The sequence below is a fragment of the Hylobates moloch genome, unplaced genomic scaffold (assembly GCF_009828535.3).
Source record: "Hylobates moloch isolate HMO894 unplaced genomic scaffold, HMol_V3 SCAFFOLD_18, whole genome shotgun sequence".
In the NCBI taxonomy this organism is placed as follows: Eukaryota; Metazoa; Chordata; class Mammalia; order Primates; family Hylobatidae; genus Hylobates; species Hylobates moloch.
The window spans coordinates 57,087,348-57,231,185 of record NW_026652293.1 but is presented as its reverse complement, the minus strand read 5'-3'; the positions used below and the strand labels follow the sequence as shown (position 1 = coordinate 57,231,185).

Genomic DNA, 143,838 nt, shown 5'->3' with positions numbered 1-143,838 from the left:
CAGGGAAACCTTCTCAGTTCTTACCCTCTGTGTCCAGCAGCTGCCGCTGACACTGTTGCCATTCCCTTACTTTCTTCCCTCTGTTTCCATGGACACCTCCCTCTCTTGGTTTTTCTTCCACCTTCCTGGCTGTTCTTTCTCAATCTCCTTCACCAGCTCCTTCCTCTTCTTGTACCTTTGTGGATTTTTTGCCTCAAAACCTACCTGGGTCAACAACTCCTATGCTTCTAATTTCCAGTCACAGGGGCCACTTGGAAATGTAGCAGTGCTTGGAGGAGTATCACCAGGACACTTCCACTGGCTGAGGCTGCTTCTCCCTCTGGGAGGTGGGTTATGTCCTATCCTCGCGATTTTGCTCTCTTCTCCTTGTATATACAGAGGAGACTTTTATATGGACTTGGAGATAGTAGTTTTTTAGCATATTAATTTCAGTTTTCAGGGACAGCTAGTGGAAGTTTGATGGTGTCCAAGTCATTCTCCATATAATTTAGTTTATTTTCCTTCCTTTGTTTCTTCCCATCTTTTTCTTTCTTTTCCTTTCCTTTTCTTTTTTCTTTTTTTTTTTGAGACAGGGTATCACTCTGTCACCCAGGCTGGAGTGCAGTGGTGCGATCTCAGCTTACCACAACCTCCACCTCCAGGCTCAAGCAATTCTCCTGCCTTAGTCTCCTGAATAGCTGAGATTACAGGTGTGCACCATTACGGCCCAGCTAATTTTTGTATTTTTAGTAGAGACAGGGTTTTACCATGTTGGCCAGGCTGGTCTTGAACTCCTGACCTCAAATGATCCACCCACCTCGGCCTCCCAAAGTGTTGGGATTACAGGCGTGAGCCACGGCGCCCAGCCTCCTTCCTTCCTTCCTTCCTTCCTTCCTTCCTTCCTTCCTTCCTCCCTCCCTCCCTCCCTCCCTCCCTTCCCTCTTTTTTTTTTTTTTTGAGACAGAGTCTGTTGCCCAGAATGGAGTGCAGTGACACAATCTCAGCTCACTGCAACCTCCAACTCCTGGGTTCAAGTGATTCTCCTGTCTCTACCTCCTGAGTAGCTGGGATTACAGGTGTGCACCACCACACCTGGCTAATTTTTGTATTTTTAGTATTGACTCACCATGTTGGCCAGGCTGGTCTTGAACTCCTGACCTTAGGTGATCTGCCTGCCTCAGCCTCCCAAAGTGTTGGGATTACAGGCATGAGCCACTGCACCTGGCCTTCTTTCTTTCTTTAAAAATATTTTTTTCTTTGCTTTTTTTTTTGTATTCTCCACATAGTTGAACATCCCGGAAATTCGTTCCTTTGCGTTAGTCTCTGAGGATGGGCCACTTAGCTACAGAGCCATCAGAGTCTGAGTGTCTGGCACCTGAGCTCCTCTTTGGCCCACAGAAAGGCTCTGCCCACCAGCTCTCCAGAGAGAATATGGAAATGCTGCCTGGGACCAAATAAGGGAATATAATGAAAGGGGCCTCAGGGCTGAGTCTGTGTCTGAGTCACATTTTAGCAAAGCGGCCACATAGCTTCTGACTCAGAGCACAAAGATTCCTCAATTCTTTCATGGCAAGAATGAGACTCACAAGAGCATAAGCTCAGAGGTGGAAAGGAGGGCAGAGCTATCTCCTCCTGTCCAGTCTAACCGAGGCAGCTCAGAAGCTGAGGCCAGAGAAGGGAGGGTCCCGCAGCCTTAGAGAGGGCTGGAGCCAGCTGGGGCTTCCAGACTCTCGGGAGAGGTCCCATCCTGCTGCCTGCTCTGTAAGCTGTGCTCAGTCTGCTTGGACGCTGGGTGTGTCAGGAGGCCCTGTCACCCTGCCCCTGACCCGGCTATGCTGGGGAGACCTCAGCTTTCTGACTCAAACTCAGAAGGGAGTGTCTTAGAGGAAATTCTTTCCACTCAAGCGGTCTATGGACTGATCAAAAGTGCAAGTCATGTCAAGACATAAGTGCTCTCTAACATGTATTCTGCGATGTGGACTTGAATATAAACTGAAAAGCACAATAGTGAATAATTAGAGCTGTCATCTTAGCACATTTTATGTAACTTCTGTGAGAGCGTGAGCGTGTATCACCTGGTGTTGCAAATATTTATGTGTCCATTTCCCCGCTAGCCCATCCATTTCCGAAAGAGACACCATGTCCTTCTTGTTCACCTTTGTGATCCTGGCATAGTGCCTGGCACCTGGTGGGTGCTTAGTAAAGGTTTGTTGAACGAAGGGTCATAGGCAAAAAGCGTTCCCAGGCAAAACTTTTTGACATCTTTGATGTCAGAATCATTGATTTAGGGTGAGGGAAATGCTCCTTGGACCCTGTGTCATGCTAAACGAGTCCCTGAATTGAGAGCTTTGAGGAGCCCAGATTTACTATCCACTAGGATTGCTTCAAATGTCTGAGTTTAGGGTGGGGTGGAGTGTACCCTCCTTTACAAGAGAACCAGAAGTTTCCTCCCCCAGGGTTTAATGCTTGAATTCCTCTAGGAGAAAGATAAGAACGTTGCAGGACAAAGCTGTGCAAGCGTGTCTTGTTGCTCCCTCCTCCCTCTCTCTCTCTCTCTCTCTCTCTCTCTGGGGCTGACTGGTCTACCCCTAAGTTGTGGGTGCTGGTGCTGGTGTGGAGGGGGGATGAAGGGCCCAGGACATCTCTATGGGGTCTACTTGGGACCAGACTGGTCATCAACACACAGCCCAGCCTCTCCACTTCATTGCCACTCCTGGGGGCATTTCGGTGGACTACAAAGTGCTAGAAACCATGGAGTCCCTGGATGCCCCCTTGGCCCCCTGAGCATTCTATGTGGGGTTGGGGGTGGTTGGGTGTGTTCTGGGAGTGGGGTCCTGGGGGAGGGTGGTGGGGGTAATGTGAGATTGATGTCAAAGAAAAGAAAAAATTATTCAATGGCAGTTGTTGAGGTATGATTACGAAGGTTTTATTCAGGACCGTTGCAATAAGCATAGGGGCCACTGCAATGGGGTTTTGCAGGGGTGGATAGAGATTGGGCTCAACCCTGAATACGGCACAGCCAGGTGGGAATGCATAGCCAAGGAGCAGAGTGGGGGTCAGTGACAGATAATTACTAAGAGGAAACATAAAGAATAAGGGGGATTCTAGCTAAACCCACCTAACCGAATCTTGCTGAAGAGAGGACAGGGTCATTGAACATCACCTAGATGGTGGAGGATGAGGAGCACAATTAGATATTGGGGATGATCAGATAGCAAGGTGTGGAGGGGGTCTGGCTAAACTGACTTAGCAGGGTCCTCGTTAAAACGGAATTTTTCAAGGAAGTGCACAGAGGGGCCTAGGAAAGGGTCAGGAGGCTCACTGAAGTTTGGTCAAGCAAAGAATCTTTGTCAAGGGCCAGAGGAGGCCAGAGGTGAGACCGAGAGATGGGGAGGGACTAGCTGCTATAGGACCTTGTAAGGGCAACGGAGGGGTTGGAATTGGAGGGTGAAAGAGGTGAGGGTGGTGGTCAGGCTAGTGGGGAAGGAGTAGGGATCTGGGCAGCTCTGGTGGAGAGGCTCCTGAGCCCCATCACAGGTGTTCCAGGGTCCATGAGAGCTTCTTTTGATAGCAGGACTGCAGCCCCATGGTCCTGCTTGCCCACTCTTCAGAAGCAGGCCCTGACAGAGAAGAACTTGGCTTTTTATTTTTTATTTTTTTTAAGAGACAAGACCTTGCTCTGTCACCCAGGCTGGAGTACAGTGGCATGATCATAGCTCACTGCAGCCTCCATTTCCTGGGCCCAAGTGATCCTCCCACCTCAGCTTCCTGAGTAGTTAGGACTACAGGCATTTACCACCATGCCAAGCTGATTTGTATGTGTACGTGTGTGTGTGTAGGGACGGGGTCTCGCTATATTGCCCAGGCTAGTCTGGAACTCCTGGCCTCAGTAATCCTCCTGCCTCAGCCTCCCAAGTGCGAGCTTGGCTTTATGATGATACAAAAACTTGGGTGCTTCTCCCAGTCTATTCCCACTCAAGATTTTTATTTTTATTTTCACTTTTTATGTTTTTTGAGGAGTCTCGCTCTGTCACCCAGGCTGGAGTACAGTGGCGCGATCTCAGCTCACTGCAACCTCTGCCTTCTGGATTCAAGCAATTCTCCTGTCTCAGCCTCCCGAGTAGTTGGGACTACAGACGCCTGCCATCACGCCCGGCTCATTTTGTGTTTTTTGTAGAGATGGGGTTTCACCATAATGGTCATGCTGGTCTCGAACTCTTGACCTTAGGTGATCCACCCACGTTGGCCTCCCAAAGTGCTGGGATTACAGGCGTGAGCCACCGCACCCGACCCCCACTCACAATTAAACACAGCCTGCACACGTATTTCTGCACCAACAGGCTGACAGGCTCTCATTGGAGAGAAAATAACCCACTCCATCCTTTTGGGCAACTGGAATGATTTGTGTGTCTTGGAAAGTTTTAAAGGTCACCAAGATTTCCTGAAAAACAAAAATAAGCCTGTAGTAATAAAGTTATTACACCACAATCATGCTCTTCACTGTGAGCTATAGTGAGTGGTCCTGCCCAGGCAGGTGATGACAGTAAGATGGCGCCTCCGAGGGCCCCTTTGATGTTGTATTGGCTCCACCACGTGGCAAAATGCAGTATTGTTATTTCAAAGCAAGAAAATCCCTAATTTAGCCATGGAAAAGGAAACCTCTATCTCAAAAGGCCTTTGATGCTTTTCAGCATAAACAGGTAAAACTAGCAAAATGTCTTGTTTTGGATCTCAGGCAGTCATGACTCCAGATCCCAAAGCCCTCTGGAGTCTGATACTGAGTTCCTCATGATCTGATCCATCTGTTTATGTATCTATCTGTCTATCTATCATTATTTGTGACCACATACATGTCAGGCATAATGCTGGGTACTGAGGCTTCAACTGTGAACAGGATACTGAACTGTCCTTACAGAGGACATAGACAATGGGCAACAGGCCATTGCAATTCACTGTGATAAGCGCTATGGAGACAAATTACTGAGGATCCTCACCCAGATTTGGGGAGTCTTGGGTTATTTCACTTAGCATAATATCCTCATAATATCCTCAAGTTCCGTCCATGTTGTAGCATATGACAGCATTTCCTTCTTTCCTTCCTTTCTTTTTTTTTTTTTGAGATGGAGTTTCGCTCTTGTTGCCCAGGCTGGAGTGCAAAGGTGCAATCTCGGCTCACCGCCACCTCCACCTCCCAGTTTCAAGCAATTCTCCTGCCTCAGCCTCCTGATTAGTTGGGATTACAGGCATGCACCACCATGCCTGGCTAATTTTGTATTTTTAGTAGAGATGGGATTTCTCCATGTTGGTCAGGCTGGCCTCGAACTCCCAACCTCAGGTGATCTGCCTGCCTCAGCCTCCCAAAGTGCTGGGATTATAGGTGTAAGGCACTGTGCCCAACCGATTTCCTTCTTTTCTAAGGTGGAATGATATTCTATTGTCTTGGATATATCACATACACCGAGAAAGTCTTTTTACATTTAATTTATTTTTTTAATTTTTGAGATGGAGTCTCACTCTGTCACTCAGGCTGGAGTGCAGTGGCGCGATCTTGGCTCACTGCAACCTCTGCTTCTTAGGTTCAAGTGATTCTCTTGCCTCAGCCTCCTGAGCAGCTGGGATTACAGATGTGTGCAAACATGGACGACTTTTTTTTTTTTTGTATTTTTAGTTGAGATGGGGTTTCACCATGTTGGCTAGGATGGTCTCAAACTCCTGACCTCAAGTGATCCACCTGCCTCGGCCTCCCAAAGTGCTGGGATTACAAGCACGAGCCACCACGCATGGCCAGGAAGTCTTCTTTTTGAGACAGGGTCTCTCTCTGTTACCCGAGCTGGAATGCAGTGATGTGATCATGGCTTACTGTGGCCTCGACCTCCTGGGCTCAAGTGATCCTCCCACCTCAGCCTCCTGAGTAGCTGGGACTACAGGTGTGCACCACCACACCTGGCTACTTTTTGTATTTTTCATAGAAACGGGGTTTCTCCATGTTGCCCAGGATGGTCTTGAACTCTTGAGCTTAAGTGATCCACCTGCCTTGGCCTCCCAAAGTGCTGGGATTACAGGTGTAAGCCACCGTGCCCGGCCCTAAGGGAGGAAGTCATCAACTGGGGCCTGAGAGCTGAGTTTAATTCGTGTAAGGGTGGATGGATAGACGGAGAAAGGATAGGAAGGGGAGAGGGCTCCAAAATGACTGAGTAATTGACTGGGAACTGAGAGAAGTTTCGGTGGCTGTAGTGTGGACTGTCAGATGAGGACGGTGATGGGAGATGGGGCCAGAGAAGAGAGCAGGTGCCGGGACACACAGGGCTTGTGAGTTCTGCGAAGGAGTTTGCCCAGTGTCCAGCAGGAGGAAGTAGTGGTGGTCTCCCCACCTTATTCCTATGGGTTGATTCAGGCTGTGGTTCTGGCCGTGTGGCCTCTCTGTGTCTGTTTCCTCAGCCAGATTTTCTCTGAGTGGACGGCACTTCGAGAAGACCTACGTGGGATGGTTGGATCCTGGAGAGGCCTACAAGTAGCCATCGATTCAGTCCAGACACTATTTGCTCTGGAATGTGCGGGACTGGCTCACATTGGCTCCTGAGAGGAGGGAGAAAATGTGCACAGGGCAAGTTGGAGACGTTATTTCTCAGTTTGCAGTTGGTTGGATCATGTCAGCCCATCAGGATGTTTTAGCCAGGATGGAAATGAGCCTTCTAGAGCATTTGAGGATAGGGATTGCCACTTGGGGAATTAAAGACAATAATGACAAAATGAGCTTATCAGAGGACCCAGTAGGATTCTCATTCCTGTGGCTGGGTACTGTTGGCAGCGGGGCAGCTTCCTGGGCACTCGAAGGCAGGAGGAACTTGACTCTCCACTGGGGAAAACACGGCTAATGTCCTGTATTGTACAGCTGTGGTCATGCTGTTAAATTCTTGTGTCTTCTAGTTATATTTAGAGGAATTATATCTTTTTACTGTGTCTGTTGGTATTTTTACATCAATCACAGTCCATCTTGTAACAATAAAATAACCTTTCAAAAAATGTTTTTCTGTTTAAATTAGCCTAAAACTCTCTCTCTCTCTCTCTTTTTGAGACATGGTCTCACTCTTACCCAGGCTGGAGTGCAGTGGCACGATCATAGCTTGATTATATCTCACTGCAGCCTTGACCTCCTAGGCTCAATGATCCACCTCAGACTCCTGAGGAGCTGGGACTACAAGCACACACCACCATGTCCAGCTAATTTTTTGGGGTTTTTTTGTATTTTTTTGTAGATGCCAGTTTTTGCCATGTTGCCCAGACTGATACTGAACCCCTGAGCTCAAGCAATCCACCTGCCTTGGCTTCCCAAAGTGCTGGAATTACATGTGTGAGCCACTGGGCCCGGCCCCTAAAACCATCTCTATCATTTTTCAGCAAAAATTCTGATGAGTACTAATTCCCTTTTCTCCCAACTTCGTGTCTAAGATTTTGAAAGTTGGGTGTTTAATGTCTGAAGGTATTTTCCTTCATGAAAATATGCAGGAGAGGGAGCTGCAGCTGCCAACTAAGGTTCTGAGGCCTCTTCTCCCTGTTCTCCCACAAGAAGTCTGAGGTTCATAGCACTGTGGCTAAGAACGCATCTTAGATAGCAGGGCCTCCGGATAGAGAGTGCCAGGGGCCAGAGGAGACCAGGCTTCCCCTCCACAGGTATTAGTGTGTATGTGGGGGTGAGCCTGCTGTGGCTTGGGGCTGTCCCTGGCCATTCCACTGAGAAATGAGCCTCATGTGCTGGAGGGCCGCCTACCACTCTGGTCCTTTCTGCCTATGATCCGAAGGGGAGGATGGTGTCTGGTTAGCCTCATCTCACTTGTTCCCTATTAGTTGATTGGGAAGTGTGAGCTCTCACCCCTGGGATGGCCAAACCAGTCTGCCTAAGACTACACACCCTGAACTGATGTGATGGAGGTTGACACCAATCTTTTGGGGGGTCTTTTGGAGGATTTTTTAAAAAATAAACTTCAGATTTATCAAAAATTATGGAAAAATTGCAAGACTAGTCCAAACCCCTCCTGCATATTTTTTTACCCAGATTCACCAACTATTTACTTTTTGCTTCATTTTTGCTTTATTATTCTACCATCCATCCATCCATCCATCTACATACACACCATTATACGCATATACATAGCATTATATCCCCATTACATATGCATATATGTGCTGTGTGCCTGTGTGTGTATATTTTTTCTGAACCACTTGAGATTCAGTTGCAGACATTGTGCCCATTTACTCCTAAGTACTTCAGGATGTATGAAAGTCAGAATATTTAACACTGACATATTGCTATTATTTAATCCAATTGATATTCAAATATCATCAGTTATCCCAATAATATCTTTTATAACCTTCATAATTTTTTTCTCAGGTAAATGATCCAATACAGGATCATGAAATGCCTTTAGTCATTATGTCTTTTTAGTCTTCTTTAATCTAGGACAGTTCCTCAGCCTTATTTTTTCATTCGTGACCTTGACATTTTTGAAGAACACAGTCTAGTTAGTTTGTAGAATGCCTCTCAATTTGGATTTGTCTGATGTTTCTTTATGAATAGATTGAAGTTATGCATTTTTGGCAATAATATCATAAAAGTGATATGTCTTTCTCAGGGCATTACATCAGGAGGCACATGTTATGGATTTGCCACATTTCTGATGATGATAATTTCGACCATTTAGTGAAGGTGGTGGCTGTCATTTTCTCTTTCGACCATTTAGTGAAGGTGGTGGCTGTAAAATTACTATTTTTATAATACCTTTGAAATTAATCAATTATTTTTTGGGAACTACTTTGAGACCATATACATATTCTGTTCCTCAACAAACTTTTACCTACTAGTTTTGCATTCATTGCCTGAACCAACCACTACTATGATTATTACAAAATCGTGTTTTTAAAAATTATAATATTTCCTCTTCCTTTATTGGCTGGTATACGACTGCTGGGAAGAGTTTTCCATTATCTCCCAGTTATTTACATAAATAAGGGCAGATGGGTTCCTATTTTACTCAATGGATTACATGCATTACTATTGTTATTTATTTTGATGCTCAAATTGCCCCAGATTTTGCCAGGGATAGTCCCTTCAGGACAGCTCCTGTGCCCTTCTGACGTGTTCTCATCATTCTTCGAGCAGCCCCTTACTTCCTGGAACGTGAAGCTATTCCAGATTCCACTTATAATTTTTCTGTCCTAGTTCTGGAATTAAACATTTCTTTTTTTATGGGGGGATATTAAACATTTCTTCAAGGAGCCCTCTTTTTTTTTCTTTTTCTTTTTAGTGGGGAATAGTATTTAGAAACCAAGATCTGGGTGCTTATTGCTACTGAAATTGCTTCCAATGCCTCAAGGCAGACAGATCTCTGTTCTCTGTATTAGAGGACACTCTATCCACTCTCTAGCTAACAGGCCCAGCCAAGAATTTTCTTTCTTTTTTTTTTTTTTTTTTTTTGGCGGAGTCTCCAGGCTGGAGTGCAGTGTCGCAATCTTGGCTCTCTGTAACCTCCGCCTCCCAGGTTCCAGCCATTCTCCTGCCTCAGCCTCCCAAGTAGCTGGTATTACAGGCGCCTGCCACCATGCCTGGGTAATTTTTGTATTTTTAGTAGAGATGGGGTTTCATCATGTTGGCCAGGTCAGGTCTCGAACTCCTGACCTCAGGTGATCTGCTCACCTACGCCTCCCAAAGTGCTGAGATTACAGGTGTGAGCCACAATGCCAGGATGAATTTTCTTATTCTTTAGGTGAATGTACCTTGATTTGATTTGTTACTCACTACTGAATGGGCCAAGACCATAACGTTACATATTAACATGTAGATTTTTGTCTAGTATAGCTACAAATAATTTCATTCAGGGAAAAAAAATAAAACAACAAAAACTAAAACAAAAAATAAAAACCAAACAAATAAACAAAAACCCTAAATCTCAAAGGTTATAGTCTTCTTGCCCTGTATAACATTAACCAGTTTTGTATACCACCCCAAAATTCTAATTTAACATCTTTTATTCAGTGCCTATAATACTTAATCTCTCAAGTTCTCTTGAAACCAGCTTTACCATCCCACTCATTCTCTCATTAATTAGGTAAATGAGTTTTTAAAAAACCAGGTACATAATCCTAAACATAATACTCTCTTTATAAAAGTAAATAAATAAAATACAATTTTAACTCATAAAAAAATTACACCCATGCTGGTGCAGAGGCTCATACTTGTAATCCCAGCACTTTGGGAGGCCAAGGCGGGTGGACCACCTGAGGTCAGGAGTTTGAGACCAGCCTGACCAGCATGGTGAAATCTTGTCTCTACTAAAAATACAAAAATTATCCAGGCGTGGTGGCGGGCACCTATAATCCCAGCTGCTTGGGAGGCTGAGGCAGGAGAATTGCTTGAACCCCGGAGGTAGAGGTTGCAGTGAGCCGAGATCATGCCATTGCACTCTAGCCTGGGCAGCAAGAGCAAAACTGTCTCAAAAAAAAAAAAAAATTATATCAGCTGGGTGTGGTGGCTCACACTTGTAACCCTAGCACTTTGGGAGGTCCAGGTGGGCAAATCATTTGAGGCCAGGAGTTTGAGAGCAGCCTGGCCAACATGGTGAAACCCCATCTCTATTAAAAATACATACAATTAGTTGGGCGTGGTGGCACATGCCTGTAGTCCCAGCTACTCAGGAGGCTGAGGCAGGAGAATTGCTTGAACCTGGGAGGTGGAGGTTGCAGTGACCTGAGGTTGCACCACTGCACTCCAGCCTGGGTGACAGAGTGAGACTATCTAAAAAAAAAAAAAAAAAAGTTATACTCTGCCACTTGAATTTCAACTGGTCTCCAATTCCAAATGACCACAATGTGATTTAACTTTCCCTCTTCCCATATTTGTAATTCTCTTCTCCAAAAATGAGAAATGTTGCTTTCAACCTTCTGAATTTATTAATTTATTTAATTCAAGAATACACAGAAAGTAGTTTTAGAATCACAAACCCATACTACCATGAAAATTACAACTACCAACTAGACTTCAATATTTGTTTAGAGTTCGTTTTGTCCTTACTGAGAAGATATAGTCAAAATGCTATAGACAAAGTCTCTTGAATTAGTTAGTTTCCCACCTATTCAATCGATTCTCTTTGAATCTGGCTGGGCACACGGTGGCTCACACCTATAATCCTAGTACTTTGGGAGGCCAAGGAAGGATTGCTTGAGGCCAGGAGTTTAAGACCAACCTGGCCAACATAGCTAGATCCTATCTCTACAAAAAAAAAAAAAAAAAAAAAGGGAGAGATATTCTTTCTAAATCTAAAATCTGTTTAGAACAGGAGTGGCTTGGTTTACTCCACTACCCTTAGTTAGAATGTCTTTAACTGTGGGGGTTCCTTTCACATGAAAATAGGGCCCTCACTTTTTGTATAGGTGGCCATAGACGTATAATAGAAATAACAAATAGACAAGTAGCAGAATATACAAAACAGTTGCATTTTGATCACTTCCCAGGAGTTGTGCATTCAATCTACTAGTGACTTCATGTTTCTACTAGCCTTTTGCTGATATCCTAACTACACATTAGTTCTTTCCACCCCACATGGAAAATGACAGTATTGGCGTACTTTAATTAACTCCAGATATTTTTCTCTATTTAGAACTCTGAGAAGTTGATCTCTCTCCAGAGGACCCCAGATAATAAAAAGCAGTTCTAATTCTCTAGAGTTGGGCCATTCAAAGCCAGTTTTAAACAAGAGGTTGAATGATGTCCCCACATGTTCAGTTTTATATATGGTGTTAGCATACTTCTGGTGATAAGGGAGTTTTGTTAATGACTCATATAAATGACAGCTTAATTTTTAGTTTTTAATAGTTGCGCTGTGTGCTTTGCTCTCATTTTTAATAGTTCTCTGTGTGATTTGTGTCCTGTTAGGAACAGGATTCTAACAAAGCCTAATTCTGGGTAAAATCTGGAGTTTATCTTCAGGCCCCTGGCCCTGTTGTATCGCCCTTTCCCACCTTGATGGTAGTCTCCTTATTTTCCTTGTATGCAGTGCCCTGAGGAGATCTTTTTCACATATTTAAAAGTCTTCTTTCATCAAAGTATCTGAAAGTCAGTCACACGAAGTTGTAAATAACAGATAATAGCTTAAAGTGTTACTCTTCTCTCCTAGACTCCTACAGGACAACCAGGGACAATCAGCTTCACAGGAACCTATCCTCCCTGCTGGCTATGTAATTTGCATAATTTATAGGGCTGGATGCAAAATGAAAATGTGCTTATCTTGTTAAAAATCCAGGAAAAAAACTGTAATTAAAATACTAAAATATAAAGCCTGCGCAGTGGCTCATGCCTGTAATCCCAGCACTTTGGGAGGCTGAGGTGGGCGGATCACTTGAGGTCAGGAGTTCAAGACCAGCCTGGCCAACATGGTGAAACCCTGTCTCTACTAAAAAGACAAAAATTAGCTGGGCATGGTGGTGGGGCACCTGCAATCCCAGCTACTTGGGAGGCAAGAATCGCTTGAATCTGGGAGGTGGGGATTGAAGTGAGCCAAGATTGTGCCACTGCACTCCATCCTGGGCAACAGAGTGAGACTCTGTCTCAAAACAAACAAACGAACAAACCCCTAAAATCTGAAGTTTTTTTTTTTTAAAAATGTTTATTTATAAAATGTAATAGGAATAATAGTGATATATGAGTAATGACATAAACCTACAAATTGCAAAAATGTACCATTTTTTGTTTCACCAATTTATATAATACAATGGATAATAATACTTTATTAATGTGAAATGTTGATTGGTCATAAGATTTTTCTGACTCACTTCTCTGCAAATCATTTCTAAAGCCATCAAAATTTATATTTTCTGTTTTTTTTTTTAAAGAGGGGCTATGCTAATCTTCCCTGTACCGTTCCAATTTTAGTACATGTGCTGCTGAAGTGAGCACCAAAATTTATATTTTCAAGATGATGATAGCAGAGTAAAAAATAAAAATAAAATCCTAAGCCTCTCAGCCAAGGGGACCCCAGAGGAACCTTAAAAAGACACACCTCGATATGCCCTATCCTTATTCATCTTTAACCAGAAATTTTTCCTAAGGAGTACACGGAAATCAGCCCTGGGGAACAAGATACAGATGACTCTACTTCATTGCCTTTAGCCAGTCATCCGAGGCTGTGACTGGACTCCCTCTTCCTTTGTGTGTGTGTGTGTGTGTGTGTGTTTGAGACGGGGTCTTGCTCTGTCCTCTGTCGCCCAGGCTGGAGTGCAGTGGCGTGATCTCGGCTCACTGCAAGCTCCACCTCCCAGGTTCATGCTATTCTCCTGCCTCAGCCTCCTGAGTAGCTGGGACTACAGGTGCCCACCACCATGCATGGCTAATTTTTTGCATTTTTAGTAAAGACGGGGTTTCACCGTGTTAGCCAGGATGGTCTTGATCTCCTGACCTCGTGATCTACCTGCCTTGGCCTCCCAAAGTGCTGGGATTACAGGCGTGAGCCACTGCGCCTGGCCGTTTTGTGGTTTTAACACAGCAACTAACCAGCATTCCTTCCTGATAAGAGATCACTGACCACAGAGTCGTTCTCAGCAGTCTACAGAAGATGCACATTGAGGGTTTTTGTGTCCTCTGTTTCACCTTTTCATGTCAGAGGGCCAAAAACTCCACCCTTGGATCATGCAAGCGCCATCATTTTTTGAACATGTGATGCATGAAGAGGCATGAAGCCCAATGGCACATGCGCATGTTTCTCTTTTCATAAATATTCATGACTCCTCCCATTGTTTACTAAATATGTATACTTAGCCAAGCCATCCATTATACATTCCTGTTTTATCCATCCCTGCCTTGAAGTACCTGTTTCCAACTTCTGTCAGAGGCTACACTTCCCAGCCTGTAGAAATAGCCACCTTGCAGATTGCAACACTTTATGAGAAATAAAGCTCTTATTTCAAAATTTATGAACCTCACCACTCTTTAGTTGACAAGAGTATTAACCTAAGCATGGGGCCCCTCTTGGAGCAGGGCCCTTATGACTGCATAGGTTGCTGCCCATGAAGCTAGCTAGCCCTGCTGACCTTGTTGCTGGTTTTCCAGGAGTAGGTGCTGAGATTGTGTTTGGTGTAACAGAGTATTTATTAGGAATCAACTTCTGTGGATGAGAGGAGGAGGAGGACGTAGTCTTGGGCAGAGGGAAAAGTCAAAATGTGATGCAATTGTGACAAAGCTTTGGACAGTCCTATGGGATGTTCTCGACCATACATGGGCCATCAGAGATGCTAGATTGAGCCAAAATGTCTGTGTCTTTATACCTTGCTTCTATCAGTCATTGGATTGAACTGCCCCAACTTTGGGGGGTGGGATTAGCAGAAAGATTCCAGGTCTTAGATCCTTTAGAGTTTGTCTCAGTTGCAGGGAGCTAACTCAACCAAGGGCACGGCCCTCCCAGGCTGACCAACAGCCTGATTTCTCTTCTGAAGAAAATAGTAGCAAACCAAATCCAGCTCTCTATGTATGATAATATATCACAGCCAATAGCTGAGGTCAAGAATAGTAGATTGACCACGTGTGGTGACTCATGCCTGTAATTCCAGCACTTTGAGGTGAAGGTGGGAGGATAGCTTGAGGTCAGGAGTTTGAGAACAGCTGGGCAACAGAGTGAGACTCTGTCTATACAAAAAATTTAAAAAAGTTAGCCTGGGATGGTAACGTGTGCCTGTAATCCCAGCTACTCGGGAGGCTGAGATGGGAGGATCACTTGAGCCTGGGATGTTGAGGCTGCAGTGAGACATGATCATGCCACTGCACTCCAGCCTGGGTGACAGAGCAAGACCCTGTCTCAAAAAAAAAAAAAAAAAAAAAAAAAAAGGAAATTGCTTTAACATTAGAGAATCAGAGAATCAGTCACTGATTGATTGATATATATTAACAGAATGATGCATAAAGATACAGATATAGAAAGGTTGAAAATAAAATGATGGAAAAAGATATACTATGTAAACATTGATGAGAAGGAAGCTGGCATAACTATATTAATATCAGACATAATACTTTAAGGCAAAAATCATTATTGGAGATAGAATGGGGTTGTTTGTGATGATAGAGGCTCAAATCATGAGGAATGTTAAAAAGGAAGAAGGATGACTCAAGGGAAGAGCAGCAAAGACTGGAGGAAATTGTGTGTTGCCAGGAAGCTCCAGGCTCCTCACATTTCTCCCACCAGCCAACAGATAGATATTCCATAGTTTAATTTCTTTAGCTTAGTGTTTTATTGTATAGTTAAAATTAAAAAAAAGAAAGCAAGAAAGGAAGGAGCTATCAAGTTATGAAAGGACATTGAAGAAACTTAAATGCATAGTACTAAGTGAAGAAGTTGTATTAGTCCATTTTCATGCTGCTGAAAAAGACATGTCTGAGACTGGGTAATTTATAAAGAAAAAGAGGTTTAATGGACTCACAGTTTCACATGGATGGGGAGGCCTCACAATCATTGCGGAAGGTGAAAGGCATGTCTTACATGGCGGCAGACAAGAGAGACCTTGTGTGGGGAAACTCCCGTTTTTAAAACCATTAGATCTTGTGAGACTGATTCACTATCGTGAGAACAGCACTGCAAAGACCCGCGAAAATCATTATTAGAGATAGAATGGGGTTGTTTGTGATGATAGAGGCTCAAATCATTTTCCCCCATGATTCAATTACCTCCCACTGAGTCCCTCCCACAACATGTGGGAATTGTGGGAGCTACAATTCAAGTTGAGATTTGGGTGGAGACACAGCCAAACCATATCACTAGTCCATCTGAAAAGGCTACATAACATATAATTCCAAATATATGACATTCTGGAAAAGGCAGAGCAAAGGAGACATTAAAAAAAAAAAAAAAAAAAGATTTCTGGGTGTTCGGTGAGGGGTAGATGAACAGGCAGAGCACAGAGGATTTTTAGGGCAGTGAAACTACTCTGTCTGATACTATAATGGTGGATACATATTATCATATATTTGTCAAAACCCATAAAATATACCATACTAAGAGGGAACCCTGATGTAAACTATAGTGATAATGACATGTCAACATAGGTTCACTGATTTTAACAAATGTACCTCACTAGTGTGAGACGTTAATAATTAGGAAGCTGTGTGTGTGTGAACATCTTACTTTCCTCTCAGTTTTTTGTAAAGCTAAAATTGCTCTGAAAAATAAAACTATTAATAAAAAAAATTAGTAGGAGTCTGCATACAGAGATTCTTTTTGTACAAGGAAATAAACCAACTCAAATTAAGCTGAAAACAGAAGTAAATGCATGATAGGTCTTGGTCCTGCTGCTTGATGACTTAAATCTAAGGTTATGGCAAAACATCTGAAGCTCATTGCCAGGCTGTGATGGTGCAGGACCCTAAACAGAATGCTCACAATGGAGGGGCTCATGACATTAAGCCACAGAGGCACTATGAGAAGCTTGCCACAAGTGACAGTGGCAGAGCTGTGAAACTTGCCTGTGGATCTATAGTTTGGAAGTGGCCCACAAGATGAACTCCATGGGAAAGAGTTGGGCAGATAGATCCATGGCAGGGCTGCTGAGTCCTGTGCGTAGGACACCCAAAGCAAAAACCTCATCCATTTTGTGCTGTCGCCTCTTTTCTTCCTCCAAAAACCCATATGATGTATATTTCTCTTACCTTTTTTCCCTACAATAAACCTAATCCTATAGATGCAAGAAGGCCTATGTATACAGAAGCAATCCCTGCAGTCAGCAATGGAGCCTCTCTTCTATTAAGTGACAGAAAAACTGAGTCACAAAATAGTCTAGGAGTAGAATGATGGTTGCTAGAGGATACAAGGAGTGGGAAATGTGGAGTTGGTGTTCAATGGAGATAAAGCTGCAGTCTTGGAAGATGAAAAGATGAAAGCTGCGGTTTTGGAGATGGATAGTGTGATGGTTGCATAATAATGCGAATGTACTTAGTGCCACTGAACTGTACACTTAAATGCTAAAGCTAGTACATTTTATGTTCTGTATATATTTTAAAAAGTCCAAAGTAGATGCATGCTAAAGATTCTGGAATGTCATTGTAAAACCAAAGTGGAATAGGCATGCCTCAGGAATAACCTAAACAGAGACTCAGATAACGTTGGGATCCCCTTTTCAAGGTGGGAGGAAAAGTGCCCAAGCTTTATTTTTCACAGCTTCAACCATCAGATCCAAGTCCAAAAATCTAGGGAAAAAAACTCATTGACCCGTGTTGGGTCAGGTACAGTCTCCCATATCAATCAACTATGCACAAAAGGCGCCCATGCCACCAGGACTGTGGGGTGTGTGGTGGCCAGTTTTGGTAAATACTCCATGTGCATTTGAAAAGAACATGGACTTCGCTGCTGTTTGGTGCAGTATTCTACATATGCTAAGGAGGCTAAGTTTGTTAATTGTGTTATTCAAATCTTCTATATCCTTATTGGTATTTTTTGTCTGCTTGTTCTATCCATTACTAAGAGTATTGTATTAAAATCTCATACTAAGATTGCATATTTTCCTTTTTGTCTTGCCAGTTTTTATTGTACGTATTTCGTGGCTATGTTGTTATAATTATACAGTTTTACTGCATCTTCCCAATGAATTGATCTTTCATGATTAAGAAATGTTTTTATCTCTAATAATGCTTTTTGCCTCAGGGTGTTCTTTTTCTGATATTATATAGCTAGATCAGCTTTCTTTTGGTGTTTGCATGCATTTCTTTCCGTACTTTTATTTTTAAGCTTTCTATGTCTTTATAGTTAAGCTATATCACTTTGTTGCTTTTAACTAGGCTGAGAATTTTGTTTTTTTTTTTAATGTAGTCCTTTAGATTTAATGGAATTACTAATATATTTGTATCTAAACCTACTTTCTTCTTTTTGCTTTTTGTTTGTCCCATCAAGTCTATGTTTTCCTTCCTCTCCTTTTTTTTTTTTTTGCTTTCTTTTGGATTAACTATTTTTTATTATTTCGTTTCACCGTTAGACCAGTTTTTACTATCCTTTTGGTGATTATCGAAAATGTCAATAATGCAGAGGCTAAGAAACCCTGACTAACCTCTTGTTTTCTCTAAACTGGCAGTAAAATCTAGAGGTTTGATTGGATTCAGTTTATTTTTTGGGGGGTGGACAGAGGTCTTCACAGATGAACCTATGTTGTACACCGTATTATATGAGAAGGCAATAATGTCCCATGCATAGATGCACAGATTGATAAGTAGGCTTAGGTGTTTCAGTCAGATCCATCTATTATAAAGTTCTCCATTAGTCTTTCATCTAATTGTGTTAGCATCCATTGGTGATGGCTACCTAGACTCATTATTTCATTAAGGGTTGCAAGACGGTGACTCCTCTATCACTTGTTCTATTCGCTGCAGTTCTTAAGAAGAGCATTGCCTTGCCAACTGCTTGCAGTCCACACAGGAAAGGTAGGTTAAATGCATGATTGATGAAGCAGGGAAAGAGTGTTACTATGCAATATTACACCAAGCACTTGGTTTTAAATTAATCTGAGGCCTGTTGGAGGAAACAGACGTCTAGGGGGCAGCAGAGACCAACAGTTGCTGGAGCCATCATTGATACCTTTAACGTGCGTTACCTCTGACTGTTGTTGCTGCGCAGTTTAATTTCAGCTGGCTAGAATCCCAGCTGCTCTGAGAGGCCATATTCCCTTGCTGGCTGCAGTGAGGAGCTGGGGTTGTCTCTGGTGCCTCCTGGTCCTTGTTACCTGCTGCTGGAAGGTGAGGGAGTATCTCACCTGGGACTAGCAGAGGAACCCAGCAGTCCTGTGTTGGGGCTAAGGGGGAGATATGGAGGGGAGAGTGGACTCTGTCTGTGACAAGAATGCAGCCTCCACCAGTTCAACTCCCTGGGTGCATTCTACATAAAGTGATCGTTTGTCACTTTAAACAGCGTCAATATGGTATCTTGGATAAACGTGTGGGCTTTTAGCTAACACACCTGGGTTCCAATCCTACTCCTGCTACTGAGGAACTGTGGATGAAGCTCAGCTTTCTCACCTATAGAATGTGGCTGGTGATAGTTGCTATTGCACGGCATTGTTGCAGAAGCAGGAGACAGTGTATGTAAAGGGGTCGGCCGGGGACCTGATGAGCAGGCAAGTGTGTGCACCTGTGTGGTGTCGGAGCAGGGAGCCCCTCACTGTTCCCTGGTGAGGCTTGGCCCAGCTCCCAGGCTGATGGCTGTGTTCAATGCCCAGCAGCCTTTTGCATCCAGATAAATGTAGCTGGACAGGGTGCACGGGAGGGCTGGGCTCTGGGCTCCCATGCCCTCTGTGTCAGATAAGCAAAGGAAGACCCAGTGTTAAAGTGACTTCTCCGGGTCACTTAAGAATGTGGTAGAGCAGAGGCTGGAATCTAGATTTGCAGACTCTCAGTCTTGAGCTTGTATTGGCTGCATCTAAGTTACTGTTTTCTCTGGATACTTCTAGTGCTTCTCAAAATCCTTAGGTTGTCTCGGTTTAAGTTGTAGTCGCAAACATTTTCAGAGACTCACACATGAAATGAGCCCTCAGTATACATGTGTACTTTAATTCATACAATTATACTCATCATGGGCTTAACTATACTCTGTCTCTTACCAGTCCAAGAGTGTGAAATACAAAGTTTGAATATGACTTATATATTTAGCTAGACTATTAATTCATCAAGCATGTATTGAACTCATATTATGTGCCAGGTACTAAGTCACAGAAAGAAATTTGAGATAGGCTGGGTGCAGTGGCTCATGCCTATAATCCTAGCACTTTGGGAGGCTGCGGCGGGTGGATGACCTGAGGTCAGGAGTCTGAGACCAGCCTTGCCCACATGGTGAAAACCCATTTCTACTAAAAATATGAAAATTAGCTGAGTGTGGTGGTGTGCACCTGTAATCCCTACCCGGAAGGCTGAGGTAGGAGAATGGCTCGCACCCGGGAGGTGGAGGTTGCAGTGAGCCAAGATTGTGCCATGCCACTGCACTCCAACCTGGGAGATGGAGCGAGACTGCATCTCAAAAAAAAAAAAAAAGAAATTTGAGATAAAGGGAATAGAGACAGAAGGATGAAAAATACAGTCCCTGCACGCAAGGAATTTCAACTTTAATCGGAGTAGTGGAGAAGATATGGAATGGAGAAGCCAACCATTGATTACAATTCAGTGAGATGTACGGGCTAGCCTTTACCTTGAGAGACGTTCTGGAGGAGTGGTATTTGAACTTAATCTAGAAAGGTGAGTCATGCCTAAGCAGGGAGAGACCAGAGTGACTGTCCTTGCAGCCAGAAAGAGCATAGAGGTGTGAAAAGGCATTGCGAGTTTGGGGGGCATTTCCAATGTTAGTTCTGCATGGAGGAGATATGGGCAGATAGGGTTGTGATGGTGACAGGGCTGGGACAGCCAGACGCTGAGGGTCACAGTGCTGTACCAAGGAGTTGGGCTATCATCTTTAAGGCAAGGTGAGGAGCACTGAAGTACCTTAAGTGACAGGATCAGACTGTGGAGATTGGAGGGATTTGAGAAATTTGGAAGGCTATTGCTGTGCTGCAGGCTGGAAGGAATAAAGAATTGTACTTAAGTCATGGCTGTGGGGATGGAGAGGAAAGAAATGACTCAAGGGATGGTTACGAGAAAGATTGGACAGGACATGTGTTTAAACAGTGACCATGGGAAGGATCTGCAGCAGTGTTTTGGAACGAACCTTGAGAAATTGCTACCATCTGCCCAAGTTCCCACCTGGCTATTACAGGTTCAGCTTGAGGCATTTCTCTAAAATTCCTTGTAAATTGAAAGTCTGACAAGAACCTATACTAACAAGAACCTGTTAACGTTTTATCTTCCTTTGCCTTCCCTTTGAAAACCCAGTGGAGAACTCAGTGTTCTCTTTGGACTAGTGACTGGGGAGCTGGGGATGTGAAATGAGGCTCTTTCCAAGTGCAGCCTAGACCCTAACTGCAAGGGAGAGTGACTGAGGGGCTGCAGATACCACCTTCCTAGCTGATTTCACCGCCAGGCCTGCTGTGGGAACAGGCTTGTTAGATTTGAGGCTCCTTGGGCAGGATTCTTAACTCGTAAATATCTCCCTCTCTACCTGTTGTGGGGATTTCTTTTTTTACTGTCCATGTTCAAAATTGGATTAATTGTAATCCTTGATTCATAATACTCTCATTATTATTAGTCAACACATGGCTTTCTTTACTTTTTTTTTTTTTTTTGAGACAGAGTCTCACTCTGTCACCAGGCTGGAGTGCAGTGGTGCGATCTCAGTTCACTGCAACCTCCGCCTCCCAGGTTCAAGCGATTCTCCTGCTTCAGCCTCCCGAGTAGCTGGGGTTACAGGCACACACCACCACGTCCGGCTAATTTTGTATTTTTAGTAGAGATGGGCTTTCACCATGTTAGCCAGGATGGTCTCGATCTCTTGACCTCATGATCTGCCCGCCTTGGACTCCCAAAGTATGGGGATTACAGGTGTGAGCCACTGTGCCTGGCCAACACATGGCTTTCTTTAATTTCTTGAAGTTATTATTAGTAGTATGACGAACTGGGCACAATAGCTCATGCCTGTAGTTCCAGCTCTTTGGGAGGCCAAGATGGGAGGATCGCTTGAGCCCAGGAGTTTGAGATCAGCTTGGGCAACGTAGGGAGAGCCCCATCTCTACAAAAAATACAAAAAATTAGCCAGGCATGGTGGTGTGTGCCTATGGTTCCAGCTACGTGGGAGGCTGAGATGGGAGGATCAGTTGAGCTCAAGAGGTCAAGGCTGCAGTGAGCCATGATCACACCACCGCACTCCAGCCTAGGCAACACTGTGAGACTGTCTCATAAACAAAACAAAAAGTATGATGAATTCCTACGTATTCACCACCCCACCCGATAATTAAAAAATTACCTAAAACTTACATCTCTCTGTATGCTCCTCCCTCACTTCGTTTCCCACTCTTCAGGGTGAAAGAGACCACTATTCTGATCTTTGTGTATATATTTTCTTTTTTTCATGAGTTTTATTTCATATGTTTGTATGCATATGTTATATTTTCCACATTCAAAATTTCTCCACTAAACAGGGAAAAGAGAAAGACCCTTTACATGGAGAAGAGCTAATATGTATTCCTTGAAAATAGAGCCTGGCAGCTTCCTATATATAATTCTTATTAAAAATATTAAAAATTGCCTGAGTGAAGTGGTTCACGCCTATAATCCCAGCACTTTGGGAGGCTGAGGCGAGCAGATCACTTGAGGTCAGGAGTTCATCAGCCTGACCAACACGGTGAACACTCCCAATCTCTACTAAAAGTACAAAAATTAGGCAGGCGTGGTGGCGGGTGCCTGTAATCCCACCTATTCGGGAGGCTGAGACAGGAGAATCACTTGAACTTGGGCAGTGGAGGATGCAGTGAGCCAGGATCACGCCACTACACTCCAGCCTGGGTGACAGAGTGAGACTCCATCTCAAAAAAAAAAAGAAAAAAGAAAAAACAAAGTTAAAAATTCCTCTTTCAAAAAAAAAAAAAAAAAACTTTGAATAAAGTGAATAGTCCAAGAAAACATGTCACGTTGATGCTCCAGCATGTTACCAAGCACCCCAGGGGGCATATGTCCCCAGTTAGAGAGCCACTTCTGGCAAGGTGGCTCTGATAGGCTGAGAGAGGTACAGCCCTCTGGCCAAGGAAGTCAGGGGCTAGCTGCTGGGGGTGCAAGCACACCAGAGCTTGTGAGTTTGCAAACATACAGGGCTCCGAGGGGTGTGGGCATTGATGTTATGTGCCACAGCAACCAGTCCCCTAGCTTGGTCAGTGACGTGGGACCTGTGTGATCTGGCTTAAGAAGGTGCCAGGGCCAATTAGATTTTCTCTTTTGGCAATTTAGACAGAGAAACACAAAGGGATGACTTGCTAGTAAGTTGTGAGAGCTGTATTAGGCAAGTCATAAGACAGAGTTGGAGCTGGAGAGGCTGTGATAGGCCATGGGGAAGTCCAAGTTGTGCCGGAGCAAAAACAATGAGTAATCAGCTGGATGCGGTGGTTCACGCCTGTGATCCCAGCACTTTGGAAGCCAGGTGGGCAGATCACTTGAGGTCAGGAGTTCGAGACCAGCCTGACCAACATTGTGGAACCTTGTCTCTACCAAAAATACAAAAATTAGCTGGACGTGGTGGCAGGTGCCTATAATCCCAGCTACTTGGGAGGCTGAGGCAGGAGAATCAGATGAACCCTGGAGGTGGAGGTTGCAGTGAGCTGAGATCATGCCACTGCACTCCAGCCTGGGTGACAGAGTGAGACTTCAAAACAAACAAACAAAAAGCAATGAGTAGTCCAACGAGGCCAGTGGACAGCAGGACTGAATTAGACGGGTGATCAGAGCCAAAGCTTGCTAATGGGGGTGCAGCAGCGTAAAGACCCACTGTTCTGGTGCTGAGCCTGCTGGAGCCATGTGCAGCTGACATTCAGCAGAATTCACCCGCTGATTGTGGGAGGCCTGGCACCTTCAAGGCTCTGGTTCTTAGATTTCTTGCTCTCACATATTCATGACCTTACTTAATCCAACTTTCCATCTACCCCATGCCTGACCTGTGCCTGTACAGCTCAGTGTGACTGGAGTAAAGCACACAATCAAGGTATGGTAGTTAAAAAAATGCCCATAAATTATTTGGTATTCCTTACTTTAAGAGGTGGAGGTAAATTCTTCTTTTGAGAGTGGGCTGGACATAGCAATTTGCTTCTAATGAGTAGAATAAACCTGAAGTGAGTAGACAACTTCAGAGGTGAGATTGTAAAAAGCAGTTCCCTCTCTGACTTTTGTATCTCTTGTTCTGGAGGAAGTCAGCTGCCATGTCATGATGACAATGAAACAGCCTAAGGAGAGACCTATGTAATGAAGAACCGAGGTCTCCTGCCCAAGGCCATGCGAGTGAGCCATCCTGATAGGAGATCCTTCCACCACAGCTGAGCCATCAGTTGACTATAGCTGCAGTCAGTATCTCATGAAAGTCTTAGAGGTCAGAACCACACAGCTAAATTCCCAAATTCCCTATGCACCGAAACTGTAAGATAATAAATATTCAATGTTCTAGACCACTGAATTTGGGAAAATTTGTCATCTGCAAAAAATAAATAATATAAGTGTTGATCTGTCTTACATTAAATTGATAGTCACAAACTCAACTGGCCCTTAATGCCACCTGGCAGCATCATGTCTCTTATCCAATTTTCAAGATCACTTATTTTATTTTATTTTAAAAATCTTTTAAGACAGAGTTTCGCTCTTGTTGCCCAGGCTGGAGTGCAGTGGCGTGATCTTGGCTCACTGCAACCTCCACCTCTCAGGTTCAAGTGATTCTCCTGCCTCAGCCTCCCAAGTAGCTGGGATTACAGGCATGCACTATCATGCCTGGCTGATTTTGTATTTTTAGTAGAGATGGGGTTTCACCATGTTGGTCAGGCTGGTCTCAAACTCTTGACCTCAGGTTATCCACCTGCCTTGGCCTCTCAAAGTCCTGGGATTACAGGCGTGAGCCACCGTGCCCGGCCAGATCACTTACTTTATACTTCCTCTCTCTCTCTCTCAAATCTCCAACACCTCTGCCCCATTCTCACTCTCAGCTAATGACCTTCACTCCTATTTCCATGAGAAAGGTCAAAGCGCTGAAAACAGAACTTCCCAAGGTCCAACTGTGACATCTATCCTCACACTGTATCTGCCATCTCTCTGTGACAAGGGATGAACTATCTGTGTCCTAAGGCCAACCTCTCCCCTTGGGCTCTAGATTTGATTTCCTCTTGGCCACTCAAAAACATCCCTCCTGAAATTCATCCCCCTCTCTATTTCTAGGTGGAAACAGCATTGACCTGAGTCCAATTAGCTACTTACAGGTCAACTAAGAAGAGGACTGAGAGTTAACCATTGGATTGAGCAACATCAAGACCACCTGGATATTGGCCAATGGTTTTACCCTGAACATCTGCCTAGAGGGATGGTAAGAGAGAAAGGTGCAACAGAAATGAAGAGACAGTGAGAATACACACCACTTTCGTGAAATCTTGTTGTGAAAATAAAGGAAGAGGCCCGGCGTGGTGGCTCACACCTGTAATCCCAGCACAATAGGAGGCCAAGGCGGGTGGATCACCTGAGGTCAGGAGTTTGAGACCAGCCTGGCCAACATGGCAAAACCCCGTTTCTACTAAAAATACAAAAATTAGCCAGGCATGGTGGTGTGGGCCTGTAATCCCAGCTACTCAGGAGGCTGAGGCAGGAGAATGGCTGGAACCCGGGGGGCAGAGGCTGCAGTGAGCCGAGATCGTGCCACTGCACTCCAGCCTGGGTGATAGAGCAAGACTTCGTCTCAAGAAAAAAAAAAAAAAAAAAAAAGAAAAGAAGAAACAGGACAAGGGCATGGAGTCAAGAGAGATTAAACATGTTCTTTTTTTTAAGGCAGAAGAAACTATAGCAAACTTGTATGGGAAAGAAAATGATCCAGTAGAGATGGAGAAAACTGATGATGCAGGTGTATCTGTGGCCGCTTGGCAGCAGGAACTGAGGTCAGGGAAGCATGTGATATATTGATCTGCCCAGCAAGAACAACCTCAAAGTACACTCATAAGTCCCCATATTGCATGTGGAGCTCTGTGAAAGGTTGCATGATGAACTTGAGATAGACACAGTTCCTACCTTCATGGCCTTGTTTTCTAAGACTAGGTCAGAGGACTCTGCACCTTTATGCCCTCTCTTTTCTATTGTATTTATTTATTTATTTGAGACAGGGTCTCACTCGGTCACCTAGGCTGGAATGCAGTGCCTATTTATGGGCATGATCATAGCTCACTACAGTCTTGACCTCCTGGGCTCAAGCGGTCCTCCCAACTCAGCTTCCCAAGTAGCTGGGACTACAGGTGTGTACCACTACCCCAGTGAATTTCTTTTGTAGAGACAGCAGTTTTGCCATGTTGCCATGGCTGGTCTTGAACTCCTGGGCTGAAGCTATCGTCCCACCTTGGCCTCCCAAAGTGCTGAGATTATAGGCATGAGCCACTGCACCCAGCCTGTCCCTTTTCTAGCCAGTAGTTTTCTTTTGGAGGAAATCAAAATATCTCCCTATTTACGCTGAATATGAGTCCTGAACTGTTTCAGCTTCTGGGTTAGGGGAGGTTAGGGTCCTTGTCAAATGCCAGCATTCAGAGGCATATAAGAAGCACTCACTGTTTTCCTCCATTCACAACACATTTCTCTTCTGACACCAGATGTGTGGGTTTTTCCCCCACACTGAACAATTTTCCACCACCAGCTGGGTGTCCTACAATTTAACTTGATTCTGACACTAATTGCCTGGAGTTAGAACAAGTTAATGGCTCAGTCCTACAAGACCATCCCCATTTCAGAGTCCAATCATAAGTGGTGGGTCCCCAGGTCACCCACAACTTCTGTCTGACTTGGTTACAAATTGGAGGTTCCCACAACCTCCTCCTCATGTTCACTAATTTGCTAGAATAGTTCACGGAAAGCAGAAAGAAAAGTTACTAAGTTACAGGTTTATCATAAAATGATGCAACTTAGGAACAGCCAGATGGGAGAGATGCATGGGGCAATGACATGGCTTGGCTGTGTCCCCACTCAAATCTCATCTTGAATTGTGGCTCCCACAATTCCCACATGTTGTGGGAGGTAATTGAATCATAAGGGTGGGTCTTTCCCATGCTATCCTCTTAATGGTGAATAAGTCTCATGAGATCTGATGGTTTTATAACGAGGAGTTCCCCTGCACATGTCCTATTCTTGCCTGCCACCATGTAAGATGTTCCTTGCTCTTCTGCCATGATTGTGAGGCCTCCCCAGCCATGTAGAACTGTGAGTCCATTTAACCTCTTTCCTTTATAAATTATGCAGTCTCAGATATGCCTTTATTAGCAGCATGAGAACAGATGAATACAGGCAAGGTATGGGGAAAGGGGTGCAGAGCTTCCATGCCCTCTCTGGGCACACCACCCTCCCAGCACCTCCATGAGTTCAGCAACCTGGAAGCTCTCTGAATTCTGTAGCTCAGGGATTTTTTTTTTTTTTAAGCTGTGACCTTGCCTTTCTCTCTCTCTCTCTCTCTCTGTGTGTGTGTGTGTGTAGATTTCTTTCTTTATTATTATTTTTTAAACTTTTATTTTAGGTTCAGGGGTACATGTGCAAGTGCTGCGGTTTGGAGTTGTGTCTCCACCCAAATCTCACGTTGAACTGGAATTGCCAGTGTTGGAGGAGGGGCCTGGTGGGAGGTGACTGGATCATACGAAGAGTTTAATGGTTTAGCACCATCCCTCTAGTGCTGTTTTAAAAGTGTATGGCACCCCCTCTTCCTCTTCCTCCCACTATGTAAGAAGTGCTTGCTTCCCCTTTGCCTTCTGCAGTGATTATAAGTTTCCTGAGGCCTTGACAGAAGCAGAAGCCTATACAGCCTGCAGAACTGTGAGCCAATGAAACATCCTTTCTTTAAACATTACCCAGTTCCAGGTACTTCTTTATAGCAGTGTGAGAATGGACTAATAATAAAAATTGGTACCAGATAAGTGGGGCATTGCTATAAAGATACTTGAAAATGTGGAAGTGACTTTGAAACTGGGTAATAGGCAGAGGTTGGAAAAGTTTGGAGGGCTCAGAAGAAGACAGGAAAATGAGGGAAAGTTTGGAGCTTCCTAGAAACTTGTTGAATTGTTGTTACCAAAATGCTGATGGTGATATGGACAACGAAGTCCAGGTTAAGGAGGTCTCAGATGGAGACCTCTCAGATGGAACTTATTGGAAACTGGGGTAAGGTTACTCTTGCTATGTGTTAGCAAAGAGGCTGGCAGCATTATGCCCCTGCTCTAGACATCTGTGGAACTTGAACTTGAGAGAGATGACTTAGGGTATCTGTTGGGAGAAATTTCTAAGCAGCAAAACATTCAAGATGTGACTTGGCTGCTTGTAAAAACCTACAGTCATATGCATAAGGAAATAAATGATCTAAAACTAGAACTTTTATTTAAGAGGGAAGCAAAGCATAAAAGTTTGGAAAATTTGCAGCCTGGCCATGTGGTAGAGAAAAAAAACATTTTCAGAAGAGGAATTCAAACCAGCTGCAGAAATTTGCATAAGTAAAGAGGAACTGAATGTTAATAGCTGAGACAATGGGGAAAATGCCTGGAAGGCATTTCAGCAAGCTTCATGGCAGCCTCTCCCTTCACAGGCCCAGAGGCCTAGGATAGAAGAATGGTTTTGTGGTCTGGACCCAGAGCCCCACTGCCCTGCACAACCTCGGGACAGTGCTTCCTGTGTCCTGGCAGCTCAAGCTCCAGATATGCCTCAGGCAGCTTCTCCAGAGGGTGCAAGCTGCAAGTGTTGGTGGCCTCCACATGGCATTAAGCCTGTGGGTGTGCAGAGGACAAGAGTTAAGACTTGGGAGCCTCTGCCTAGATTTCAGAAGATGTATGGAAATGGCTGAATGTCTAGGCAGAAGTCTGCTGCAGGAGTGGAGGCCTCATGGAAAACCTCTACTAGGGTAGTGCAGAGGGGAAATGTGGGGTTGAAACCCCCATGCAGAGTTTCCAGTGGGGCACTGCCTAGTGGAGCTGTGAGATGAGGACCACCATCCTCCAGACCCCAGAATGGTAGATCCACAAACAGATTGCACTGTGCACCTGGAAAAGCCACAGGCACTCAACGCCCTTGAGAACAGCCATGGGAGCTAAGCCCTGCAGAGCCACAGGGACAGAGCTGCCCAAGGCCTTGGGAGCCCAGCCCTTGCATCAGTGTGGCCTGGATGTGAGACACAGAGTCAAAGGAGATTATTTCAGAGCTTTAAGATTTAATGACTGCCCTGCTGGGTTTTGGACCTAAATGGGGCCTATAGCTCCTTTGTTTTGGCCAATTTCTCCCTTCTGGAAAGAGAGTAATTATCCAATGCCTATATCCCTATTGTATTTTGGAAGTAACTAACTTGTTTTTGATTTTACAGGCTCATGGGTGGAAGGGACTTGTCTTGTCTCAGATGAGACTTTGGACTGGACTTTTGAGTTAATGCTGAAATGAGTTAAAACTTGGGGGACTGTTGAGATGGGATAATTGTATTTTGCAATGTGAGAAGGACACAAAATTTGGGATGGGCCAAGGACAGAATATGGTTTGGATTTGTGTCTTCATCCAAATCTCATGTCAATTTGTAATCCCCAGTGTTGGAGAAGGGGCCTGATGGGAGGTGATCAGATCATGGGGGTGGTTTAATGGTTTAGCACCATCCCCCTAGTGCTATCTTAAAAGTGTGTAGCACCTCCCCTCCGCTTCCTTCTGCTTCCACCATGTAAGATGTGCTTGCTTCACCTTTGTCTTCCACCCTGATTGTAAGTTTTCTGAGGCCTCCTTAGAAGCAGAAGCCTGTATAGCCTGCAGAACCATAAGCCAATTAAACAACTTTTCCTTATAAATTACTCAGTTTTAGGTATTTCTTTATAGCAGTGTGAGAATGGACTAATACAGCAAGTCTGTTACATAGCTAAGCTCCTGTCATGGGGATTTGTTGTGCAGATTATTTCATCACCCAAGTACTAAGCCTAGAACCAAGTAGTTATTTTTTTTTGTTCCTCTCCCTCCTCCCACCCTCTACCTGCAAGTAGCTCCAGTGTCTGTTGTTCCCTTCTTTGTGTTCATGAGTTCTCATCCCTTAGCTCCCACTTACAAGTGAGAACATGTGGTATTTGGTATTCTTGCCTTAGTTTGCTAAGGACAATAGCCTCTAGCTCCATCCATGTTTAAGTAAAAGACATAATCTTGTTCTTTTTTATGGCTGCATAGTATTTCAGGGTGTATATGCACCACGTTTTCTTTATCCAATCTGTCATTGATGGGCATTTTGGTTGATTCCATGTCTTTGCTATTGTGAATAGTGCTGCAAGAAACACTTGCATGCATGTATCTTTATTGCAGAATGATTTATATTCCTCTGGGTATATACCCAGTCATGGGATTGCTGGGTCAAATGATAGCTCTGTTGTTAGCTCTTTGTAGCTCAGGAATTTTTATGGAGGCTTTATCTCACAGGCATGATGGATTATCAACCTACTCACCAGCTCCTCTCCCCTGCCTGGAGGATGGGGAGTAGGGCTGAAAGTTCCAAGTTTCTTTCTTTCTTTCTTTCTTTCTTTCTTTCTTTCTTTCTTTCTTTCTTTCTTTCTTTCTTCCTTCCTTCCTTCCTTCCTTCTTTCTTTCTTTCTTTCTTTCTTTCTTTCTTTCTTTCTTTCTTTCTTTCTTTCTTTCTTTCCTTCCTTCTTTCTTTCTTTCTTTCCTTCTTTCTTTCTTCTTTCTTTCTCTTTCTTCCTCTTTCTTGTTTCTGAAACAGGGTCTCTCTCTGTTGCCTAGGCTGGAGTATGGTGGCATGAACATGGCCCACTACAGCCTCAATCTCCTGGGCCCAAGTGGTCCTCTTGCCTTGGTTTCCTGAGTAGCTGGGACTACAGGTGTGTACCACTATGTCCAGCTAGTTTATTATTTTTTATTTTTAGTACAGATGTCATCTCACTATTTTGCCCGGGCTGGCCCTGAATTCCTGGGCTGAAGCGATCCTTTTGCCTTGGTCTCTCAAAGTTCTGGGATTACAGTTGTGAGGCACCTTGCCTGGCGTTTTCCAAGCTTCTAATCATGGCTTGGTCTTTCTGGTGACTAGACCCCATTCAGGAGCCCACAAGAGTCACCTTATTAGAACAAAAGACTCTTCTATTCCCAGGAAATTCCAGGGATTTAGGAGCTCTGTGTCAGGAACTGGAGTCAAAGACCAAATATTACAACAAAAGATGCTCCTAGCACATTTACCACCCAGGAAATTACAAAGATTTTAGAAGCTTTGTGCCAGGAGCTGAGGACAAAGACCAAAATACATATTTCTTGTTATATCACAAGATCACAAGAGGTATCCTGGCTGTGTCTTCCCTTCCTCCACACTCATCCCCAGCCTCTGGGACTCACAGAGGAGGGAAACTCCTTATCTGCCCAGCCCCAGTGCCACTACCTGAATTAAGCCATTATCGATTCTTGCCTGTTTCACAGCAACTGCACCCTAACTATAGAGAAGAAGTCCCTACCCATTTAGGATGGCATTCAAGGCCCCCAGTGTCTTTTCCTCTTTTTGTTTGCTTCTTGCCTCACTCCAGGAGTGAGTGATCTAGATCTCATTCTAGATAATTAATATTCTCTTGGCACTGTGTGCAGAGCTGTTCCTTCTTGCCATTTTCTTGCTGTTCCCCTTGCCTCCAATGCCCTTTTTACACTGCCTTCTTTCAAAATCCTCATCATCCTTCAAGCACCTTATCCTACAGATCTAACTGGAAGGCCACCTCCTCCATGAAGCCTTCCTTATCACTCATCATCCTCAGAATCAACCACTTTTTCTTTGAGCATTGCCTGGTCTTTCCATTGCATGGAAGTTCTTTGTGGGCAGGCATGGTGTCTATTTGTCTTTCGGTTTTTTCTTTTCTTTTCTTTTTTATTTTTCTCGAGACAAGGTCTTGCTCTGTCACCTAGGCTGGAGTGCAGTGGCGCAATCTCAGCTCTCTGAAACCTCCACCTCCTGGGTTCAAGCGATTCTCCTGCCTCAGCCTCTTGAGTAGCTGGTATTACAGGTGCCTGCCACCAAGCCTGGCTCATTTTTTGAATTTTTTGTAGAGATGGGGTTTCACCACGTTGCTCAGGCTGGTTTGGAACTCCTGGGCTCAAGTCATCTGCCTGCCTTGTCCTCCCAAAGTGCTGGGATTACAGGCCTGAGCAAATGCATCTGGCCTCTATTTGTCCTTTTATCCTCCTACCAGCATCGACCCCTGCCCAGTGGAGTGTTGGCACAGAGATGGCTTGCAGTTGGAGGGCTGAGTGAATCATTGGATTTCTTCCTTTTAGGCATCACGTCTCACAGCCTACTGCCCAGATCGGGTCTCCCTGTTGGTGTGTGTGGGTAGCGTGCCTTAAAAAGAGCATGGGAATTAAAGTCAGAAGACTTGGGCTCAAGTTTGCTACTTGAATGACCTTGGGGTAGCCCGACAATATGATCTTTCTTACAGACTTGTCGTGAATCTCTAGGCAGCCATGGCAGGAAAGTGCTATGTAGACCTTACATTCTATTCAAATGTGAATTTTTGCAGCATTACTTAGTCATACCAGGTCAACAGGATCTGTAGCCCTCTAGGGGGCAGTCTCAGCTGGCCTCCCAACTGGCCTTGACTGAGCCCTTTCCTGCCAGGATGAAGGCCTGAGGTGTGACCCCTAAGATGCCATGAGCGATCCTGCAGACCTGGAGAGAGAATGAGCCCACACATCTCAACTCATCCAGCCTTCTGGTTAGGTAGGGTTTGCTCTTACAGCTCTAGAACTGTTTGCATGTGCTGGGCACTTGATATCCTGGGCAGATGGGAAGCCAGTCTCTTCCTTAGAGACCACCTACCAATGCTTGTATCATAGCCAGCCTTCCCCTCTGTAATACCTTTTTTTCTCCTTTTCAATGTTAAAATTGAGATATAACTCACATAACATAAACATCGCCAAAGTGTACATTTAAAGTGTGATCTTTATTTATTTATTTGAGACAGGTCTCACTTGCTCATCCAGATGAGATTACAGTGGTACAGTCATAGCTCACGGCAGCCTCAACCTCCCGGGCTCAAGCGATGCTCCCAGCTCAGCTTGACAAAGTGCTGGGATTGCAGGTGTAAGCCACTGTGCCTGGCCTAAAGTGTGATTTTTAGTTGTGCAACCATCACCACCATCTCATTCCGTAATAGTGTCATCACCCCAAAAATGAAACCTTGTAACTATTAGAATCAGCCCCACTTCCCAATCCCTGGCAACCATGACTCTACTTTCTTTCCCTGTGGCTTTGCAATTCTAGGCATTTCATAAAACTGGAATCATACAATGTATGGCCTTTTGTCATTAGTTTCTTTTACTTTGCATGTCTCTAAGGTCCATCTATGTTGTAGCATGTAACAGTATTTCGCTCCTTTTATGGACTCCTTTTATGGCTGAATAATATTCCATCATATGCATATACCATATTTTGTTTATCCATTTGTCCATTGATGGGCGTTTAGGTTGTTTCCACTTTTTGGCTCCTATGGGCATTTATATACACGTTTTTGTGTAGACATATGTTTTCAATTCTCTTTCAATCCTTAAAGTGGGATGTTACCCAGAGTTACTGTGTAATTCTATGTTTAGCATTTTGAGGAACTGCTGGACTGCTTTCCAAAACAGCTGCACCATTTTACATTCCCACCAGCCATGTATGAGAACTCTGTAATCCTCTTGACACTGGATTCAACCCCTGCTTGCCTTAGCATTCTGAAACTGTCAGGCCCAGGAGAGAGAATTCTGCGGTTAGCTTGTGCCCATCTTTTCCCTGAAGTTATAGTTATGCAAGACAACAAGCTTTGCAAACTTTAATCATCTGAAAAGAACACTTGGACCCCTGGGTGCAACCAGGGTGATTTATCTTCCTTTCTAAGGGGATAATACAGCCTTGATCCTTTTGACTGAGAGGAGCCCTGTATAGATACAGCTCAGCATCCCCACTTGGCTGGAGTGCACAGAGAAGAGGCAGCATTCACCTGAGCTGTTTGCCGAGAAGAGTTCTTATTAAGGAGGTGCTGCCAGGTGTGTGTCAGGTGTGTCTGCACACCCTCATCAGCCTCTTAGTGGATCCTCAGGCTACCTGGCAAGGAGCTGGCACTGGTTCCTGTGGTGCCTGGGGTGTGAGGCTGGAGAGACATCTGTCCAGTGGACAGAGACAGTGGGTGCAGGCTGCTTCCTCCTGGGTACCTGGCTGGAGAACACATAGACGTTTGCTGTCTGCTCATGAGGCACTGGGGAGCAGAGACTTCTCAACTCCACTTGTTCTTTTTGTGCCTGGATACACGAAGGCTCTATTTTCAGTGGCTCAGACCTGCCAGCCTTGATGAGGAAGGGCTTGTTTGCACAGCATCTGGATGTGGGAGCGAGGTAATTCAGGCAGGTGGGGTAGGAAGGAGATTGCTAACCTCAAAGGAGTTCCCTTGTACAGAAGGAAAATTACCAGCCATGCTTATTCTGCGATTGGATGGAGGAAGGGCTTGTTCATTTTAGTCAGTCTAAGAGGAATGTTTCTGGGAGGTGTAGGGGAGAAAGAGGCAAGAAAAACAATCCCATAAGATCCTTGATAATGAACTAATGACCCTGCCGGAAGGTGTCAGGTCCATTATACTTGGTGCACGTTTATCCACAGCACATCTCCTACCTGTAGCTGTATATTCATGCAACAAATATTTATTGAGTCCCTACTATGTTCCAGGAGCTTTCTAGGGTTCAGGAATACAACAATGAATAAAACAAACAGGGCTAATTGTCCTCGTGGAGATCAGAGCCTTGGCGTGGAGAGGCATTAATTAAATGATTGCAGGAATTGGTGCGGGGCAGGGTCTTGCAGGTTGCTATGAGAGCGTATAAGAGGGGAAAATGGCTTAGTATGATTGTGGAGTTGTCCAGAAAACCTTTCCTGGGGCACCCAGGTCTACTGGATGAACAGGGCTGGGGTGGGGAGAAGAACATTTCAGGTGGAGGGCACAGCAGGTGTCAAGCCCTGAAGCGGGACAGAACACAACATTCCAGGAATGGAAAGAAAGCCAGGAGGGGAGAATGGAGCAGGAGGAAAGGTAGGCAGGGCCAGCTGCTCAAGGCCTAATGGGCTGTGCAAAACCCCCCTTACTCTTCTCCCAGGAGCAGTGGGCAGCCATTGGGGATTTTAAGCTTGGCAGTGACACGGCCAAGATTTGCAATGACCATTCTGTGTTGACTGAATGGAATTGTGGTTCTGTTTTTAGGGGTGGTTGGGGCCACCCAAGTGAGGCAGGGTCAACTGTGTGGGCTGGTGAAAATGTAACTGTGAACACTAGATGAGCTTAATAGTGGGAAGATGTGAACTCAAGGGGAAAGTGATAGTGAGGGAAGGAAGATGGGGTCCCCAAGAGGGCATGGACCACGTCTTTCTGAGGCTAGCTTTAGCCTCTGAAGGCCATTTTGGCCTTGAATTTCTTTTTCTTTATTTCTTTGTCTTTTTTTTCAGACAGGGTTTCATCACTCTGTCACCCAGGCTGGAGTGAGTGACTCACTGCAGCCTTGACCTGACCTCCTGGGCTCAAGCAATCCTCCTACCTCAGCCTCTTGAGTAGCTGGGACTACAGGCATGCACCACCATGCCCAGCTAATTTTTTCATTTTTTTTTTTTTTTTTTTTTTAGAGACTGGGTCTTGTTATGTTGCCCAGGTTGGTCTTGAACTCCTGGGCTCAGGCGATCCTCCTGCCTCAGCCTCCCAAAGTGCTGAGATTACAGATCTGAGCCACCATGCTTGGCCTGGCCTTGAGTTTCTGATGAAACCTGGGAAACCACATGTTTTTCTGAACACCTGGGAACAACCCTTCTTTCTACTTGCTCAGACCTACCCACCTAGCTAAGTGCTTAACACATGGACTATCACTGGCTTAGGTCAGAGTTGGAGGCCTCAGAGGTCGGCTGGTCCAGAGCTTCTCAGAGGGCATCCCTGGATCCTTGTATTAGCATATCTCTGGGGTACTGGTTTAAAAACTGCAGATTCCTGGGTCTTACTTCAGATCTCCTGAATTAGAACTCTTTTTTGGGAGGGAAGGGGGTGGAGGATTTGTGGTAGCACCTATTAGGGAATCAGCATTTCGAGAGAGTGCTCCGGGGGATTCTTCTGCACACTGTATTTGTTTCCTGCGTCTTCTGTAACAAATGACCACAAATGTGGTGGCTTAGAACAACATACATGTATTCTGTCACTGTTCTGGAGGCCAGAAGTCCCAAGGCTGTGAAGTCGAGGTGTCGGCAGGCCCACACCCCTCCAGCGGCTCTAGGGGAGAATCCATTCTTGCCCCTTCCAGCTCCTGTGGCTGCTGGTGTTCCCTGGAGTGGGGCAGGATCTCGCTAACCTCTGCCTTCCTCATCTCATCACCTCTCCTTTTTGTCTATTGTCAAATCTTCCTCTGCCTCCCTCTTATGAGGACACTTCTGTATTTAGGGTCAGGATAATCTTCCCATCTCGAGATCCTTAACTTAGTCATAGCAGCAAAAACACTTTTCCCAGATAAGGGACTATTTACAGGTTCTCAAGATGAGGACCTGGTATCCTTGGGGGACCATTTTCTAGTGTGCCACAAACACTGAAATTCAAAAAGCACTGGTGTGGTTGACATCCTTTGGGTAGACCAGATGTAGGAAACTGGAGCCAAGAGAGAAGTGACTAATCCAATGTCAGCTTGTAACTCAGTTCTGGGATTAGAATCAAGGCTCCTGATTCCAAGGCCTTTCTGGGAATCCTGGCTTCAAGGAATAGTGATACCTGACATTCACTGAATGTTACTTCCATACTGTTCTAAGCAGATGACATGTACTATCTCATCACTCTTCCGAACAACCCTTTGAGGTAGGCTCTCCTATGACCTTCCAGTTTACAGATAAAAAAACTTAGGAGAAAAGAGGTTAAATAACTTGCCCAACGTGACAGAGCAAATTACTGGGGGAGCTGGGATAGAAACAGAGGCAGTCAGAGGCCAAAGCCTTCACTCACAGGTGGAACCTCCTCCAGTCAGGCTTATTCCAAATCTGGCCTGTGAATCACCACTTTCTGATATTTTTTGCCTTCCTAGGAAATATGCACCCAAACTTTTGTGGCAGGAAAGGAGGCCCCTGTAACTACTTGCCTTCTTCCTGCTCAGAGCATGCCTCCAATTCCTTGATGAATATTTGCTTCAAGCTGCACAATAAGCCTTCTCATCTCAGTCAATGGGCTTGATGCAAGGCAAGCAGGTCTGGCAAAGAGGTGTGTGGAGGGAATGCCGGGGTGGGGTCAAGATCCTAATGGATTTCTTAGGCTAATGGCCTGGAATGGGCCCTGGAAGGTTCCCAGACCCCAAATTATTTGCAAAAGGCAGAAGAAGAAGGTGGGGCAGATTGGCCTGGACCTTGGGTACATATTTGTCCCTGGCCATGACTCACTTCCTTCTGGAACAGGGCCTCAGGTGAAATGTTTATCTGCTCCACCTCCCTTAGTGCCTTATAGCTCCCCTCCCAGTGGAGCAGGTGTCTGAGAGTACAGTGCAGCCCTGCCCTTCTGTCCACCTTACAGAGCCCACAGCCATGGCAGCCCAGGCAGCTCGTGTATCTAGGCAGCGGGCAGCCACTCAAGGTCTTGGCTCCAACCAAAATGCTTTGAAGTACTTGGGCCAGGATTTCAAGACCCTGAGGCAACAGTGCTTGGACTCAGGGGTCCTATTTAAGGACCCCGAGTTCCCAGCATGTCCATCAGCTTTGGGTTACAAGGATCTTGGACCAGGCTCTCCACAAACTCAAGGCGTCATCTGGAAGCGGCCCACGGTAAGGAAGCCTCAGTTATCAGTTAACCTTTGCTTAGTTTTTCTCCTTTCTTTGAAATCCTTAGAGACTTTACCTCCTTAACCACATAGCCCGTTCTTCCCCAAACTGTGTCTTCACCTGTCCTCGTGGTCTGTGGAAATGCGGTAATCGTAGACTGGATGTGCTGATTTGTGGCTGTCAACGGAGGAAGTAAAATTCAGAGCACGAGGCAGTGGAACCTGAGTAATGTGGAAGGTGCAATTGAAGGACTCCTATTTGGAGTTTTCAAGTGCGTGTTGAGTAAATAAATGTGTGTCAGAATTTAACCTCTCCATCCCTAATCATCAGTGAAAAACTATCACACAGCTGCTTTTGGGCAGGCTCATGCTCACATACCACAAGGGTACATTAGAGAATGCAGACTCATCCTCTAAGATCTTACAGGTTACTGAATAGACGCCTGAATCAGTAAAGATTCTGATCCTATCTCTATGAGGAACATGCATTGAATGCTGAGAAAATTAGCCTGTTCCTAAATGCTTCATTATTATTTTTTCCTCCCAAGAGGCCTTTCAGGGATTTGCAAAGAGATCGGGGTACCCAGAAATGTGGTGCATTGTAAGTTCATTTGTTGCATTTACTCATTTATTTTTAAATTGTGGTATGATACACATAACATAAAATTTTCCATCTTAACCACTTCTAAATGCACAGTTCAGTGGCATTAAGTACATTCCCATTGCTATGCAACCATCACCACCCTCCATCACCAGAATTTTTTTTATCTTGCAAAACAGAAACTAAATACACATTTAAAAACTCCCTGTTCATTCTTTCCCCAATTTCTTTTCTTTTTTCTTTTTCTTTTCTTTTCTTTTTTTTTTTTTGAGATGGAGTCTCTCTCTGTTGCCCAGGCTGGAGTGCCGTGGTGCGACCTTGGCTCCCTGCAACCTCTGCCTTCCGAGTTCAAGCAATTCTCCTGTCTCAGCCTCCCTAGTAGCTGGGATTACAGGCACCCGCCATCAAGCCTGGCTAATTTTTTGTATTTTTAGTAGAGATGGGGTGTTGCCATATTGGCCAGGATGGTCTGGAACTCCTGACCTCAAGTGATCTGCCCACTTCGGCCTCCCAAAGTGCTGGGATTACAGGTGTGAGCCACTGCGCCTGGCCCTTCCCCCCAATTTCTGACAACCACTGTTCTACTTTCTGTCTCTTTGAATTTGACTATGCTGGGTACCTCATATAAGTGGAATTAAACAGTATTTGTCCTTTTGTGACTGGCATAACTCACTTAGCATAATATCCTGAAGATTCATCCATGTTGTGGCATACGTCAGAATTTCCTTCCTTTTGAAGGTTGAATAGTATTCTGTGGTGTGTATAGACCACATTTTGTTTATTCATTCATCCATTGTTGGTCTTGGGTTGCTTCCACCTTTTGGTTATCGTGAATCATGCTGCTACAAACGTGGGTATACAAACTTCTCTTTGAGACCCTGCTTCCAGTTCTTTTTGTTATATACCCAAAAGATATGACCCATGACTGGATCATGTGGTTCAAGTCTTTGAGGAACTGCTGTACTGTTTTATATAGTGGTTGCACCATTTTGCATTCCCACCAGCAGTGCGCAGGGTTCCTATTTCTCCACATCCTTGCCAATGTTTGTTATTTTCTTTCTTTCTTTCTTTTTTTTTTTTTGAGATGGAGTTTCACTCTTGTCACCCAGGCCGGAGTACAATGGCGCGATCTTGGCTCACTGCAACCTCTGCCCCTCGGGTTCAAGTGATTCTCCTGCCTCAGACTCCTGAGTAGCTGGGACTACAGGCACTCGTAACAATGCCCAACAAATTTTTATATTTTTAGTAGAGACAGGGTTTTGCCATGTTGGCCAGGCTTGTCTTGAACTCCTGACCTCAGGTGATCTGCCCTCCTTGGCCTCCCAAAGTGCTAGGATTACAGGTGTGAGCCACTGCACCCAGCCATTTTCTGTTTTTTGACAGTAGCCATTCTAATGGGTGAGGTGACATCTCATTGTGGTTTTGATTTGCGTTTCCCCAAAGATCAGTGATGGTGAGCATCTTTTCATGTGCTTATTGACCATTTGTAGATCATCTTTGGAGAAACATCTATCCAAGTTCTTTGCCTTTTTTTATTTTTATTTTTATTTTTTTTTTAAAGACTGGGTCTCACTCTGTCGCCTAGGCTGGACTGCAGTGATGTGATCTTGGCTCACTACAACCTCTGTCTCCCAGATTCAAGTGATTCTCGTGTCCCAGCTTCCCAAGTAGCTGTGACCACAGGCTCCTGCCACCACGTCCGGCTAATTTTTTGTATTTTTAGTAGAGATTGGGTTTTGCCATGTTGGCCAGGCTGGTCTCAAACTCCTGGTCTCAAGTGATCCACCTGCCTTGGCCTCCCAAAGTGTTGGGATTACAGGTGTGAGCTACTGCGCCCAGCCCCTTTGCCCATTTTTAATTGTGTCGTTTGCTTTTTTATTTCATTGCTGCTTTTGAGGGTGATTTTGTACTCCTTCAGTGTTGGGGGCTTTAAGTCCGCTGCCTAAATGTGACTCATATGATCCTGGTTCCCACACAGACGTTAATTTCTACCGGCCTTTGGGGGAAAGCAGATGAGATGGGCTGAACATAGATGTACACATATTTTTGTCTTCTCAATAATAAAATAAAGCTTGATACTTAGATGTTTTCTGAAATCATGCCATTTGACATCCTGCCCCTGCTGGGTGTTTCTGCCTATTCATAAGCAATTGAGCAAAGATTTGCTTGGGCTCTTGTCCCAAGGGTTTCAGGACAAGTTTGCCCAGAGGAAGGGCTCAAGGTCAAGCATGGGTTCTCAGGATGAACTTTTGGTTATTCACAATCCTGAGACAATTTAGGGTTGGGCAAGAACAATCCTACCGCAAACAGCATGGTTGGCTATGCGAGATCGGAGGGGGGTGTTCTTAGCCGGTAGATTTTTACCTCCTTATTTTCTGGCTTCCCCTCTGTGCTTGGTCAGTGCCTAGCCCAGGTCCTGTGGTTTGAGGGATGCCCAGCATGAGTGCGCCCTGGTGCAGCGCAGTCAATGATATTCTTCCCTGAAGTGTCCACTTTTTGGCAATTAAGTGGTTTATTGATTTTAAGGAGAAATACAGCAAGACAGCAATGAGGTGATGTCAGCTGCATAGTAAGGACCCAATTTAAGAGAAATGTCAAGGGGATGAATTGTTGGGAGGTTAGGATAAGGATGAGGGTGACAGGCCTCAGCTTGGAGCTTCCACTCTTTCTTCAGCTGCTACATCTGGAGTGAATCTGGAGTTTTCAGTTTAGCCATAATTTATTGCGTGCTGGTTGTGTTCAGGTGCTGGAGAGGAGTCTGTGGAGATTTGGCTCATCAGGGAGAGACATACTGACAAGTGGACAGCTGGCAGGCCACAGAGTGGTTAAGAGCATGAGCTCGTGTGTCAGGTAGATCAGGTTTCTGGTCCTCTCTGGCCATTTGCTAGCTGGGGAACCATGGAGAATTTACTAACCACCCCAAGACTCAGTTTTCTCATCCATAAAATGGGGATAATAATATTACCCACTTCATTGTTTTTTGGGAGGCTTGGGTTATTGGGAGGCTTGAGTGAGGAAATCTAGCTATTATTACAAGACAGAATGTCCAGAGGGTGAAATAAATAGAAATATGAACACAATGTATGGGAGTTCAGGGGAAAAAGCAGTTAAATTTGACAGTGAAATTGGGGCAGGTTAATTACCGGAGACATTTGAGTTGGGATTGTTGGTGGAAGAGAATCGGGAGAGAGACTGAAGAGAAGGCGCAGGTGTGGGTAAAGGTACTGGGTTGTGGCAGTGCATTGGGAGCAAGTGTATTCAGAGGAAGGTGGGAGTCCATTGTGATGGGAGGAGAGTGATAATCACTCACTGTGGGAAACTGACAGACAAAGCTGGAAACATCCAGTGGGGCCAGATCACAGAGGGACGGAGGTGCTGGGTCAACCAGTGTGGCTATACTTGAAGATGATGATGATGAAGATGGCAGCATCTCTGGGGGTTCTAAAAACCAGAGCTCCTAAAGTGCAAACCAAAGCTATCAGACATGGTTAACGCTGTAGGAGAGCAGTGTGGCCAAGCAGCCATCATCATTGAGACAGTGTGGGTTTCAGTCACTTTCTGCCTTGGATTCTTGACTGATACCTGTATTTCCTTAGGCCTGGTCATCAGAGCTGATCCTAGGTTAGAGTAATTGGTATTTATGGAGTGTTTTGAGATCCTCGCTTGAGTAATAGAAAACAGTGTTACTAAAAACACACGATTGTTATTAGGAAAGATAAAAAAAGCGTTCTGAGTGTGGGTAGATGGGAGGCTGCCTCTTCACAGAATGCTGCCTCTTCACAGAATTCTGCCTCTTTAAAACCTCTCTGACTGCCAATTACTTTGTATCTCTGATCTGTGCTTCAACAGGAACTTAGTAATGGAGAGAAGACTTGGGGTAAGTTCTTTGGGCATCGTAGGGAGATGGAATCTCCTTGCAAACCTGGGGACTTTCTTTTTCTTTTTCTTTTTTGAGACAGAATTTCACTCTGTCACCCAGGCTGGAGTGCGGTGGCCCTATCTTGGCTCACTGCAACCTTCGCCTCTTGGTTTCAAACAATTCTTATGCCTCAGCCTCCTAGGTAGCTGGGATTACAGGTGCACACCACCATGCCTGGCTAGTTTTTGCATTTTTATTTGTAAAGATGGGATTTCACCATGTTGGCCGGGCTGGTCTCAAACTCCTGACCTCAAGTGATCAGCCCACCTTGGCCTCCCTAAGTGCTGGGATTACAGACGTGAGCCACCATGCCCAGCCCAAAGCTGGGGACTTTCTGTGGTCCCTGAAAGATTCATACAACATATTAGTCATGACATTTCTTGGTGTGTGTGTATGTGTTTTTCTGGGGTAGGGGCATTTTTGAATTATACTGAGTACCACATAGTAAAATAGACATTCCATCTACCTACAAACTACTTAGCACCATTCTGTATATTTCACTTTCAATTGTCTGTAGCCTTTGCCAATGACTCTGTCTTCCAATCCAAACTCAACATTTTAGCAGAACTTGGGATGCCTATTAGATATGAATCTAATGAAATTCTATCTCATGAGCAATGTGACACAGGTAATTGAAGATATAGCTCAGGGAGTTATTTTGGAAACATCAGCATATTCTGCAGTTAATAGTTGAAGCCATGGGGTTGAATGATGTCACTGAGAGAGAATACTTAGGGGTGTTACTGCTATATGAAATGGGATAATCTCAGAGGGTTGAGGACCAAGAGCCAGGGGTTCCTTGATACTTAGGGGTAAGCACAGTAGAGGAATGCGTGAAGGAGACTGAGGAGAAATGCTCAGAGAGGCAAGGAGAAAATCAAGCGTGAGTAAGGGCATGGAAGTCAAGGGGGCAGAGCTTTCCGAGAGGGAATACCAACGGTACCAAATGCAAAGAGAAGTTAGTTATTATTGGTGACATGGGTGAGAGGAGTTTTATGAAGCTATGGATGTAGAAGTCAGATTTCAGCAGACTGATGGATGAATGGAGGATGAAGAACAGGAATCTATTTATCTATTTATTTATTTTTTGAGACAGGGTCTCACTCTGTTGCCCAGGCTAAAGTGCAGTGGCGCAATCTCGGCTCACTGCAACCTCTGCCTCCTGGGTTCAAGTGATTCTCTTGCTTCAGCCTCCTGAGTAGCTGGGACTACAGGCGCCCACAACCACGCCTGGCTAATTTTTGTATTTTTAGTAGAGACAGGGTTTTGCCCTGTTGGCCAGGCTTGTCTCGAACTCCTGACCTCAGGTGATTCACCCGCTTTGGCCTCTCAAAGTGCTGGGATTACAGGTGTGAGCCACCATGCCCAGCCAAGAACCTATTTTAAGAGAGTTTTTAAGAAAAGAGATTCTTCCAAACCCCTATTGAGTGTGCTGTCTTTTCTTTCCTCTTAACAATACACCCCCCTTCCTTCTTTTTTTTTAAACATTTAAATTAAAATTTTTTTTCTCTTTCTTTTTACTTATTACTCTTTAAGATCTCTCTGCCTTTTATTTGCCAAGAAATGACTGCCTGGAGACTGGGAGCTCTTGAGCACCCGGGGTGAACATTTGCAGCTGCACACTTTTAGAACACCCAGATTGGCTGGTGCCACTTTTCTCTTTAAGTTGCCGCCAGAGATTGAGAAAGGCTGAAAGCCAATGAATAAACAAAAAACTAAAGGTCCATCACTAGAGAACATTTATTTACAAATAGATAAATAGCAACAAAATAAACGAGCTAAATAACTTGTGGTACTTTTAATGAAGTTATAAAGCTCTCTATGTCCTAAGACATATGTACAAGACATATGTGATAAAAATGTGTGTATGTGGCTGGCCGCGGTGGCTCACGCCTATAATCCCAGCACTTTGGGAGGCCGAGGCGGGTGGATCACGAGGTCAGGAGATGGAGACCATCCTGGTTAACACGGTGAAACCCCGTCTCTACTAAAAATACAAAAAATTAGCCGGACGTGTTGGCGGGCGCCTGTAGTCCCAGCTACTCGGGAGGCTGAGGCAGGAGAATGGCGTGAACCTGGGAGACGGAGCTTGCAGTGAGCCGAGATCGCGCCTCTGCACTCTGGCCTGGGCGAAAGAGTTAGACTCTGTCTCAAAAAATAAAAAAAAATAAATAAAAATAAAAAGTGTGTATGTATACAAATGTGCTTTTATATCAGAAGACAGTTTCTGGAGGGACACTTAAGAAATGTTACCAGTGCGGACTCTGAGGCGGAAGGGATTTTGTGTTTTACACCATTATTTACTGTTGGTTTTTTCTCATGTTTGTGTATTAGTTTTTCAATGAAAAACAGTTAAATAAATTTTTGTTGTTGTTGTTGTTTTTGAGACGGAGTTTAGCTCTTGTTGCCCAAGCTGGAGTGCAATGGCGTGATCTTGGCTTACTGCAACCTCCGCCTCCTGGGTTCTCCTGCCTCAGCCTCCCGAGTAGCTGGGATTACCAGGGCACACCACCATGCCTGGCTAATTTTTGTATTTTTAGTAGAGAGGGGGTTTCACCATGTTAGCTAGGATGGTTTCGAACTCCTGACCTCAGGTGATTGGCCCACCTCGGCCTCCCAAAGTGCTGGGATTACAGGCATGAGCCACTGCACCCAGCATAATTTCTTTTAATACTTGAAAAAAAAAAAAGCCCAGAGGAGCTGTTTCTGCCATTTCAGCAGAAGCCGGCACCTTATAGAGGCTATGGGGCTGCCACCTGGAAGGCTCCACCTCACACAACAGAATCCCAGAATCCCCATTGTCAGCTTCATCCAGACCCCATGCGTCTGCCCTCAGCCCACCCTCCTGCTTCCTGGTCCTTTCTGATCTGCCCTTTCTTCACCTCTATGAAATAAGAATGAAATGATTCTCTCTCTCTGGCCAGACAGTCTCTGATGTAGTGCAGCCCAGGACGCCTCCAGTTAAATGTAGGCTGACTTCTGTTTTGTCCCTCGAGGTCCTGCGCTTTTTCCCTAGCAGTTTGCCTGGTGAACAGGTAGACTCATCTCTTCTTTAGGATCCAGTACATAGACTCCTCCTGCATCCTACCTTTCCAGTGGACAGGCATCACCTCCCACCCACTAAGTCTTGCAACCATCATCCCTATTGGGCCCTTCTCATTTTTCTCTCTTTGTGTTTTTTCTCCCTTTGTGGATATAGCCTACATTCTATTATTAGGCACTAGCCTTTTTTTCTCTGACTTTTTCATAATGTCAATCTTGGTTTGCTATATACACCAAAAGCACCTTGAGGCCAAGAACTACGTGGTTTATTTCTTTTCTTTCTTCATTTCACCATGTTTCCCTCTTTCCCCTGCCTGCCATGGTTCAAAGGGTACTGGATACAGAAGGGGCACTCAAAAAATCCTTGCTGGGTAAACAAAGAAAGGATGACTAAAGCATGTGTCATTGTGCCCCAACAGAGTGCCAGGGCCATGAGATTGCTTGTAGGCAGATACCAGTTGAGATAGGTGAGTGGAGGAAGTGCAGGTCAGATATGTGAATGTATCAGAGATGAGTTCTCGTCTCAGGATACATGGTACGTCTGACACCTCAGTGTGTCCATCAGCACATGGCATGGTCATTATCATTTAGTCAAGACTTTAACGAGTGCCCACAGGGTGCACAGCATTTTGCTAAATATTCTTCTAATCTTCTCTTTATGTAAATAGGGGTGTTGTCTGAATGGGTGAGACCATTTTTCATCACATATTATCTCAGCCTTTGCCTTTCTCCTACGTCCCTGCTCCTCACCACCTTTTCACACCCACACACCCACACCACACATATAGTATTAAAACACTAGTCCTGTCTGGGCGCTGTGGCTCATGCTTGTAATCCCAGCACTTTGGGAGGCCGAGGCAGATGGATCACTTGAGGTCAGGAGTTCGAGACCAGCCTGGCCAACATGGTGAAACCCCATCTCTACTAAAAATACAAAAAAAAAAAAAAAAAAAATTAGCCAGGTGTGGTGGCACGCACCTGTAATCCCTGCTATGTGGTAGCTGAGGCAGGAGAGTCACTTGAATCCAGGAGGCGGAGGTTGCAGTGAGCTGAGATCATGCCACTGCACTCCAGGCTGGGCAACAAAGAGAGACACTATCTCAAAAAAATAAAATAAAATAAAATAAATAAAAAATAAATAAAAAATGAAAATGCTAGTCCTGGCAGGGGCTCTGGACTCCAGCTCCTGCTCTGTTCACCCCCGGCTGTGTGACTGTGGGCAGGGCTCGTCCCCTCTCTGGGCTTCAGAGTCCTCAACAATAAAACCGTGTAATGGGCAGTAGACAATCCTGGGTTTCTTCCAGCTCTGCAACCTGGAGCTCTGATGTTCCTTTCCCCAGGCTGCCACGTCACTGAGTACCTTGTGACTTGTGTTTTGTTCCAAATTACTTTCAGGAGTTGTGTCCCAGCCCTCAGTTTATCGTTGGTGGAGCCACGTGCACAGACATTTGTCAGGGTGGTCTAGGTGAGTAACTGGGGAGAGTCTTATTTGTTTTGGGAGAGGGCGGGTGTGTATGTATCATGAGTAAACATCAGATGAAGCTGTGAGACTTCACCGAGTGAATTAGGTACCTGATGTGTCCGTCTGGGTTTGTGTTTTTGAGACTGCATTCTTCACTGTGAGTCCAAATGCTGGAACTTCACTGTAGGTCCAAATGCTGGAACTACCTCTTGGCTCCCCCTAATGAGAGATTTTGTCAGTTCATTTAACCACTTTAATGCTAGAGCAAGGAGCCAGGATTATAGGTGTAGAGTAGATATCCGTGCTATACTGTGTTTTTGTTGTAGTTACCTTTAACTAGACACAATTTGTCCTTTGAAATGGCCGTATCTAAGTAATTATGGGCTGTCATAATAAGTGCTTTTATAATTAGTAAGAAAATAGGAATCTTATTTTTCTAGCCAGGCATTCTTTCATAGGCCTGGGATCCTGTAATCAAAACCTTCATTTCTGAACTTAACATATTCCTTTTAAATTAGGGGCAGTTGAGTTTAAGAAATAATTTCATTTAGTTTTGTAAGTTCTAGCCTCCATTGTCAGAAACTGAGGCGCTCCTTGGTAGCAGATGAGCTTTATCGATCTCATAAGCCCTCCTGATACCAAGGCCTCACAGATGGGAGTTTCTGCGTTGAATTGGACAACCCTTACATTTTATGGACAACATGGCTCTGAATTGAATTTGAGGGGCTTCCAAACCACCATCGAGTGACAGCTGCAAAATACAGAACTGGAAATGAAGGCGAAAAAGAAACAAATCCTGCTTACTGAAAATCAGCAAAACAAACAGAAACCTCAGCATCACATGGACCCCATCACCCCCCCCCCCACCTTTTTTTTCAGGAGGTTTTCTCTTTGTCTCATTCTTTCTTATTGCAACCAAGAAAGCCCTTTCTCTTCAGCCTGCTGGAAATGTTCATGATTTTGAAAATCACAAGGCATTTTATTTTAAATGCTTCCAATGTTCTCTCCTTTAATGAATATAGCAAATGTACCTTAGAAAGAGCTCACAGAGCGTGACGATCAAGCAGCGGGAAGGATTCGGGGTGCCGCACACAAGGGCGTGCCCCATTCCCTGAAAACCACAGCCTGCATTTCCCGAGCTTTCGTGTGAGAGCTCACAGAGGGGTAGTGTTCTGACCCTTTCTTGTTCTGGGTAAGTGTGGTGCCTTTTTACTTCCAGCTCCATGTTTAACCTAATTATGCATGCGTCTCAGGGACACACGACTTCGAAGGCGCCTCAAACAGCTCCTTGTTGGAGATGTTTTAACTTTGGGAAAGGTATTTAATAAGTACCTTTTCCTTGATGGGCTTGAATGGAGTTTTCTTTGAATAGTTTTAAGCAAGGAGAAGTGAGGGTTTCCAAAAATCGGCCTGAGCGTTACCATGGTGAGTGCGTGCTGACAGTGGAGACGGAGGCTGGAAGCACAGGAAATGAACCAAACCAGCTCTCCGAATCCAGCTCACATCAGAACAAATGCGGAAGCCTCTGTGGTGGCTGCTCCGGGGAGCCCAGCCGCTGCGGTGGTGGTTTTTAATGAACACAGCGGAAAGGGGCTGGGGAGTCCAACCTCCTGAAAGGAGCCAGGTGCAGACTGAGCCTCTGCCAGTAGAAGAGGAGATTCACAGCGCCAAGGCTATAACCCAGAGCGTCAGGGTGGGGAGCTAGGGGCTGAGTTGCAACAGCTTCTGTGGCCTGAGGGATCTGAGTCAGGGCTGGTCCTGAACAGTGGGTGAATTGTGAGAGATTAAGAGGAGAGATTCCCCACTTGACATACCGTGTGTGTTCCCAAAGAACAAGAGAGCAGCACACAGCACTTGTTGAGCTGGGGCCTGATATGGATTAACGTTTGTTAAATGTTCTGTTGGCTTTTCAGGGTACAACACAGCACAGTGTGATCTGCTGTAAGGGTTTCTAAAAAAAGATGTTTATAAATATATATATATTTGAGACAGGGCCTGGCTCTGTCTCCCAGGCTGGAGTGCAGTGGCCTGATCTCGGCTCACTGCAACCTCCTTCTCCTGGGCTCAGGTGATCCTCCCTGCTCAACCTCCTGAGCAGCTGGGACAACAGGCGTGCACCACCACACCCAGCTAATTTTTTAGTATTTTTTGTAGCGACAGGGTTTTGCCATGTTGTCCAGGCCGGGATTTTTTAAAACAGTTGATTTGTATAATGAAAATGATGTCTTTTTCATAGAGTTCTGTGTTATTATTTCATCATTATTTTGAATACACACAATATAAAAATTAAAGCAACTGAAAGGCACCCGGTGAAGTCTGTTTCCCACTGTCTCCAGTTGACTCCACTGACTCCATTGCTCACTGCCTTGCAGCCATGCAAAAAATTCCCTCCGTGTTTCTTTATGCAAATTCAAGCAAATCTAAGTATATATTCTAAATATCCCTTCTTGTATTGAAGGCAGCACACTATCAACACTGTTTGGCACCTTGCCATTATTTGGTGTTATTTCACTTAATAAAGTATTTGGGAGATCTTTCCATAACAGTCTATAAAGAACTTCGTTCTCTGTGAACCATTCCAAGTGTTGCACTCTGTCGTGTGTATGCACTGTGGTGGATTGATCCTACCTCCAAAGGATGGATCTCCTTGTTTGCACTTCATATTGGGTGTGTGAGGCTATTTGCCAGCAGGTCCAAAGTCTGGCTGCTTCTGTCAGGGTGGGCTGTGTGTTGTCCCTTCCTCCCTACTGTCCTTGCTAAGCCAGATTTTCATCCTAAATGTATGAGTCTCTTGGCTAACATCAGAGCTTATGCTTACATACAGCCCAGGAGCTGGCTTTCCTTGAAGACATATTTTAGGAAAATAAAGATTGAGGAAGCTGAATGCCAAGGATCCAATTGTTTCAAGTAATTTTTCCTGTAGAATATGACTTTTCTTTGGGCAGCTCAGTCCCTGAAGGAGGACAGTATAATTTTACCTCCATTTAAGTAATTAAATGAGTAAATCCCTTGTTGAAACAGCCCTCAAACGAAAGCCCTCCCACGATGCTCAGGCCTCCTGGCACCCTGAGAAGGAGAGTTCTTCTTCAAAGTTGCTGTTCCTGGCAATCCCAGCCTTTCCTTGCTCTGTCTTCTCAGTGGAGCCCGTTCTCACCAGGTCTAGCAAGGGCCACCCACACTCAGTGTCCTACTGGAGTGGAAGGCAGTCTCAGGGTCGCCACATGTGGTGATGGAATAAGCTATAATGTGCGGTCCCCTGTGGGTCATGTCTGTGGGTGCTTTTTCCAGTGGACGCTCAAGGGTGCACATCACTCAGGAAACTGCAGGGACCCAGCCAGTCCCTCCACTGCTCGTTCCAGTACAGTCTCTCTCCCTTGCATTTTGGCCTGTGCACATCTCAGAGCATCTCGTGGTCTCTGTGGCCACTGAAATAGACTTTGTCCAATGAATACAGTACCCATTTCTGGCTTTGTGCACCCCCTTATAGTAAGTCATACCCGTGTATCAACCAGAACTCCTTTGGTCACTGGCTTTCGAAGTCCAACCCAACTATTAATAGCTTAAGGAAAAGGAGAATTTATTGGCTCATCCAACTAGATCATGGAAGGGGAACGGCATCGTTGGCCTCAGAGCCTGGTTCCAGGGATCTAAATGTTCCTGGCACACTCTCTGCCCATCTCTCTTCTCTGTTGGTATCTACAGGTTGGCTTCATTCTCTTCCACGGCAGACAGGATCCATCTGGCAGGAAACAGGACCACTAATTATTCCAGACTTTCCCTCAGTATAATTGTAAATCAGCTTTGGTTTTACAGATCTCAGAAAAGGACTGTGATGTTATGGTTTGGGTCTTCTCTCACTCCTTGAGCCAGTTACTGCAGCCAGAGCAGTGGGCCCAGCCTGGGTCAGGGGCCCACTCTTGCTGTTGGGAGCCCCTTGTGACTGGGAACCTCCTCTAAAACCACAGGGAGAACTATCCAAAGGAAGGGGGCATGGCCATGGCTCTGGGCAGAAAGAATAAGGCAGGTACACCCCAACATGTAAATGGAGGGGGATCCCAGGTCTGGTCCAGCCTGCACTCTCCCTCTCCAAGTCCACCTCTGCCCTCTGAGCCCTATGGCCCTGGCATCTTTCCCCGTCTTCTAAATCCATCACTCTGCAATGCTCCTGGAAATGCCTTTGCCAAGGGCTCCTCCTCTCTCTCTCGATCTACCACTAGCAGTGCCTAATTCAGCATGCACAGGTAGTCTTCTTGGTGCACCTCTGGCCTCTCCACCTCCGTTTTTACAGCTGTAAAGTGGGGATATAATCAAAGCCGGCTGGTCAGGTGGTTGTGATGGGTAGAGAGTTGACACTTGGTTCCTTGTCCTCTAGGAAGTGGGGGCTACCATGGGTGGAGGGGGATGTTAATAACTCTGGGAGTCTTGACTGTGTGCTCCATGAGACTGTCTTGCACATCAATATATCCATGGTGCCTGGTGCCCAGCAGGGCTCCATAAATGTTTGTTGCACTTTTGATCTGTTGGTGTAAACCCCTGCCTGTCATCGTTATTAAATCATTTGAAAACACAGATAGCCTAAATCCAAGGCTTTTTGTATTTTTCATTTTCCTTTGCCAGTATCACTTTTGGCCATTAGGATGGATCAGGCATTTAGAGTAAAAATTCCATCCTGAGGTTGCCTATGTGTCTCTATTTTCAAAAGATTTCAGAGTTTCATGCAAACCAGCTTGTCTGCATGTCTGTTGCCAGCTTGCTGACACTGCTGGGTGGGTACATTAAGGGGGTTGGAGGTGCTAACTGATCCTTGACAGTGGAAGGATGTCCTGGGAACAGGTCATGAAGGAGACTGTCCCCAGCCCCTGCTAGTGGCTGTGAATAAAGGAACACAGTGCTCACTGCATCTTGGGGACCCCAGCAGGACTCTCAGAGTTGGCCGGTCTCTCACAGGCTCAGCAGTAACTGCTAACTCTACCTGCCATGCAAGTTCCATCCAGTTCTTACCTGAGTGCATCCACAGGCAGGGAAACACTAAGGCGTGGTATCATTTGTGCCTACGGTTGTGAAAATGCAACAGGACTTGAATCCTCTCTATGTGTTAATAGGCCCAGAGGCCACATGAGCGATGCTACTGTATAAAAGTAGAAGACCTTGGTCTCTAAAAAATGAAATTTGATGCTTGCTGCTTTCAGGAATGGGGAGCAAGAGACTTTCTTCTTTCCTAAATGAGGACCAGAGACTTCCAGAATGTAGAAAGAAATTAGAGTGCTTTTTGAATAACACATGCTACTAGGTTTATCCAAACTTTGAATCTAGTGGGTGGCTTATTTTCCATTGGGAGCAGGATGCATGAGTGAGATGAGCTTTGCCTTAAGGGTTTGGTAAGTGCGGGGGTTTCTTTGTCTGTCTCCTGCCTTCCCCATCTATTTTTCACTCTGTCTTATACTCCGTGTGTTTGTGCCTGTGTGTGCTTTTCTCTTCTAACCCCCTTTCCTCTATTGACCTGATTTTTCTCTTCACCTCTATGAAATGGATGTCTTTTTCATTTTTGTTGCATTTATTGAGTTTTATATTCTGTATTTCTGTTTTGTAAAGAGAATGACTGGACCTTTTCATATGTCTCTAAAGGCAAACAAGGAACCAACAGCAACAACCTAAATCCAGTTGCCTTCTCTTCTGCAACCTGCACATTGATTTTCCTCTGTGAGTCCACGCTCCCCCACAGAACGAGGCCTGGACTCCTGGAACAGGGGCCTGGCGTGCACACTGCTAGTCAGTAACTGGGAGTAGTGTCAGCATCTTTAAGATCACTTTCCTGGACACCTTTTGATCTGTAGCATCCTTCGAGGACTGTGGCAAAGTAAATCAATTCACTAGGACTGAGCAGATACTTTTAATGAGCAATCAGGGAAGCCTCAGGGAACGTAAAGGGCCAAATCCACTCATTGATTCTGGAGAGCACAGGGTCAGGCCTCCGGGAGGTGGGAAAAACTGCAGGTGACAGCTCCATGCGGCCCAGAGGGCTTAACTGTGATTCGGGGAAGTTCACTTTGCTACCCGTGGTGGCTCCTCTACTCCGCGGCGCATCGTTTCCCTCAATTTTGGGTCCTGGTGCTCATCGCCCTCTGGTTTTGTTCCACTAACACCACTCTCCTTTCTACTCTGAACAAAGGGTCCCCAGGGCAACCCCTTCCACTTTAATGAGAGTTTGAGGCCTTGGATTACAGGAGGATTTGCATATTGCGCATTATTTCAGGAGCACGAAAGAATTCTGCTTTGCGTGGAGAGTTCCACGAACCCTCGCTAACTTAGCTCCTTTCCGTATGACTGCAGGAGATGAAGTACAGTCATGGAAATCAGGGGTGATTTTCATATCACATGACAGTTGCTACAAATATCCAAAACCCCACGTCTGCTCACTGCCATTTCATGATTATGTTGTCTATCAGGCCCCTCTCCAAATCTTTTGTTCAAGACATTAGTAGAAAAGCACAGCATTATTATAATTTTTTATAAAAACATATTTTGATAACTTTCAGTATAACTGATTTTTTATGGCGCTATTTTTCGTCTGAAGCATTTGCCAAAGGGGTCTTTCCTGTAAACCAAAAAGTGACTGCAGCAGGTCTCTATCAATTCGAGGTTTTATTTTGCTAAGGTTGAGGACACATCTGGGAAAAAGAAACACAAGTCACAGTGGAATCTGCGACCTGTTCTTTTTCCAAAGAGGGTTTTGGGAACTTCAATATTTAAAGAGGAAAGAGCAAGCAGGAGGGAAGAAAAAAAAGGAGAGGGTAGGCAATAAGACAAGTAGTTACATTCTTGTGAGGCTCTGATTAGTGCTCAGTGTATCTACATTTTACATGTGAAAAGAAGTGGGTAGAGGAAAAATCATTTATGCATTTTTCTTGTGCTTAGTAAATCTGCATTTTACATAGGATAAAGCAAGCCTGTGAAATTACAACTATCTGTTTGGAAACAAAAGAAAGGTAGTTTTTGGGCGACTCAATTCCCAAGCTTAACTTTTCCTTTAGCATAATGAGTTTGGGGTCCCAAGATTCTACTTTTCTTTCACAATGCACAGGAAGTGTTAAGAATCCTGCCTTACAGGAATGCTGGGCTCCTTCTGCCAGGGGAGACTTCTTTTTGCCAGAAGAGGATTTTGTCAGTATTCTCCAGTTTCACCTACTCAGAGCTGACCTGACTATTCCTCACTTTGTAAGAAAAGTGCAAAATTGCCGGTGAGCCTGAGTCCCCAGGAAGACACCCCCTGAACCTTATAAGAGGTGGCACGTGGTCCCAGGCCAGGGGGTGCTCTCTGAGCTCCAGCTTGGCTGAGCTGCCTGAGGTTTGGGTCTGAAGATCAAGTCCTAGGGTGTTGCTGATTCCTACTCAGAGGGTTGCTTGTTAAAATGAATCTGTTCTGTATTCTAGGGGATGATTATTTTAACACCTTTCACAGACCCCAGTGTTAGGACTTGACTTCACGCCTACCAGCTCCGCTCTCTGCCTGTGGCTTCAGTTTTGCAGACATCATCCAAGGGCCTAAGCACAATTTCTCTATCACAGACTGGCCGTGAGTCTTGGGCTTCTTCAGCTCTCTCTGACTTATTAGGGGTACCCTGCTGTCCCGCCTCAGCCATTAGTTCCAGCACACGTGGATGGTTCTTAAAGAGCGTAACTAAAAGAGATCTGAAGATAAGGCAGTTGATCAAGCATCAGTAATGCAATGTCCCAGTCCCCAAGGCTCAAGGGAGCCTATGCGTGCTCTCTCGGGGATGTGGTTGAAGAGAGAAAGGTGGAGGCAGGCTGGCGCAGAAGCAGGAAGGGTGAGGTTACAGGCTGTGTTAAGGCCTCCGTCACATTCAGGGCAGCTCTGGGCATTTACTGGAAGCCCTGGCAGCAGCATCTGGGACTGGCTGGGAGATGTACACCCTCCGTTCTTCAGTAGGCTGGCTCCCGCCATCCAAGGAATACAGCAGGATGCTCCCAGAAAATGCTGGTCCTTCTGGAAGCAAATCCACACCACCTGCTCACGGGAGAAAGGACAGGTGACGCCCTTCTTCTAAGAGGCCATGAACCTGAGGAATGGAAACAAGTCCCATCTAACAAGTCCTTTGCAGGCACTGTTTTCTCTCTAGTGCTTTCTCTCGGCCCTGTGGTTGCTGTGTCACCTCCCTCTTGTTGTCTCAGCTGTTCTTGCTGACTTCCGGCTGGGCAATCCCTCACCAGCTGGCAGAAGTGGATTGGATCTTCCCTGTACAGAGAGTGGTCTGTTTTCCCCACAGTGCTCCCTGTATCCCCATAGTCACCTCGTAAAGTTACAGGTGGCATTTCTTGCTGGCTTAGGGAATGGAATGAGGCCACTCCATACCTTGTCCCAAACCTACTCCTTGAAAGTGGAGCAGTTTGGTTTACTCTCTCCCTTTACTTTGCACTTCAGTTTACCCTCTCCCTTCTGCTCCAGGAGGCCTCTTTGTGCCTCCCTCAGGGGTCCCGTAGGGTAGCTGAGCAGCCCTGGGATGTGTTCCCAGGCTTCATGACCCAGTACCTGGTTACTTTGGTCTGCATTCTTGCTCAACCTTGGTTCCTGATGCACTGCCACCTGGAACCTCCAGCCATGTGCCCTATAGTGGGAGAGAGATCTGGGGATCCTTCCCCAGTTGCATCTGGAATCCCTTCTGTACACGTATTCAGGACTCAAAAACTGTGTTTCTCCATCATTTAACAGGGCAGTGCCTGGAGTGTTCCCCCCACCCCCTTCAGACTTGGCTTAGGCTCGTATTTCCTCAAATCCCATTCGCTCTGACTTGTTTTGCATGTCTGCTTGGGAACAGTCTCTCCTTTCTCTGCTGGATCCTGGGTATCCGGAGTTGGAGGGCATGATGGTTAATATTGAGTGTCAACTTGATTGGATTGAAGGATACAAAATATTGTTCCTGGGTGTGTCTGTGAGGATGTTGCCAAAGGAGATTAACATTTGAGTCAGTGGGCTGGGAGAGGCAGACCCACGCTCAATCTGGGTGGGCACAATATAATCAGCTGCCAGCATGGCCAGGATAAAAGCAGGCCGAGGAATATGGAAGGACTAGACTTGCCAAGTCTTCCGGCCTTCATCTTTCTCTTGCGCTGGATGCTTCCTGCCCTTGAACATCAGGCTCCAAGTTCTTCAGCTTTTGGACTCTTGGACTTACACCAGTGGTTTGCCAGGGGCTCTCGGACCTTCAGCCACAGACTGAAGGCTGCACTGTTGGCTTCCCTGCTTTTGGGGTTTTGGGACTCGGACTGGCTTCCTTGCTTCTCAGCTTGTAGACGGCTTATTGTGGAATTTCACCTTGTGACCGTGTGAGTCAATACTCCTTAATAAACTCCCTTTCATAGATACATCTATCCTATTAGTCCTGTCCCTCTAGAGAACCCTGACCGATACAGAGGGATCTAGGGAAGGATTAACTCTGGGGGCCACAACTCCGATGCCTACAGAGGCCACAGAAATGAGTAAAGTAGGTCAGGAGGAGGTAACAAGAGAGAGTAGGGGGACTGTGGCAAACCAGAGAGCCTGCCCTGTGTGAGGAGGAGGCCATCACCTAGCTCGAGCTGGATGCTGCCATGCAGGAGCCGGGAGACCTTCCCAGACTGCCTTGCGTTTCCTAGCGCTCCCCTAGAAACTCTCATTCCCCTCACCCTGCTCTGGTTTCTTTACAGGATTTACCACCACCTGTCACATGCGTTTATTTATTGTTTGTCTTTCTCACTAGCATGCATACTCCATAACATCAAGGATTTTATTTTTCCCCACTGTTTTATCCTTAGGGCCTGGAATACTTGGCACAAAGTGAGTGCTCAGTAAATATTGGTAGAATAAGTAGAGAGAGAAATTTTGGCCAGATTTTGCAGTTTTTGTAAGAAATCAGAATCTAGGAAATTCCATCACGGTGTACCGTGGTCAGGGCCAGAAAGTGCAGAAGGCTATGACAGAGCCCATCAACCTCATCTTCAGATTCGTACACAATAGATCTCAGATTCATTTATGGCTCTATAAGCAGGGAATATGTGGATAGAAGGCTGTATCATTGGTTTTGATGAGTATATGAACCTTGTATTAGTTGATGCAGAAGAGATTTATTCTAAAACAAAGTTAAAACAACTGGGTTGGATCATGCTAAAAGGAGATAATATTACTCGGCTACATAGTGTCTCCAACTAGAAATGATCAATGAAGTGAGAACTTGTTGAGAAGGATATAGTTTGTTTTTAGGTGTCCTTTGTCCAATATGAATATTTATTCATATTGTTTTGATTACCCTTATGTTATTACAAGATGACAATAAGTACTGTGGGATTGTATGAAAAAATTTTTTTTAAAAAGGAAATCAGAAGTCTAGATTTTCTAGAAATCTAGAAATCACTACGCTGGCCAGTACTGTATGCGCTGGACAGACTAGATCTGCAAGCAGGTTAGGATGGGTTTATCGCCTTCAGTCTACATCAAGCCCCCACCGGGCCTGAATTATGGTGCGGACCCCGGGGACTTTCTGCATTCCAGTCGGCTTTCACCTGTGATGTGCTTTGAGCTACTGCTAGCTGTCCTCACTTTGGTGTTTGGAGAAACTCTGTGCTTCTGTAGATGCGCTCCAGGCTTCTGTGCAGTCAGTGGCTTCTGATTGAAAGGCTTTCTCTGCAGTTGTCCTGCCCACCAGCCTGGCCAGGGTCCCCTCTACTACTCCCTTTAAGAGTTTTGCTTCCTTTCTATCTCCTTTCACGTATTTTTGCTCTTGGGCATTGTACTCAGCATATTTTCCTGGCCTCAAAGTATCTTGTTTTCTGCTCACAACATCCCACTGGGTTCCTTGGCATTTTAACATTTGAGTTCAGTTCACCTCATCTCAGTATATTTGAGCCTGGAAGACCACCCTCATCTTGCTAGGAGATGCCATTATCCTCTGTTTAATATTCGATGCACTTTAAAGATCTATGTATACTTGGAAACCTCAGGATACCTGGCCCGGAGTTGGAACTGCTGGGCCATTTAGGATCATTTTCGGAGGGGACACTTGACAGCGTGCCAGGGCTGTCCCTAGCAATAACGGCGATGTGCCATTTTTGTATCTCATCCCGTGTATTTCAGCCATGGCTGGAGCTAACAATTGCATCTCAGTGCTCATCTTTTCATTTCTTTCCCTGTTACACCTGGCTTCTAGCATTTTTGTCTTATTTTTGAAACCAAAGATCATTATAATTAAACTCAGTAAGCAAGCCGCTTTCCCTTGAAACACACTCTGAGGTGTGTTTACATAAGCCTCAAATATATTTACTCAGTGGGTTTTTCCCCCTCTGGTGAATCAATTTCACTTTCATAATTTACTAAGAAAAATGTTTCCCGCTAGGTAGCATTAAAGGTCTGATTTAAAGCTGGAGGTGAGGCAGAAAGTCCTGAAGCTGTTTCATGCCATTGAGTCTTATTCCTTCTGCAATCACAGAAACGAGATGGATGAGAATTGGCCTGGTGGGCTTCATAAGCAACTAGGAGGAACTCTGAAATAATATGAACAAGTTTCTTCAGCTGTGAAGAGTTTGCCTTTTTTTTCTTTTTCTTTTTCCTTTTCCTCTCCACTGAAAACTTAGAAGGTAAGGCAAAAATGGCTTCTGATTCAAAGATGACCTGCCAGCCTTTCCTGTTCTTTCCTCTGTTTGGAAGTACAGTAACTCTCTGGGGTGCTCTGTAGCTCCTGGAAGCCGAAGAACCCCCTGGCCCAGAATTGTCCTTGGCCAAATGTAGTGATGTGTGATAGCTGCCCCTCCCTGAGGAGCTGCCCACACGCTGCTATCAGGTCTGAGAGGCCCCTTCTGTGTCGTCATGGGAACCAGGAGTGGAGGTGCCGGGGAAACCTACGGGGGGCAGCAGAAGTGGATTAGTGTGCCTTATGATATGCAGCATGACTCCAAAGAGTTATTTTGAGGCTATAAAAATTATAGTTGCCATAAATGAGTCACGTTACCATTGTTCAGAAAAACACCAGTGCTTGGGGCTAATCTTTGAAACTCTTTGTTTCAGAAAAATACCAGACTTGGGACTAATCTTTGAAACTCTTAATGACTTTCTTCCTTGGGTGACCCCAATACCCCACCGTCTGCTGAGAACACAGCACCTGGGGCCTTTTGAGTTTTCTGGGTATCTGTCATGCCCAGGATTGATGTTCTCTATAATCTTGCTTCTAGAACACTGGTAGCTTGCTATTAACCACTTTAAAAGGAGGACGATGTTCTAGTAAGGTGTGCCAGGTTCTTAATTTACAAGTACAGTAGGAGGTGGGCTCACGGTGATGAATGGTGGTGGATTGAAGTACCGTTGGTTGTGGATGCTTACAGGAGTGAGGGAACATGTGGCTTATCTAACATACTCATTTGTCAGAGTCAGGAAGAACTTTCACAACCTATTTACTCATTTAAATATTTATCAAGTGTCTTCTTCATGCCAGGAAACAGCGGAGAACAAATAGGCACTCTTTCCTCTCCTGGGAATGAAGGCGGGGAAGAGGGTTCCAGGCTGCAGGAAGGAGATGAATAAAGGTCCTTCGGCTAGGAAGTGCATAGCACTGGGGCGGGGGACTTGCAAAGTAGTGGTAGGACTGGTGCAAACACGGAGCAGTTAGTGCAAAGGCTGAGAGTGGAGAGGGAGGCAGTGGCCAGATCACACAGGGCTCTGGCACTGTGTGAAGAATTCTGGACTTTATTCCTAAGGGCAATGGAGAATCATGTAATATTTTAAAGCAGGGCTGTTTATAGCCAGATTCGCTGCAGTGTGGAGAGTGCAGACACCAGGAAGAGACAATTGCAAGACAGGAAACCCTCATTGTTTGCAGATAACTGACACTGGAAAGGGACCACTGAAAGTAAAATGGAGGTCCACATTTCTTAGTAAACATTTTTTTTTAAAAAGGCTTTATTAGTGTTTTACTTTGAAAGATAATACAAAAAAATATGAAAAAGTTTTCATGTGACTTTGTATTTCGTGATATTTATGTAATAATTGCAGTTTTGCGCTAGCTCTTAGAACAAGGAATCAATCAGTTGTTGACTTTTTGAGGGGAGAACTCATGCTGAAAAGAAGACAAGACAGCAGGATGCAACACTTTTTGCTTCCTGCTTGAGTTTTGAGGAAGAATCATGAAAACTTTCAAAGAGTTCATTAGTTTCTCCAAAGCCCTCCTTCAATACTTTGACACTCAAACCATTACCTTTTCAAGGACCAATCCTGCCTTGAACCTCAGCAGTTTTCCTTCCTCAGCTGCAACTGCTTTAACTCTGCCAACTTCTTGGTCAGTGGCACCGAAGCAGATCTCCAGTATCACTTTCATCAACTTCATGAAATCCAGCAAATTGAGCTAAATGTTCAGTGTCACTTTGCAACCACCTTGCATTGTATCTGCATGTGAGGTTGGCATGGTTGGTAGTTTTAGTGTTTCTAGTGTTAGGTGGGGAGGGATGGTTGGGTGAAAACTCATGAATATTTTCACATCATGACAATTTTGCTTCTTTTTGCAACCTCCTAATTACTGCTCCTGAATGATGACTATTTGGAGAAAGAGGGTCCTTTATAGTCTTACTGGGAGTGGAGGCGATGGCAGTAATTTTAGGGAGGAGGATGGGATTTGAGACCTATTTAGGAATAAAATCAAAAGCACTTGGGAAGCAATTGGATATGAATGGAAGTGAGGAAAAGGAATCAGAACGGCTCCTGGGCTTCAGCAACTGACAAACTAGTGGTTCTGATGCCTGAGATGGGAAACCTGGACAGGAAGGCAGGTGGTGGGAGATAGCAGTCCTGCGTCCTATACCAAACATAGGGGTGGATAGGGAAGGACACAAGCAACTTCCTGGTATCATTTCAGCTTTTGTTTTCCTATAGGCAGTAGACACTCCATAAACATTTGTTGATTCACTTGTTTGGGTTCCCTGGTGTTTGGGTTAATTGTATGTTGGGAGATAACAGTGAATAATAAGTAGGTTTATTGAGGGTTTTCTATGTGGCAGGCACTAAGCTAGGCACCTTGTGTATCTTATCTCATTTTTATCTTTATAAGAACTCTAAGAAGTCAGGCTGTTTTATGTTATTGCAATGTAAGGAGATGCTATTTTATGAGGTAGGTCAGAGGGTGAACAAAATGCTAGCAAGGGGTGGGGAGAGAGGGTGGTTGGTGGCAATTGGAAAGTGAGGATGAAAAGGGGCTGATGAGAAGCTATGTGTAGGTTGACAGGAGGAGGGACTGTTCCTGAAGTTTCTTGCTTCCCTTGTACAGAGATCTAGGGCATTTATTTCAAATGATGTGAATGTATTTACTTCAGCTTCCACGTGGCACTGCAAGATTTGGGAAGGCAGAAAACTCATCGTCTTGCTAGAACTAGTCCTGGCTCTGACACTGTCTGGCCTTGGGGGTCACTTGAGCTCAGGGCCTCAGCTTTACTTGTCTGGCAGATGGGCATTAAATAGCCACTTGGTCTTGTGCAAAGCACAGGCAGATTCAAATACAGGAAGTGTTAAAGGAAAAACTTTAGACAAAATAAATGTGATGAAGTTTATTTGAGCAAAGAAGGATTCATGATTTGGGCAGCTCTCAAAACCAGAAGAGGTTCAGAGAGCTCTGCTGCAGCAGCGTGGGCTTTTAGAGACTGAATGTGGAAGTAAGACAAATACAACACATTTGATTGATTACAGTGGAAAGACTGGTTTTAGAGGTTGGTTGGTGGTTTCTGATCATTAAAGTCTCTAGTTTCATTTTACTGTTTGCATCGGGCTTTGGCTTGCTTAGTTAAAATCTTAAAGTGGTGTATCTGCCCCAGCCTAATGGCTTCCCAATTAAAATGATTCTAACAGAAGGCACTCTCCTTGTGTAGTACACTGATGAGGGTGTGGCTTATGTGATTTCAACTCTTGGAGGGTGAAGGTTGAGCCTATAGTACATTTTTTTCTCATCTGCATTTTCTAGGAACTTACCCTGTCCAAAAGCCATCTTATTAATCTACTTTATTTTATATATTTTTTTATTTTTTGAGACGGAATCTTGCTCTGTGACCCAGGCTGGAGTCCAGGGGCACTATCTCGGCTCACTGCAACCTCCGCTTCTCAGGTTCAAGCAATTCTGTTGCCTCGGCCTCCCAAGTAGCTGAGACTACAGGTGCAGGCCACCACGTCCAGCTAATTTTTGTATTTTTAGTAGAGACAGGGTTTTACCATGTTGGCCAGGCTGGTCTCAAACTCCTGACCTCAGGTGATCCACCCGCCTTGGCCTCCCAAAGTGTTGGGATTACAGGCGTGAGCCACCTCACCTGGCCAGATTAACCTACTTTAATTCTACATTAGCAGGATTTATTGTGGGCAACTTCCAGATGTGCAAGATCCATTAGGCTGAAGTACATTTGCAGGTTCAAAGAAGGTGCGGAGAACGAGTGCTTTAAATCTGACTCAGAGCAGTCAGGCAATAACGGGGTGAATGGATTAGGACAGAGCAGGGCCCCAGCATAGGGACTCATGTTTCTAATTGTGCATGTGAGCTTCTGCCCGAGATTATTCCCTTTGGTTCTATGTTGTTTGTTTGAGGGAGAGTAGGGACCACAGAGCCTGGGGTGTCAGCGGAAGCCCCTGCCTACGATTCCCGGAGGCACTGAAGGTCCTGTTTTGCCCTGAATATGGAAAGGCCAGGGAATTGTTCCTTATGAGCAAAGAAGCAGTTGCTTATTGGGAGAGATTATTCTCAGTCGGGGAGAGAGAAGCTGGCTTATCCATGGGGGAACATTAATGAAGATACTCCAGAGGCACTCTAAAAATATCATACCTGCTGCTACATATATACTCATGTGTATCTTTGATATCTTTTATATCCTGATGTCCTCTCTAGCCAACTGGAGACCACACACACACACACACACACACACACACACCCCCCACAGTCTTCCCTCGGTATCTGTGGGGTACTGGTTCCAGGATCCCCGTGAATACCAAAAGCCACAGATGCTCAAGTCCCTGATATGAATGATATAGTATTTGCATATAGCCCATGCATATCCTCCCATATACTTTAAATCACCTCTGGATTACTTATAATACTTAATACAGTATAAATGTTATGTAAATAGTTGTTATATGGTATCATTTAGGGAATCATGATAAGAAAAAAGTCTGTACATGTTCAGTACAGACAAAGCCATCCATTTTTTTCAAATATTTTCAACCTGCAGTTGGTTGAACCCATGCATATGGTACCCATGGATACAGAAGGCCAACTGGAGATATATACAGATATCCCTAAACATTTCGCTTGTTACAAGTAAGTCCTTTTTGCTCAGTATCAGATGATCTTGCACAATAAACTGTGAGGTCCAAACTCATTTTACAGATTAGAAAACTGAGAATCCTAAGAGTCAAGTGATTGCTGCCGGTCACTCAGCAGGCAAGTAAGGGTCCGGGGCTTTGAACACAGGCTTTCCGAGTCCAAAACCTGTGCTATTTCTACTCTTCTAAGTTTGTAGCTTTCTCAAGGGCAGAGATGGTGTTCTTTAGGTCTCTCTTGTCCCAGTGTCCTGCAGATGGCCCCGCACACGGTTATGCTTGCTAAGCGCTGGTGAGTGATGATGGCATACAGGAGCTACCCCTTAAGCTGGAAGGGAGAGGAACACCAGGAGGGTTGGAGGCTGGTGCAAGATGGGGGAGATTTATTAAGTGATTCTAAGGGACGGGAACTTAAACAGATGATCCTGCTCAGGATGCCCAGGAGTAGGAACATGGCTGACTCATTCACTCCCCAGCCCCATGTACCACCTGGCCAGCCTGCCCAGGTGCTGCTGCTGGATGGTGATGGGAATCAGGGGAGCAGGTGACAGGAGCAAACAGGAGTACTGAGGATGCTAAGAGGTCATGGCAGAGCTGGAGCCAGGCGTTACCAGGGCTGGCAGGCATCTGTGCTCCAGGGCTAGGCTGGGGGAAAGGGTGGAGGTGGAGTGTGGCTACAGATAGTGCTAGGGCTGCAGGGTGAATACCAAATCCACACTGGGCACTGGAGACCCAGTCAAGCTGGTGTCTGCCAGGTTCAGAAAAGTCTAGGTTTACCTCTGGTCACAGTGGGTTGGCATCTGTATCATTTGGAGGGAATGAAGAATGGTATAATTATATGGCTTGCGGGAGGTCAAAAAGTCAGTCTCTCAAATCCAGGTAGACCTGCGTCTAACCATTATATACGCGGAGCCTTCAGAGAGGTGAGTGTCAGAAGGTGGGGGAGATGAGGCTGTACTTGAGGCATGGGGAACAAGCTTGAGAAGCAAGTCAGAGCCTTCCTTTGAATGCCAAAATTTGCTTTTAGCCAGAGAAGGCAGACGTGAGAGAAAAAGGGGGGAAGCTGAAAGTGGGTCCCAGAAAGCTTTACTAGTGACAGGCTACTTAAGGTCTGAATTTTCAAATAACTTTGATACAATTACACTGAGGTGAATTCAGTCAGTAAGCATTTTATGCTGGGGTCTGTGAGAATCACTAGGCCCACTGTCTGCCTCCAGGCAGCTTCCAAGTCTAGCCAGAGAGATGGGAATTGTCAACAAATCAAATAGAGTCAAAAGTCAATGTGTGGGTCGACTCTGGGCACACTGCCTATGAATTAGCCCTGCTCCACAAGGAGTGGTTAAAAAAAAAGTCAGTGTGTGTATGTGTGTGTTTGTGTGTGTGTGTGTTTTAGGTAGTCAAAATGGCATGACTCAAACGCCAAGGGCTTCAAAAGGCGTGTTCACCAAGTGGGGGAAGGGAGGCTCTGTGACTGCTTCGTGGTAATGTACAGAGCTGAAATAGCTCCCTGTGTATAAAAACATTTAGAGCAGCCTTCTGCGGAAGAGTAGGGTAAGGATGCCTCAGCTGTGATAAAATATTGAAGACGGATTTTTAAAAAACAAGCATATATTAGCAGGGTCAAAATCTTTACATTACACTCAGATGTGCAATCAGCACAGCATTCATTATTTTGCTCAGCTTGCTGAGGAGCCCCAGTTTCCATGGACCATGAGTGGGAGGGAAACATAAACTAGCCAATTAAAGGTATTATGCTTCTGCCTGTTTCAAGTTCTTACCTCTCTTGGATAAATATTGCTTTCAATTACTCTATTTGAGTGGTACTATAGACTGAATGTTTGTGTCTGTCCTCCCTCCCGCCACTCATATGTTGCAATCCTAACATCCAATATGATGGTATTAGGAGGTAGGGCCTTTGGGAGGTGATTAGGTCATGAGGACAAAGCCCTCATCAACGGGATTAGTGCCTTTATAAAAGAGGCCCTAGAGAGCTCCGTCGCCCCTTCTGCCATTTGAGGACAAAATTGGAAGACAGCAATTTATGAACAAGGAAGTGGGCTCTTGCCACATATCAAGTCTGCTGGTGCTTTGATCTTGGACTTCGCAGCCTCCAGAGTTGTGTTGTTGTTTCTAAGGCATCAAGTGTATGGTATTTTGTTATAGCAGCACATATGGACTAAAACAGGTGGTTTCTTACTTTGTAAAGTCTGGTTCCTCCCCCACCATCCTAGGATGGCACCTGGATATAAGGAAGGCCAAACAATGTCCTCCCACCAATGAGAGAAGCCTGCTAGTCCTTATGTACCCTAGTGCTGACTTCTGGGTCCTTGCTGGCCTCCTGGAGATGTGACTGGCATGTTGTATGGTCTCTTCTAATTTCCTCAGGGTCCAGTGGACCTTCCCTGGCTGAGTCAGCCCCACCTGAGTGCTCCTTACTGCTGCAGACATGACACATCACAGCCTCCTTCCAGTGCCTGACCCAGAGGTCCACCCCACAGCCTCTGCAATAGGATTGAGCTGACTTTTTCCTCCCTGCCCTCAGCTCAATCTTACATAATACCCAAGGGAGACTTGGGGGCGCTTCCATTGTCTCTCATCTTCTGTGGAAGTTTTCTATGATGCCATCTTTACTCTGCTCCTGGATTCCTGAATGGGCAGCGGGGCATACGCGTTCCCTGCTTTGGCTTCTGCTTCATACTACCTGAGGCTTTACTGTTGTTTCCACTTCAGCCATTGTTCAACCTCAAGGTAATGTAGGGGCTACGGTAGGGTTTCCGATGTCTGACCTTTCTTCTTTCCTTCCTATTTCTTTCTACCTGCAGTCCAGAAGCATCTCCATTTCTTCCCTTGGTGTTTGAGAAATTCCATTAAGCTATAGCTAGAGTTCTTGTTACATACAGTTTATAATAACATTAGACACCCAGACCTTTAAGCTTTGATTTTAATGTGTAAAGGGAATTTTTGAATTAAGGGATTCTTTTCTAACAATGTCTGATTCAGGATTATTATCTCCTGGTGGATTTTAATTTTTTTCTTTTTTCTTTTTGAGGCAGCGTCTTGCTCTGCCGCCCAGGCTGGAGTGCAGTGGTGTGATCTTGGCTCACTGCAACCTCTGCCTCCTGGGCTCAAGTGATTCTCTTGCCTCAGCCTCCTGAGTAGCTGGTACTACAGGCGCCTGCCACCATGCCTGGCTAATTTTTGCATTTTTGGTAGAGACGGGGTTTCACCATGTTGACCAGGCTGGTCTTGAACTCCTGACCTCAAGTGATCCACCTGCCTCGGCCTCTCAAATACATTTTTTTTTTTTTAAAAGAGCATTTGTTATAGTCTCCTTTTTAGGACCAGACACAGGCATTCCCATCCAGGTCTCCCAGTCTCCCTAGAATAGATTCAACCCAGTGCATGGGACAATGTATGTATTTGAAAGGCTATTCCCAACTTCATTTTGGAATTCCTTTTGTGAAATTCTTTTTTCAGAGCCAATTTATGGGGCATACCAAATCACTCTGTAGTCATGCTTCTAATATCAGTTAGAAAAACCTTTGGCTACAAGAAGCATAAATAGGGGGCAAGTTCTTCTTTTATAATAAGAAAACTAGAGGTAGATAGCCCGGGGCTAGTGTAACTTTAGTAATGCCCTTGGAGAGCTAGACACACACTGTGCTCTGCTCTGCACTCTCCTGTGCTGACCTTCATCTTGCACCTGCAGCCTTGGGATTGCAAGCTGGCTCTGCACCTCCAAGCGCAGTGTGGACTTTCCACATGGGAAGAAGGAGGAAGGGCAATGGGCAAAAAAGACTCTGTCAGCCAAGCCTGCCCCACTTCATCAGGACATGGAAACCTTCCCTAAATTCCCATGGAGTGCACCTCTGCTTAAAGCACATGAGTGAGCACTAACTCCTGAGCAGCCCTTGCTGGAAGGTGGCCGGATGGAGGGACTTGTCTATCAAGGTATTTCCCAGTGTTTTTGTCTGCCTTATTCACTACCTAACTAGTATGTCAAAGCCTCCTGACTGCTTTTGAAAATTAAAAAATTGAAAATTAGTCAGGTGTGGTAGCTCGTGCTTGTAATCCCAGCACTTAGAGAGGCCAAGGTGGGAGGACTGCTTGAGGCCAAGAGTTCAGGAACAGCATGGGCAACATAGTGAGACCCCATCTCTGTATTTTAAAAAAATAGCTAGGCATGGTGGCACATGACTGTAGTCCCAGCAATTTGGGAGGCCGTGGTGGGAGGACTGCTGGAGCCCAGGAGGTCAAGGCTGCAGTGAGCCATGGTTGCACTACTGCACTCATCTGGGCAACAGAGCGAGACCTTGTCTCAAAACCAAACCAAACCAAACCAAACCAAACCAAACCAAACCGAACCGAACCGAACCGAACCGAACCGAACCGAACCGAACCGAACCGAACCGAACCGAACCGAACCGAACCAAACCTATGCTCCAAGATCAAAGCTGTTTTTCTGCTGGCAGGTCCCCAAACAAGTTTCTGAAATGTGAACAACAGAGTAAATGTCCATCTTCCAGAGGACTCTGAAGGGAAGCACATTTGGATATATTCCTTTGAAAACGCATTCTCGTCATGACAATCCATTCACACTTCATGCAGTAGCTGGCAAGGATCCAAAAGCCTACAAACCCACGGCATCCCTTCGAGCCTCTGTGCTTGCTTGCAAGAGCCGGGTAGACCCTGTGAAATGTCAGGAGTGAGGTAGATGAAGAGAAAATTAAACTCTCCTCCAGCTGGGCTGCCTTGTTTGATGTCAGCAATGGAGGGACATTTTGTTGCTGTGACTTGAATTGTAATATCTAAGAAGTGCTCTGGGTGGGCTGTCAGAAGAAGCTTAGACCAGGAGCCAGAACCTTCACATCAGAAGGGAACCAGGACCACGCCCAGTAATGAGGGCTGTGTGGCTGCTCCGATCTCTTTGAGAAGCCACTTGCTTTAGAGGTGTCGCAGAGCAGTCGCCCCCTTCACTCCCCAGAGGACTGGGCTTCTGCGCTTGCCTTACCTTGTTTATCTCCCTCTGCCTGATGCTGGTGAAAGTGAAATCTGTCAGGTTTGATGCAGATTCTTGTTGAATGCCACTTCCCCACAGACTTGGGAGGTTGAGGTGCAAATATATGTAAGATGCTGTTGGAGATTTGCAGAACAAAATATGATTCATTGATTCATGTGGTCATCTGCTTATTTGTTTTTATTCATCAAACATCCGTTGAGCTGCTTCTATGTGTCAGCCACCTGCTGGGGATGCTGAGATGAGTGAATCCACATTGCTGCTTTGCAAGAAGAGGTCAGAGAGGGATGGGGGAGAGAGAAAAACAGATGTAATCAAGTGGCCTTAGAACTTGCTGGGGAGGTGTGAGGAGGAAGGGCTTGGCACTGGTAAGACAGGCCAGGGGTAGGGGTAAGGAAAGCTCTGCCAAGGAGTTGATGCATGATTGGAGTTTTGAGGCCAGTCTGGGTGCGAATCGTGATCTGAGGCAGCTTGTGGTAACTCTGCAAGAGAAGCGTAAAATATAAGGTCTTTAGGACACATACCAAAAAAGAGGTGACTTCTGGCTGGAGGGTAGGAGGTATCAGAGAAAGCTTCATGGAGAAGGGGTAAGATTCAGCAAGAAGTTTGCAAGCAGAGGGAACAAACAAGGAAGATCACATCAGTGAAAAAGACCAGGGTATGTTTTGTACATATCCAAGTTTGATTGGGAGATTAGATTCATAGCGGGGAGTATAATAGGAAAAAGACTGGAGAAGTAGGTTGGAGTCATTTTGTGAATGGTGTTGATGCCCTGTTAGGTTGTATTTCATTGGTGAGCAATGGAGGACAGTCGCAAGATTTCGAGCAGGGGAGTGACATGATCACAGGTGTTCAGAGAAGAAAAATGGGCTGAGAGGAGCTGGTGGGAGGAGGACACTGTGTTATTTTGCTCAATATTTGGAAGTTGCCTTTTAATGAGATACTGCCCTGCTTGAGGCTTCTTTGGTGAGAAGCAACATAACTCATGCCGGCCCATCCACATCAACTCTGTTTCCCTCGACTACCAGGTCTAGTCTCACCTAGGAGCCCTGTTACCATTAGGAAGATAGTGTTTGTCTGTGAAGGAGAGCCTGGTGAGAGAATGGGGCAGGAAGCAGGTTGCCTCCTGGATCAGAAAAGCTCTTCAGAAAGTAATATGGCCAGGCATGGTGGCTTACACCTGTAATCCCAGCACTTTGGGAGGCTAAGATGGGAGGATCACTTGAGTCTAGGAATTCAAGACCAGTGTGGGCAACATAGTAGGATCCTGTCTCTATGAAAAAATTAAAAAAAAATTAACCAGGCATGATGGCATGCACCTGTAGTTCCAGTGACTCAGGAGGCTGAGGTGGGAGAATTGCTTGAGACTAGGAGGTTGGGGCTGCAGCGAGCCATGATGGTGCTACTGTACTCCAGCCTGGGCAACAGAGCAAGACCCTGTCTCTTGAAAGAAAAAGAAACAAATGAGTATGTGTATGTGTGAGACAGAGAGAGAGAGAGAGCGAGCGAGTGAGAGAGAGAGACACAGCAAAAGCGAGAGAGTGAGAGAGAGAGAGAGAGAGAGAGACAGACAGAGAGGGAGAGAGAGAGAGGAATTAATTAATTTGGGTTCAGATCATGAACGACTTTGTTGGGAAAGATCCAGGCAGACAGAGGCCAGGGCTTTCTAGGATGACCTGGTGATGGAGCAATTCTGAGTGATGATGGAGATGATGGCTCCTCAGATGTGGGTTCCTGGCTTACTGCTTGCTCAGGCAACAGGTTTTCTGAGAAAACCATAACGTGTTCACACCTAGAATATGTATATAGCTCTGGCCACAGTGTTAAAAGAAAACTTAGAGTGAGACAAGGTCCACAGATGGTCTCTAAAAGGTTGAAGGGCCTTCCAACTGAACACACATTGAAAAGATTCAGATCGTTTATATGGAAAAGATAAAGGCTAAGATGCACAGGCAGGATTTTGGAGCTGTTTGAATGGAATGAATAGGAGAAACAGGGACTTGTTCACCAAATCTTAGACTCCTAGAGCTAGGGATCTACAGTGAAGCTGGAAAGAAGTAGTACAGGGCCAGAAAGATGCAATAGCCTTTCACATGATGAAAAGCACCCTTGAGGACACTGAGACCTCAGCAGCTGGTGTGGAATAAGAAAATAAGTAGAGGTGAGCAAAGTTACATCACTTCCAGGATGATAGATTCGCCATAGGATGCTAAGGTAGGCAGCGGTGCCTGGGGCCCGTGCTGCTTCTTTTGAAGTTGACACTGCAAGGGACAACGATGCCTCCCAGGGAAGTGCCACTCAGTGGCATCAGTGTGGTGGGTCCCAACTTGCACAGAAAGGAGTTTTCTGTTTTATTCTGCATTTCCTTGAGTCTCCAATGTGACCAACACCAAAACCCAGGATTTGTAACCTCTCTTACTTTTATTTCTTCTGCCTCAAATTATGATGATTTAATGCTAAGCAGTATCTCAAGGGAGCTTTAGCAATGAGGCATCAAGGCTCTCCTGGTGAACTCTGAAACAAGAAAAGGCAATACTGTAAACAGACCACGCAGAGCCAGCTCTCCATTATCCAAGGTCAGGAGGGGCAAGGAACACACACACACACACACACACACACACACACACACACCCTCTTACATGTACACATCATAGATTGGATTAACAGCTTCAATGTTTCCCTCAAGCAACTTAATCAGAGCTGCTAATAGGGGACCAAAGGCACCAATTTTCTTTTTTCTTTTCTTTTCTTTTCTTTTTTCTTTTTTTCTTTTCCCTCTCCTCTCCTCTCCTCTCCTGTCCCCTCCCCTCCCCTTCCCTCCCCTCTTCTTTTCTTTTCTTTTCCACTCCACTGGCTGAGTGTGTAGGAGTGGGGAAATGATCAGCATGTGGGGGAGGGGGCAGCCACAGGGAGGAGCAGAGGATCCACTCCGGAGTAAAGAAATCCCACGGAGGGGGGGGAAGCTGATGGCTGGGGGTGCATTTCCAGCACTGGAGGAGGAAAGTCTACCTGACTTAGAAGGGAATGTGGCGATGGGGACTCTGGGTTGAATGGGACAGGGTCAGAGAAAGCAGGGCCCCTGCAGGCTGGGCCTGACCAATCTGTGTCCCCCGTGACACTGCGCAGGTGACTGCTGGCTTCTGGCTGCCATTGCCTCCCTGACCCTGAATGAAGAGCTGCTTTACCGGGTGGTTCCCAGGGACCAGGACTTCCAGGAGAACTATGCGGGAATCTTTCACTTTCAGGTACTGTGCTCTGCTCCGGCCCTTTGTCGCTTCTTTCCGTACTCTTAGGGCTCACCGCAGATCCACTGCGTCAGAAATTCTGGGTTTGGGGCACAGTGACCTATGTCTTAACAATCCCTCTAGGTGACTGTGATGCACACTTCAGTCTGAGAACCTCTGCTTTAATGCATCCATCCAGATATCCACACATCCGTCCTCTTCCCAGCTCCCCCAGGCCATGTGGCCTCGCGGAAAGCACTGTGGACTGAGGGTCAGGTGTGGGTCTGAATCACTTCCTGCTGCCACTGGGTGGCGCTGGGCAAGTTCTCTGATGCACAAACGCAGACCCTGGACTAGATGTTCCCGGGTTCATCTGGCGTCTCCTGTGTGCACAGATAAGGCGGACACATGTCCTGCTCCTACGGAGCCAAGACTCGAACACTGATGGCACAGAGTCCCCACGTGACGTCCCCTGGAGGGACTCCCTTTACACATCTGCTTATTCATGTGAGCTGCCGCTGTGTCCCCCCTCCCCAGTTCTGGCAGTACGGAGAGTGGGTGGAGGTGGTCATTGATGACAGGCTGCCCACCAAGAACGGACAGCTGCTCTTCCTACACTCGGAACAAGGCAATGAATTCTGGAGTGCCCTGCTGGAGAAAGCCTATGCCAAGTAAGTGGGAAAAGCCAGGAGCTGGGAGATGCCAGAGCCTCCCTGAAAGCTGTCCCTCCCACGTCTGCCTCCCCACCCCAAACTCAGGGCATCATGGCCAAGTCTTTCCCAGCATCCAGACCCCCATGAGCTGGAGAGAGAGCATTTTTCAGTAACTAAGAGAAACAGACATCTGGGCCGGGAGTTTAGCATCTCAGCTCTGCCTCGGGTGAATGTGTATGTGGTGGGGCCAGCCTCCCTGCCCCTCTGGGCCTGAGCTTTTCCTCTTTCAAATCCCAAGGTAGGTTCCTGGGGCAACGTAAATGTTTAAAAGAATGATGAAGAATACTAAAACAAATGTACTAGACACCAAACTCAACAAAGTGTCTGCTCTTTCCTCAGGAGTTCTTCTCACCAGCGTTTGATGTTCAGAACCTTCTCTGGGGTTCTTTTAATTACTTTTGTTTACTGATACCCTTTTCTGCAACCCCAGTTCCTTTCCAGTCCTATTTCCCAGCAAGCCTCAGCAGATGCGTCTCAGCCTTGAGGGAAAGTTCTCCTTCTCCCCATCTGTGCCTCCAGCCCCAGAAACCCAAGCAGCTGGGGCCAGCTCTGGAGGGGTTGCCCTTGGCTTTGTAAAGGAGGTGGTGGCTGGAGACAGGTTGGCTGAGGTCAGTTCCTAGTGAAGTGCTGAGCTGGGCACACAAAACAGTGGCCTAAGCAGCTTCCTGGCCCATAGGCAAAACTGGCAAACAGCCCTTCTTTATCTTCCAGGCCACAGTGTGTCCTAGCACTGTCCCGGTCCCCAGTCCCTGGGTCTCCTTGCTGGGGGTGCTAATGGAGCATGTGTTCTTTCTTTTCCAATAGGCTCAATGGTTGTTATGAGGCTCTCGCTGGAGGCTCTACGGTGGAGGGGTTTGAGGATTTCACAGGTGGCATCTCTGAGTTTTATGACCTGAAGAAACCACCAGCCAATCTATATCAGATCATCCGGAAGGCCCTGCGTGCGGGGTCTCTGCTAGGCTGCTCCATTGATGTGAGGCATATGGCTTCTCTACTGCCCCACCTCCCCCTACTGCTACCCCTTGTGTGGTAGGGAAGGGATGAGACAGTGGGAGAGAGGCCTAGGAAGGCTTTGGGTCAGAGCAGAGTCTGAGGCTTAGTGGGCAAGTCTGGTAACACACAGGCCTGCACATGAGGGGCTGGTGAAGACTTAATTAGTGGGTAGGAACCGGGGTTAGTTGCATTGCAGGAGCCCCAGTTTCCCTCTCGTTGTTAGAACCCCTTCAGTACTGCTGGAATGGCCCTAAGAACATAGCCTAGGATCCCTGGATCCTAGGCCCCCCATTTTCTACCCGCTTTTTGCTAAATAATCTTGAGGTTTTGGAAAACAAATGTGATGACTGATGATACCTGATGGATCTTGAGATCCCTGAAGGAAAGAGAAGTTCTGAAACCAGAGGTTGTGGCTGGACGGGAGGCTGAGCTGTGTGGATTCCCAAGGTGGCTGTGGAAACCAGAGGCTGGAGGCCCCCAGCCCTGAGGTCCTGTCACCAGCTCAGGCTCCTGCGACCAGCTGCCCTCTGGTTGCCCTGTCTTCCTCTCTTGTCCTTACCTGGTGATTTTAGAAATGTGAACGACAAAGTGAGGAGATCCTCCCTTTTTCCTCTCTCTGCAAACCCCAGCAGGAGATGTGGTTTTTGGTGAAGGGGTGGTATGGGGCATGAGAGAGGGGGTGCTGAGGAAATGGGAAGGGTAATGAGGAGTCCACTCAGGGAGAACTTTGGAGGACTGGGACCTGTCCAGAGCCATCAGCATGGAGAATTAGCCTTCTTCAGGCAGCTGGGGGGTCACTCTCAGAGAATAAACGACTTCCCAGTTTCTTGGTGGCATTTTGAAGGCTGGTAAATTGTCTTCCAGGCTTGGCAGGCACCTCCACTGGCCTGGAACTGCAGGCCTAATTAAAGAGGGAGTCTGGATGGAGATGACTCTATTTACCTGAGATTCATTGCCACGCTGCACCCCAGTCCCACACTGAAGCCCCCAGTGGCTGTGTAGTGTGTCCTTGGACAGCATTCTAAGGCTGGCCCCTGAGAGGTCAGGGTCAGCCACTCTGAGTGGACTTTCTCCTCTACCCAGGTCTCCAGTGCAGCCGAAGCCGAAGCCATCACCAGCCAGAAGCTGGTTAAGAGTCATGCGTACTCTGTCACTGGAGTTGAAGAGGTAAAATTGTGTGTGTGGGGGGGAAGGTAACGTGATAATATTTCCATGAATCCAAGGGAGGAAAGAGGTGATTACTACTAGAAGGTTTGGAATTGGCTTTTGAGCGTCACTGCCATGTTGGGGTGCACTCGCCTGCACAGAACACCTGACACCACAGATGAGCACTAGCTCTTGCCCATTAGAACAGCTCTTCTGGCCAGGTGCAGTGGCTCACACCTGTAATCCCAGCACTTTGGGAGGCCGAAGCGGGAAGATTACTTGGGGCCAGGAGTTCAGGACCATTCCTGGGCAACATAGTAAGACCTCATCGCTACAAAAAAATTAAATTTTTTTTTTTCTAAAACAACAACAATAAAAGAAGGATTCTTCTGACTCTTACTCACTTGAAGATGGACAATGTAACCTCTCTGAGCTTTTGCTCAATAGGTTCTAACTAAATGCAAGCGCTCTTCTTAGATGCGGCCAGGAAAGCTGTAGAGATTGTCAGTTGGATTCTACAGACCTTCCAAAAAATATGGTTGTGTGGGCAAAACAGTGGGAACTCACAAAATCCCAAAAAGGGAAAAGGGGCAGTAGTCCCAGCTTTTAGGGTGGGGTAGAGTCATGGAAAGGCATGCAAGTACTCCTCACTCTCCAACCCGAGGAAAAAACTTGGGCTATACTATTCATTATTTTTATTTCCTACATTGTGTCTTCTTTCAAAAAGGATTTAAGGTGGCTTACAATGATTTTATTTATTTATTTATGTATTTATTTAGAGACAAGGTCTTGCTCCATTGCCCAGGCGGAACTGCAGTTGCATGATCTTGGCTCACTGTAGCCTCGACTTCCTGGGCTCAAGTGACCCTCCTGCTTCAGCCTCCCAAGTAGCTGGCACTACAGGCAAGTGCCATCACGCCTGGCTAATTATTAATTTTTAAAAATTTTCATAGAGACAGAGTGTCTCTATATTGCCCAGGCTGGTCTTGAATTCCTGGGTTCAAGCCATGCTCCTGCCTCGGCCTCCCGAAGTGCTGAAATTACAGGTGTGAGCCACCATGCCCAGCTGGTGGTTTACCATTAAAAGAACAGACATGACAAAACCACACAACTACAGTAAAACACATCAATCCAGGCTGAAGACAGTGCTATAATTGAGAAATTAATTTTTCTTTGGGCTTCCCAATGGCCAAGGCAGAAAGGGAAATGCAATGAATGTCCCACCTCTTGTTATTTATTTAAGTGAAATCAGCCAGGCATGGTAGGGTGTGCCTGTAGTTCCAACTACTCGGGAGGCTGAGGTGGGAGGATCACTTGAGCCCGGGTGGGTGGTTAAGCCTGCAGTGATCACACCACGTCACTCCTGCCTGGGTGGCAGAGAGAGGCCCTCTCTCAAAAATAAATAAATAAATAGAGTTAAATGAAACAGATGTTCTTTACATGTGTTTGTGTTTCATAAATATGCTTTTCTTTTTTCTTTTCTTTTCTTTTCTTTTTTTTTTTAGATGGAGTCTTGCTCTATTGCCAGGCTGGAGTGCAGTGGCACGATCTCGGCTCACTGCAACCTCCGACTCCCTGGTTCAAGTGATTCTCCTGCCTCAGCCTCCCGAGTAGCTGGGATTACAGGCATGCGCCACCATGCCCGGCTAATTATTTTTTTTGAATTTTTAGTAGAGATGGGGTTTCACCATGTTGGCTAGGATGGTCTCGATCTCCTGACCTCATGATCTGCCCAACTTGGCTTCCCAAAGTGCTGGGATCACAGGCATGGGCCACCATGCCTGGCCCAAATATGCTCTTTAATGAAGTTAATCTCATAAATGGGAATTGAACATATACGTGCAAACATTGGGCTAGGCGAGTTGGGGGGTACACAGGAAATGAAGACAACGAGGACCTAACAGCCTATGCAGTTGGCATGTACATATGTGAATGCCAGTGTGTGTGCAGGGTCCCAAGGGGTTTATGCTTGAGTGTTCAATAAATAGGGGAAAGCAGTAAATGTGGATTTAGGAGTTTGGGCTTTGGAAACAGCCTGCCTGGGTTCCCGGCCTGCGTTCACCACTTACTAACTAGATAATCTTGGATAGCTTAACTTCTTTAAGTCTCAGATTTTTGAGCTATGAAATGAAGATAATTCTTTATCTTCTCAGGGTTGTCGTGAGTGTTAAATGAGGCAATAAAGCATCTAAAATGCTTAGCACAACACCTCGTCTATAGTACCTGCTCAATAAATGTTAATTGCTGTGCTTTGGTGTTTGTTTGGAGGGCGTTTATTATCATTAGGTCTCACGTATTAAGAGCTCAGTCAATCTTAGTCAACTATAAAATCTAAATCTGAGTTAAAGCAGACATAAGCTTGTTTTTGGGCTAGACTCACTTCATTTATTCAAATAAATTATGAAAAATACTTCATTTATTCAAACAAATTATGAAGGTACTTGGCCCAAGCCTGAAAAGATGCATTAAAGGAAAATAAAAGTGTGGTCCTCTAGGGACATCTGAAAAATTTAATGCAGATCCTCTCAGGTGCAGACGTGCCTGCAAGGCAACAGGAGCATAGTAATTCAGTCACTTTTCTGTGTGTGGAATTTGCAGGTCGATTTCCAGGGCCATCCAGAGAAGCTGATCAGACTCAGGAATCCATGGGGTGAAGTGGAGTGGTCGGGAGCCTGGAGCGATGAGTAGGTTTCTTTCCCCCACTTCTCCAATCATCTCTCCCTCTGCGGAAGGGTGTCGTGTAAAACACACAATAACGAGATCGATGTCACAGTGAGTTCAGCAGCACGTCCTGTCTGCAGATCACACAGTGTGTTCAGAAAAGAGTATTAAATGGATCCAGGCTGGGAAAAGCAAAATAAAAACCACTGGGCCGTAGTCTTCGATTCTGGCTTTCTGCTTTGGCATTTGAAAGTTTGGCGGCTCTGTGGAATTTTGCTTTGCGCTGAAAGGTTTTTGTGTTTTTTACCTGACACGCCGTGCTGGTCCAAAGGTCAAATCGATCACTCACAGTCTGTTTCTTTCCACTCCACAAACACTGGACACTCTGACAAAGGCCAAACCCCTCAGTATCAAGAAGAAACAAGGATGCTGAGAAAATGAAATTTGACCCTAGGAGCCCTGGGCCCCGGCAGCAGTGATGAACGAGGCAGTGGCACTCGCTCCTGCCCTGGGCACGTTTGATCACTGACTGGAGAGACTCCTCTCGGGCAGGCCTCTCTGCTGATGAGGGAAAGTCGGTCAGAGGTGGTGATGTCCCAGGACAGCTGTGCCCTGGAATCCATGTCCCCATGATGCAGGAGGGTGGAAAGCATGGGGTAGTTTCTGTCCAGTGAGCACAGCTGGCCTGGGGGAGGCAGGTTAGTGTGGGGGAGGAATTAGAATTAGCCAGTCTCAGCTGGGTACAGTGGCTCACGCCTGTAATCCTAACACTTTGGGAGGCCTAGGTGGGTGGATCACTTGAGTTCAGGAGTTCGAGACCAGCCTGACCAACATGGTGAAACCCCGTCTCTACTAAAAGTACAAAAATTAGCTGGAAATCGCTTGAACCCAGGAGGTGGAGGTTGCAGTGAGCCGAGATTGGGCCACTGCATTCCAGCTTGGGCAACAGAGCGAGACTCCATAAAACAACAACAAAAATAATTAGTCAGTCTCATGGACAAAAAACCACCAGAAATGAAAATGGTCACAATAATGCTCCCTTCCAATACATCCTTAATCCTCAAGTGCTGTCGGTACTCTGTGATGCCACCAGGGCTTTCGAAGGGGACATCGCCACATTTAATCACAGCATCCTGACTGCTCATGACTGTGCAGAGGGGCAGTAACTCCCTTCAGGGTTGTGTCACGAAGAAACACGTGTCTCTAGGGCCACGCATGAGCCTCCTGTAGGAAGGATTTTTCATTCTACTGCCTAAGATTGAGCAAAACCCAAAACCTCAGTTCCACCAACTTCCCTAAAAGGATGACAGGGCCACGTGAAATTGAAACCCTGAATTTGGGCCATTCTTACCAAAAGCCACTACCGAGCTGTCCAAACGGCTTGACTTTCTCACCTTTCCCTGAGCACGCGCTCCCTGGCAGGTGGGAGGTGGTGACTGTCAAGTCCTAGAGGCCCTACCAGCTGGAGATGCAACCTGGGATAGTTATATATATCAGCTGTTGGAGAAGGAGGGTGCCGAATCTCTGAGGCAACATCCCTAAGCTCAGCCCAGGGATTAGTGAGATTTTACTTAAAAAAAAAAAAAAATTGGAGCAGTAGGTCAGATCTAGAATTTTCCAACTCCTGCCCTAATCTTTGCTTGTAACAAGCACATTCTGAGATTTGGTTTTAATCAAATTAATGTTTCAATGAATTGAAGAGGCCCTGGGAACTGTCGTGCTGACCCCCCGGGTCTTAAAGCCTAGCCTGGAGGGAGAGGCTGGGCTGGAGTGTGCCCCAGCTCTTATGCTGGGGAGAGAAGGTGCTTAGGTTTTGCTGAAGGTATTCAGGCAGGGATTTTTTTTTTTTTTTTTTTTTAAAGATGGATCTTGATACTGCTCTGTTACTTAGATGTCACACACATATTTCAGGAAAACCTAACTTTGTAAAGGTCAGGAAGCTGGAGATGGCATTCAAACAAAGCGCATAGATATTGCCCTTGAAAGGCCACCAGCAGGAGGTCTCACAGGGTGACGTTACTTCTGGGAAATTGCCATAAAACTGGGCTGGATGATCATTCTCGCAGGTATGAGGAAGTGAACCATGTCCATGTCCCCAGAGCTGGTTAGACTCTGTCAGCATATTCACCCCAGACTGCTGGATAAGCCAGAGTGATAAGTGACTAATGGGTACTGGAGTGCCTGCCTTTCTAGTGACAAGAAATCATCCACGTCCCCTCCTGGGCCTTCCCATTCCTGCGAACAGGGGCCTGGGAGTCTTAATTAGAAATGTCAAATTTGCCCTACAGAGTAAAAATTAGAGCATAATGTTTGAGCCATAATGTTCTGTCGCATGTCCAAGGCCACCCTGCTAGTGCCCTTGGAGTCCGTGTCCTGGGTCTGTGTCCCTTCCCCAGACAGTGTGCTCGCCCCACACTGTCCATTCTGCCTTTCTGTCTGCCTGCAGTGCTTTTGGTATTTTGTTTCTGGCTCTTAGGGGGAAGCTTAGCTGCAGTAAACCGCTTGCCCTGTGTGTAGAACCTCTCAGGAGCGAGCACCTCTGCTTGTTTTCCCCTCAGTGCACCAGAGTGGAATCACATAGACCCCCGGCGGAAGGAAGAACTGGACAAGAAAGTTGAGGATGGAGAATTCTGGTGAGAGAGTTTTCTGCTGAAGCGCTGTCCCATTGGTGATGGGTCCATTTTCAGTTCTGATGTGAACTCGAGGTGTCTGGGCCTTCTAGGAAGGTGACATGGTTCCTGACCATGGTGAATTCATTCTTCTCCTCCTTTTGTCCTGGTATAATTCCACCTCTATACCAGCATGTCTATAGCACTGAAACCATGATATCTGGGCCCTCAACCTGGCTTAGCTATCAGCCTGTCTTTCTCAGTTCTATTATCTTTCCAATGAACTGAGAGCACTGCTTCTATCTCTTTAAGCTAAGATTTACCTACCATCAATATGGGAGAACTTCCTTTGCTAGTGAGCTAAGGAAGATAATAAGGATACTCCTTGAATATGGTACGGCTTAGCTGGACATCACTCAGAATTAAACAAAAAGAAACCTCTTGTGAGCTCAGACTTAACCCAATCTAGAGGCAGAGGCTTTGTTGAGATGACCTCCTGCGGTCTTTTGCAGTTTACAGTTCAGATCCTTTGCTTGGTTGTTAAGATATGTGGCGGGGGGGGGGGCCTATAAGAGCTAAGAAGCTAGCGCTAGTGAAGAATGTGGACTGTTGTCTCTGCGTGTTTGTATCAGTGTGCTGTAGCAAAGATCAAGCTAGCCCACGGCCTCTAGGGCCTGTGCCACGGCTCCTTCCCGTGCCCGGTATGCGTGCCTTTAATCACAACCCAGCCCTCTTCACTGAGAGCCCTCTGGTGCCTCTGCCCCAGGATGTCACTTTCGGATTTCGTGAGGCAGTTCTCTCGGTTGGAGATCTGCAACCTGTCCCCGGACTCTCTGAGTAGCGAGGAGCTGCACAAATGGAACCTGGTCCTGTTCAACGGCCGCTGGACCCGGGGCTCCACAGCTGGGGGCTGCCAGAACTACCCAGGTAAGGTGAAGGGCTGCCTCGGCCCAACCTCCTCCAGCTTATCCTCCCTGAGCTGGGTCACTTTATGTAATTTTTTGTTGCTATTTTGTGTACTTTTTTGAGACAGGGCCTTGCTTTGTTGCCCAGGTTGGAGCGTAGTGGCACGATCTCTGCTCATCACAACCTCCGCCTCCTGGGCTCAAGTGATCCTCTCACCTCAGCCTTCTTAGTAGCTGGGACCACAGGCATGCACCACCATGCCTGGCTAATTTTTAAAAAATTTTTTTGTAGAGACAGGGTCTCACCATGTTGCCCAGCTGGTCTCGAACTCCTAGGCTCAAGTGATCCACCCACCTCGGCCTCCCAAAGTTCTGGGATTACAGTTGTGAGCCACCGTGCCCAGCCCTATATGTTAATCTTTGGATAAGGCCTTTGGACTTTGACTTCTGGGCACCCTCTGGAGGCCCTGCTTCTCCCTAGGGCTTGGAGGCCAGGGTTGTGAGGGTGGGCAGTGGCTCTGCAGCCACTCAGCTGCAGCCTGAACCGTGTGTTCAAACCATCCCTGCTTCACCCACCCGCCCTGCCCCCAAAGGACGTGCTTTCCACACTAACCCTGCTCTTGGCACCTTACGCTAAGACCTCCTGTTCTTCCCTTGGGCTTTTGCCCCTTCCTCCCCACTCCCCTCCCCCGACCCAGCTGGCTAACAGTCATCCTGCTGACCTCTGGGACAGAGTGGCTGATGGTGCGCTAGGGGAACACGGGTACAACATCTGCTATTTCAATAGACTGCATCCATTACAGCTGCTGTTTCACTGTGTGTTTGTGCCTGAGTTGGAGGTGGAGGGGCAAAGACAGTGTGGGCCATGATGGCCACACACAGGGCATGCATGTCATGGCGACTCAGTCCCTGTTGGAGATAGTATGGTGCAAAGCATGGCCTCCGCACTAACCCTGGGTCCTCACCTGGTGAAAGGTGGGAAGCCTTCCTGGCTCACAGAAGATCACTAATGTGTCCCTGTGTAGGCTCTTCCTAGGTTGAATCAGCTGAGGCAGCACCTGATGAAGAAACTCAGGAAAACAGCCCCACATCTCTAAGGAGAAATGAAGAAAAGCAAATCCTGCTCTCTCTACTTTTCACCTCCTGCTCCCCACGCTCCCTGCCCGGTTGCTGTTGATCTGTTGATTGACTTAGACTGTAGGCGCATGGGGCAGGGCCAGTCACTTTCTTCTCATGACAGAGCTCACTGCAGGACTGTGTTCAGTGCTAGGGAAGCAGCATTAGAATAAAACCCCACCTGGGTGCAGTGCTGGGTCTTGACAAGTTCTCTCTTCTTTCATCGCCCATCCAACCCAAAGCTCCCAGTTCAGGCAGCTATGACCAGAGTGCTGAACAGAAAGGAAGGAAAGGGGTCCATATCCTGCCATTGTTGCTTGATTTAGACCCTGGGAAGGGCATTTCCCTCTTCTGAGCTTCAGTTTCCTAGTCCTCCAGATGGGGTTCGACCTTCCAACCTTACTGGGTCACTGCGAGCCTTGGAACACAGAGTGTGTAGGGAAGCATTTTGTAAACTGTGTAGCATTATATAAATGGGAGTATTATTTTTATGGCCCATTCTCTTCCTCCAGTACTGTTAAGGAGTAAACAAAAAATGTATGGATTGCAGTAATGTTGCATTTGGGAGAAATTAAAATATGCTCACCATTAGCAAGCTCTTAGAAAACATGGAGGAAATTTGCATGGATCATTTTGGGAGCTCAGAACTGTAGGGGGTGCCCAAGGTATCTGCATGCACCAAGTCACAATCCCATCCATGCTGCCAACTAGCTGTCAGGAAGACATGGATAGTTACTGCCCTTTGGTAGTGATGGAAGTATAGGCGATTACAGATTTTTTTTTTCTGTCTCCTATGGGATCCACAGATATCTGGCTTTAAAATCCATAAACTTGAGCCCTAAAACAAACAAACAAACAAAAAATGCAATAAAAAAACAAAACAAAGCAAACAAAAAACCCCCCAAAAACTGGAAGTGGGGATTCTGGGAAGGTGGAATTGAATAAGTAATCCTACTGTAAAGAAAAATGATGATCAATGGCTCTTGGTCACCTGTGAATGCCTTGTTATTTTCCAAGTTGGACTCTTCTTTAAAGGATGTAAGGAAAAATCCCATGCCCTTCCACTTCTTTTTTCCTCCAGGGCACATCATTTTTGAAATTGTTGAGGCCCTAGAGTGGAGACACCTGTCGGGCATGTCTTCTGCAATTGTGCTCTGCCACTGGACTCTGTCATAGACTTGCTGCATATCCTTGGATGATCCTTTTAACCTCTCTATGCCTTGGCTTGTGTACTTACTATTCTGAGAGATTTTAAAAAAGCCATCTTTGAAATGAAGGAGTCTTTTTCAATATCCATACGTGGTGTGGCAGGACTGCTTCTTAATTGCCAATTGTGATTCCTCATGCATTATTAAATGACTTGCTCTTGAAGAAAGTGTGTCTCGTCAGCGGGCTGCAACGCTGAAGCCATCCTGTGAGGCCCCTGGGGTGACGGACAGCAGATTAGTTCTCAGGGGTGCCGCAGGCTGTGCTCTGCAGCTGGGGCCCTCTCAGAGGGAGAATAGGTGTCAATCAGATGGCAAGAGTAGTTGTCTTAATAGTGCCAGGGAGAGACCTTTTTGGTAGCTAACCTCTTCAGGGACTTTCTCCTCTACTGTCCTGGGGACATGCTTTTTACCCAGAGATCTCCCTTCCTCCAGAAGGTAGGTTTGCCTTCACAGGTCAAGTGCTGAGAACAAAGTGATGTTAAGTCTTTCCCTAGGAAGACTTGGAGGCAGTGCTGCCCAGTGTAGCTCTCAGATCGTGGGATCCTGAATATTCCCAATCAAGCACTTCTGGGCTCCTGGTTGATCAAATGGACAAGCACACATTTCCAAATGCAATGCGATATGTCTGTGTGTGTGGATGTGTAGGAAGGTAGGAGGAAATGCCTGACCACCTTGTAAAGAACACTTTCTGAGGCCTGCTTACTAGGCACAGTTTGGACAGAGCTGTGCATTCATTAGGATGATCAAGTTTCTTCCCTTTTACTTTATTCTTCTTCATCTCCTCACCCGCTATGTGGGGAACCACCATCACCTGGGTGACTTCCAGCCACTTACTGGACCAATCCCCAGTTCAAAATCCATTTGGATGAAGTGGATGAGGACCAGGAGGAGAGCATCGGTGAACCCTGCTGTACAGTGCTGCTGGGTCTGATGCAGAAAAATCGCAGGCGACAGAAGCGGATAGGACAGGGCATGCTTAGCATCGGTTATGCCGTCTACCAGGTACTGCTCTGCTGGGTTTGTCCTTCATTATACACTTGATGTTTTGGGGCTGAATATCTTGGCCAGTCATTGTAGCACATCTTTCCTATTGCTGGAGTATTCCTAATCGAGAAGTGTCCTTGCTCCTCTATATACCTCTCCCAGTGGCCTTACTGAGGCCTGAATTCCACAATTAGAGATTCATTCCTATGGCTTAAGTCTCTGCTGTTAACATTGAGATGTGTGATGCGTTAACCTTTGCCTGCCATTGAGGGCTCAGGGTACATGTGTTCATTAGACTCTTTTCCAAGTACAGGCTTCCCCAGGGACAAGAGCCAAAACATGGGGGCATAAGGCACTTGAGGTGGCACAAGGAGGGTGAGGGGCATCACTGAGTCAGGGAAGGAGGCTGGATATGGGAGCCAAAGACAACTATTCCCTGGGAGGCCTTGAGACACTTAGAGCACACAGGGCATGAGCTGGGGTGATGGAAACCACGTGCCCATTTTCAGTTCTGGTGTCTCTGAACTCTGGAACACGGCTGGCTCTGGGCTCACGCTGCAGTCCCTGACTAATATGCCAGTTTTCCTGGCAGCCACCCCTCTACAGACTTAACAGCCTCACAGATATGTTAAAGCAAGATCTTTGCGTCTTGACAAGTCTAGCCAGAAACAAATTGGAATCCACTTTTTTATACAGGCAAAGACTCCTTATAGCAAATTCCAGCGGGGCTGATGGTGGTCATTTTTAAACCAATTTTGTTAAAAGAATTTCTTGGGAAAAATACAATTCTAATCAGGAAGACCAAGAACTGTCTGGAGGCCCAATATCTCAGTATAAATTAATGTATGAAAAAATATTGTAATAAGAAACCAGTAAGGAAATAGTGCAATTGTCGAGATCCTATCTGCACCCCACACTTTATTTCTCATATTCTGGAATTTAGGGCTTTAGAGTTTAGGGTGTATATGTGTATGTGTGCACACGCACGAGCATGCGAGTATATTTTATGTTGAAGAATGGGAGTCGGACAATAATTGCTAATTGATGGCAGGAGAAAGGAATTGCAAATAAATAAGCTCCAATTCTACTCCAGCTTGGCTCTTTCATTTCCACCTAGAATGTAAGTAGCACAAAGCCAGACTCTGTCTGAAGAGATAAAAACCTGATTAGGCACTTATTGTATGCGCATCAATTCAACAAACTGTAATGAGCATCTATTATGTGCCGGGTGCTGTGCTGAAAGCTGAGGACATGGAGGAATATCACATAGTTACTGCCCTCAAGGTGCTCACAATCTGAAGTGGAAAGTGAGATGCACACTCCACTGGCAACAGAGCAGGTCAGATCTGCTGTGATGGGGACCAGACACAATGGGCTGGGTTCACCTCAGCTTCATGGGGGAGGAGATTTTGATGAGAACCTTGAAAGATCAGCTGGATTTCAAGGGAGAATATTCCAGCCAGAAGGACATTTCCTGGCAGCTTGAAAGTTAAGTGATGGTTTTGGAGAGTCGACAGTAGATGGGCATGGCTGCAGGGTGGGCTACTCACTCAGTTCTTCATCCATCAGGCCTACCTTTTTTTTTTTTTTTTTTTTTTGAGACGGAGTCTCACTATGTTGCCCAGGCTGGAGTGCAGTGTTGTGGACTCGGCTCACTGCAACCTCCGTCTCCCAGGTTCAAGCAATTCTCCTGCCTCAGCCTCTTGAGTAGCTGGGATTACAGGTGCCCGCCACCACATCTGGCTAATTTTTGTATTTTTAGTAGAGATGGGGTTTCACCCATGTTGGCCAGGCTGGTCTCAAATTCCTGACCTCAGGTGATCCACCCGCTTTGGCCTCCCAAAGTGCTGGGATTACAGGTGTGAGTCACTGCACTCAGCCAGGCCTACCTTATATAACCAGACCAGCAAAGCGTACTTTCAAAGGGACTGAAATAGCTTTGTGTGGCATGACATTTGCACTCATATATAATATATGAAGCATATCAGTTTTTTAGTCATCAAATTACAGTTTCTTATAAAATATTCCAGTGTATGTGATCTGTGGTCCTATATCTGGCCACAGGCGTATAATTTAGAGCATGACATCCATAAGTGAAAACAGTTTAAAAGTCAGGTTAAAAGGGTATCAGGAGTAGCTGGGGTTAAGGGAGTAGCTGGGGTTGCAGGGAGTGGGTGCCATATTCTTATTCCTGTATCTCCCTCCTCTTGCTTTAACTGGAGTTTGGATTGAGAATGAAAACCTGCTGCTAACTGAGAAGCAGCCAGGTGCCTCCAAAGGCTAAAGAGCCCTCCTTTTCTGGCCTCCTTTCTCTCCCGTTTATCTTCCTGCAGTGATGCCAGGCCAGCCTGTCATTTGCAGTCAGGATCCTGCATTTCAAAGATGACTCTTTCTTTCCATCCACCCATGGGCAGTGGCTAAGGCCTGCTCCCTTACCTCACTGCTCTGGATTTGTGCCACTAAGAGGCCCCAGTTGCCTGGCTCAGTTTTTGCTGGGTGATTCTTGGCAGGGTGTATCTGGAGCGTATTGATGGCAGCAGAGGTGGTCAAGTTGTTTGTGGAAAGATGGCCCACGTGGTTGGGAAAGCCCCGCCAAGGGTGTGTAAAGGCTATTAGGCCAGGAGCTGAGAGGAAGATACTTGTGAGGCCTCTGCATGGGTGATTTTGGTTTTACACTCAAAATTAGAGGAATGACTGTGACCCTGGACTCTTCTACTTCTGCTGCCAATGACCCATGGGGGCTCCAGAAGTGAGCATGCCAGCTGATACACATTTTCCTTAACATCGTTGTTTCTCAGAGTTATAGGCAGTTGACCATAGACCTAAGCCACAAATAATGGCTGGTCTTCTGGTCAAAAGGGCCTATGTGTCAGGGACAAAGAATGGAAAGGGACAAATTATGGGGCTTGAATCTTCTTCTCTAGCCTGGCATAGGAACCCCAGGCATGGGGAAGTTTCTACTCTGGATCTGAGAGCTACTCTCTTGTGGGAGTCAACACTTGCAGTTGCATATAATAGAGCCTAACTCGAGCTAGACTAGTGAAAAGAGTGTACCAGCTCATGAAAACAAAGCAAGGGAAGGAGATGGAGGCTTGGGACAAGGGACTTGGATACTACCAGGATTCTTTCTCTCCACATCTCCTCTCTAGTGCTGTTGACATTGTGCTAGTCTAGATTTCTTCATTCCCTAATATCACTAGCGTTAAGAAAGGAGCCCCTTCTGTTAGTTCCAGTACAGAAATCCCAGAGAAGTAAGTCTCTGATGGGCTCAGCTTGGGTCACGTGCCTGTTCTTGAACCATTTCACCATAGCCAAGGGCAGAATAAACTATGGCTCAGGTTGAGTGAGATTCCCCCACTCTGGTCAAGCTCTTGATCTTGGACACCAGGTCCATAGGTCTGAAGAAGAGATTAGCTCTCATTGAAACCCCAAGGCTATTACTCCTGAAGAATTTGAGATCTTGGTAGATTCTACAACTAGAAAAGTAAGAAAGCAGAACCTAGAAATCTGGTGGGCCCCGACCAGATTTCTAGGATTCTGTTCACAGATGGCCTCGAAATTCATCAATAATGTTCCAGTTTCAGAAATGTTGACTGGCTTCTCACTTTAGCACAAATGTCTTCCTCAGTGGCCCCAGGACTGCACAGTCTGTTTGCAAGACATAGGGAGGGAGGGAAGAAAAGGAGCAGAAGGAGGACCTTGGAGCTCTCAGGTGACCTGCTCTTTTCTTTTGCCCCACAGGTTCCCAAGGAGGTATGTGAGTGCTGACAGAGATTCCTTCCTTTGGTGAGAAATAGCTTGGCTGTCTTCAGGATGGGCAGCCAGCAGCATGTTTCCTGTGTAGAAGCTGGTTGTTCCACAGCTCTCACATGATCCAGTCATGGATCAAACCACATGAGTAGGCTGGTAGCTCTGAGAGTGGGTGAGGACCATTGCAAGTCCCATCTGTCAGGCCCTCATGGAAGGAACGGTGGTGACCTTTTCCCCCATACCCTTGGTGGTCTGAACAAGGTGATTCCAATGGGCAGCGAAGGTTGAGAACCAGTGTTCTATATGGGCTTCCTCCAGCTGGAGTCAGTTGCACTAATTACGTAGAGGTGTATCCACCCTGCTGCAGCTTTACCCCAGTTCTTCTGGGTTTTCAAGCTTGGCTAGCCATGAAGCATGTGCCAACAAGGCTCAATTCATCAGCTCTAGTGTATGCCTTGTTCCAAGGCTGCAGATTACTGGTCCACCTGCCCTTGGCTCACAAAGTGCGTGTTATTGATTACAGAGGGAACAGACAAGGAATTGAATGGTTTAGAGCAAATACCTCTTACTGATGCAGGGCAGGTGAGCCCTCAAATTGGGGCTTAGCCTGGAAGGGTTCTTGGCTTCACCCAGGAAAAAATTCAAGGACCAGCCAGTGGTGTTAGCAACTTTTATGAAGTGGCAGGGTAGAGCAGCAGCCAGGTCCTTGCAGAGCAGGGCTACCTCATAGTCAGTGAGCCCAGAGTAGCAGTTGACAGGCAGTTCCACACTCATATTTATACCAACTTTTAATTATATGCAAATTAAGGGGCAGATTATGCAGAAATTTCTAGAAAAAGAGTGTTAACATCTGGGTTGTCAGGTTGTTGCCATGGAAAGGGGCAGTAACTTCTGGATGTTGCCAAGGCAACAGCAAACTGATAGGGCACACTGGTGGGTATGTCTTATGGAGAGGTGCTTTCACCTCTTCCCTGTTTCAGCTAGTGCTCCATTTGGTCCAGCGTCCTGCTGGGAGTTGAGTCCTACCTCCTACCTCATTACTACTAGAAAATAATCAAAACCAAAGCTGATTTAAGTCTGGGTGATGGTGGTTCCCGTCAGAAATGCCCCATTTATATGAGAGAGGTGACGTGCACACACAATGGAGCTTTCTCCAGCAGCACCTCACAGTGCCCTCCATGTGTCACCCTGGATCCTGTGCTCTGCGAGTGCCAGGGGGGCCTTCAGGACAACAGTTGTCAAACTTAGAATGTGCTTCTGAATCCCCTAGAGGGCTTGTTGAAGCACAGATTATTGGGCCCTGCTCCTGGAGTTTCTGATGCTTTCAGTCTAGGGTGGGGCGTGAGAATTTGCATTCTAACAAGTTACCCTGGGCTGCTCCTGCTGATCCCGATCCCACATTGAGAACCACCCTTAGTTAAACCTGCCCAACCTCCATCCTGTCACTTTGAGCTGAGCTATGTCAAGGGCAGATGTGGGGGCCAGGGACCTTGTGGCATCTGCTTATGTGGAGTCCCTAGTAGGACAGAGTCTTACCTAGATCTTGCCTCAGTGTCCTCCAATTCCCACTTTGGCCTCCCAAATAGGACTTCTCTAACCTGCTCCACCCATGGATTCTTGCTGGAACTCAGTTTGCCCCCTTCCCAACCCAAGCCAAATTAGAGTATCTTCCCTACTTCAACTCTCCTGAGTGCTTTCTCCTGCCAGTGCCCGTCTCCTCCCTTTGCTACCATCAGGTATGGCAAAAATGACCTTTAACTCATGACATGTAGGCCTTGGTCACGTCCTCACTGGCCACACCGCCAGCATTCTCCTGCCCAGAATGTAAGCATTTTTAGGGAGAATCTCAAGGACTGTGGGCACTCTAGTGGCTGGGTCAGTGGGGACTGTCTGGGGGCTCTATGTGGAGTCCTGACTAGGGTAGTGGAGGCAGGTGGCCTGCTTCCTTCTTTGCTTAGCAGATCTGTAATCCAAAGAGGGTCTGATGACCAAGAGTGAACACTGTCCACTCTGGGGTGGACATTTCAGCCCTGGGTCACACAGAAGTTACAGCCCTTGCAGTGTATCAGCACCTGGCCTCTGTCACAGGCATCTTGATGAAGACTGATCATAAAGACACAGTGCTATGGAGAGGCTTAATTACAGCAATAATAACGTTGGCACCTGTGTTTTGGAAGCACTCTGCAGTCACTAATTAGCCTGTGTCATGCACCAACAGCCTCCCACCTCCCTGCAACAAATAAGTGGGTCCTGGAGCGCATCATCGCCTGTTGAGGAGAATCGAGGCCCTGGGGAGGCTGGGGGGACCCCAGACTAGGCCGAGCTGTGGCCGCCCCCTCTGCCTGTCTCTTTTATAGCTGCCTCCCTGGGCTCCAAGACTGACCATCCTAGTCTCTTTGCAGAGCAGTTTTCACAGATAGTCAAAGGTGAACAAGTTTTTATGGCAGCTTTTGCTCGAGGACTAGGATTTAAGCTCTTTTCTCCAGCCTTGGGCCTGTACTGGGAAGGTCAATGCCACACTCCCAGAGACAGCTGCAGAATAAAAGAGCCTATTGGATTAGAGAGGAAAAATATCCAGAGAAGCTGAGCGCACACTAGAGACCCTGCTGCCCAACCTTCGTTTAACTGGGGAGGCTCAGAGGTCAAGGTCACACAGTCAAGATCAATGCCTCAAACCGGGCCTGGCACCCAGAAGGCACTCAAAATACACTTGATGATTGACATACAGTGAGTTCACAACAGAATCCGTGGCCTCCTGATTCTTGGTGCAGTGGTAAAAATCAATAATTCCTAAATCAGCACAATAAAGCTGAACTCTCGGGCTCTCATCTTCCAGGATTTAACAAGAAATTGACTCTGCTTATTGTTTTGTGCAGCTGGAGAGTCACACGGATGCACACTTGGGCCGGGATTTCTTCTTGGCCTACCAGCCCTCAGCCCGCACCAGCACCTACGTCAACCTGCGGGAGGTCTCTGGCCGGGCCCGGCTGCCCCCTGGGGAGTACCTGGTGGTGCCATCCACGTTTGAGCCCTTCAAAGACGGCGAGTTCTGCTTGAGAGTGTTCTCAGAGAAGAAGGCCCAGGCCCTGTGCGTCTCCTTCCCTCCATGGTGGAACAGTTGTCTGTGGGCCCACGAAGGGAAATGGCTCCATGCAGGTTCAGGACCCACTCAAGCTCCCCGTACATGTTCCCAGAAGAAGCCTCTAAGAAACTACAAGGCCAAGGGACCCTTCACTGGCTGTCCCCCTCCTACCACTCCACCTTGCTCTATAGGTCACAGAGAGAAAGGGAAACAGGAGACCAGCAGTGGCCTGGACTGGGGCTCCCACCTATGCAGGAGGAGCATGTGAGGCCCCGAGAGCGGGACCTGGACCAGAGTACCCCTCCTCCCCTCACACACACACCCATATACACACCACATATACACACATACACACCACATGCCACACACATACTCCACTCACACATAACACATATACACCACACATACCATGCACACACACCACACATACACACCACACACACACCACACATACACAACACACACATGGCAGATATACACCACATGTACACACAATGTACATAAAACATACCATGATACACATACACCATGTACACACACATACACACACTATGCACTAGTCATACACTACACACTATATACCACATACATCTCCCACACATATACATACACATGCTACTTACACTTACATACACCACATACACACCATGCACACATATACACCACACCACACACATGAACATCATGTATTGCATATCACACATATCACATACTACACACAGTATACACACTACACATACACACCACACATATATATCACACACACATTTATACCACACACACAGCACACTTACTACAAGCACATGCACACCACATATTACATACCACACACACCAAACACACCACACACTGTATGTACACACTGCACACATCACACATCATACAGTACACACACAGTACACCACTCACACACACCATGTACATACTGCACACACTCCACACAATCACACAGCATACACTCATACCACATACACACTATATACATACCATTTGCACACACCACATACATGTGACACACACACACACCACAGAACACAACATCTATGCACGCCTGCAAGGGCTGTGGGCTTGCTGGCTCAGCCACCAGAGGACATTTCAACAGGGATCACCCTTCTCGGGAATTCTTTTCCTACCTTACCCCAGTTACCACTCTTGTCCCTGGGAGTGATCCATCAGAGTGAACATTCTAGAATCCTTGAAGGGCCAATGGCACTGGGAAGCTCTTGTCTCTGATGAAAAATCAGGGTGGGCTGGAGGTTGAGGAGGCGAGGGAGAGGAATCCTGGTTAAAGATTCTGTTTATGCAGTTTTTAGTAGCAAATGAAGTCTGGGGTGCAAGGCCAGTCTCTCAGGAGGGTCGAAATCTTCCTAAAACAACCCAGCCATTAGCTGTACTTTTTACTTACTCATGTTTGGTTTATTTCTTTCTTTGCATTTCAGAGAAATTGGGGATGTGGTAGCTGGAAACCCATATGAGGTATGCAATCTTTTTGAATGCCAAACTCTGACACCGTTGCATAGCAGTCATTCCAGGTTTCTTACTGAATCATCAGAATCTTTATGTATTAAGGATGATAACTTCTTATTAGTTAGGGCCACAACATTTTCTAGTCCCTGTCTCTTCCTGATGAAGATGAGACAGAAGTAGCCCTGGAACCCAGGTTTTGTAATATATCCCTATCCCCTGGGGGAGGTCTTAGCCATCGTCTTCCACGTTTGATAAGCAGGACCCACAGATAGAGCACCCACTGTGCCTAAGCTGTTCTGTGTGGGATAGAGAAGTCCTTGGGAGAATAGATCCAGTGTCCTGCTCTTGGATTGACCTCCAGTCTTTTGGAGGACAAGTGATGAAAGTATATGTGAAAGATAAAGAAAGGAACACACCAGAAAAACCCATCTAAACTTGAGTATGTGTAGTCTGAGGGGTGCTGGGGGAGTGCCTAGTCTGGGAAGGCCCCACAGAGGAGGTGAGTTCTGAGCCAACTTTGGAGGAAGAAATATGTAGGGTTTAAAGTGTGGGTTCACCACCTCACTCCCTTTATCCCTCACTGTGTCCTCAAGGTACTGTCCTTGTCCTCAGATGGTGGGTGTGGCGGATGATGGGTATGCTGGGTGCTGCTGATCCCTGAGAGCCATGCTGTGTCTGTGGCCAGTGGGCACTGGCCTGGGGTGGGGTAGGACCACCTTCATGGGGGCACAGGCCCAGCTTCCACCCCTCCGTCCAACACTGACATGTCTCTGGCTGCAGATGCCACACGGAGTACTCTCAGCTGCTGGGCTTGGCGTCTTCAGCTGAATGGGGGTGGGGGCAGACATATTCTGTGATTTGACATGTGTCGAATTTACAAGCTCATGTTTCTGCCGATGCATGAGATGGTGCCAAATAAGGATCTGTCTTGCCCTGGGAGTCTGTGTTGTGAGTTTATCAGAGAGAAAATGCTGCCCCATGTCTGTTTTTTCTTATTCCAGTTAGTTTCTGAACTGGTGTGCCTGCTTCCCTGTGCACTGTAGTTCAGCCAGTGGTCAATCGCGCCCCCTGCCACTAGTTGGTGGCAATACCTGGCGCCAGAGGCCTTTTCTGCACTTGTGACTCTCGGTGATCTGAGCTGGGCAGAATTTTCCCTCCTACTCCTCGCCTCAGTTGCCGATGCCAGCTCAGCCTTCTCACTGCCCCCAGGAGGACTTATTGCTCACGGTGGCATCTCTTACTGTGGGTCCCAGGCATGTTAGAAAGGCTGCGGTTTACCAGTGTAGAGTATGGAGCTGAGTCTGAATTCAGGTGCTAAGAATTATCTTCTCTCCTTTTTTGGGTGGGAAAGGGAGGGTTCTGCTAAATCAACTTATACTGATTCTAAGCCCCTCTTGCACCAGATTGGCAGGAGTTCCATCCTAGTCACTACTGGGGCCTCCCGTCTCCACATCCCATGGTGCTGGGGTTTTCTAAAGTCCCCAAGCAACAGGAAGTCTCTTCTGGTCATGGGTCCACATTGGTTACCCCTGTGGTCAGCTCACAGGTTTCTTTATGACTGACAGCTCTTGGGCTTCTGTGCTCAGCATGGGGCCTAGAATCTTTGGTGAACTGGGAGTCCTCAGGCCAATGGTCCAGCCTCCCCTTCTGAGGTACCAGGACATGGCTATGGAGCCATTCAAGGGTTCCCATATCCCCAAGATCCTGTAAACTTTCAACATCTTCTTGGTCTCAGGGAAACCCTGCTTTTTCTCTTTAGGGCACCACTGTGCTGTGACTGACACACACACACACACACACACACCCCCCAGAATATACAGATAATGTCCTCAGGGGACTCAGGGCTTTACAGGAGACAGGAAGGGCTATTGCCTTCAGGAACTTCTGTTTTATTCCCTGCAGAAATCTTCAAGTCACGGATAGTTGGACATTCAAAGAGCATAATCACCTGCTCTGAATGAGGGAAGGAAAAATTACAGGGTGAACAAACGCACTCTTGGAATTTAGCCGTGTTCACTTTAAGCAGGGTTGTAAAGACATTCCTAACATGTGATATAATGAATAACAAGAAAATAATTCCTTGCTTTTGCCATGCTGCCATACCATTTGCAAAGCCTTTTCATATAGAATGTGTCAGGGAAATAGAAAATTCCACTATAATAAGTTCCTTGAGAACAAAAACTATGCCTTGTTCACCATTGCATTCAGACACAGGTTCTGAACAGTTCCCAGCATGCACCAGGTGTTCAGTAAATCTTTTTTTGAATGAACAAATGTGAAGTACCACAGTTGCAACCACGTACACACGTTTTCCTCATTCCCAGTGTCCAAAAATTCCCTTGTGTCCAATGATATCCCCTAGTGACGGGGCGCCTGCTATGTGCCTGTGCGTATCCATATCCATATACTGTTTTGTTGTTAGTTTTTATATGCAATTTTATGTTTTTCCCCTAGAATAATAGAATATTACTCCATGTCTGGAATTTATGGACATCCAAGATTTTGGTGTACTGTATTACATGAATGATATAATGTTGGTTTTTTTTCCTATAAAATCACTTTAAAATCATATATATGTGTGATGAGATATGATGTGTTTATCATTTTTTCTTCTAAAAATATAGATGTATTTTTGGATTAGCACATCTTCTATGTAAACAGCATTGTAGGCCTTAATATCCTCATTCTGCAGGTGAGGAAACAGCCCCAGAGAGGCTGAGAGTAGTCAGATGCAGGGAGCATCTTCTCTGATGATCATTCCAGAGGGTGGTGGAGAAGCGCATGGGCTGGAGTTTAATCCTGGCTTCACTGTTTACTAGCTGTGTGATCTTGGCCTGTTACATAACATTTAAAATGAAGTAACATTTAAAATTCCAGTTGGTCCGTTGGTGAAGTGAGGACAGTAATGAGACGAACCGCACAGGACAGTGGTGAATATTAAATGAAATAATCCATGCAAAGTACCTGACAGGTAGTAAGTACTCAGCAAAGACAAGTATTATTACTACAGTGGTTATCCTTATGAGTACAGCGTCATTCAAGCTATATTGGGCCTTTTGTACTCATCTTAGTGATAGTTTTGGAAGAAATTGACCCGGCTTTCTAAAAGTTTCGTGTCATCTGGGAAGCTGTCACTTTTCCATTCTGTCTTGTGGTGACAGCTGGGCATTGTTCTATTTTGGGCAGAGCCCATTGTCACATCAGAAAGTCTCTGGACAGAAGTGTTCATATAATGGTTTGTAATTTCCAAAGGACTTTGACCCACATTAGCTCTCATTTGATTCCTAAAATGGCCCCATGAAAATGGTCTGGTTAAATCAATATCAGAGTGGAGGCCATGGATGTTCAGAGCCCTGAGATAGTGTCCAATAAGGGGCCAATCTGCTATTTGAACTCCAGTCTCCTGGGTTCTAGTTCTACTCTTTCTACTAGGCTGTATTGTCAACACTTTTGAAATCATGTTGCTCTTCGTGAATCTGATGAAAGTGAAGAAAGTGTTTTTTTCTGATACAAGGTCTCACTCTATCACCCAGGCTGGAGTACAGTGGCACAATCTTGGCTCACTGCGGCCTCAGCCCCCCAGGTAGTTGGGACTACAGGTGTGCACCACTACACCCAGCTAATTTTTGAATTTTTGTAGAAATGGGGTTTCACCGTGTTGCCCAGGCTAGTCTTGAACTCCCGGGCTCACGTGACCTGCCCGCCTCAGCCTCCCAAAGTATTAGGATTTCAGGTGTGAGCCACCGCACCCAGCCAAAAATGCATTTAAGTATGACCCCATGTTTTCACGCAATTTCTGGAGTTCAGACTCCCTGGAAAATTATCAATGGTTCCCTTAGGACTCCACAGATTCACACCAAGATTTTCTGCTGTTGGTGCCATTTTCTGAAAGTGGTTCAGGTTGTAATCAGAAATTCAGGGTTGGTGGGGCTCACTTCCCCGAATCACTTAGAGAGAAAAGTGCTAGGCCCCAGCGCTGCCTCCGTGCTCATCCCTGCTGGACTGTAAGCTCCCCAGAGTCAGGACCTTGGCTGTCTCTTGGTTTACCACCATGTGCCCCCACTTAGCCCAAAGCCTGGCACACAGTAGGTGCATCATAGATACTAACGGATGAAGGAATGAATTTTAAATCTTCGTCTTTCATTCTCCTTGACGATTCCCATTTTAACTTTGCAAATGTCCTTCTTTTTAGCCACATCCCAGTGAAGTGGATCAGGAAGATGGCCAGCTCAAGAGCCTGTTTGAGAAGCTGGCAGGGAAGGTGAGTGGAGGGCAAACATGGCTTCCCAGGCGGGCAGGAGGATATTCAGGAATGCTCAGGTCACTTCAATCTTTACTCCCTGAGGTCTCCAGGCATAAAAAGGGTGAGACTCAGGTCTCAGGGGCCCGCAGCTTCTATGCCTGTCACCATCCTGTCTTAAGATCGAGGACCTTCCCTGCATCGCTTGGGAATTGGTCCTGAGGCTGGTTATCTTGCTGCGTTGGCTGACTCTTGAGAAAATAGAAAAGCCAGATCTCCAGGTCCTGCCAAAAGCCTCTCTGTTTGCAAATTGGCCCTGTCAGATTGGGGCCTCTGAGTAAAAAGCTGGGACGGCAAAACCTCTCCAAATTGATACCCTTCAGAGTGGGGACTGCCCAGCTGAAGTGGAAGGCAGCTCAGCTAACCTGGGTTGGGATTAGTGTGCAGGACTAGCCCTGTTCGCTGTCACTGTCCTGCAGCCCTGCCTGCCCTCTGGGAGACCAGCAGCCTGAGGAATCCAAGCTTTGCCTGACATGAATGCAATTTGGGCACTTGGAGCAGAGAAGGAAGCGGCCCCTGATCCTTCTCCCCTGCCCTGGCTTCCATTCACTTTGGTAGCAGCCCGGTGGGGGCCATAAGTCAAAGCATAACTGGGACTCGAAATGTCAAAACCAGCCCCATAAATACAGTGAATATGTTACTCTTTGGAGGATAATAAAGTGTGTGAAAAGGGCCCCGAAGAGGAAAAAAACAATGGTCTCCCCCCCAACCCCGGGAAGCTCAGGGTGACTTTCTAGACTTACGGATAAAATAGAAGAAAAGACATCAGAATCCCTTGCAGGAAATAAAACCTGGGAACAGTTCCTTTATTGAATAAAACTCTTGCAAAGATGAGCCAATTTATGTTTTAGATGGATTTACAGATCAGTATTTTTGCTAACAAAACCTTGTTTCCTTAGCTGCCAAGTGACCATATTTTATTAAGAACATCAAGAATGATGAAAGGAAAAGCTCATATTTGCATAGTTCTTCATGCACCTAATCTTACTTTTCTCTTTGGCTGCATGGGGCAGCATTGGTCACTCTCCTTGCTCTGCTTGTAAAGTGACCTTCACAGAGAGGTTAAGGAGATGGCTGAGGGTACAACGCCTCATGAGAGATGGAGTCAAGGTCCAAATGTAGACTCTTGACATCCCGTTTCTTTCCTGGCAGGCTAATGGGGGTGGTCTTCTAGCCCCAGAGGCTTTTTAAAGGGGCCTCAAGTCTTTTTTTTTTTTTTTTTTGAGATGGACTTTTGCTCTGTGACCCAGGCTGGAGTGCAGTGGCGTGATCTTGGCTCACCGCAACCTCTGCTTCCCGAGTTCAAGCGATTCTCGTGCCTCAGCCTCCTGAATAGCTGGGACTGCAGATGCCAGCTCCCATGCCTGGATAATTTTTGCATTTTTAGTAGAGACGGGGTTTCACCATGTTGGCTAGGCTGGTCTCGAACTCCTGACCTCAGGTGATCCACCCACCTCGGCCTCCCAAAGTGCTGGGATTACAGGCATGAGCCACCGTGCCCGGCGCAGGTCCTCAGGTCTTATTATTGGGACTGACCACTCTGTGCTGGGGTGAGGCCAGTTGTCCTCAGAGGAGACACTGCTTTGTGCAGCTCTTGCCTCTCTCATTTCCAGTAGAATTGCCAGGGCCTGGCTAGTGGAGGATGGGAAGATAGAAAGTGACTTGGCTAAAGTCACATAGTGAATAAGGGGCTGAGTTCAGAATGGGACACAGACATCAGCCCAGCAGCCCTTCTCTGCATTTCATCGGTCATTCTGCCTGAGATCTGTTCTCTGTCTGAGAGTTAAGGGATAACTCTTCCCTCTGGCTCAGTGTTTATCCCAGATGCACACAGAATATACTATTCTCTCAGTCTCTGCCCCCAGTTTGAGATGGGCTCCTGTGTGAAATACCAACTCCTGCAGGTGCGGTGGGGAAAGCTGGCACTTTGGGGTGAACCAACCTTAGGTTTCCAAATCCAGCTCTGCCTCTTGGTAGCTACAAACCACAAGCAATTCCATCACATGAAAATGACAAATGATGTTGTATGTATACAGTGTTCAGCAGTTTACAAAATCACGACTTCCTTAACTTGAAAATGGCTGTGGAATTTTTCTGAGGATTTAAGGGTCTTCCACACTGGCTCTGGCACATCTGGTTCAATCCTATCACTGCTGTTCCTGTTACTTTATGCCTGTTCAAGCAAGCCCTGTGAAAGGCAGCAGGACCCTGGTGTGGCAGCCTTCTGCCACGGTGTGTACCACACTCATGGCACTAACACACCTCTGGCCAGGCTGCTGGGGTCCCCAAAAGAAGAGGAGAATTTGAGTTTTTAAAGATGCCACCTGCTTTTAAAATCACAGGGCCAGACGGGCACGGTGGCTCATGCCTGTAATCCCAGCACTCTGGGAGGCCGAGGTGGGCTGATCACGATGTCAGGAGTTCAAGATCATCCTGGCCAACATGGTGAAAACCCGTCTCTACTAAAAATACAAAAATTAGCCAGGCATGGTGGTGCGCGTCTGTAGTCCCAGCTACTTAGGAGGCTGAGGCAGGAGAATCGCTTGAGTCTGGGAGATGGAGGTTGCAGTGAGCAGAGATTGCGCCACTACACTCCAGCTTGAGTGACAGAGTAAGACTGTCTCAAAAAACAAAAAACAAAAAACAAAAAAAAACCTCACAGGGCCAGTGGGCTTGGTGTCTGACTGTGAGGAAGCACTGCATTAATTCACTGTCTTGAAACAACTTGTCAGGGCCTGACATGATTTGCATTTGGGTTCCTCTTTCTAGGATTCTGAGATTACTGCCAATGCACTCAAGATGCTTTTGAATGAGGCGTTTTCCAAGCGTAAGTTCCTTCTTGGAGTCTTTCAGAAAGTCTGTAGGAGACGCTGGGGCAGGGTGAGGGATGGGCAGGCAGGCACTGGGCTGGGAGCACCACAGGTGGGAGAAAGGGCATTGGTGTCTGACCCCAGGAGTCCTGATTCAGTCCAGCAAGACAAGAGGGGAAGAAGAAGAGGCAGGTGACGGGGAGGTGAGGGGGGAGATGAGGGTGGAGGTGAAGGCGGGGCTGGTGCTGGCAACCAGCCAGCGCCTGCAGGAACAAAGCTCCATAGTGTCAAAAGAAATTGCAGGCTGAGTCCCAGGAGAAAAAGAGCTGGGCTGGGATTGACTTAAGTGAAATTTTTTCACAAAATTAATAACTTGGATACTGTAGCACATCTTGAGGGAAGGAGGAAGGAAGGGATGATTCTGACTCTCCTAGACTGTCCTCAGTTCCCCATCTTCAGATTTTTGCAAGCCTCAGAGCTGTCAGAGGGTCAAACTGCACTCAGGAGGAAAGATTTGCATCTCCCCTCTGAGCCCCAGCTCATAGGAGGCCACAGGGAGCTGGTTTCTCTCCAGGTCCGGGGATGGGCCAGGTTAAGTCTTCAGTGAGTGACGGGCTCTCATTCACTCACTGCAGCAGGACTGGGCTTGAGAACGCAGGAAGCAGGGGCTTGGCCCAGGAGCCAAGTCATACCCTTCCCAGGGACGAACCCAGGGCTGAGCAGATGGATCTCCAGGGCTCAGAGCACCGGCCCATCTCCTCTCCACACCACTCTTGCTCCTACAGTTGTTGAAGAGTGGAGAGAAAGAGAGGGGGTTGCAGGGTCTTTGGCACCTGTCTTGGCTTCTAGGTATATGGAAGGTGAGGGTGGAGGCCAGGGATGGAGCTCCAGTGACATGCCTGCAATTTAGTAAGGAAGGATAGCTGCTGTCATTGAGTGGCTGTGTGTTGTGATTAAAAGTTCAGGCTGTGGAGCTGGCTGGCCTGCATTTAACTCCTAGCTTTGCCCCCTACTGGTTGTGACCTTGAGCAAATCATACAACCTCTCTGGGACACAGTTTCCCGATCTATAAAATGGGTATAATGATAGCATCTACCACACGGAGTTATTTTGAAGAGTAGATGTGCAGTGCTTGTAACAATACCTAGCCATATAAAGTTAGCTGTTTTATTAAGAACTTATCATATATCAAGCCTGGGCTAAAACTTCACTTTCATTATCTCAATTAATACCCAATCAGTCTTTGGGGCAAGTATGGTCATTGTTACTATCATGATTATTCCCATTTGATGGAGGAGGAAATTAAAGCTCAAAGATATTAATTTGCTGAAGTCTGTGGCTTGTGGGGAGCCAAGCCAAGGTTCAGATGCTGTACTTGGATGCTGGTGCTTGTCTGTCCTATCTCCCAGGGCACCAAGGAGGCTCAGGCGTATCTGCCCACAAGCCTGCCATGACGCTCTCCCCTTTTGGCAGAGACCAAGTTCGGCTCCACACTCTTGGATGGTATCTTTGGAGGTCTTCTACTGTGGAGGTTCTTTCCCTCACCTTCAAATGATCCGATTCCCACTCCCCTTTTCTATTTAAATCTTTAGGAACAGACATAAAATTCGATGGATTCAACATCAACACTTGCAGGGAAATGATCAGTCTGTTGGATGTATCCTTTAAATGTTGCATTTATTTTTTTTTACTTTCGTCCTGTTTTTAAAGACTCCTCCACCTTTTCCAGTTAGAAGGAAGGGAAGGGTAAAAAATGAGAAGGGGAATGAACAGGCATAGAGCATATGTCAGGGATTGTACTTGAAGCCTCAAAGGAAAAATGTATCATATCATGGATGTGCCTCAAAAAGCTTGAGATCATCTCCGTTTCACAGGTGAAGAAACCGAGGTGTGCAGTGTTTAGGTGACTTATTTAAAATAATGTAATGTGGAGGTAGCAAGCATGGGGCATTTGTGCACCTCCTCCCTCCACACGCTGTTCATCTCTTCGTCTTCCTCCTCCCCTTCATTTCTACCCATCCCCACCCCCATCCTCTATCGCTCCCTGCTTCCCAAGCTCTCCCCATCACTATCTGATCTTTGCTTCAGAATCTTAACATGGCTTGTGGACAGCCACTACTGATAGTTTAGAATTATCACACAAGATAAAACCTATTTGTTCTCCCTGATCTAGTTTAACCCTCACTTGATATTGAAGTATGGTATGTTAGGCTGTTCTGGCTGCTATAACAGGAGACCATAAACTGGGTGGCTTATAAACAACAGAAGTTTATTTCTTACTGTTCTGGAGGTTGAGAAGGCCAAGATCAAGGTGCTGGTAGATTTTGTGGTGGATGAGGGCCAGTTTCCTAGTTCATAGATGGCATCTTCTTGCTATAACTTCACATGGTAGATGGGGTGAGGGAGTTTCCTGGGGTTCCTTTTATAAGGGCACTAATTTCATTTCTGATGGTTCCACCCTCATGACCTAATTACCTCCCAAAGGCCCATCTCCTAATACCCTCGCATGAGGATTCAGTTTCAGCATATGACTTTTGGAGGACAAAAACCCTCAGTCTATAGCAAATGGGCAGCAGTTTTTGGGAGGAATGGAGAAGGTTAGGGCATTCTAGGTGGAAGGAACCTTCTAGGTGTGAAGGCACAGAAGGTGAGTGGTATAACGTCACTTCCTTAGAGCTTTGCCTACAGCAGGTCCAGGTTGCCATTTATCACAGTGCTGCTGATGAAGGTGATTTCTTTAAACATTGGAGGCTTGGAAGGTTCTTCGCAGTTCCTTGGGGCCTCATCCATGATGAGCTCTGTCTGTTCATCCATGATGATCTTTACTGTGGGCTCTTTCATTAACTGTGGGACGGGAGGAAGGATTTTCCTTTGCGTGGTTGTCATGCAGAGTGGTCCTGGATGACAGAGCATGCGTGCCCACCTCTGCATGGCTGATCCTCCACGGAGGGCTGGTGCTATCTTTTGGCCTCTGAGCTTCAGTTGGCCACTCGCTGCATGAGGCTGGGGCTCTTTAGCCCTCGTGTCTTTTCTCCATGCTTGACAATTTAATTTGTGGACTGCGAGGAACTGTTAAGTATTGATTCCCTTTACTGCAAATAGTTCCTTGGTTTCTGAATCATTCTCATCAAACCTTGCCTGTTGACTTCAGTTTAGATTTGAGAGTTGCCTTGTAATTGACCCACTCGTTATTCTCAATGGTATTTGTGTCTCTCATGGTTCCAAGAGGAGTGTGACTCTCTGCACTCTTCAGGAGTTTCTGTTCCACAGTTTAGGTGGTGTGGGGCGGTGGTTCTGAATCAGCAGAAATACCCATGGAATCCTTAAAAAAATAACAGCTCTATTGAGATATCATTTACATACCATACAGCGTACTCATTTAAAGTATATCAGTCAATGGCTTTTGTGTATTCAGAGTTGTGCAACCATCATCGCATAATTTAGAACATTGTCATCACCCCTAAAAAGAAACCCTGTACTCCTATTACCAGTCACTCTCCATTATCCCAACCCCCACCCCCATCCCTAGGCAAGCACTAATCTTCTTTCTGTCTCTATAAACTTGCCTATTGTGGACATTTCATATAATGAAATTATACAATATGTGGTCCTTTGTAATTGACTTTTTTTTTTTTACCGAACATGATGTTTCAATTACTATAGCATGTATCAGTACTTCATCACCCATGGGGTGTTAAAATTACAGTTTAAAAATACAGTCTTTCACATGTCCTACAAAGTAATAGAAAAAATTTTAAAAATTGGCTGGGTGCAGTGGCTGACGCCTGTCATCTCAGCACTTTGGGTGGCATTGGCAGGCAGATCACTTAAGGCCAGGAGTTCGAGACCAGCCTGGAACATAGTGAAACCCCGTCTCTACTAAAAATACAAAAATTAGCTGGGCGTGGTGGCACACATCTGTAATCCCAGCTACTCGGGAGGTTGAGGCACGAGAATCGCTTGAGCCTGCCTGGGAGGTGGAGTTTGCAGTGAGCGGAGATCGCGCCACTACACTGCAGCCTGGGTGAGAGAGTGAGACTCTGTCTCAAACAACAACAACAACAACACAAACAAACAAACAAAAACCCCTTATTCCTGGACATCCTTGTTCCATAGATGTGATCTCTGCAAGCACTTTTATCTGGAATTGAAGACCACTGGTGTTCTGGGACAAAGGCGTTGAAACAGACAGGGGTCCAAATTCTGGCTTTACCACTTATTGAGGTGTATAAATTTGAGGAAGCTACTAAATGCTCTGAACTTCAGTTTCTCCTGGAAAATGGGATAATGATATCTAGCTTGTGTGGTTATTGTTAGGATGAAATGAGATACAAGTATGTAGAGTACCTAGACCTGAGTGTTAGCTTCCTTTGCACACTACTCCTCTGAGATGTGTTGGTTGAATTGTTAGCAATGATTTGAAGGTTGTGGTGCATTGAATACTCGGTGCGGATTATAGATCCAAGAACACAGACTTTCTTAAAGGATGAGGCTTACAAGACTTTTTGTTTGGCTAGCTAAAGGAGGTGAGAGTGATAGTCTGTTTTAGAATTCTAGTTATTTATTCAGAGGTGGGGTCTTGTTATGGTGCTCAGGCTGGAGTGCAGTGGCTATTCACAGGCACAATCTGAGCTCACTGCAGCCTCAAACTCCTGGGCTCAAGCAATCCCCCTGCCTCAGCCTCTCGAGTAGCTGGGGCTGTTTCAAAACTTTAACATTGGTGCTGTAACATACATACTGTTTACTGATTAGTTGTGATTGGTGAGAAAATTGTAGAGTCTCTAAGAGACTTAACTTTAGGAGCATAAGTGCAGTTCATAACTAAATCCCTATTGACTAGCACAGTGTTAAAAAAATAGTTGTGGCACTTTGGGAGGCTGAGGCAGGGAGATCATTTGAGGTCAGGAGTTCAAGACCAGCCTGGCCAACATGGTGAAACCATCTCTACTAAAAAAAAAAAAAAAAAAAAAAATTAGTGGATTGTGGTGGTGGGCGCCTGTAATCTCTGCTACTCAGGAGGCTGAGGCAGAGAATCACTTGAACCCTGGAGGTGGTGGTTGCAGTGAGCTGAGATCACGTGACTGTACTCCAGCCTGGGCAACAGAGCGAGACTCCATCTCAAAAAAAAAAAAAAGTTGTGGAGTGAATGTAAATTGGACACAGAAAATCCCTCATGATATCCTCCTGTTTGGTTGTATAGTGGCCTAAGAGCAGATCCTGTGGCTTAGACGCCCAGTCCCATGGTTCCTGGCTCCTGATGTCTTTTCCCCTAACATTTTGACATTCCAACAAACTCTAATTAGCTGAATGATCAATCACAGAAATGTAAATGTAGAAGCGAATTTACAGATCATACAGCTCCACCCTGTAAATAAACCAGATCATTAGGGTATTCACGATATTGCATATTGGCCAGCTCATGACTTGCCCTTTGTTCCTAGCTCTGTGCCTGGCCTCAGAGGAGGGTCTTGGTGCACGTTTGACTTTTTAATCTTTATTTGAACCTGTTACACACTGTCACCCCCACTGCTCTGCTTGCCACAGACATGGAAGGTTCACTAAGGCCTTAAGGCACTCATGCAAGCTCACAAGAGAAAGAAATCTGTAAGGCATGTAGAATTTGGACTCAATCACGTTGGCCTTTAACGTGCCTAGAGCAATGGAACGGGTACTTTGGGGCCGATAGAATTCAAGACACTCTGGCTGAAGATTCAGAAGTATCTGGTAACTCTTCTCTTCCTTCTGGGCATCCTCTCCTCTGTTCTAATCCTCCCTTACACTCACTCCTGGTCCATTGTAGTCTGACCACATCCTTAATCATGGTCAAAACTCTTGAGACCTGGGCACATTGGTCACAAAGGAACAAGAAGGCAATGAGAGACTCTCATGCCAACCACTGCCCTGAAAGCCCTGCTGTTCAGACAGCAAAGGGGCCAGCACTGGCCAAGCTCTTAGGCTTGCTCTGAAACCTTCTTGAGAGGAGTCAATAGGATCTCTTTTTGAAAGTGTCCTTGGCCTTTTGAGGAAGCAGTGCAGTGGAGGGAGATGGTTCTGGCAGGGGAAGTGAATGGTTGTTTTCTACTTGGGATTTCTTTCCTGCTTTAGGAGATCTATCGGGAAACTGATTATAACCACTCGGGCACCATCGATGCCCACGAGATGAGGACAGCCCTCAGGAAGGCAGGTGAGGACACATCCTGTAGACAGGGTCTTGGGATCCAGGTGTGCACATTGTAAATATTTATTCTCATGATGATGATTGCTAATGATCATCATTTGTAGCTTTCTTATATAAGATATTAAGGCAACAACAGAGCTTTGTTGAGTACCTTCCCTGTCCAGGAAGGGGAGAATATTGCTGGATTCCATATAGCATAATATTTTAGAATTTTTCCAAGATCTCTGCCTGTTACTGGGAAGGTGACAGCAATTACAGAGGATGGGGCTATGAAGGAGACAGACAGGAACTGGCCAGACAGGCAGCCCCCTCACCTTCTCTGCTTTTGCTTGCTGATGTGACCCATGGCTGAGTTGGTGCTGGTACTAGTGCTGGACCTGGAATTAGGCTGATCTTGATGAAGAGTAGCTACAAGGAGAGGGATGGATGGCAGGACACCTTCTGGGATCCCCTGGAGAAGGCAGAGTCAGGCCTGGTTTGCAGATTGATACAGAACCACAGAGAGGCCCCTGCGATGTCAGCTCCTTGAGTGTTTATGGGAGACAGTGCTGAGTCCTCCACTCTACCTGTGACCCAGGGCCCCTCTGCCCTCAGGTTTCACCCTCAACAGCCAGGTGCAGCAGACCATTGCCCTGCGGTATACGTGCAGCAAGCTCGGCATCAACTTTGACAGCTTCGTGGCTTGTATGATCCGCCTGGAGACCCTCTTCAGTGAGTCACTCTGTCCTCCAGCCCCATCCTATTAATCCCAAGGTGCAAGGCGGGGGGCAGGGGCAGGGCCAAGGGGCAGAACCAGACATTGCCTTTAGGAGGCCAGGAGCCCAGAAAATGATAGACAGGGCTTCTGGAATGCTGGCACCTTGGGGGCGAGGGGCAGCTGGACCCGAAGGGGCTGAGGAAGTCCAGGCTGGCCAGATCCAGGACGGAGGATACCTTTTTTGGAGACTTAAAGCTGCCATCCAGACTATCACCCATCTACAGTGTGCAGTCGCTAGGCCAAGATGAATGAGTCCCAGTAACTGTTCTTAGATGGTGTTTAGTGTCTATTTATATTTGTTTTTCAATAGGGATCATATTGAGAACATGTGCCACCTTCCAGTGAAATGATGGGGGGTGCCCTCTGGAAGGCAATAGGCGTTTTCCTGCCATCTTGGGTCTTGAGATTAGATATCTTATTAGGAAGGGATTTTTCCTTCTACTGAGATTTGGTAGGTGTTACTTTCTAGTGGGTCAAGGTCAGTTAGCCAGAGACAAAGCTAAGGGACTGGATTACCCACAAGCAAGACAACCACAATCTGGTTGACCTTGATAAAGTAATTGCACATTTCTGATATAAAGCTTCTGAGGATGGAGATACCAAAGGGACCATCTCTGCTGGCAACAGGGTTTGTCTGTTTCGGCAGGGGGGCATCTGATCCCCCAAAAGCTCATCATGTGCCCTGGATCTAGCTTTTCGAGGCCCCTGGGCCTAGGTGGGGGCTGGAGGGGTGGGGGTGGTAGGGGAAAGGGGAGTTCCGCAGGTGGGAATGGAGTAGACAGAGGCAGCTCTCTGTTCCAAAGTCCAGGAACAGCCTTATCTAATTTCACTCCTTCTCTGGTGTTTTAGAACTATTCAGCCTTCTGGACAAAGACAAGGATGGCATGGTGCAGCTCTCTCTGGCTGAGGTGAATGTCCTGAGGTTTGATGAATTGCTGGCTGATGGTACTCTGAAATTCTTGGACCGTGTAGCTGCTGAGTGATGCTTATTCCTGTTGGCTGTCTTAGTTCCATGTGAATACCATGCATGTTCTGTGGCAGGCACTGGGGGTAGGAAGGCAACTGTTATACAGTTTTCCAAACATTTTTGTTTATTATTATTATCATCGTAAAGATAAAGCTACAGCTACATTTCAGATAATTTCAGAGATACAAGCCCTTGTTAATTTGGATGGAGTTGCGGGTGGTGGGCACAATATAAAGTGTCTGGCTTCTAGGACCAGCTGTCTTAGATGGACCTATGGAAGGATGTAGGAAACAAAAATGAAATTGCAACGGGTAGAATGAAGATGCAAAACGAGTGAGTGTTTTTACAGTGTACAAGTCACATAATGTTTTTGCAGAAAAAATCAGAGTACTTCCCCTGTGGACACTGCACCCCTGTATGACAGAGGCCTTTACTGGCCAGAGGAGACAGCAGGAAGTGTGGAGATGTCTCCAAGGGTCCAGGCAGGGGAAGGCATTGGCCTTTGACTTGCTTCTGAGGTGGTGGAACTAGAGTGCCAGGTTATTGCTGGCTGTACCCCACTGTCTGTGCTCATCCACTTTCTTTTCTTCTCTAAAGTGGGGATGCCATTGACCTCTTTCCTGTGGCCCAGGAAAGGCCTTCCTAGAAACAGACCTGTGGATTCTCACAGATACCTGGACAATAGTGTGGAACCTAAAATGGAGTGTGGTTGTGTGGGTGCATAAAATATACATATATATGCACACACAAGTATACACGTATAGGAATATATATACACATATAGAAACAAATACATATATAGAAAAAGATATATACACATATATAGGAATCTATAGGGATATATATACACACACACATATATTGTGTGTATATATATATGTGTGTATATAATAGTATACTCTATTGTGTATATATGTATGTGTGTGTGTATGAATATACATGCACATACCTATTTTTGGAGCTCCCTTTGGGTCTAGAGCTTTTTCTGAGTCACATTTCTGTAGTGCCCTGGTTCAGGAGTTAGTGATGTAGTGAAAGCTTTCCTCGCTTCCCATGTTTGAGCAAGGCACTTACTGGAGAATGGAGATAAAAAGATCGCACCCATGTGAGGCAGGAGAGCATTGATGGTGAAAGCACGCCAGCCCCTGAGAAGCCAAGAACTCAATCTTGTCCCTTTCCTTTGCAGTGGCTGTGCTGTGTGTTGTTCTGACCCAGGGTTTCGGACATCAGTGACACTCCCTGCCCCACTGCTTGCCTCTTATCACCCCTTCTCCACAATTTTGTGAACATTTATGCTCCAGTGGCATTCACTGGTTGTTCATACCTTTCTTGCCCTGGGTCTCTTTCAGCAGCACTGAGCTATGAGCTATGTAAGCTGACCTGGTGGGCCCGGTGGAGGGAAAGCAATCAATTAAAGTTGTGAGCCAGAATGGTTTCCGCCTTTCTCTCATGATATGCTATCTGGGCTGTATCCTGGGCTTTTTATGCTTTAGGAAAGAAGATGTTCTCAGGGAAATGGCACAACGCAAAACTGCTGAAAGATACAAAATGTAGGTTAATTTCTCAGAGAAGAAGTCTTCTGTGGACCAAGATGCATCCGGAGGCCACCTTCAGGAAAGAAGCCCAGGAAGGGGGCAGGGATGGGATGCTGGGAGAACAGGGCTTTCTTCCTTATTTGCAGACACGGAAGGCTGCTAGACTGTACTGATGAGAATTCTTACCTGGCAAATAGCTAGAGGGGAAAGGCAGATCAGGTTAGCTTTGCTCACAGCTGAATGCTGGCATCTCTGTTGTTGGTAAGAAAATAGATGGCACAGCCATGGTGTCCTAAGGGAGTAATGGGGACAGGGCTGGTTGTTCTAAGCAGATTCTATGTCTGCATAGCTGGTTGTTCTATGCAGACATGAAATATCAAGGAGAACACACACACACACACACACACACACACACACACACACACCCCTTGGCCCTGGATCAGTCTGATTGATTGTGGATTAATTTTCTCTTTCCGGAAGTAGATCTAGATGAATGTTCCTTGTAGGAATATGACTCCTAAGTATGGCAAGCACCAGTTGGCTTCAGTGCTGCCTTTGAGTCTCCCAAGACCCAGTCGGGAGGAAGGGGCAGGCCCTTAACTGAAGAGAGGAGGTAAAAGCTCTGGGCCCTCACTGCTCAGGGAGGGACTCTGCCATCACACCACTGTAGGGAGGGTTCTGTTAATCTGATGGGAGAGAAAGAGGTATAGTTGTTTTAGCAGCCTGTGTGTCCCAGAAGAAAAGGGGTCCTTCCTCGTCCAGTCAGGGATAAGAAGGAGAAGCTTCGTTAGCAGGACTCAGCAGGTGTGTGCCCGACCACGCTCCGGCTGCCTGCAGAGGTCATGCAGCCTGCTCCTGTGCCCAGCTGGTGTGATACTCATGCCCATCGAAATGCCGACCAGGTACAAGTCTTCACCCTATTCACTGTAGAGGACCAAAACCAATTCTCCCTAAATAGAAAGTGCTATGTTATAATCAACTTGCAATGGGTAGTTTCATTTTGAAGCCCTGCAGGGTTCAACTACTTGAGGGAATAGTCTGGTAATAAGTAAAATACTATCTCATTACAAAACATCCTTTGCTCTCAGGGTCCTGGGTCTGAGGTAAGGACTATGCTGGGGACTCCTTACCAATACAGCCCAAGAAGCGGGTTAAAGATCCTAGCACTACACTTTCCCTCTCAAACACCTAAGAATGTGCCCTTTGCTTCTGTCTCTCCCAAGATGAAGGCAATGGGAGATGATGCTTTTAGTCATAACCTCGTCCTTCCCCCTAGATGTGGCTGCATCTCAGGAGAGCTCAGTGTCTCCTGGAATCCACTGCTCCCACAGCGCTCTGCACGTCCCCTCTGGGAGCCGGCACCATGCTTTATTGCATTAATATGTTGACTTGCTTGTCTTCCCCGCTCCAGTTGGATAGTCTGTGGACGCAGAGATGGAGTTTTCCTTGTTCCCTCAAAGCCTAGAACAATGCCTGGTGCAAAGTAGATGCTTAATGAATGTGAACTCTGTCTTTCCCTTTGCAGAAGAGGAGGCTCTGTAGACTGTAGAGCAGGCGCCTCTCTGTGTTTTCCCAGCAGAGAGGATGTGTTTGCACTGGTCCCTCACAGATGACACAGCAGCCCCTGGCAGCAGAAGCCCCAGTGGGGACTGCCGTTGAGGTGCAGATTCATCAAAGCTGGGTCTCTGTTGGCAGGGAGGTGCTGGGGGTTGAAAGGCTCTGGAGCTCTGGGAGGAGATGTGGCCCCTGTAGGGTCTCCTGCTGAGCCGGTCCCTCCCCAATCTTCTCCCCACCCTGACAACACCAGGAGCAGAGAAAGCCATGGCTGCCTCCCATGTCATGGGGTCTTTGATTTGTGCAGAGAACCCCAGGGAGCTCTGATTCCCCCAGTGGGAGTAGGGGTGGGGCGAAGTCAGCCTGGAGTCATGGGGGTCTTCCTCTTCCTCTGTTGCACTCCCACCCTCCCTAGCCTTCAGAGTCAATTCATGTCACCTCTTAAAGGCACAGCTGGTTTCCTTATTAGTAAATAGGAAGAAACACAAGACACCATGCAAGTCCCAGACTCATCTGAGACCTTCTGGAACACGGAAGCTGACATTTCGGTGAGAGGTGTTTGGGGTGTCCTAAATATTCTAGGTAATTCCACCACAACAAGACCATCTTCAGTGAGCTCCCGTTTCCTGCCGAGAGTCATGGATTAGCTTTCTCCTCACATCCACCTGCCCAGGCAGGGCTTTTTGTAATTATGCACAATCACAGAAGCATCTTGGAGCAGGGCTGGGAGAGCCAGGCAGACAGCCCATCCGCAGGCAACAGGAGGCTCTTCCTGGCCAAGGTCCTGACAACAGCCGTGTCTCAGCAGCCCGGCTCTGCGGGGTAACGCACAAGTGCCCATCACAACTGGCAGACAGGCTCCCTGCCCGCCTGGGTGGTCTCTGTCTGGCTCATTGACTGGCTTTTCTCTCATACCAGCTGTTATTCTGAGTTGGGGGAGGCTCAGCCTGCCAGCTTCTTCAATGTCCAGCATCTCTGCAGCCTTGGATGTTCTAATTCCCTCTGAGCCCCAACCCTGTCATTGCTTCTAGCTCTGGCTCTGGGATGTGGCAGTTCCACCACACCCTAGCCTACCTCTTCTCTGCTCTCCTCTCAGTCTCCCAACCATGTCTTCCATCCATATGTTAACCCTTTCCTTCAATTTATGTATGAGGTTGGCTGACCTTGAGAGTTGACATCATTGATGGTAAATAACCAAGATGCCCACTGACCTCTCCACTTCAGAAAAGATAACGTCAGAAAGAATCCACTTAGAGGTGGACCCCTCTGCAACCTTTTCACTTTCTCTTTCTCTTTTTTTTTTTTTTTTTGAGACAGGCTCTCGCTTTGTCACCCAGGCTGTAGTGCAGTGGCATGATCCCAGCTCATTGCAGTCTCTACCTCCTGGGATCAAGCGATTCTCCTGCCTCAGCCTCCTGAGTAGCTGGGACTGCAGGCACGCACCACCACACCCAGCTAATTTTTTGTATTTTTGGTAGAGATGGGGTTTCACCACGTTACCCAGGCTGGTCTTGAACTCTGGGATTCAAGCAATCCATCCACCTCAGCCTCCCAAAGAGCTGAGATTACAGGTGTGAGCTACCATGCCTGGGTTAGGTTATAAGTGGTGTGACTATGGAGGCCATCTACGTGTTATAATAAGTGCTATGGCCTGAAGGTTTGTGCCCCCAGTCCTGACTTCATACTTTAAATTCTAACCCCCACTGTGAGGATGTTTGGAGGTGGGGTCTTTGGGAGGTGATTAGCTCATGAGAGTGGAGTCCTTTTGAATGGGATTAGTGCCCTTCTTGAAGGCACAGGAGAGCTTCCTAGTCCCTTCCACCCTTCCAGGACACAGTGAGAAGATGGCCCTCTATGAACCAGGAAGGGGGCCCTCACAGACACCAGATCTGCCAGTGCTTTGATCTTGGATTTCTCAGCTTTTGAAACAATGAGAAATAAATTTCTGCTGTTTATGTGGCACCCAGTTTACAGTATTTTGTTGCAGCAGCCAGAACGGACTAAGACAACAAGGATGAAGTGAAGTGTCCTGGATATCCTCTGCCTGTAATCTGGTCTGATGTGCGGCACTCCATGTCCGAGCTTATCCATTTGGTTTTGGTCTTTGGAAAAGACAACGTTAGTCACTTACTAGTGGCAGTTGCATGGAGAAGGAGGGCTCACTAATGGGGGACAGGGTGATCATTTGGAGTTTGCAAGCTGTGAAGACACATGTTGGCTCTTCACAATTTTGGAAGGGTTCACTAGTTAAGTGTAGGACCTTATAGGGGATGGAAATAAGGCAGAGGCATGGTTCTGGCCACTGAGTTCCTTAAGGTCTGCTGAAGGCTGCCGATGCATCTCTCACTCCCTCGTTATGCTCTGGAGCAGAGCCAGGGGCTGGAGGAATGTGGGAAGATCCTTTCATTAACCACCATCTGTTGACATTTTTCTTTGTGAAAACATTTATATTCTATTTATATCTTTATATTTAACATGTTTATTTCTATATAAATTATTTTGTTTATTATGTACTTATCAAATTATATACAAATTTATATATTTATTTATGTTTTTAGATATTATTTATTTATTTTCGACAAGGTCTTGCTCTGTTGCCCAGAGCTGGAGTGCAGTGTTGCGATCTCAGCTCACTGCAGCTTAGACCTTCTGGGCTCAAGCGATCCTCCCATCTCAGCCTCCCAAGTAGCTGGGACTGACTACAGGCATGCACCATCACACCCGACTATTTAAGAAATTGTAAAGACACGGTCTTGCTATGTTACCCAGGCTAGTTTCCAACTCTTGGCCTCAAGCGATCCTCCTTCCTTGGCTTCTCAAAGTGCTAGGATTACAGGTGTGAGCCCCTGTGTCTGGCCCAGATATTACTTATATTATATACATCTAATATAAGTTGAAGTAAAAGAAGAGTATATTGAAGCCGCATCATTATGAATTAGGACAGAGTGAGACTCCATCTCAAAAAAAAAAAGATTTAAATATTTTATCATACCTATTTTGTCATTTTTTGCTGAAGTAAATCGCAGATACCATGACATTTTACCCTCCATTATGGATGTCTAGGAAAGGACATTTGATGACACCACCACAGCACCATTCTCCAACCAAACAGAATTCACAAGAATTCTTTAATCACATCTAATAACCAATCTATATTTAAATTTCCTTGATTGGCTTCAAAATACACTCTTACAGTTGGTTTATTTGGATGAGGACTCAGAGAAGACCCCTAGCTTGCACCTTTTAATCTAGAGCAATCTTCCCCTTTCTTCATGCCGTTGAGTGATTAACAAATAATTGGACTTTTAAAAAAGGGCTCTGGCAATATGAATGTGCTTTACATGTTTCTCAGTCTAATTAAATCTCACGTGGAGTTCCCATTCTACCCAGCTTCCTTCCTCTCCCCAGGGCTACACAGAATGATTTACAGGGACAGCAAAATGGGAAAAGGGTATCTAATTTTCACTCCACCATGGTTGCTGTCGAAGCCTGCTTGTCCTTGGAGGTGACATCTCCTGCTCCAGCCCCGTGGGCTCCAACACTAACTGGGCTGGGAGCCACTGCCTGGGTGTGGGAACAAGTCTCTGCTGTGGGCATCTTTTTCCTGGCCTATAGGAATCCCCCCTTCCTCTGAATCTTTCATCCCCCGACTACACTTGACTCCCTCCCAGAGCTTCAGCTTTGAGAGAAGAAAAATCCCAAAGGCATTCTCCTCGGGCTGCCTCTCTTGGTCACAGTTGTCCCCTGAGGCCAGAGAGCACCCAGCTTGACCACCCGCTGACCTGACCACAGAGGGAAGGAAGCTTGAGTCCTTAGTGAATTATCCTGCCCATTAAAGAAGCAGCTCACTGGTGGAAAGAGGAGAAGAAAAGAGAAAGTTTACACTCCCTGAAAGGGGTCCCCTGGGCTGAAATTTCATTTCATTCATTCATTCACTATTAAAACATTTGATCACTACTGCCGCCCCCTTCAAAAAGATGTCTACGGATTTCCTCGACTGTCATCTTACTTTCCCATTGCCTCAGTTTCCTTACTGGTAAAATGAGATAGTAATAGATATATACCTTATACGATTATTGTTAGAATCAGTGAGACACTGTACAAAGGCATGCAGAAAGTGCCCATTCCCCAGGAGACTTGCCATAAATCTCAGTGATTGTTATTGCTTCTCTAGTTATTGTTAGAAGCAGAGTTCAGGTCTCTCTAGCATCTGTTGAACCTTGTCTGCTGGGCTTCCCTTTGGTCCTGATCAATTTTCAATATAAGATAGAGGATCCTGAGGTCCAGCGATATTCTCAGAGTTGTATTATCAAGTGTTCCTGTTGGCCAGTGGGGGCAGGGCTGTGCTAATCCTGGCCTGCCTGAGGCTCTGAGGATTCCAGGCTCAGGGGAAGGGCATTGCCAAAGAGAATCAGCTTCTCAGTTTCCATGGAAGGGAATAGCTCTGTTAGTAAAAACAGAGGAAAGCAGATGGAAACTCGCCGGGATTTTAGAAGGTTCTGCGGTTCTGTGTATATTATAAGCCTTCAATTTAGGCGTGTTGAATTGAATTCAGTTCAACAAGGAAGAGAGGATTAGGAGATGAGAGGCATGATCTGGTGATGAAATTCAAGCCAAAAATCATCCCGCAGTCAAAATTATCCTGTGTATGCTCTGGAAGGGATTGCCAGGGAGTCTGTTCCAGAACTTCATGGATACTAATGAGTGGATTTGCACAGTGGATTTACCCAGCAGGCATGGGTTGCTCGTGTTTGGCTCTTCAGCTACTCCTGGCTACCTGAAATGGGAACCCCCACCATCCCAAGGGGAGCGGGCAGTCTCTCAGGGGATGGAGTCACTGTCTTTAATTCTGCTCAATAATTCAGTCAATAAATATTTCTTAAGCACCAACTACATGTCAGGCTCAGTGTTTGCACGGGGAGTTGCTGAGAAGAGATGCAAAGATGAACAAGACAAGTCCTTGCCCCCAGTAAGCTTGCCAATGAATGGAGGAGACAGGCCCATATACAGGTAGTAGTAATTTGAAACAGCATAACGTAAGTGCTGTAGGAGATGTACAGAAAAATCAAGCCAGCCAAGAGGAAAGAGAGGTTAATGCTGACTCAGGAAACGAAGCAGGCTTCATGCAAGACGGGTAGAAGTTTGACAGGTAGAATTTCACTCATTCATCCAGTAAATATTTATTAAGCATCAGCTATAGTCTAGGTACTGTGTGAGGCCCTGGTAAAGGAGAGGGAAAGGTATTCCAGACAGAGGGAAGAGCATGAGAGAAGGCAAGGGGATAGGATAAACTGGAGCCTGCGTGGGGAAGCCTACAATCTTCTGGAGGAGATTGAGCTTCACCTTGTCTTTGAGGCCATCACTGCAGCCCCAACAGGATAGCCCGGGCCAGGAAGCAGTTGTCTTCCTTGCTTAGTCCTGTCTTCTGTTCCATGATCCTATGTTACCAGTGTGGTAATTTTCCTTTCTATATCAGAGAGAAATAATTTCAGGCTACTCCCCAGATAGAGAAAAGTCTCTGGACTCCCCAAGATTCAGGTTGCATGGTAACATCTATCCCATCCATTTCCTGGGATGGAAAGGCACTGAGAGCTCTTTGGGCAGCAAGAGACACCTTCTACGGCTGCTGCCTAGCAGTGGGTCAGAGCACCTTGATATGCAGCCAGCTTGTGGCCTTTGTAGCTATATCCTCACAGCTGAGGGTGAAGAAGGGCGTGCCAACCCTCAGAACCACAGAGGCCAGGTGGTGTCCCTTATGGCGGATGTCCCCGGGTGAGCCCAGAGATGTTCCCCTGGAGCTGGAAAGCAATCCAGATGCATGGCTGATGGAGCGCAGTCGGCTCCCACTTCCACCTGCGTTCTTGAAACATTTACTACTAATTAATTTCTGAATTACACGACAATGCACTTCCTAATTACACAGGGGAAGCACCAGCAGCTATAACAGGGTCGTTATCTATTGCACAAGTGATTCTATTAGATGTTCTACCAGAAAGGAGAGGAGGGAGGAAGAGAGGGGAAAGGAAGAGAGGGAAGAAGAGAGACAGAGAGAGAGAGAGAGAGAGAGATGAACAGATTGACATTGAGAAGAAAAGCTTGGCTGATAATGCTTTCTAGTCTCAGGAGAGAGGTTGGCTGTCTTGGGACCTCAGCATCCCTTCCAAGAGATGTGCAGCCATCTCTGGGCTCAGAGAGAAAAGGCTTCCTCAAAAACTCTGACAACTGTGCAAATATCAACATAGAAATATAAATAATAACATGCAGACTTCATGAAAATATAATTAAAGCCCAACATCATGAGGAAAGAGACTCACTGGAGACTGGCCATATTTCTTTTTATCTGAAGGTTTGGTTTTGCATGGGGGTGATTAAAGCAAAGACTCTAGTTTCTTTCTGTCTCTCTCTTTTTTCTTTCTTTTTTTTTTTGCTTTTACTGCCACGTGGATTTTTTTTTTGTATTTATATCAGATTGGACTGTTCATTAAAATGAGTGGCTTTCACATCCTGTTGAAATATCTGGGTTGTCAAATGTTTATTAGGCTCATTGAATATTACTGAGCAGCTACTATGAGTGGGGCAAGGGTGAAGTATGCAAGGCAGTAGGGCTACAGATATGAATAACATATGGCCTTGCCTTTGGATGTGTCACCATTCTGAAGAGGGGGACAAGTGTAAAAACAAGCAGCTTCAAAATGAGATGATAGGAGCAATGGTGGGGACAGTTGTAGGGAGTGGTGAGGGTACAGAGAAGCATGAGCTTCATGTCAGGGTTCAGAAGAAGGTCTGTGGAACAGAGGAGAGTGTGAAACAGGAGTTGCCTCCAATGGAAGCTGAGTTGGGAGGGCCAGGGAGCCCTTGCCCACCCTCTGCACCTGGGTTACAGGTATGAGGCCAGGCAGGAAGGCTGTAGGTGCAGGTGGTTATCCTGAGTGGTGTCTTGTATTTGCCATGTCCATCCATTGGGAGACTAAAACTGCACCAGTTATTTGGACAGAAAGAATTTAATGCAACAAATTGTCAAGAAAGTATAAAGTTATAACTAGTAACTGAATGGATAAAAAGAGTACCTCAGGCTGGGCGCAATGGCACATGCTTGTAATCCCAGCACTTTGGAAAGCTGAGGCAGGCAGATCACTTGAGGCCAGGAGCTTGAGACCAGCCTGGCCAACATGGTGAACCCCATCTCTACTAAAAATACAAAGATTAGTCAGATGTGGTGGCATGCGCCTCAGGAGGCTGAGGCAGGAGGATCGCTTAAACCCAGGAGATAGAGGTTGTAGTGAGCCAAGGTCGCACCACTACCCTCCAGCCTGGGTGACAGAGCAAGACTCTGTCTCAAAAAAAAAAAAAAAAAAGCACTTCAGGGTGTCACGGCGTTAGCAACTGCAGAAAGAAGCCACTGTCTGTGGGGCTGAGTGAACAAAGGGATGAGGTTGGAATTATTAAAACTTTAAAACGAGACCCGGTTGAGCTGAAGCTCAGACCTCTGATGAGTCGGTGTCTTGGGGAGGACAAAGCTATGCCATGAGGAGAAGGCTGATTCTACAAATACAGGAGAAACTGCAAAGTGAATTCAACTGCTGCTCGCGCCCTCTATTGGCAGACCCCGGCATGGAACGAGGGGCAAACTCATCACAGCTGACATAGAAGGTGGCATCATCCCATAGGCTGCAGTCAGTCATTCTACATAGATGTTTGAGCACCCACAAGGTGTCAGGCACTTTTCTAGTCCTTGGAACACACTGGTGAACAAAACAGACAAATATCCTTGTCTTTAGGGACTAACATCCTAGTTTAGGGAAACAGAAAATAATCAAATAAATGGGCAAATTATGTAGTATCGACAGCATCTTATCAGAAGAGAAATAAAGCAGAGGGTGGGGAGAAGATAAGGAAAGGAGGTGTGTGTGTATAGAAGGGGTAAGCATTCAATTGTAAATTGAAAGGTCTGAAAAGGCGTCTCTGAGGATATGGCCTTTGAGTAAAGACCTGAAAAACGTGGGGAAATGTGCTGGGTAGATATTCAGGAGAACAGGTAGGGAAAGGAAGCACAGGAACACAGACATGGAAAGTTTAGAAACAGCTGGGGGAGAGATGGAGGGAGAGAGCAGGAGCTGGGTTATGTCCGGCCTTTAGGCCATTGGAACAACTTTGGATTTTACTTTAGTGAGATGGGAAGTTGCTGTGGTTTGAATGATGGTGTCCCCTCTAAAATTCATGTTGAAACTTACTCCCCATTGTGATAGTATTAAGAGATGGGGCCTTTTTGGAAAGTGATTAAGTGATGAGGGCTCTGCCTGCATGAATGGATTGGTGCCTATAAGATGACTGGAAGGAACTAGCTTGGGTGTCCTTTCTGCCCTTCTGCTATGTGAGGACACAGCAAGAGGGCCCTGACAAGGCAACAAACCTGTCCAGGGCCTTGATTTTGGATTTCCCAGCCTCCAGAACTGTGAGAAGTAAATTTCCATTATTTATAAAATACCATCTTAGGTATTTTGTTATAGCAGAACAAACAGACTAAGACAAAAGTCACTGAGAGTTTGAACTAAAGAGGGACAAGGCCCTGCCTGCATTTTATCAGGATCTTTCTGGCTGTTGAATGGAGAAGTGATTTTTAGGAGCAGCAGTGAAACTGCCAGGAGGCTGTGGCCACACACAGGTAAGAGGGGACAGAGGTGTGGGCCAGTCTGGCTGCAGCAGAGGTCATGAGGAAGAGTTGGATTCTGGACACATTTTGCAAAGAGAGTTTATAAGCTCTGTGGTTCTGTTAAATATGCAGTAGAAACAGAAGGAGGAGTTGATAATGATGACAATGAAGGATGGAGGTGACATTAATGGGAGTTTTTATTTCTTTATAATATTTCAACCATCTGTGAACCCCAAATATGTGATACAGGTCTAAGTCAATTTAGAAAGTTTATTTTGCCAAAGTTAAGGATGGATGCCCATGGCACAGCCTCAGGAGATCCTGATGACATGTGCCCAAGGTGGTGGGGGCACAGCTTGGTTTTACACATTTTAGGGAGACATGAGGCATCAATCAATACATGTCAGATGTTGGTTTGGTCCAGAAAGGCAGAACAACTTGAAGTGGGTAGGGGAGCTTCCAGGTCATAGGTAGATAAAAGATGAACAGTTGCATTCTTTTGAGTTTCTGATTAGTCTTTCAAAGAAGGCAATCAGATATGCACTTACCTCAGTGAGCAGAGGGATGATTTTGAGTTCTGTCTTTCCTTTGTCCACAAGGAAATTCCTTGTGAGGTAGGTATATAGCTTTTTTATCTTAGGAGCTATCTTTTTAGGGAATAGAATGAGAGGCAGGTTTGCCCTTCCCAGCTTGACTTTTCCCTTTGGCTTAGTGATTTTGGGGTCCCAAGATTTATTTTCCTTTCACATATCTATGATTATAAAGTGATGAAAAAAGATTTTGTTTTATTTCATTAAGAGAGGATTAATCTGAAGAGAGCAAAGTCATAATAATCTGAGGTATATAAATCTTCTTTCTGAATAACTCAGAAGAGTCTACAGTCATACCATCTTGAATGCATCTTTTTTTCTTTCTTTCTTTTTTTTTTTTTTTTGAGACAGGATCTCACTCTGTCACCCAGGCTGGAGTGCAGAGGAACAATCTCTCTCTGAACTGGAAACTCCGCCTCCTAGTTTCAAGCAGTTCTTGTGCCTCAGCCTCCCGAGTAGCTGGGATTACAGATGTGTGACACCTCACCTGGCTAATTTTTTGCATTTTTTTAAAGTAGCAATGGGCTTTCGCCATGTTGGCCAAGCTGGTCTCAAACTCCTGACCTCAAGTGATCCAACTGCCTCGGTCTCCCAAAGTGCTGGGATTACAGGCGTGAGCATCTGATCTTTTCTGAAAAATTCAGAATATTCGCATGTTGTTTTTCTCAGCACTTCTATGGCTCTCACCGAAATAGAAATTCTTATTTCCCACATAGGCCCTGGGAGTTGAAGCAACTTTGTATACTCTGGGGCTCCATTTTCTCATTGTCCCATCCCTCCTAGATTTCTTTTTTTTGACTCTGATTACCTATGGGTGGCTTTGCCATCTTTAGCTATCAAGGACTTGTCTGTGCTCTCTGTCATCAGCTCTGCATTCCCTTGGGTTTCCTTCTCAGTCTCCTTCTCAGGCTCCCTGATGCTGTTCACTTGCAAATCCCCACCTCTTCTTGAGCTCAAATATCTCTGACTTGGTCTTGAGTTTCCATCTGTCTTCTGGGGATTTCCACAAGGTTGTCTTCAGGATATCTGAGTTCTCCATGTCCCCAACTGAACTCACTCTTCTTCATTTATACTGCTTTTTTCTCTGCAGGTCCTTGATGCCACTTAATGTTACCACACAGCTATCTGGGCTACAAAACTCATTCTTTTTTTACTTCTTCCTCTTCCTCATCCTCATGGCTAATCCATCACTGATTCTTGTAAGTTCTCTTTTTACTCTGTTCTGGCTTCCTCTATCCTCCCCACAACTGGAATTCAGGCTGTTGCTCTGTCTCTCCTGACCTGCTCATGTGCAGAGGCCTCCTAACAAATCCTTCCCTTTTCAAACTCTTGCTTCTCTGTCTCCCATGTTAGAAGTTACTCCTTACAGCTTCATTTCAAGGTGCATCATTTCTTCTCTTCTCAAAACCTTCAGTGGTGTCCTGTTGCCAACAGAATGAACATCAGACTTCTTAGGAGAGTGCTCAAGACCCCTCTTGAATGGGTCCCAAGCCATTTTTCCAGACTGTTCTCCAGCTTCATTGCTGTGTTTTAATTGCCCAGGATTAAAACTTGGTATTAACAAAAGTCACGAATGTGCTGCTATGGTTTGAATGTGTCCCCTCAAATTCATGTGTTGGAAACTTAATCCCCAATGCAACAGTGTTGGGAGGTGGCTCCTAATGGGAGGTGTTAATGGCAGAGTCCTCATAAATGGATTTGTTACTCAAAGAACTGGGGTCCGTTTGCCTGGCAAGTACCGAATGACTCTCCACGAGAAAGCAGGTTTTGATCAATAGGAATTTAATTATTTGTCACAGGTAGGAAGAGGATTCTCCAAAGCAGTGCTCCTGAGGGAAAGTGACAGGAAGGTTTAATGGGGCAATGGACAGGGGAGAAGATGCATCATCGTATGTAGAGGAGGGTCTCACTGGCATAGGTGCAGTGAGTCATCATGCTAGCATTAGGCCATATGTTATGATAATGAAGCTATACATCCTACTGAGGTGTAGACTTTAGTATGGTAATGAAGAAAGTTTACTCTGATTCATCTGTCAGTTGCTGGTCTCTGTCAGGAGCTGGTTTCAGCTGACTAGGAGACCACATTCCACACAGGGCTTGAAAACATCAGGCTATAAGATAGGAAGCTGTAAAGCAGGTGGGTTGCTCAAACTAGATGGATTTCTATGGTCCCTGAAGACCCTCCCTATCTGCTTACAGATTGTCATTATCTTGGGAGTGAGTTTGTTACAAAAATGAGGTAAGCCTCCTCTTGCCCTGGCACACTCTCTCACCATGTGATGTCTTCTGCCATATTATGACACAACATGGCAAGAAGGTTCTAACCAGACGTGGATGCTTGATCTTGGACTTCTCAGCCTCCAGAACCATAAGAAATAAATCTCTCTTCTTTACAAATTATCCAGTATTTTGTTATAGCAGCACAAAATGGACTAAGACATGTACCCACACCCTTCCTGGGGCTACTTCTTCAACCTGTGCCCTCCTTTCCTCCTTCTTCATCCTCTACACATTATCTACCCATGCTGCCAACATCCCCTTTGTAGCAGAGCAGAATATGCCATCCCAAAATATGCCTCTGGCACTAGGATTATTTTAAGATTCAGCAGCCACAGGAGAAGCCCTGAAAACAGAGTAAAAGTTATTCTTTTGTAAGAAACATTTATATCTATAAAGAAAATCTCCATTTGTAAGGGTGTCTCCCTCTCTGTTGCAGAAAGAAAAAAATGCTATTAAATCACTAGAGACTCTTATCAATGGAGAAGGTACCACCTTAAATCTGCATAACAAACTTCAGGCTTGTTTACCCTGCTTTTCCTGGTTACCTCCCTCCATCACTGCCCCCTCCATATCCTTCTTTCTTTGTGTCAGCTGAAGATGATATTTAAATCTGAATTCAAAGCCACTTCTTGGGTATTTCCTGTTTTCCCTGTTTATCTACCAGGTATACATGTTAATAAACTTCTGTTTGTTTTTCTCTTGTTAATCTGTCTTTTGTTACAGGGTTTTAAGGGTAGAGAAAAAATTATTTCCTCCTCTATACCTCCCACACCCACTACAGAAGGGAAAAGGAAGAGTTTCTTTACTTCTTTCCAACATGCTAAAACCCCAATTATGTCCTATTCAGTCTGAGCCTCCCAGTCTGGAAGAGAGAGAAGACCAGGGCCCTGGACCAGAGAGGAAGGGCCTGCAGGGCCATGGACTTGAGCCAGTGAAGACCCATCTGCCCATCCCAGGCAGAACTTCAGTCTCATCTGGAAAGATGGTTTTTCTATCCTGTCTCTTACCCTCTCTGGAGAAGGAGGCATTTCCCTGAAGTCTGCAATGGGCAGCCTTTGCATGGAATTAATCAATAAGTTCCTTGTATTCAGCCAAGTATCTGCAAAGCCAAGCCACTGCAGACTGAAGGGTGTGTCTTCCAGGCTGGCTGTGACCTCAGTTTTTGTTTTCAAGAAGGAGAAGAGCCTCTACTGAGTTCTTGGTGTCCCCAGGTCCCCAGTCCAGCCTCTCTTTAGCACATCTCTGAGGCCAGCTTCTCTGGATCTCTTTTGCCAGCTGGGGCAGGGCACAGCCCAGCCTTGTGTTCCTCTGTCATCTCTGCTCCTACTGGGGCCCCGAAGGAGAGAGGTGCCTCCTCCCAGACCCCCAGTCCTGGCTGTTCTTTCCCCAGCCAGGGCTGTGGCTGCTTCATTGGCTTTTTTCCCCATTTGCACTTCAGTGGGTATTTTTATTTCTCTCCCTCCCCCTGCCTCACTTCCTATCACGCCAGACCAAGCAGAGCAGGATTAGGGCCTATGCGCCCCAGGGACATGCTCCCAGGGACCATCCAGGATGTGTCCATACAGCCCCAGCACCTACTGTCCTTGAGATTGGCTGCTCCTGGCCTCTGGGTTTTCCAAGGAGAAACAGATTTGAGCCAATACGGGAGGCTTAGTGGCTATCCTGAGGCTCCTCCTGTCCAGCTAGGGAGGAAAGTGTGCTTCAGTAGGGCCTTGAGGCAGCTTCACACTGAAGATGGCAACAATTTGTAGAGCTGGGAGTTAGGAGATGTGGATCATTGTCCAGGCTCTGTTGTTGACTGTTCAGTGATCTTAGGGAAGTCCCTTCACCTCTCTGGGCCTCGGTGCCCATGAAGGCTGCTCTCGGAGAACTTGTGTCATGGACCTGTGTTCTAGTTCTGGATGGGCTTTGTGGAGAGCTTCCTCTGGTGGCTCCTGTAGCAGCTCCTGGGTCATGCTGGCCACCGAGGTGATTGGCTCCCTCCCTCATAAAGACCTGCCTGCCTGTACACTGAGGGAGGCTGCATCCCAACTCCTGTCCTCCCTTCCTTGAAGCCTGGGGCTCTGTTCTGCATTTCAAGAGTGTTGATTATTAAGTTTAAATTCAGTGCCCACATTCTTTTATTTTGTTTCACATACTGAGTCTTTGGAGACCAACATGCAAATTTATGGAAAGCAACATGCAAATAAGAGTGTAGGATTTCTAGCATGCTGTAGAGAAAAAACTCTGAACTGTCAGGGAACTCAGGCTCCCTGCCAGGCTCTGTTCTCCCTTGCTCAGGGAATTTTCCAGGTCTCAGTTTCCTCATCTGTAATGTGAGGGGAGTTGGGTTAGATGGTCATCCAGCATCCTTTCCAGCTCTCCAAAACTAATAATCTGTGTTTGGGAAAATTACTAGTGTCTATGAAGGAAGCACCTTCTGAAACGGGATTCAAGACCATGACCTCTTTCAACAGGGATGTCTTGGGCAAAAGTGGGAAGCCCGTAAAGCTAGGAGCCTAATGAGATAGGGATTTGGCAGAACTTGTTTCTCAAGGCTCAGGTCACAAAGACTCCAGCTGATAAAACAGAATGCAGTGAAGAAGCCAGCTGAGACCAGCCAGAATCAAGATGGTGATGAAAGCGACCTCTGGTTCTCCTCACTGCTCATTATATGCTAATTATAATGTATTAGCATGCTGAAGGAAACTCCCACCAGCACCAAGACGGTTTACAAATGCCATGGCAACGTCTGGAAGTTATCATACATGGTCTAAAAGGGGGAGGACTCTGGGAACTTTCCATCCCTTTCCTGGAAAACTCATGAATAGTTCACCACATAGTTAGCACATAATCAAGAAGTAACCATAAACATTGCCAGCCAACAGTCCGTGTGCTGCTACTCTGAGTGCACTGCCTATGGGTTAACCCCACTCCACAGGGAGCAGCCACCGTACACTGCTGCTTCTCCAGTCAACCTGCTTTCTTCTACCGCCAGCTTGCTCTTGAATGCTTTCCTGAGAGAAGCCAAGAGCTCTCCTGGGCCAAGCCCAAAAATGAGGCTCACCTGCCCTGCATCATCAAGGTCTCTTCCAATCAAAAACTTGTGTGTTTTTACCTCTGTCTGGCTTTGTCTCCATCCTACTATTTTTATTATGCATAATTAGCCACAATAGTAGCTAACAATTATTGAGTTTTCCTAAGTGCCAGAATGTCTACTAAATGTTTTATGCATTGTCTCATTTAATCCACAAAGTTTAACAGCTAGGAGCAGGGTTGTAAAGGTGACCATCTAGCTTCAGAGTCTATCTCTGCCATTCGCTGGCTGTGTGGCCATGGGCCAACTGGCTATTTTTGACCTTCCTGTCCCTAAGTTTTCTCATATGAAAATGGAAATAATTATTATACCTACCTCATAGAGTTATGGTTAAGATTAAGTGAATTGGTCTATGTGTTCAGAACAGTGTCCAGAATATGGTAAATATGCCTTTAAAATGTAGCTACTGGTCAGGCATGGTGGATCATTCCTGTAATCCCAGCACTTTGGGAGGCTAAAATGAGCAGGTTGCTGGGCTCAACTCAAGTGTGAGCCCAGGAGTTAAGACAAGTCTGGGCAACATAGTGAGACCCTATCTCTGTTTTTTTTTTTTTTTTAATTAGCTATCAACACTGCAAACAATAGTCCTCACAATAATCCTATGAGGTAGATACCATCATTCCCACTGACTGCTGAGGAAGTTGAGGCTTAGCGAGGTTAAAGTGAGGTGCCCAAGATGTATGCCTCCCCTTCTCCCCTTCCCTCAGACCTCCAGCTCTTCTTTGAGACTCTGAAATAGAGAAGAAAGCAATTCATAGCTCATTCACGTGATTTTCTCATGGAACCCAAGAAGGAGGCAAAGGACAAAGCCAACTAGTGACAAGGCTGTTCATAGGCTGCTACAACCTTCAAGGGTAATGCCTAGAGTTGAGGGGTGCCAGACTCGGGAGATGTCACAAATGGGCCCACGGCCATGCTGCCCAACTGCAGACTGGAGCCTCCTGGATGCACCTGGGCTCCCCGGCACATGTGTCAGGGAGGAAGAGCTCGTCTATATACCCAGTGCACACACAACCACTTCAGTTTATCTACAGGACTAATGAATTCTGCCAATGTGATAATCAGTAGGAATGGAGGAGTCAACCAGAGCTAATTCGAAAGAGTGCAAGGTAATTAATTTGAAATGACTTATTTAGTAAAATGGTAATGATGAAGCTAATGTTATTGCCCCAGATGACAAGTCTATTAGTTGTATGCTGCCTTTGGGGTGGAGCAGGGAGCAGGGCCGTCACACAGAAGTGTGGGTGTCTGGAAGGACCTCCCCCTTATCTCTCCCTCCCTTGGCCCTGCCTTAACTGAAGGTTGATTGGTTTCTGCTCTGACTAGGACAGAGCAGCCACAGCAGCCCATTTCCCTCACTGCCACTGCCATTGCCACGATCCACAGTCCCAGGAGAGACAAGCCCATTGCATTGTCCAGGTGATGCCATGGTGGCTGGAGAAGAGCCATGGCAGCTGATGGATACCTCTCATTCAGGAGGAAGTTCTGGTCCTAGAAGAACACTGGACATGTGCCCCTGGGACAGAGCTCAGGAGAGCCTAAATATTAATACAAGACTTCGAAGTTGCCTTCGGAGACTGGGTGCCGTGGTGCATGCCTGGAATCCTAGCACTTTAGGAGGCTGAGGAGGGAGGATTGCTTGAGGCCAGGAGCTCAAGACCAGCCTGGACAACATAGCAAGATCCGCCTCTACCAAAACAAACAAACAAACAAAACCCAAAAAACAGTGCCTTCTGTCTGGGTAGGCCTAGATTTAAGTCTCATCTGCCACCTCTCAGCTGTGCGACCCTGGGCAAACCCCTCAGCCTCTGGCCTACTTCTTCACCTGTAAAGCAGAAATGGTAATACCTGCCTTCCGGCACCGCTCAGGCTCCCCTTCCCTTCTTGGCTGCAAGGGGATATCAGAGACAAAGTTATAGCCACACACAGCGAAGAATTTATGTAGCACATTTTGCTCTTTAATTTTGGTTTATGTGCCCTGTTATTTCTCTTTCTTCTTTTGCTTCTGCTTTTAATTCATGCTAAGTTGGTCTTTTATGTAGTCTCATAAGGCTTCTTAACCCATTTCTGGAATAAAGTGGAGGATAAATAAATTACAAGTCGTTGTGAGGATTAAGTGACAATTGCCAAGTGTCTAGCACTTTATGGATGCTCCTTCCGGCTCTCCCCAGCGGGATTCCATTGTTGGCTCCCTGCTCTAGATGGGAAGGGCCTGCGGATGGCTGCACAGCTGTGGGGGTACCCTGTGAGGCCGGGGTGCAGGGGAGACAATGAGCAAACAGTGGAAACGGAGTCTGAGGGGGCCAGGGCCTGAGCTGAATAGATGGTCACCACGTAGTCAGATGGAAAAGGCAGAACCCAGGAGTGATGTGAAGAGCGAAGTTTAACCGGAGCTGGTGATATGGAGAGTCAAAGTGAGATGTGTGGGGAAGGACGACAGACTGCGGCGGTTCCTGTGCTGATGTGCTGGCAACTGTGGCAGCTTTATCTGCGGTACGTGGAGTACTTAAAAGGGCGGGGGGCTCAAAGTAGGGGGGTCCGCTAGGGCCCCATTTGGTAACTACTGGGCATGGATGATCTGGGAGGTTTCCGTGTGCCCAGAAAGGATGAGAAAAGGGTGTTCTGGGGGACCCAGGGCACTGACTAAGCCCAGAGGGGAGACCTGTCTGCTATAGGCCAGGGAAGGACTCTCTGCACACAGAATCCCAGGAGAGCAGCCTAATTAAAGTTTAGCAAGTGCTTCTCAGTCTCACTGTTGGACGAACAAAAAAGTGTTAGAATAGGCCTCTCGAGAAAGCACAATAAGGATGGTTAGACTGTCACAGGCCTTTGATCCTGATGCCATTCAGCAACAAGGCTGGGGTGCTTAGGACTCTGACATACCTTGGCAGAGAAACCAATTTCTGGAAGTTTGCACTTTGACTCAAGAAGTAAAGGAGTATCTGAAATGACAGAAAAGTCTTTCTTTGTCTGAGCAGAAGTTCAGTTTCCTTAAGCCTGGAAAAAATGAAGTATTAGAGGCAGCAGAAATAGAGAAATTGTAGACAAAATTCCAGAAAAGTCAGGATACGACTGAGCATGGTGGCTCATGCCTGTAATGCCAGAACTTTGGGAGGCCAAGGTGGGTGGATCTCTTGAGCCCAGGAGTTCGAGACCAGCCTGGGCAACATGGTGAAACCCTGTCTCTACAAAAAAACAAAACAAAACAAAACAACAACAACAACAAAAAACCCCACAAAAATTAACTGGATGTGGTGGTATGTGCATGTAGTCCCAGCTACTCGGGAGGCTGAAATGGGAGGATTACTTGAGCCCAGGAGGAAGAGTTTGCAGTGAGCCGAGATAGCGCCACTGCACTCCAGCCTGAGCAACAGAGCCAGACCCTGTCTCAAACAAAAATGAAAAAGAAAGAAGTCAGGATGTGTAGTGGCTAAAACTCAGGCTATGAGTCAGACAAATTTTGGATACCCATTTACTAGCCATGGGACCTTGGATGAGTGACTTAATCTCATCAACCCTCAGTTTCTTCATCTGTAAAATGGGGTAGTTAGTAGTGGCTCCTGCTGGCCTAAGTTACTGTGAGATTTCAATGAATTAATGCACATCCAGCACTGAGTTCAGGGACAAGCACTGGACACACACTCCATAAGCATCAGTTCTTCTTGGTTTTAGTATTAAAAGCAAACATTACATGCAAAAAATTTAGATTTTTTTTTTTTTTTTTTTGAGACGGAGTCTGGGTCTGTCACCAGGCTGGAGTGCAGTGGCACGATCTCAGCTCACTGCAACCTCCGCCTCCTGGGTTCAAGTGATTCTCCTACCTCAGCCTCCCGAGTAGCTGGGACTACAGGCATGTGCCACCACGCCCAGCTAATTTTTGTATTTTTAGTAGAGATGGGGTTTCACCATTTTGGCCAGGAAGGTCTCAGTCTCTTGGCTTCATGATCCGCCCACCTCAGCCTCCCAAAGTGTTGGGATTACAGGCGTGAGCCACTACGCTCAGCCTAGAAATGCTTTTGTTCTTTAAAAATACATTTTCTTTCTCTTTTTGACATTAGAAGGCACTTAGTCCAGAAAAATATAACTTTCTTTGTCATGGTAATGTTGATGACTCTTCTACTCTCTGATTTTTTTCATTTTTCTCAGAACCTGATAAAAGCTGAGATGCTAGACTGCTGAAGAATTAAGAATTCAATTGCCTAGAGCTCCACTAGAAATGAAAATTTAAAACATCTTAAAGTGAATTCTATTACCTTTAAAAAATATTGTGTGGAGGGGCTCATTTACATCTAATTCACCAAATATAATCATTGTAAATGCAAACAAGCTAGACACAATCTATTCCTCAATTCCCTAACACCTATAGAAGATTTTAAAAATATGACTTGTGCTGGGCATGGTGCCTTGTGTCTGTAATCCTAGAGACTCGGGAGGCTAAGGCAGGAAGATCGCTTGAGGCTAGGAATTTGAGACCTGGTTGGGCAACATAGTAAGATCCCATCTTCATAAAAAATTTAAAATGTAGCTGGGTGTGGTGGCACATGTCTGTAGTCCCAGCTTCTTGGGAGGCTGGGGTAAGAGAATTGCTTGGTTCCAGGAGGCTGAGGCTGCAGTGAGCTATGATAGCACCACTACAGTCAGCCTAGTGACAGAGTGAGGCCCTATCTCCTAAAAGAAAAAGAAGTACAGCTTGCATGAGGAACAGGGGCTCATACTGGGGCCAATAGTGCTCAGTGAAGGGGAGCCTGGGCCTGAGCTCCGGTCTTCTGGGAGGTGGGGGTGCTTCACAGCAGGCTTTTGCACAAGTTCCTTCTTCCAAAGGTACACATGGAGGAAGGGGGCTTCGGGGTGTCAGGCTGGATGTTGGTTTTGGGAAAGAAGGTGCTGGCCTCACACTTGCCCCCTTCCTTGGCCCAGTGGTGGAAACAGAGAGTTGCCCTTAGGAGGGACAGTGTGGCAAATGCACAGGGAGTGTGATGTCAAGAAGTGGAGGGCCTTCTCTCTCCCAGAGATGGCTCAGTGAGGATGGAAAAGAACGGGGTGTCGTCTCGACCTCTTGAGTTGTCATGGCTTTGGGAGCACCTGGAAAGAGTAGAGTAAAGGGCCTCCCAGCTTTCTCATGGGAGACACCGGACAGAGTGAGCCACATCCACAGGGAGAAGCTGCCTTCAAGTGACTCTTGGGCAGTGGTCATCCAAAGGGACAGTGTCTAGGGTAGCAGGATGGGAAATAACTGTTTGTGGGTCCCTGTGAGACATGGCCTGAGGATGGCCAGATTCGTTTTTCTCACGACTGCTTAGAAGGTAGTTACCACCTGTCCATCTTTTTTCCAGCTTCCTTTTTTTTTAATTTGGGAAAAAATCCCCTACTGTAGTTTTAGTCAGGTTTAGTGAAGGAAGAATATTAGATACATGTGTTCAATCCACTACCTTTTTTTTTTTTTGAGATGGTGACTCACTCTGTCACTCAGGTTAGGGTGCAGTGGTGCAATCATGGTTCACTGCAACCTCAACCTCCCTGGGCTCAGTTGATCCTCCCACCTCAGCCTCCCAAGTAGCTGGAACTACTTGGGCATGCACCACCATGCCCATCTAATTTTTTTGGTTTGTTTTTTGTAGAGATGGGGTTTCACCATGTTGCCCAGGCAGGGCTCGAATTCCATGCCAACATCTACTGTTTTTTTATTTTTTTTATGGCCATTCTTGCAGGAATGAGGTGGTATTGCATGGTGGTTTTGATTTGCATTTCCCTGCTCATTAGTGATGCTGAGCATTTTTTTATGTTCGTTGGCCATTTGTATATCTTCTTTTGAGAATTGTCTATTCCTGTCCTTAGCCCACTTTTTGATGGGACTGTTGTTTTTTTTCTTACTGATTTGTTTGAGTTCGTTGTAGATTCTGGATATTAGTCCTTTGTCAGATGTATAGATTATAAAGATTTTCTCCCACTCTGTGGGTTGTCTGTTTACTCTGCTGACTGTTCCTTTCACCATGCAAAAGCTCTTTAGTTTAATTAGGTCTCAGCTATTTATCTTTGTTTTTATTGCATTTGTTTTTGGGTTCTTGGTCATGAAATCCTCGCTTAAGCCAAAGTCTGGAAGGGTTTTCCAATGTTATCGTCTAGAATTTTTATAGTTTCAGGTCTTAGGCTTAAGTCCTTAATCCATTTTGAGTTGATTTTTGTGTAAGGTGAGATATGAGGATCCAGTTTCAGTCTCCTACCTGTGGCTAGCCAATTATGCCAGCACCATTTGTTGAAAAGGGTGTCCTTTCCCCACTTTGCGTTTTCGTTTGCTTTGTCAAAGATCAGTTGGCTATAAGTATTTGGGTTTATTTCTGGATTCTCTATTCTGTTCCATTGGTCTACACACCTATTTTTATACCAGTACCATGCTGTTTTGGTGACTATGGCCTTATAAGATAGTTTGAAAACAGGTAGTGTGATACCTCCAGATGTGTTCTTTTTGCTTAGTCTTGCTTTGGCTAAGAAGGATCTCTTTTGGTTCTACATGAATTTTAGAATTGTTTTTTCTAATTCTGTGAAGAACAATGGTGGTATTTTGATGGGGATTGCATTGAATTTGTAGATTGCTTTTGGCAGTATGGTCATTTTCACAATATTGATTCTACCCATCCACGAGCATGGGATATATTTCCATTTGTTTGCGTCATCTATGATTTCTTTCAGCAGTGTTTCGTAGTTTTCCTTGTAGAGGTCTTTTGACTCCTTGGTTAGGTGTATTCCTAAGTATTTTATTTTATTTTATTATTTTATTTTATTTTATTTTATTTTCGCAGCTATTGTGAAGGATTGAATTCTTGATTTGATTCTCTGCTTGGTCGCCATTGATGTGTAGAAAAGCTACTGATTTGTGTACATTAATCTTGTATCCAGAAACTTTGCTGAATTCTTTTATCAGTTCTAGGAGCTTTCTGGAGGAGTCTTTAGGTCTCAAACTCCTGAGCTCCAGCGATCTACCTGCTTTGGCCTCCCAAAGTGCTGGGATTATAGGTGTGAGCCAAGGTGCTTGGCCTTGTTTGGCCTTTAAAAGCTGCCTTTCTGTTAAATAAATTGTCTAATGAATACAAACACCATGCTATTAGTGGAAGGATTACTCCCCTTTAGAAGCCTCTATAGATGTGGAGTGAGTACGAAAACTAGCAAACACAGATAAGATTGAAAAATAATAGTTTTGTTTTAGTCTCTCACACTCTTCAAAGAATCAAAGGCAGTAATCAGTGCGATCTATGTCACCATAAGTTCCGCACATCAGGGCTGTTGCAATATTTTAAGTGGATTTCATTGCTGGTGATTTAAAAAACACATAAATGGCCGGGTGTGGTGGCTCACGCCTGTAATCCCAGCACTTTGGGAGGCTGAGGCAGGCGGATCACGAGGTCAGGAGATCGAGACCATCCTGGCTAACACAATGAAACCCCATCTCTACTAAAAATACAAAAAATTAGCTGGGCATGGTGGCGGGTGCCTGTAGTCCCAGCTACTCGGGAGGCTGAGGCAGGAGAATGGCGTGAACCCAGGAGGCAGAGCTTGCAGTGAGCAGAGATCACGCCACTGCACTCCAGCCTAGGTGACTGAGCAAACCTCTGTCTCAAAAAAAAAAAAAAAAAAAAATACACTCACACACACACACACATAAACACATCTCCTGTGGTCTGCATGTGGCAATGGGGAGATCAAGCACAGGGATAGGTCTCTGCTGACATTTAATTCTCAGTACACTGCAGGTGCCTCCCTACTGGAGACCTGCTTTCCTGGCATAGATATGTGTGTCTCTGCCACCAGAGATAATTTTTTCTGCCATCGATAGCATTTTATATATGTGACAATCACTTACACGAGGAGTTATTTATGTGGCACTTTGCAAAGTGCTTTAAAAATACAATTGCTATTCAGTTATTCCTTACCAACCTCTTGTGAGGCAGACCATGTCTCCACATCAAGCTTTAGAGTATCCGGAGGCATAATGCTTCGTGCTTACGTCCCATCAGAAGTTGCAAGTAGGAATCTGGGTTGCCACCCCAGGGCTGCCCACAGGCTCTGGATGTCTCTATTTGTGCTGGAAGCTTTCTCTGCAGGAGTCATTTCCAATTCAAATGAGGGATTTGCAGAGAATGGAAGGGCCTAGAAGTCGGGTAGCTGGTGTTTGGTCAGGGCATAGTGCTTAGGACACCCCAAGGCCCTCCCCACCTGTGCCCGGAGTCCAGGAGAGCTGTGGGGCAGAACAGCTGGTCCCTATGAACAATGATTTTCCTGAAGACATTCTTCCAGAATGGTCCATGGGGCTATTGTTCTCATTTAGATAATCACTGACTACCCAGAACCCAGACAAGGATGGGTCCTGTCCAGCCCCTCCCGGGAGCAGGCATGAGAGAGGTAGGGAGGGTGTCCCTGGTCCATGAGGGCCAGCTTTGCTCCTGACATGTGGTTGAGCCTGGGAACAGGCCCAGGGGCCCCCATGAGGGCAGGCCAGGGTGGGATTGGAAGGAAGTGGCTGGAGGCATGAGCCCCAGCCTTTACAGCAGCAGCTGCCATCTTTCCCGTGGCTCTGGGACTTGGCCTCTCTATGGGGACAAAGAACAGATGGCTCTGAGCAAGCAGGAGAGGGAGGAGCTGTGCATCCTCAGAGGGCTCAGCCCCACACTGGCCAGGGCGGCCACACTCCCGTGTGGGGAATCCCGGGAGTGGGTCCCCTGCCTGCCTGGTCTCCCTGAGCCGACAGCCTCTAAGTTGGGTGGAGAGAGAGGATAGTGTCCACACAGTGAGGATGCCCAGCCAGCTGCTGTCCCCAGGAGCCCCGAGGCAGTGTGGGGAGGTGGCGGGGGAGGAAGCTGGCCAGAGACTTCCCGCTCCGGGATGCACCACCCCTGCACACCTCATCTTGTCTGATGCTCACAGCAGCCCTGTGCAGCCAACGTTATTAACTCCATTTTACAGACGAAGAAACCAATATTCAAAGTGGTTATCAACTTGTCCAATATGATACAACTAATTAGGAGTGGAGAGTGGGCTCATTAGCTTCTCCAATGAGCCAAAGTACCTGTGTGTCTCCCTCTGGGGCTTCAGTTTCCTCAGGTATTAAATGAGTATCTTTTGTATTTCTTCCGGCTCCCGTGGCCTGTGGCTTCCTGGGAGGCACCCGACATTCACCTCAGAATTATCTGTGGCAAAGCCCCTTTCTGATTTCCGCGCTTGATATGATCTCTAGTGAAGCCTTTACTTTTTCTCTGGTTTCCTGGAAGAGGCTGAGTTTACAGACAGAATGCTGGTAAGAGGCCACGGGGCCACTGAGATCAGTGAGTTTTTGTCACAACTGCAAGTTGAAGAAGCTGTGACATTTCAGTGAGTCCCCAGCTACATCTTGAGGAAAAGGGAGTGTCCTGGCCCACAGGTCCCTGCTGGGGATGGGGCTCTCCAAACGTCTGGCAGAGTTTGTCTCTGAACTACTATTCTCTTCTCTTGAAAGCCATTTGGTTTTAGCTCCTCTAAAGGGCCCCGTGTGAAACATCTGTTTTAACTCAAGAGTGTTCTCCTCAATTTCCTTGGGAACATGAACAAGACCCTTCTATTTCCAGATCCGAGGTCAAGAATAGGAAAGGCTCTCATCTCTGCGGCGACAGCTTTGCTCCTGGCAGTGGCTCTTCTCCTGCGGGGGTCTTCAGGTTTCCACTGCCAGGAAAGTCAGTCTCCTGTGTGACTTGAGAACAAGATAACAACAAAACCTGGAAAAGGCTCCCTTACTCGTGGTATATGGGTTGGCCTGACCAGCCACCTCCTGGACAAGAGGTGGGCAAAGGGGGACTGGTTCTTGGTGCCTGTGTAGGAGGCTTCTATATCAAAGTTGGAAATACCCATTAGGAAATTGAGATTGATTGAGTGAGCACTCTTGGATGTTTTATTTCTTAGCTTGTGTTTGCTGAGCACCTGCTGTGCCAGAGCCTTGGCCTATGGCTTTAGAAGAGAGCAGGGTCAGGGTGTTGTGGCAGATATGCTTGGTTTCTGAACCAACAATGTTTCCCAACCTCTTTCTTCCCTTCTGGCTGAGAAATTCACTCTCAAGATAGAAGCAGCTGCAAACGCCATCTCACTTTCCAGGCTTTTTCGAAGCCGTGGAGTGCACGTCAAACCCAATGTTGACTAAGGAACCAGCAAGGGAAGCCTTCTAGAGAACTACTAGGGAGGATTTTCTCTCTGAAAACAGGAGAAATGTAAAAGAGAGGCTGTCCTCCCTTCCTTCTGATGGGCTTGTGTGAGGGCCAGTAGTCAGTGGCCATCCAGCCACCTTGAGGGGACCAGATGACACTGAGGATGGCAGAGTGCAAAAGGAGGAGGCAGCAGGTGCCTGACAACTTCATCACACAGAACTAACCAAGCCTAGAACTTCCTGTTTCCAGACAGCTCGACCTGTGAGATAATAAATGTCCTTATTGTTTAAGCCGTTTCAGTTGAAATATTCTGTACTCGCAGCCAAAAGCATCCTAGGTGATACATACAGGGAACAGAGTCTTCCCATGCAGGAGATTAACACCCAGGGGAGACAGGAAATGCACCCATCAGGCATCTGAAGAGCATTTACCAACCCACACTGTTCCCATAATTTACAGCTGGGTCTTATTTTAGGAAAGAGATGCATTCATAGAAACAGTGTGTGATACAAATTATAATTCTCCATTAATTTCATAAATGTTTCTGAGACGCGGTTTCTACAGTCTTAATTGATCTTTAAGGATAGCTCCTAACACTTTGCAGTTTATTTCTTCTGGTTTGACAAGTGGTAAATATCTGGAAATCTCTACCATTAAAGTAAAATTATTTTGTAAACAAGGTATCCTTTTTACCAAATGAGTATTCATTCTTTAATTTACCCTTCTGGTAATTTCAGATTTTGGAAATAAGGGTCCTCAGGAAAGCCTCATCTGAATACCAGGCTCTGTGACCATGTCTATTATTCTCAAAGACCAGACAAGGGTAAAGCATGTCATTGTGTCTGCATCTTATTATTCCAAGTGTTTATTGTAGCCTTAGCTGTGATTGGTGTAATGAGATGATAAAATGGTGCTTGTGGCTGAAACTCCTGGGTAATACATCATTCAAAGGAATAGGGAGATTTTTTTGCACAATTTACCATGGAACGCTCCACGATCCTATCACATACATCTCAAACCCCTCATCCTTAGTGAGGACTTCAAAGGCTTTGGAGTTGAAAATCAGGAAGTGGATTTTCAGAGAGTCCTGGTGAGCCCCATGTGGGACTGGTTCACCTCCTCCGCCTCTCTCCTGTTCGGAAGACTGTTCCTGGACTCCCTTGTTTGCCGAGTGTTGGGTATGGTTTAACTCTGCCAACAAGTGCCTTGAAGCTAGATTAGGAAGCCGGAGTGGAGGCTGAGCCATTCTTCCTCTTCCAGTATGGTGGCAGGTGTATTAACTCTGGCCAACATGAGTTCTTCCAGTGCATTTTTTTTCCCAGCCACTCTTTTGCCTTAGGGCTGCTGGGCAGCTGTAAACATCAGCAGCAGTTTCTGCAATTTTTTGACTCCCAACTGCAAAGTTAGAGGGGACAGCCCCCCTGACTGCCCTCACTCTGACACCAATCGCAAATTCAGGAGGTTCCAAAAACCCCTGAAATTATTTTCTAGAAGGCCTCACAGAACTCATAGAAAGCTGTTAGACACTCAGTTATGATTTATTACAGGAAAAGGATACAGATTAAAATGGATCAACAGAAGAATCCAGAAACATTCCAAATGCAGAGCTTCTGTTCTCTTCTTCCCAAGGTCAGGATGCATTAGTCTTCTGGCATCCATGCGTGACAATATCCATGGAGTATTGCCAACCTGAGAAGGTTTTACTGTTTCATCTTTTTAAATTAAAGTGACAAGCTGGGTGTGTGCCTGTAGTCCCAGCTACTAGGGAGGCTGATACGAGCCCAGGAGTTCAAGGCTGTAATGAGCCATGATTGTGCCACTGCACTCCAACCTGGGTGACAGAGATAGACTCTGTGTCTAAAAATTAAACAAAACAAGTGGGTTCTATTTTCCTATAGGATAAGGCATGGGAAATACATCCTTCTTCTCCTCAAGTCAAGATGGAAAAATTTGAAATAGATCATCCAGAGAGTTCAATATGGTTTCCCTGCAGTTTGGAGGAAACATTTGACCAGGGTCTGAGTCTCCTTGAAGCACAAGTTTTTGCTGCACCAGGATCGGCCTGTACTCCAGGGGTCTGCCAGGTCAAATGATGTGGAACCTTGGGCTCTGTGTGAGAGAAGGTCAGTGTGGTTCCATCTTAGGTCTTGCCCAAGGGGGCCGCCTGGAGGGACAGACAGATCTCAGCTGCAGGGAGCTGGAGTAATTGCTGATGACTAAGAGGCTGGGGAAAGAGTGAAGAACCAATCCAATGGAGATGCTTTCATTTACATCAAGGGATCTGATGGCATGAGACCCCCAGCTTTAGGGTGTCTCCAGAAAAGCCATGAAAATGCATATGAGACAAAAAGTCTCTTTAGCTTCAGAGGGAGTCACAGCTTGTTGTTGTCGTTGCTTTTTGAGACAGGGCCTTGCTCTTTCTCCCAGGCTAGAGAGCAGTGGTGCAATCATGGCTCACCACAGCCTTGACCTCCTGGGCTCAAGCAATCCTCCTGCCTCAGCCACCTGAGTAGCTGGGGTACCAGTGCACGTCATCACACTTGGGTTTTTTATTTTTTGTAGAGATGGGATCTCACTATGTTGCCCAGGCTGGTCATGAACTTCTGAGCTCAAGCAATCCTCTGCCTCAGCCTCCCAAAGTGCTGGGATTACAGGTGTGAACCACGGCACCCAGTGAGTCACAGATCCTTTGGGTTGTAAGACACTTATCAGTCAGCTATTGCCATAGTAATTTTGCTTAACAAACTACTCAAAACTCAGCAACCTAAAATAATAAGCATTTATTTCTGACTCCTCTGTCTGCAGGTTGGCTGGGTTCAGCTGCTCCAGTTTAGCTGGGCTTGAGTGTAGACTGTGGTCCATGCGTCTTTCATCCTCTTTGTGGTGGTGGACTCCCAGGGCATGTTCTTTCCATGTTCAAAGGCAGGCACACAAGATGACAAGCCCAATTACTTCCACTGGCCTAAGTAAGTAACACAGGCAAGCCAAGAGGCAAGATGTGGTGAGGTGCACCCTGCTCACCCTAAAGCCACAGTCAAGCATGGATGGCTAATACTACAAGAGGGGAGTACAGATTTGGGACCAGTCATTCGATTGACTTCAGTACCATTTAAAATTTTAAATCCAAACTTAAAGATAAGTCATCCTCTTTCTGTGATCTGGGTTCTCAGCCAAGCAGGAGGGAGTGGGCTGGGGCTGCCACTGGGGACTGATAGTCACTGGGGACACTGGGACACTAGACTTGGCACCAAGAGTTCCTAGCTTCACCCTGCTGAATGAGCCAGAAGAAAAGTGACGTGAGACACCTGAATGCTCTGGGCTGGGACTCTTGTCTGCAAAATGAGAGAGCCTCAGCCTATCCCACTGAAACTAGTGCTGGTAAGGTCCCACGGGCAGGCCGACCTCATGAGTTCATGACCTGTGCACAGAGGAAGCTCTGGGCTTGGTTTAATGCTCTGGTGTTGCTGTCTTGGGATTCTGAATAGTTTTTAGACAACAGGGTCCCACATTTTCACTTTGTACCAGTCTCCAAATTTTATGTAGTTGGACCTGCCCATGGGAGTGCAGGTTTCCTGAAGATTTACTCATGTAATCAGTAAATCCAGCCCCAGAGGGTCTGCTGCTCACTGTCACCTCATTCATTCTGCAATACTAATGACGATTACAGCCACCATTTATCCAGTGTCCACTAGGGGCCAGGCACTGTGCTAATTAGGGCTTTACAAACAGCGTTCTAAACCTCTACATTAGTCCATTTTTGTGTCGCCATAAAGGAATACCTGAGGCTGAGTAATTTATAAAGAAAAGAAATTTAATTGGCTCACGGTTCTGCAGGCTGTACGGGGATCATGGTGCCAGCATCTGCTCAGCTTCTGGTGAGGCCTCAGGGAGCTTTTACTCATAGCAGAAGAGGAAGTGGGAGAAGGCACACCACATGGTGAGAGAGGGTGCAAGAAGTGGGGGCAACGTGCCACACACTTTTAAACAACCAGTGACATGGTTTGGCTGTATCCCCACCCAAATCTCATCTCGAACTGTAATCCGAATTGTTACCCCCGTGTGTTGAGGGAGGGACCTGGTGGGAGGTGATTGGATCATGGGGGCAATTTCCCCCATGCTGTTCTTGTGATAGTGGGTGAGTTCTCATGAGATCTGATCATTTTAAAGTGTTTGGCATTCCCCCCGCTCTCCTGCCACCTTGTGAAGAAGATGCTTGCTTCTCCTTCCCCTTCTGCCATGATTGTAAGTTTCCCCAGGCCTCCCCAGCCATGTGGAACTGTGAGTCAATTAAACCTCTTTTCCTTATAAATTACCCAGTCTCAGGTAGTATCTTTAAAGCAGTGTGAAAACAGACTAATACAAGCAGGGCTCATGTGAACTCAGACCAAGAACTCACTCATTATCATGGGGACAGCACGGAGCCATTCATGAAGGATCTGCCCCCATGACCCAAAGGCCATGATACCTCCCCCCAGGCCCTATCTAACATTAGGGATTACATTTCAACATGAAATTTAGAGGGGACAAATATTTAAACCATATCAACCTCACATCAACCTGCACGCTTTTCAGATAATGAGACAGCTTCACTGTTAACATGTAGCCTACCCAATAGCACACAGCCAGGATTTGAATCCAATTTTGTTTCCCTCCCAAGCCTTTCCAGTAGACAACTTTGCTGCTATATGCTAGGAACTGTGTGTACATCTGGGAATGAAGAGTACAGTCCCTGCCCTCAAAGGGTTAGCATCCTGCTAACAATATTAGCAAACACGTGCATGGCACTTCCTGTGTGTCAGACCCTGTTCTCAGCAATTTACATATATTAATTCACTTAATCCGTGCATTACCAACCCATTATAGTAGGTGCTAATATTGGCTTAAGTAACTTGGCCACAGTCACGTGGCTGAAGGGCAGTAGGGTCAGGCTTCAAGCCCAGGGTCTAAAGCCCCACAGCTTAAGCACTTGCTGTACCACCTCTCCCCTGGGCTGCTATGGTTACTTTGGCCCAGTGAGTCTTCTGCCTGCTTTGGTGATGAGGATAAGAAAGTAAATGAACTACTGAGCTTTTCCCAGGATTTCCTACACTGGATTCTGGGGACTCAGATTCTGGAGATCAACTGAGAACAGGGCACAGCCCCTGCCCTCATGGAGCTCACCCTGCAGAGGGAGAGGCAGATGAAGAGAGTGTGAGAGCTATGAAGTGGCCCTCGTGGGGCTTTCAGCGAGTCCTGAGGGGTGGAAGTGAGCCTAAACTCAGGAGGGGAGAGGGAAGGCTGCCTGGGGAATCTGAAAGGGTGAGAAGGAATTAGCCAGGTAGGGGGCAGGGAAGGAGCAGTGTGGACAGGGATGAGTGTTTGGGGGATGCACTTTCTTCAGAATGGCTGGAGGGAAATGCCTGAGGGGCCCTGGCACCAGATGACTGGAGAGTTTATATCTTATCTGGAAGAAACTAGAGCCTTAGAAAGGTACCCTGGCAAGGTGGGGTCTGCTTTTTGGAATGCTCACCGTGAGAGTGGAACAGAGACCGAATTGAAGGTGAGACAGGGAGCAGAGAGGCTGGGGCGGAGACCCAGATGTGACAGGTAGGGGGTCGCCCAGGGTGCAGGTACTACTGGGTTCATCCCATGACACGAGTTAGCAGGCTCTGTGCACTCAGCTGAGGGAAGCTGCCATGTGACTGAGATCCCGAGCCGTCTGCTCCAAACATGTTCACTGCTCTTTCTTTCTTGTGTCTAAGTCCAAGGGGATTTATTTTCTCACCTCTCTTCTCAGCAGATGGTCTGAATATACTGCTCACTTTCAAAAGACAATTTCTGCATCCAACTGGATCCTGGGTCTGTTGGTGCTATTTGTTCCTCCCCAGGAAAACTAGACCCGAGGAAGAACATAGCTGGGTAGAGCTGGCTCCATGACCCACCTGTGACAGGGTACTCAGTTCGAGGGGTGTGCCACTTGGCCCCCATCTATCCCCACAAAACACCTAGCTCATACCAGGGCCGTGCTCGCAGAATGAAGTTCATTTTAATAGTGACCTAACAAAGGCAGCTGTGAGTGGAGATTATAAAACCATTGCCAACACATTCCAGAGAGCAAGGCCTATGGTTTTGGAGTCCTGACTACTGCCTCCCATCTCGGCACAGGTAACTGAGAGCTGATGGGCATATCTTTACTGTTGCTCAGGGAGTTAGGGTCTACTTGGAATGAGAAACCAAACTTGGCTTAGGAGAGCCTGCAGATTAGAAGGGGCTGAGGAAGGGAATGAAAGCAGAGACCAGGTGACAGGAGGGAGGGGAGGGCTGGAGCAGAAGAGAGGGGTGGGGAACGTGAATGGAAGCCCCAGCCTGTAGCTCCTTGCAGAGGTTTTGAGGCTGGACAGACATGTTCAGAGGAGGGATGGGGTCCTCTCTAAATAGTCCTAGAAACCCAGAAGGCCCTGGAGTTGAGCTCTTTGAGAAAGATTACACCTCATGATAAAATCCCCCATGCAGATCTGTGTTGCTGGCTGGGCCTAAGGCTGGAGTTTCCAGTGGGCTGTGAGCTAACCCTCCAGGATGTGGCAGAAGCCCTCTCCTTCCCCAAATCTCTGGCCATCCCTAGCTCCCAGGCACCATCTCCAGACATCTCCATGCAGAGAAAGGGTGCCCTCCTTCACATGGCAGTAGGCTGGTCTCTTCCCTGCCTCCTGTGCCGGCACCCAAGGCCCCTGATGGCTGGGGGCTGTCTCTCCTTCCAGATGGCCTACCTCTCAGCCTGGGAGCAGGAGACAGAGACAAAGGGGAAGGGGAGACAGACACAACTGAAATCATTCTCCCTGTATACATTTCTCCCTTTGGATAAAGATTGAGGCAAAATCAATGAAACGCAAAAGTCAGTATGGTTGGGTTGAGAAATTAAACAGAAAATCAGACTACGCAAGCATTACGTTTCTTGTAGGAATATTAATTCAAGTTAGTGGTGGTATTTGGGCCTGGTAGTGGGTCTGATAATTTGGAGCTCGGCAAGATTGCTTATTTATAGTGCAATCTCCATCATTTCCTATCTCAGGCATTTATAAAACAGTTTCTGAGTCTTCTTGCCCAGGTCACTATTGTAAATGAGAAGTTATTCCCAAAGGATCTTATCTAGTACAATAAATGGATAAAATTATTGAATTTATTAACATCTAAATTAAAAAGTCTGAAAAATTGAGTTCTAATTAATCAGTTTGCAAACAGCTACCCCCAAGGATAAGATAACAGACCCTTTAGCAACGGCTCATGATTTGAGACATATTTTTTTTTAAACAATAATAATATTTTCACAGCAGCTCATATCCGAGGAGTTCAAAGCCATTCCACAAACGTTAATTATTTGAAGACTTTCTGAAACCGAAGCAGATAATTACTATTTTCTCGGGCCCTGTAATGAGGAAATGGCACTGAGGGGGAAGGGTGAGTGCCTTTGCCCAAGGTTGTAGTCCAGCTTGTCAGAAAGAGAGAGGAGCAGGACGCAGGCAGTTTTCTGACCTTGGTCCTGCTCTGGTCTCAAGCCCTCTGGTTTTTTAGTTCCTGCTCTGAACTCCATGACCAGCCTCCTTCCAACCCATCCATCGCCATCCTCCATCTTCTTCCCAGCACAGCTCTGTCTTCACACCTGGGACCCTGTCTTGGGACTGTGCTCTCTCGGACGGCACCACCGCTGAGCCTGGAGCCTGCTTTGTGTTCCCCAGCCTCCCAGGGACTTGTCCCTGCCCCCCAGGTCCCCTGGTACTGCAGCAGGCGGGGATCCCAGGTGCCCAGGTCAGCTGGCCCCTGCATGGTCTCTTAGCTGCCAGGAAACCTGCCAAGAGTCCTGGGCTGGCTTGCAGCCTCTTCCCACAGGCCCAGAGCCTCCCAGCCTTTGACCATCTCTGGCTTATGTGACTGGTCTTCAGAGAGGCTTCCCCTCTCTGCTCCAGCCTGGTTTATCATCTCTAGGGGCTGACATCCTGGTCTTCTGGGCTGCCTTCCTGGGGCCAGTTTCTTCCCTGCAAGGGCACAGGGGCAAGCCTGTCACCTCTCTTGACGTTTGCCAAGAGCTGGGGGTGCCTCCCTGACTGTCAGGGAGAGACGGGAGTGTAAGGCTGGGGATCTCACAGTCCTCCCTGCTTTGGAGCTGACTAGTGAAATCATCACGCAGGGCCCTCAGTCATTCATACACATGAGAGGTCAGCCAACGCTGAGAGGTCCACCTTGTACTTTCCCTGAAGCATGGTGGGAAAGCTGTGCTCCCTATAAATAATGGGTCACAGAGCACTTTCATACTGGATACATACCTCTGTTCACTGGCATCCAGGCCCTGGGAGGTAGGAAGAGGCAGGCAAGATTAATCCTATTTTATAGATAGAGACGGGAAAATTTTTTTTTGAGTAATATTGTGTTGGATGGTTTTATATATGCTGTCTTACTGAGTTCTTTCAACATTAGTTTTACTCTTCTTTTTTTTTTTTTTGAGACGGAGTCTCACTCTGTCGACAGGCTGGAGGACAGTGGCACAGTCTCGGCTCACTGCTACCTCCACCTCCTGAGTTCAAGCAATTCTCGTGCCTCAGCCTCCCGAGTAGCTGGGATTACAGGCACGTGCCACCACACCCAGCTAATTTTTTGTATTTTTATTAGTGACGAGGTTTCACCATGTTGGCCAGGATGGTCTCCACTTCCTAACCTCGTGATCCACCCGCCTTGGCCTCTGAAAGTACTGGGATTACAGGTGTGAGCCACTGCATCTGGCCCTTTTTTTTTTTTTTTTTTTAAATAAGAAAACTTAACCTCTGCTCAGAGGTTAAGAAATGTAGCCAACGTCACACAGCTAGTAAATGAAAAGCCAAGATTTGAGCCTAGACTGTCTTCCTCCAAACCTGGGCCCTCCCTGGTGCCTTCCATAGATGAGGTGTCCTGAGACCCTAGAAAGGGCAAATAGGTCTCTCATAGTATCAGGTCAATGAATCACGGAGAGTGGGCGTGGTGGCTCACACCTATAATCCCAGTGCTTTGGGAGGCTGAGGTGGGAAGATCACTTGAGGCCAGGAGTTTGAGACCAACCTGGGCAAAACAGCGAGACCCTGTCTCTACAAAAATTAAAAACAAGCAAACAAAAAATAGCCTGGCATGATAGTGCATACCTGTAGTCCTAGCTACTTGGGAGGCCGAGGCAGGGTGGTGGGAGCAGGGGGTCCCTTGAGCCCAGGAGTTCGAGGCTGCGGTGAGCTGTTATCATGCCACAGCACTCCAGCCTGGGCGAAAGAGTGAGACCCTGTCTCTATTTAGAAAAAATAAATAAAAAATAGGATTGAGGACAAGAAGCCCAGGGCCTTGAGGGCCAACTCAGCCTTCTGTCC

At 46.3% G+C, this 143,838-nt stretch overlaps 1 protein-coding gene and 1 pseudogene across 1 annotated transcript; one reads left to right on the top strand and one right to left on the bottom strand.

Moving 5' to 3' along the window:
- Positions 1 to 12,826: 12,826 nt before the first annotated feature.
- On the bottom strand, positions 12,827 to 12,925 carry LOC116458137 (U6 spliceosomal RNA; annotated as a pseudogene).
- Positions 12,926 to 37,108: 24,183 nt separating this feature from the next.
- CAPN8 (calpain 8) lies at positions 37,109 to 108,061 on the top strand. Its single transcript, XM_032136589.2, has 21 exons — positions 37,109 to 37,400; positions 46,354 to 46,423; positions 70,888 to 71,006; positions 71,523 to 71,656; positions 72,503 to 72,671; positions 73,775 to 73,858; positions 76,436 to 76,521; positions 79,057 to 79,131; positions 79,874 to 80,034; positions 83,163 to 83,338; positions 87,062 to 87,073; positions 89,947 to 90,158; positions 91,592 to 91,628; positions 95,812 to 95,880; positions 98,689 to 98,746; positions 100,322 to 100,386; positions 104,385 to 104,453; positions 104,835 to 104,913; positions 105,502 to 105,618; positions 106,514 to 106,572; positions 107,818 to 108,061. Exons 1-21 carry the CDS (start codon positions 37,164 to 37,166, stop codon positions 107,839 to 107,841), a joined length of 2,112 nt encoding a protein of 703 aa, XP_031992480.1. The 5' UTR covers positions 37,109 to 37,163; the 3' UTR covers positions 107,842 to 108,061.
- Positions 108,062 to 143,838: the final 35,777 nt, after the last annotated feature.

Bases quoted from the DNA above. Each gene is read 5' to 3' on its own strand.
- CAPN8 (XM_032136589.2), top strand. From the start codon at position 37,164: ATGGCAGCCCAGGCAGCTCGTGTATCTAGGCAGCGGGCAGCCACTCAA. The intron at 71,657-72,502 runs GTAAGTGGGAAA...CTTTTCCAATAG, and splicing joins CTGGAGAAAGCCTATGCCAA to GCTCAATGGTTGTTATGAGG. The intron at 73,859-76,435 runs GTAAAATTGTGT...TGGAATTTGCAG, and splicing joins CTGTCACTGGAGTTGAAGAG to GTCGATTTCCAGGGCCATCC.